Here is a 141,708-nt window from a genome sequence, read left to right as displayed (position 1 = left end):
CTCAAACAGTAAAGAATCTGCGTGCCAGGCAGGAAACCCAGGTTCAGTCCCTAAGTTTGGAAAATCCCCTGGAGAAGGAAATGGCAACCCACTCCAGTATACTTGCCTGGAAAATTCCACAGACAGAGGAGTCTGGTGGGCTACAGTCCATGGGATCTCAAAGAGTCAGACATGACTGAGCAGCTAACTTTGACTTATTTCACTTTCATTCCCCACCACTATTCCCTGCTGGACTCTAGGGAGAATCTAAACAAAAGCACAATTTACACTGAGGATTTAAAATACCTTAAAGCAAATTCCCTGGCAGTCCAGTAGTTAGGACTCCACACTCTGACTGCTGAGGTTGTTGTTGTTTAGTCGCTAAGTTGTGTCTGACTCTTGCAGACACAACGTGCCTTCAGACAGGCTGCAGCTCACTCTGCTCTGAGCTGCTCCTGACTAAGCAGAATTTTCTCCCCAAATCCTTGAAAGGAAACCTCTCCCTTCAACCCTGCTACATCTCTCCTTCCTTGCTTCAGCATAGGAATCAAACCTCTAGACAACTTACCATTCAAAGAGAATGGCAGGGAAGGAAACACAGGAAGCTGGTGCTAAAGGGTATGAGCCACATGCGTGCAAGCTCAGTCACTTCAACCATGTCCAGCTCTCTGCAACCCTATGGATGTAGCCCGCCAGTCTCCTCTGTCCATGGGATTCTCCAGGCTAGAATACTGGAGTGCATAGCCATTCCCTCCTCCACGGGATCTTCCCCACTCAGGGATGGAACCCAAGTGTCTTACATCTCCTTCATTGGCAGGCAGGTTCTTCGCCACTGGCACCACCTGGGGATGCCATGAGCCACAAGCCTCTCGGAACAAGGCTGTGGGCCTATACCTACCACCTGGACCACTCCCCTGCACGTATGCCTCATCCAGATACAGGTCAGCTTAGCGCCCAAGGTGCATCCTTCCAAGTGTGAAAGTGAAAGTCACTCAGTCGTGTCCCACTCTTTGCGACCCCATGGATGCAAAGGCTCCTCTGTCCATGGGATTCTCCAGGCAAGAATACTGGAGTGGGTTGCCATGCCCTCGCTTCAGAGGATCTTCCCAATCCAGGGATTGAACTCAAGTTTCCTGCATTGCAGGCAGCTTCTTTACCGTCGGAGCCACCAGGGAAGCCTCATGGAACCATAAAAACAGACAATTACTAAGGACCTACTCTTCCTAAGACTCTCAGAGGAGCAAGACGATCTGGAGTTTCTCTTTGAGCCGGATTTGATCTTCAAGGCAGAGTACCTACAAACATCATGTCTGACCTCCTCCTCCATACCCTAAGGGCTTCATCTTCTCTAATTCCTCCTTTATTTTTTTTTTTTTTACTTTTTTTTAAATTTTTATTGTTTTTATTAGTTGGAGGCTAATTACTTCACAACATTTCAGTGGGTTTTGTCATACATTGACATGAATCAGCCATGGAGTTACACGTATTCCCCATACCGATCCCCCCTCCCACCTCCCTCTTCAGCTGACATCTTTTTACCACCACCGTGGTCCTCAAAGTACCAGACAACATCAAGAAAGAAACAAAGCAATCATTTTTGCAAACTGCCTCACCTAGATATCCCTTGTCATGGTTTTAGCTGGGATGAGCAATTGACTATGTTCACCCAAGGATGAGTCCTTGACTATGATTTATGCATAGCCACTGTTCTTGCCTGCCTTCCTGACTTCATGAAGTCACAGCCAGTTCTGTGTCTTGGCTTATTACTCCTGTGTTCTCATTCTTCGTCATCTGATATTGTTTTAGATATTGTTGCATGAACTCTGAGATCCTTCCCTTTCCTTCAGTGACCTTGTCACCGTCCTGAGGGGTTCCAACACCATCAGTCTTCACTTATTTCTCTAGTGTCTGTGAATTCTGTAAGCACCCTCAGAGACTATAGATTAGAGAAGGGAATTACTCTAGAAAAGGTAGTATAAGAAAGTGGGGCTATTTCCTGGCTATTCATCCAACATCGCAATTTTATTGCTTCATTCAGAAGATTCTCTGAAGGTCAGAAATGTTATTTGTGTGTATATACACAAGTGTGTCCATACTTAAAAAAAAAAAAAAAAGATTTTCACACCCCTTCTCTCACAAGAGGACAAGTAGGGCTTCCCTGCCGTCTCATTGTTAAAGAACCCACCTGCCAAAGCCAGAGACACAGGTTTGATCCCTGATCCAGGAAGATACCACATGCCGTAGGGCAACTAAGCCCACATACCACAACTACTGAGCCTGCGCTCTGGAGCCCGGGAGCCATGACTACTGAAGCCTGAGCACCCTAGAGCCTGTGCTCTGAAACAAGAGAAGCCACAACAGTGAGAATCCTGTACCCTGCAGCTAGAGAGTAGTCCCCACTCGCTGCAACTAGAGAAAAGCCTGCATAGCAACAAAGACCCAGCACAGTCAAAAATAAATAAGTAAAAGTACTTTTGTAAAAAGGACAAGCAAAGCCTTTTGAGTTTGAATTTAGATTCTCTGGAACGTTCAATTATCTATCGAAGTGCTTCCCACATTCCTGGAACTGAGAGATGAAAAACAAATCTCCTGGGGTCATTCCAGTCTTGGGGGCTCTGGCTCCCACAGCCGATAATTTTCTCTCTGGAAAAAAAAAAAAAGGAGATAAAATGAAGCTTTCTGATGCAACACTGTTCTCCAGAGCCTCTATCCTCAGACAATTATATCAGTCACCCCGCAGACCAAGGCCAGACTCATTAACCAAAGGTGCTAGATTCCAGGGAGGTTTTATCAAGGCATCCTGGGATAAGAATTGAAGGATGCATAGAGGCTGTGAGACAATCTCTTCAACTCTGGCAAATAGAGGTGAGAATCTGGGATGCCACTGTTTGTAGGGCTTTCTGGGATCTAGCCATGATTAGAGGGGAGATACTGGTGGGAAGAAAGATACCCAGTAACTATGGCTTTATTTGATTTTTATGATCACACCAAGTTTGAGAGAGAGAGAGATTATGTATACCCATTAATCTTCCCTATCTTGCAGGGAGGCATCTATTTATTTTATCTCAGTCAGCTGGCACAGCCATGGGCCTGAGTAAGCCAGACTGTTGGTGGGGAGGTCATTTATTTTACTCTGTATGTACGTGTGTATGTGTGTGTGTGCGTGCATGTTCAGTTATGTCTGACTCTTTGCGACCCCATGGACTGTAGCCCGCCAAGCTCCTCTGTCTATGGGATTTTCCAGGCAAGAATACTGGAGTGGGTTGCCATGCCCTCCTCCAGGGGATCTTCCCGACCCAAGGATCAAATCCACCATCTCCTGCATTGGCAGGCAAATTCTTTATCACTGCGCCACCTGGGAATCCTCTGTTTTACTGTGCACACTTGAATTTCCATGATAACTGCTGAGCTGGGCAGACTTGGAGCTCTTGACCACAGCTGAGAGATCAGACTTTGACAGAATCTTGGGCACAGCCCAGACACACTTTCAGCAACCCTTTCAGGGACAATCTAAAACCCTAACACCCTAGAGCTGTTTTCAGAGATCAAATCAGATTTGCTTGAAGAGCCAGGGCAGAAGGAAACAAACCTCAGTTCAACTGGCAGAGTTGAAAGCACACATCTTAGAATTGGTCAGATTGTGTTCTGCTCCTGGCTCTGCCAGTCAATCTCTTTGTCACCTTAGGCATCTCATCACAGTAAGTTTTTCCCTTGAAGATTTTATTGATTCAGCAAATGCTTAGGGAGTACTTGCTATGCACCTCGTACTGTGTTTGGGGGTGAGTGTCAAATAGATCAAAAGAGGAGAAAATACTTGTGAACTTGGCTTTCAGGTAACTCATTATTTGATTACCAAACTATCAAAGAGAAAGAAAGGCAGGGATGCAGTGTAAATTTAATGAACCAGAGGCATGTTTTTCTTTTTTTTTTCTGCCCCTTTATCAATAAAATTTTTTTTAATTTTTATTTTATTGATTATTCTTGGTATAAAGACACATGTGTGTGTGTTAGTCACTCAGTCATGTCCTCTCCGACATGAGGGCTGGAGGGCTCCGACTGGAGGGCTATTAACCAATCAGCTGAAAGGACCACCAGTCCCATGGGCTGTAGCCCACCAGACTCCTCTGTTGAATAATCATCTTTTTTCTTCTAAGTTTAAAAGAAATCAAAATATTTTTGTGGACTCTGGGCCTTCTGTGTTTGATGGAGAAAGGAATTGTTCATGCTCCATCATAGATGGGAGGTTCTGTGAAGGTTTTATTCACAATAAGGAGTCAGTTAACCTCAATTCCCCTTCTCTCATCTCTCATTTTCAGCAAAGGGCATCAGATCTGAAATGGAAGCAGCAGTGAGGAAAATGTGAAAAGGAAGGGTTTTAAAAATCAACTCAAAAAACTAGCTGGAAGGATTCTTCATCCTTAAACATGAGGGCACTGATTTAGAACAAAGAGATTAAAAAAAGAAGAAAAAGAAGAACAAGGAGATAACTCACCCAAAGCCTAGACTTGTCTCTGTCCAGTCCTTCCAGTCTGACTACCTGAAGAAGGTGGGTTTAGTGAAACAAAATGCCTGTTTCCTAAATTGTTCTGAAGGAAACAAACTATGTCCAAAGCTCAAAGCAAACTGTGATGTGTGTGTGGCTGTGGCTGCGTTTGCTCACTCATGTCCAACTCTTTGTGACTCCACGGACTGTAGCCCACCAGGCTCCTCTGTCCATGGAATTCTCCAGGCAAGAATACTGGAGTGGGCTGCCATTTCCTCCTCCAGATGATCTTTCCAACCCCAGGATCAAACCCGAGTCTCCCGCGTCTCCTGCATTGGCAGGCAGATTCTTTATTTCTAGCACCAGTTGGGAAACCATGACATAGGGGATCATTATCCTATCGGAGAAGCTGCTTACAGAAGATTCCAAAAGTCAGCAGTGGGAGCATGTGATGCTCAGTGAATGCATATTTAGCTAGGGAACCACCTGGAAATACTGGAAGGGAAGGTGAGGTCAGGGAAACACCAGGGAGAATGTGAGGCAAGGAAAGAGACTTTCATCAGGGAAGACATTGTAGAGAGGATCCAAAGCACCAGGGCCAGTAGTACTTAGTTCATATCATGTTTCAGACCAATCAACACTTCTTGGCAGTAAACTAGAGTCAGTCTGCATGGGTTTCTTAAGACAGAGACTGGAGGGCTATTAACCAATCAGCTGAAAGGACCACCAGACCAGAGCCAGGCGAAAAACAAGGGCAACATCAGGGCAGGAGCATCCAAGAGGACTGTTGACTCACGGCTGGTGAGGTGGCTTCTGCCCCAGGCCAGACAGTAGGACAGTCATCAGACAGAGGAGGTGTGTATACGTGCTTAGTTGCTCAGTCGTGTCCAACTCTTTGCAGCTCTGTGGACTGTAACCCACCAGGCTCCTCTGTCCATAGGATTTCCCAGGCAAGAATACTGGAGTGGGTTGCCATTCCCTTCTCCAGGGGATCTTCCCGACCCAGGGATCGAACCCAGATCTCCTGCACGGCAAGCAGATTCTTTACCGCCTGAGCCACCAGGGAAGCCCATTGGGGCAGGAAAGTCATAGGCTTACTTAAGGAAGCAGGACCTGAACAACTCATTACTTTCTGTTGGAAAGAAAGATATGAAGAGAAAAGCAGGAACTCCGGAGTTACACCTATTGTTTAAAAATTGATTGTACTACTTCTTTGCTGGGTGATCTTGGGTTGATGTGTTAATTTCCTGTGGCTGCAGTAACAAACAGCAGAAATGTATTCTCTGTAAGTGAGGTGATGTAAAACAACAGAAATGTATTCTCTTACAGTCCTGTAGGCCAGATGTCTGAAATCAAGGTGTTGACAGGATTGATTTCTTCTGGAATCCCTGAGGGAGAATCTGTTCCGTGCTTTTCTCCTAGATTCGGGAGGCTCTAGCAATTATTGTTTGCCGGCATGCGGCTGTTCACTTCAATATCTGCCTCCGTCTTCACATGGCCATCTTCTTTGTGTCTGTGTGTCTCCTCTCCTCTTCTCGTAAGGAAACTATTCATTGGATTTCAAGCAAACCTTAAATCTGGGATGACCAGATTCTTTTCTTCTTCTTCTTCTTCTTCTTTTTTTTTTTTTTTTTTTTTTTTTTTTTTAATTTTCGGCTATGCTAGGGCTCTTCTGTAGTTGCGGAGAGCAGGGGCCACTCTCTAACTGCAGTGCATAAGCTTCTCACTGTGGTGGCTTCTCTTGTTGCAGAGCAAAGGCTGCAGGGCACATGGGCCTCAGGAGCTGCCATTCCGGGCTCTAGACCACAGGCTCAGTAGTTGTAGCACATGGGCTTAGTTGCTTCTTGGCATGTGGGATCTTCCCGGATCAGGGATTGAACTCATGTCTCCTGTGCTGGCAGACAGATTCTTTACCACTGAGCCACCGAGGAAGCCCCTCAACATTCTTAATAGTTACCCCTGTGAAGACTGTAGTTCCAAATACAGACACGTTCTGAGGATTCAGGTGTGCATGAAGTTGTGGGCAGTACTATTCAACCCAGGTTATAGTTTGTTACTGCACTACTTTGAATCTCTGCTCCCCTGCTCATACCAGGCAGGTAAAAACAACACCAACTGGTAAGGATCAAGTGAAAAAAAATATGCTTATAACATACTTAAAATTATTCAGCCCAAAATGTCAGTAGTGCCAATGGTGATAAATCTTTCAGCTGAAATCCATCAGCCTTTCTCTAACCTTAGCCTGATGGCCAGTACATAATGAATGCTTAGTAGGAATCAAATCCCTTTTCTCCCCTTCAAGGGGAGCAAGGAGATACGGCATGGAAAGAGAAGAACCAAATGTAAAAGCCACTTGAAAATCCTTGGACAAGATCCAGAGGTACGATAAGGCTATGAGTTGGCCCCAAAGGGTAATAGTCAGAGAACAAATCCTTCTCTATATGGACTACTCCAAGAAGTTCTCCATTCCATTTGGGGGTAGATTTCATTCTTAAAGCATTCTGCATTATATAGAACCATAATTGGTCTGTCTGATTTTCACCCATATATTTAGGTTTTCCCTTTCCTTCTTATAACAGCTAATTTGTATGTGGCTATGCAAGTCTTAGCTGCCACACACAAGATTTTACTTGTTTTAATTGCAGCATGTAGGGTCTTAGTTTCAGCCTGAGAGATCTAGTTTCCTGGTCAGGGATCGAACCCAGGCTCCCTGCATTGGGAGCAGGGAATCTTAACCACTGGGCCACCGGGGAAGTCCCATAACACCTAGATTTTGAAAGCAGTTCTCACACGTCCAGAGAGGCCTCCCTCAATCACTTCGTCCAAAGATGTTTTCTCTAGAAATTTCCCGTAAGATCACTCTGTTTATCTTTTCTTACATTTATTTCTAGTAAAATGGGATCAACACATTTTAAGGCAATTTTCCTCTAATTAAAAAATAAATTTTAAAAAATATTCCCTGGGAGTCCCGTGGTTAAGGCTCCACACTCCCAATGCAGAAGCCCTGGGCTGCATCCCTGATGAGGGAAGTAGATCCCACACATCACAATTAAAAGATTCCACATGCCACAGTGAAGTTCAAAGATCCTGCACCCCACAACCAAAACCTGTCACTACCAAATAAATAAATATTTCTCATAAAACAAATATCTCAAGTTTATGTATATATATGGCTTACTTCTTTCCTCATTCCTTATCTTTCCCTTGAAAACAAGGCCTTGTTCATCTTTTTCACCCCCTTGTTGCTTGTGCCTCCTTCAGTGACTGGCCCTTAGGGAGAGCTGAATTAATTTTTTATTAAATGAATGAATGAATGCATGGGAACAGGATAATAACTAGTCTTAATGGGTTGGAAATCAAGTTGGGCAGTAATTTAAGAAAGTCTTAGGGCTTCCCTGGTGATCCAGTGGTTTAGAAGCTGCGTGCCAATGCAAGGGACACAGGTTCCATCCCTGATCCGGGAAGATCCCACATGCCGCAGAGCAACTAACTCCGTGCTACTGAAGGCCCCCTAGAGCCCTTGCTCTGCAACAAGAGAAGCCACCAGAGTGGGAAGCCCATGCACCACAACTAGAGGGTAGCCCTGCTCCCTGCAACTAGAAAAAGTCCCCATGCACCAATGAAGACTCGGCACCATCAAAAATAAATAAGTAAATAAAATTTTTTTAAAAAGAAAGTCTTAAATATCAACTTAAGTGTGGCATCGATCTAGGCAAAACAAAAAGACAGAGACGGAGAAAAGGGAGTAGGGAACTTCCCTGGTGGTCCAGTGGTTATGAATCCACCTTCCAATGCAGGGGACATGGATCTAATCCCTGGTAGGGGAACTAAGATCCCACATGCCATGGGGCAACTAAGTCCGAGGGCTACAACTTGTGAGCCATAGCACTCTGGACTGCATGCCACAACTAGAGAAGCACAGGTGCGCACGGTAGCAGAGACGCAGCACAGTCAAAGAGAGAGAGCGGGAAGGAGAGCAAAGACGCAGCATAGTCAAAGAGAGGGAGGGAAGGGAGCACTTAGGCAAAGGGAAAACTCTAGACCAGATCTCATAATTAGAAGAAATCAGGTCAGAGGAGATGAAAGATATTGAAGGTGACGTGAAGTGAAAGTCACTCAGTTGTGTCTGACTCTTTGCAACCCCGCGGACATGGAATTCTCCAGGCAAGAATACTGGATTGGGTAGCCTTTCCCTTCTCCAGGGGATCTTCACAACCCAGGGATTGAACCCAGGTCTCCCACATTGCAGGTGGATTCTTTACCGGCAGAGCCACAAGGGAAGCCCCAAAATACTGAAGTGGGTAGCCTTTCCTTTCTCTAGTGGATCTTCCTGACTCAGGAATCTAACTGAGGTCTTCTACATTGCAGGCAGATTCTTTACCAGCTGAGCTATCAGGGAAATCCTGATATTTAAGGTAAGTGTTGTCGATTATTTGGGCACCAGAGGGTCTTGAGTAGATAGTCACCCAACACTGACTCCTCCTGGTCTCTAAGTAGCCCGCTCCCTTTGGACATCTGGGGAAGCAGACCTCTACTGGATCAAACCCTCTTGGTCTTCACAGGATGGCTTCTCTATACTTCTGTATACACTTCTGTGTACTTCCTCATTGTTGATGGTGATGGTTGCCATCATCACTTTGACAGAAGTTCTCAGTGTTGATGATGATGTGTGTGAACAGTATTCTGGGACAGTACGAGTTCCTGAGCAGTGATGATGAAGGTAAGAAGGTCAAGGATAAGCATTCTTAGCTGGGGGCGATCCCTCCTGATCCTTCAATCATCTCCCTGTTCCGCTGCATTCATTTGGCAAGGTTTTGCTGAGTGGTTAGTGCACACATTGAGCATAATGTCCTCCATTCTTACCCTTTGAATTCAAGCCTCAGAAAGATGACTGATATTGTGGACAACTTGTCACCCACAACCCTAGACCACTGGGTTCCAAACTTTGTCATTCATTCATTCATTCCCTTACAGGGTAGACTTCTTAGGTTAATATCCTAAATGCCATCCCACACTGGCTCTTCCCAGACTTTGGCCCCTTCATTCTCTCATCCAGGAATTTGGCAATGAGCCTTTCCTCACTGCTTTTGGACACAACTTCATTATCTTCTATCATCTTTGGCAAGATCTCCCTACTTCATATGCTAGTCTCTTCAGAATCCCATCTCTGCTTTGACACCAGGGCATTTGGGATGGAGTGTGTTCCAATATTCCACTGCTGCTGTCTTGCACTCTCTCGCATGGGTACAGAGGGTTTAACTGCAAGTCTTGGTGGGTAGTGCTCTCCTGGAAGGTGAAGGCAAGACTTTTACACAGAAATGGTAAAATTGGGGTTTTATTTTGCTGTTCCCCATCTCCCATAATGAATCAATCATGGTGGGGTTTTTTTTTTCCTACTGAGACTAAATATGCTCATCAGTCCTTCTTAAGAGATTCCAGGCAGTCATTATTAAACAATTACAGTTGTCATATAAGATGAAATTTTCTCCACTGAGACTCCTTGCAAATACCCTGTTCTTCCTGCAGATGAGCGACGCCTCTCAGAGGGTGAGGGAAACAAATCAGTCAGTGACCTCGGACTTCACTCTCACGGGCCTTTTCAACCACTCGGGGCCACATCTGGCCTTGTTCTCCCTGGTGGCTGCCATATTCACGATGGGCCTTCTAGGCAATGCAGTCCTGATCTTCCTGATCCACACAGATGCCAGGCTCCACAAGCCCATGTACTTTCTTCTCAGCCAGCTCTCCTTGTTGGATGTTGGCTTTCCACTGGTCACCATTCCCAAGATGGCAGCTGACTTCCTACAGGAAGAAGGCGCCATCTCCTTTGGAGGTTGTGCAGCTCAGATGTTCTTCTTGATGCTTATAGGTGTCTCTGAAGGCGTCTTGCTATCCCTCATGTCTTATGACCGCTACATTGCCGTGTGCCACCCCTTGCATTATCCTGTGCTCATGAGACGTCAGGTCTGCCTGCTCATGGTGGGCACCTCCTGGTTGTCAGGTGTGCTTGTAGCCTCCATCCAGACCTCCATCACCCTGCACTTCCCCTACTGTGCCTCACACACTGTGGACCACTTCTTCTGTGAGCTGCCTGCCCTACTCAAGCTCTCCTGTGCAGACACCTCTGCCTATGAGTTGGCGCTGTCCGTCTCTGGGGTGCTGATCTTGCTGCTACCTCTGTCACTCGTCGCCACCTCCTACAGCCATGTGTTGGGGGCTGTTCTCCACATGCACTCAGCTGAGGCCCGACACAAGGCCTTCACCACCTGCTCCTCGCACATCACTGTGGTGGGGCTCTTTTATGGGGCAGCAGTGTTCATGTACATGGTACCAGGCACCTACCACACCCCACAGCAGGACAACGTGGTCTCCCTCTTCTACAGTCTCATCACGCCCACGCTCAACCCCCTAATCTATAGCCTGAGGAACCGAGAAGTTCAAATGGCTTTGGTCAAGATCCTTTTCAGAACTGGCTTCAGATCAAAGAGATGACCTCCTGAGGGATGCCCGTTTGTCCCAGGGACCCTGCCTTACAGTTGAGACCCATCTTTAGTTTGCAGTCCATGTGGTTCAAGACATATTCTGACCAGCTCCCTCCTTCCTCCAAGACTTGCTTTTTCTCTTGTGGATTTAATGATCCCAATTATTTAAACAAGAGGAGGGATTTGTTTGTTTGTTTGTCTTAAACCAAAGAAAAATTTTACTACAAAACTGTCAGCCCAAGAACAGAGATGGATCACAGGATCACAGCTTGTAAATTTTTCAGCCACCTATTAGTATCCCACATTATCCCATTCTTACACATTTTGTACAGTGAGCAACAGATCAAATCCAACTCTTGAAATCCAAGCCCAAAAAAATGGAATCAAGGGGCTGGTGCTCTGACAATAATGTTCTGGCCACAGTCATCCTTGAGCTGATCACTCTGAGGTCATAAGTGAAGTTAAAGTCAAAGGCATGACTGGGAGCCCTTATAATGGTCTTACTGCATGAAGCACTGACCAGATAAGTGGGGTGGAGTGGAAATGTTTTATGCAGTATTACAAACCAGCAAGATGAAGCCAGAGTCTTTGCTACTGCCCTTCCCTTTGATTTCTACCCCTGCTCCTTCCAGACCCATTAAAGCTTCCGTGAAGTTACAAGAAATAGGCTTGAAGTTCAAAAGAGATAGACTTGAGATGTGTTTATTCCTCCCCAAATTGAAAATACTTTTTAGAACTGTTCCACTGTGGTAGATGTAGTGGAGGGAATATAGAAAAGAATAAGGTTCCTTGGGGGCAGATTGGTTTTATTTCTTAGACAGCTTATGAGTATTGACAGAAGGAATAAAGGCTTTAAGCCATGTTCAGTGGGCGAGTTGATTTCAGATCAGGCTTAGGTTCTTCCTCTACCTTTGTCTACACCATTAACCTTGTCAGAAGCACTGGATCACTTATCTCTTCCCTCCTCTTCTTCTTCCTTCTCACACACAATCAAGATTTCTAGAAGATGAATCAGTCTATAATAAAGTGCATGTATTTTTAGTTTTAATAAATATTGCCAGATTGTTCTGCAGAGACTGTCACCCATCCCCAACTACATCAGCAACATTTTTAATAACTTCAAATTTCTGCCAATTTCATGAAAGAAAATTACATTTCTTGGTTGTTTTACTTTCAATGTCCCTGATTTCTAGTGAGAGTGATATCTTTTCATAAGTTTTTTGACCATTCAAATTTCCTTGACTATGGATTTCCTGTTTATATCAACTCTCCAAAGAGCTGTTCTTACTGATTTGTAGAAGTTCTTTATATCTTCATATGTTATATATTAAGCAAAGATACTCTTCAAAGTGCCTTTGAATTTAAACTTTCTGGGCTTTTTCATATGAAGTTTTTTTAATGGAGTCAAAATCATAAATCTTTTTACTTATTTTTATGTCTTACTTTAAAAATTCTCTCCTCCAATATATTATAAGAATATTGTCCTCAACTGTATTCTGATTATTTTAGGATATATTTGGGGGGTATAATGTGAGGCATACTTTTTCCCATGTGGCCTTCTGATTTCCCTATAATCTGCTATAAGTCTCTGCTTATATTTGTCATTTTGTCATGCTGTATCCAAGCAGAATTGCTCTTTGGTCTTCCAGCTTGCCAGTTCTCTCTTATGCTTGACTTGCTATTGCTGCCATCAATCTGTCATAGAATTTTCATTTTAATTACCTATTGTTGGTTCTTTTATCAAGAGCAACTATTCTTGTTTCATGGATATGACCTTGTCCTTTATCACTATAAAGCTACTAAATGTACTTGTTTTAAAATCACTTTCAGGTTGTCTATTATCACTACCTCTTGAATGTGAATTTTTCCATATGTTGAATTTGTGATCACTCATGGAACTGCTTCTTACATGTTTTGTAATTCTGGGTTGGTCACTCATTTAGGGGGTTGAGAATTCTCATAGATTCATCCAGCACTCTGATGATCTCTTTGCATAATGGCTTGTGTAAATGACTTCCCATCTTGGAGGTATCATGGCTTTGCCCCAGCTTTGTAATGACATGATCAGCAGCCCTTACTTATTACTGTGAATCCCTACCCTGCAATTCTTTCTTTCAAGGGTGACTCTATAACTCCTTATTTTTCCTCTATCATTACCACTTCCTTGTTTACACAAAAGTTTGTAACCATTAGAGAAACTTTTGAACATGAATTTCAATGTATAGTAATGGATTCCTAAAGTTTTTATAAGTTCCACAATACAACAACAAAAGCTAGATGAACTAAAAATTCATCATTTATTTAGAGCTTTTCAAAAGTGATGGATGAAAAGACGTTTCAATAAACTAAACTTCAAGAGGGATAATCTTTTCATAGATGAGTGAAGACTAGCAGCCTCTTTCATACTGGGAGGAGTTTCATGGAGAGATTCTGCTGAGACAGAAGAAAATTTCCCAATGTTTAAAGATAACATGTGTGCTGTCATGATCATTACTATTGATTGGAATCTTGGATTCCAAACACAGAAATAAGTCCCTCAGTCTGGCTATTTTCTCCCAAGAAAATTTTGCTAAGTAAAGAGTAGTGAGAATGGAGCTGAAAGCAGACACAAAACTCACAGTGGAGACGAATCCAAAAGCAATCTGAAATCATTTTAACATTTTAACCCAATCTGCTGCCACCCCAAATCTTCCTATGATCAAAGGGATCATCTGCTTAGCAGTAGGGGGAAAGATTGGAGTCAGGATGAAAGGCACAGAGATATCTCACAGGCTTATTTTAAAACACAGGTAAAATGTTCAAAGAGACAACCTAAGTGTCCAACAACAAATGGATGAACTAATGTGGCAGAAAGCAAAGAGGAACTAAAGAGCCTCTTGATGAAAGTGAAAGAGGTGAGTGAAAAAGCTGGCTTAAAACTCAACATTCAAAGAAGTAAGATCATGGCATCTGGTCCCATAATCTCACAGCAAATAGAAGAGGAAACAATGGAAACAACGACAGGCTCTATTTTCTTGGGCTCCAAAATCACTGCAGATAGTAACTGCAGCCATGAAATTAAAAGATTCCTGCTCCTTGGAAGAAAAACTGTGACAAACCTAGACAGCATATTAAAAAACAGAGACATTACTTTACTGACAAAGGTCTGTCTAGTCAAAACTATGGTTTTTCCAGTAGTCATGTATGGATGTGAGAGTTGGACCATAAAGAAAGCTGAGTGCTGAAGAATTGATGCTTTTGAGCTGTGGTGTTGGAGAAGACTCTTGAGAGTCCCTTGGACTGCAAAGAGATCCAACCAGTCAATCCTAAAGAAAATCAACCCTGAATATTCATTGGAAGAACTGATGCTGAAGCTGAAACTCCAATACTTTGGCCACCTGATGAGAAGAACTGACTCCTTAGAAAAGACACTGATGCTGGGAAAGATTGAAGGCAGGGGGAGAAGGGGACAACAGAGGATGAGATGGTTGGATGGCATCACCAACTCGATGGACATGAGTTTGAGCAAGCTCTGGGAGTTGGTGATGGACAGGGAAGCCTGGCATGCTGTAGTCCATGGGGTCACCAAGAGTCGGATGCAATTGAGCAACTAAACTGAAACTGAAATATGTGGTATATACATACAATAGAGTACTACTCAGACATAAAAAGAAGAATGAAATTTTACCATTTGCAGCAACATGGATGGTTGCAATAACATGTTTTAAGTTACTAACTGTATACAGTATGTGGTATGTGTTCCCAGGTGGAGCAGTGGTAAAGATCCACCTGCCAAAGCAGGAGATGCAAAAGACATGGATTTGAATCCGAGAGAGTGAAAATTCCATAGAGTAGGAAACGGCAACCCTCTCCAGTATTCTTGCCTGAAAAATCCCATAGACAGAGGAGTCTGGTGGGCTACAGTCCATGGGGTCGCAAAGAGTCAGACATGACTTAGCGACTGAGCACACAATATGTGGTATAAAAATAATCTAAGGACATGTGATAAATGAAGAATACCTATTGAATTCACCGTAGTGATCATTTCAAACAATAAATCCAAGAGATGTACCTAAAAACGTAAAAGAGGAGATAAATAGAAAAAAAGTTTTAATGTTCAGTTAATTGAAAAAAGGCCTAAAAGGAAATAATAACAGATGATACAAATAGAAAGCAGAGAGCAACATATTCAACATAATGCTTATGTTTTTGCAGGTTACATCAACATTTAGTAAAACAGATCCATATGATGGGTTATAGATCAAGTCTCAATGAATTCCAAATGACTGAGATCACTACCAGTATAATCTCTAACTATGACATAAATAATTAGAAATTAATCAAATGGTTAATTAGAAAAATCTCCAAATCTGTGGACATTAAATAATACATTGCTTAAAAACAGAACAGGGACTTTCCCAGTGGTTCAGCGGTTAAGAATCCACCTTGCAATGCAGGGGATGTGTGTTCAGTTCCTGGTCTGGAACTATGACCCTACATCCCACAGAACAACTAAACCTGCAGGCCACAACTAGAGAGCCTGTGCACCACAAGGGAAGATCCTGCAGGCTGCAGCCAAGTCCTGACACAGTCAAATAAATCAGTATCAGTTCAGTTGCTCAGTCATGTCCAACTCTTTGTGACCCCACAAACCACAGCACGCCAGGCCTCCCTGTCCATCACCACCTCCCAGAGACCACCCAAACCCATGTCCATCGAGTCGTTGGTGCCATCCAACCATCTCATCCTCTGTCATCCCCTTCTCCTCCTGCCCCCAATCTGTCCCAGCATCAGGGTCTTTTCAAATGAGTCAACTCTTCACATCAGGTGGCCAAAGTATTGGAGTTTCAGCTTCAGCATCAGTCCTTCCAGTGAATATTCATGACTGATTTCCTTTAGGATGGACTGGTTGGATCTGCTTGCAGTCCAAAGGACTCTTAAAGTCTTCTCCTACACCACAGTTCAAAAGCATCAATTCTTCAGCACTCAGCTTTCTTTATAGTTCAACTCTCACATCCATACATAAGCACTGGAGAAACCATAGCCTTGACTAGATGGACCTTTGTTGACAAAGTAATGTCTCTGTTTTTTTAATATGCTGTCTAGGTTGCTCATAACTTTCCTTCCAAGGAGTAAACGTCTTTTAATTTTGTGGCTGCAATCACCATCTGCAGTGATTTTGGTGCCCAGAAAAATAAGTCAGCCACTGTTTCCCCCATCTATTTGCCATGAAGTGATGGGACCAGATGTCATGATTTTAGTTTTCTGAATGTTGAGCTTTAAGCCAACTTTTTCACTCTCCTCTTTCATATTCATCAAGAGGCTATTTAGTTTTTCTTCACTTTCTGCCATAAGGGTGGTGTCATTTGCATATCTGAGGTTATTGATATTTCTCCCGGCAATCTTGATTTCAGCTTGTGCTTCCTCTAGCCCAGCATTTCTCATGAGGTACTCTACATATAAGTTGAATAAGCAGGGTGACAATATACAACCTTGATGCACTCCTTTTCCTATTTGGAACCAGTCTGTTGTTCCATGTCCAGTTTTAACTATTGCTTCCTGACCTGCATACAGGTTTCTCAAGAGGCAGGTCATGTGGTCTGGTATTCCCATCTCTTTCAGAGTTTTCCACAGTTTATTGTGATCCACACAGTCGAAGGCTTTGGCGTAGTCAATAAAGCAGAAATAGATGTTTTTTTGGAATTATCTAGCTTTTTCAATGATCCAGCAGATATTGGCAATTTGATCTCTTGTTCCTCTGCCTTTTCTAAAACCAACTTGAACATCTGGAAGTTCACAGTTCCCATATCGCTGAAGCTTCGTGTGGAGAATTTTAAGCATTACTTTACTAGTGTGTGAGATGAGTGCAATTGTGTGGTAGTTTGAGCATTCTTTGGCATTGTCCCTCTTTGGGATTGGAATGAAAACTGATCTTTTCCAGTCCTGTGGCCACTGCTGAGTTTTCCAAGTTTGCTGGCATATTGAGTGCAGCACTTTCACAGCATCATCATCTTTCAAATAAATAAATATCTTTAAAAACAAAAACAACAATCCATGGGTCAGAAAAAGAATCATATGAAAAATAATTTTTAATTTAATTATAACAAAAACAATATATCAAAATGTATGAGATTCTCATTAAAGCAGAGCTTAGATATGAATTTATAGTTTTGGATAGATACGTGGAAGAATAAGAAAGATTGAAAAACATTGATCTAAGTGTCTATATTTTTTTTAAAAAGGTCAAGTTAAACTTAAAGTAAGAGTGTGTGCTCAGTGTCCAACTCTTTGCAGCCCCATGGACTGTAGCCCTCCAGGCTCCTCCGCCCATGGGATTTGCATGTGAAGTTGCCATTTCCTGCTCCATAAAGTAAGTAGAGGCAGTAAAAAATAAAGATAACAGCATGAATCAATAAAGTATGTGGGAGGCAAACAGTCTTAGTTTATAGAGAAAATTTATAAAGCTAAAAAATGGTTTCTTTAAAAGAGTAATAAGATAAATAACTCAACAATATACTGACCAAGAAAACAGAAAGAGAAAACACAAATTACCAATACCAGTAATGAAAGAGAGGCCATCATTACAGCTCCTCCAGACATAAGCTGTGTATTATTAACAACGTTCTTCCAATAATGTTAAGTAGATAAATTTTATTTATTTATTTATTTATCATTGAAGTATAGTTGATTTACAATATTGTGTTAGGTTTGGGTATGCAACAAAGTTATGTATACATATTAAACCTCTTTGACCAAAAAAGTTCATTCCTGTTTTCCCATAAGATGTTATAGGAAAACTCAAAATAACTTTTTGGCCAACCCAATATACATATAACTCAGAATATTTTCAGTTATAATTTATTACAGGATCTTGAGTATAGTTTCCTGTGCTATACACACAGGACCTTGTTTTGTTTTGTTTTTTAATTTTAATTGGGGGCAATTACTTTACAATATTGTGGTGGTCTTTACCATAAATCAATATGAATCAGTCACGGGTGTACATGTGTCCCACCATTCTGAATCCCTTCCCACCTCCCTCCCCACCCCATCCCTCTGGGCTGTTCCAGAGCACCGGTTTTAAATGCCCTGTTTCATACATCAAACTAGGACTGGTCATCTCTTTTACATACGGTAATATACATGTTTCAGTGCTATTCTCTCACATTGTTCCATTCTCGCCTTCTCCCACATAGTCCAAAACTCTGTTCTTTACATCTGTGTCTCTTTTGCTGCCTTGCATATAGGATCATCATTACCGTCTTTCTAAATTCCATACATATGCATTAATATACTGTATTGGTGTTTCTCTTTCTGACTTACTTCACTCTGTATAATGGGCTCCAGTTTCATCCACCTCATTAGAACTGACTCAAATGTGTTCTTTTTTATAGTTGACTAATATTCCATTGTGTGTATGTACACAACTTCCTTATCCATTCATCTGCCAATGGACATCTAGGTTGCTTCCATGTCCTGGCTATTGTAAACAGTGCTGTGATGAACATTGGGGTACACGCATCTCTTTCAATTCTGGTTTCCTCCGTGTGTATGCCCAGCAGTGGGATTGCTGGGTCATATGGCAGTTCTATTTCCAGTTTTTTAAGGAATCTCCACATTGTTCTCCATAGTGGCTGTACTAGTTGGCATTCCCACCAACACTGTAAGAGTGTTCCCTTTTATCCACACCCTCTCCAGCATTTATTGCTTGTAGACTTTTTGGTGTCAGCCATTCTGACTGGTGTGAGATGGTACCTCATTGTGGTTTTGATTTGCATTTCTCTGATAATGAGTGATGTTGAGCATCTTTCCATGTGTTTGTTAGCCAATCTGTAAGTCTTCTTTGGAGAAATGTCTGTTTAGTTCTTTGGCCCATTTTTTGATCGGGTCGTTTATTTTTCTGGTATTGAGCTGCAGGAGTTGCTTGTATATTTTGGAGATTAATTCTTTGTCAGTTTTTTCATTTGCTATTATTTTCTCCCATTCTGAGGACTGCCTTTTCACTTTGCTTATAGCTTCCTTTGTTGTGCAAAACTTTTAAGTTTAATTAGGTCCCACTTATTTATTTTTGTTTTTATTTACATTACTCTGGGAGGTGGGTCATAGAGGATCTTGCTGTGATTTATGTCAGAGAGTGTTCTGCCTATGTTTTCCCCTTAGAGTTTTATAGTTTCTGGTCTGACATTTGGATCTTTATCCATTCATCTTTATCCACTTTGAGTTTATTTTTGTGTATGGTGTTAAAAAGTGTTCTAGTTTCATTCTTTTACAGGTGATTGACTAGTTTTCCCAGAACCACTGTTAAAGAGATTGTCTTTCCTTCATTGTATATTTTTGCCTTCTTGATCAAAGATAAGGTGCCTATACATAAATGGGTTTATCTCTGGGCTTTCTATTTTGTTCCATTGATCTATATTTCTGTCTTTGTGCCAATACCATACTGTCTTGATGACTGTAGCTTTATAGTATAGTCTGAAGTCAAGCAGGTTGATACCTCCAGTTCCATTCTTCTTTCTGAAGATTACTTTGGCTATTCAAAGTTTTTTGTGTTTCCATACAAATTGTGAAATTATTTGTTCTAGTTCTGTGAAAAATACCATTGGTAGCTTGATAGGGATTTCATTGAATCTATAGATTGCTTTGGATCATATACTCATTTTCACTATATTGATCCTTCCCGTCCACAAACATGGTATATTTCTCCATCTATTTGTGTCATCTTTGATTTCTTTCATCAGTGTTTTATAGTTTTCTATATATAGGTCTTTTGTTTCTTTTGGTAAATTTATGCCTAAGTACTTTATTATTTTCATTGCAATGGTGAATTGGATTGTTTCCATAAGTCTCTTTCTGCTTTCTCATTGTTAGTGTATAGGAATGCAAGGGATTTCTGTGTATTAATTTTATATCCTTCAACTTTACTATATTCATTGATTAGCTCTAGTAATTTTCCAGTGGTGTCTTTAGGTTTTTCTGTGCAGATCATGTCATCTGAAAACAGTGAGTGTTTTATTTTTCTTTTCCAATCTGGATTCCTTTTATTTCTTCTTCTCTGATTGCTGTGACTAGGACTTCCAAAACTATGTTGAATAGTAGTGGTGAGAGTAGACACACTTATCTTGTTCCTTATTTTAGACGAAATGCTTTCAATTTTTCACCATTGAGGATAACGTTTGCTGTGGGTTTGTCATATATGGCTTTTATTATGTTGAGGTATGTTCCTCCTATGCCTGCTTTCTGGAGAGTTTTTTATCATAAATGGGTCATAAACTTGTCAAAGGCTTTCTCTGCATCTATTGAGATAATCACATGGTTTTTATCTTTCAATTTGTTAATGTGGTGTATCACATTGATTGATTTGTGAATATTTAGGAGCTTGCTGTTTATCTACTTTATATGTAGTAGTTCATATCTGTTAATCCAAAAACTCCTAGTTTATCTCTCCTCCACCTCCTTTCTCCTTTGATAACCTTTGTTTTCTATGTCTATAAGTCTGTTTCTCTTTTATAAATAAGTTCATTTGTGTCATATTTTAGATTTCACATATAAGTGACATCATATGGTATTGATTTTTCTCTTTCTGACTTACTTCACTATTAATCTCTAGGTTCATCTGTGTAGCTGCAAATAGTATTATTTCATTCTTTTTATGACTGAATAATATTCCATTGTATATATATACACCACTTTATCCATTCTTCTGTCAGTGAACATTTAAGTTGCATCCACATCTTGGCTAGTGTAAATAGTGCTGCTATGAACATTGGGATCCAATTTGTGTTCCCACCAACAGAGTAGGAGAGTTCTCTTTTTCCACAACCTCTCTGGCATGCTATTTGTAGAATTTTTAATGATGACCATTCTAACTAGCATGAAGTGGTACCTAGCCGTAATCTTGATTTGCATTTCTCCAATAATTAGCAATGTTTAGCATCTTTTCAGGTGCCTATTGGCCATCTGTATGTTTTTGGTAAAATTTATTTAAATTTTTTAAAAATCTGACATAAGATATAGAAAACTTGAATTGCTCTATATGCTTCCAAAAATATGAGGAAGAAATAATACCAATCTTACACAAATGCATCCAGTGAAGATAAAAAAAGGGACACACACTAACTCATTTTATGAAACCAGAAAAATCCTGATAATAAAAGCTGACAAGGACACTGCAGGAAAATAAAATTTAAAATTCAATATTCACATGAGCATAGATGAAAGTTTTAAATAATTACAAACACAATCCAGCCATATATTAAAAGGTTAAGACACTATAGCCATGTGAGGTTTATTTCAAGAATGAAAGTATGGTTTAATATTTGGAAATCAAACACTATAATTCAACACATGGAGAGAATAAATGAGAAAAACGTGTTATCATCTCATAGATGTAGGAAAAGCATTCGACAAAATTCAATACCCACTCCTCTTTAAAAACAAAAACAAAGTAAAAACAATTCTCATACCAGGAATAGCAGTGAACTTCTTAAATCTGATAAAGGACAGATTTTTTTTAAAACATATTTAACATCAAACAATGTGAAAAACTGAGTTATTTCCTCTTTACATTGGGAAGAAAAGAATGTCTGCTCTCATTTATATTTAACATTGTTCTGGAGGTTCTAGACAGAAAAAGAAATAAAATGATTAAAAATTAAACTGCTTTTGTGTGCAGACAACCTGATTGTGTACATATAAACTTCCCCCCCCCAAAAAAAAAAATCTACAAGCTACTGGAACTAATAAGTGAATACAGCAAAGTTGTAGGAGACAAGGAAGCCTGGCATGCTGCAGTCCACGGGGTCTCAAGAAGCTGGACACTACTTAGCTACTGAACAACAAGGAGACAAGGTTAGTCTATTAAAACATCAATTGTATGTCCTCTTCTGGCAGTAAACAATATGAGGGGAAAAAAACTTTATCAAAAGACACAATATGACATCTTAAAAACAATACTACTTACAACAAAAATATAAAATACCAGCAATAAAGCTAATGAAATATGTGCAAGACCACTACACTGAAAACTGCTAAGCTTTTTAGAATAAACTACTTTAAAAATAAATGAGGGGATATACCATTTCCTATATAAGAAGACTCAAGTGGTTAAAAATGACAACCCTCTCAAAATTAATTTCTAGAGCCAAAGCAACCCCTAACTTAATTCCCACCAGGATTTTAATAGAAATTCACAAACTGAACCTAAAATTTTTATAGAAATTTCAATGACCATGAATAAAATAAGGCAATCTTGAAAGAGATGAAGTTGGAGGACTCACATTATCTAGTTTCCAGGCTTACTACAAATTTACAAAAGTTAAGACATTTTCTCACAAATATAAGAATCGACAAATATATCCAAGAACAGAATGGAAGGACTTTTCTGGTGGTCCAGTGGCTAAGACTCTGCTCTCCTCAGTCAGGGAACTAGATTCCACATGCTGCAATGAAAGATCCCTCATATCACAGCTAAGACCCAGCACAGCCAACTGAATAAACAAATCAATTTTTAAAAATAGAATAGAGAATCCAGAGATAGCCCCATGCATGTATAGTCAATTGGTCTTCTACAAAAGCTCTATAGTTAAGGGATAGGAAAGTCTTTTCAACAAAGTGGCTAGACTTTGAAAGAAACCAGACACAAAAGAGTACACAACCATTCAATTTATTGAAGTTTCCCAAAAAAATCAAAATTCTGATCTACAATGGTAAAAACCATAATAGTGGTTGTTCTGGTGATGGTAGGATGGGCTTACCTGGAAAGAGAGCAAGAGAGAGGCTTCTGGGGCAATGGGAATGTTCTGTATCTTGATTTGGGTAATAACATAGATAAATACATTTGTCTAATTTTAGCAAGCTTAAGTTCAGAGCATTTTATGTATATAAACGATACCTTAAAAAATTGAAGGAACTCTGTGGGAGAGGGCGAGGGTGGGATGTTTCGAGAGAACAGCATCAAAACATGTATTTATCTACCGTGAGACAGATCACCAGCCCAGGTTGGATGCATGAGACAAGTGCTCGGGCCTGGTGCACTGGGAGACCCAGAGGGATCGGGTAGAGAAGGAGGTGGGAGGGGGGATCAGGATGGGGAATACATGTAAATCCATGGCTGATTCATGTCAATGTATGACAAAACCCACTACAATATTGTAAAGTAATTAGCCTCCAACTAATAAAAATAAATGAAAAAAAGAAAGAAAGAAAGAAAAAATAATTGAAGGATGGAAGAAAGGACAGTAGGAATGGCAGGTCAAAGACAAAGAACCATAAAATGAAATAACACATTGGTGCTTGGACAAAGTCTCCGTTCAAAGCGTCTGGAGCCTCACAGGGAGGGCGTGAGGATGAGGTGGCCGCGAGACAAGCTGCAGTGGTTGAAACCATCACTGAGGTGTCTTTCAAACACAGCAGATAAATTTGTTCTTCAGTCCCACTTGGGCTCCCCTGATAGCTCAACTGGTAAAGGACCCGCCTGCAATGCAGGAGACACAGGAGATGCACGTTCAATCCCTGAGTCAAGTCAGGAAGATGCCCCTGGAGGATGGAAAGGGAAACCCACTCCAGTACTTTTGCCTGAAAAATCCCATGGACAGAGGAGCCAGTAGAGCTACACTCCAAAGGGTTGCAAAGAGTCAGACATGACTGAGCAACTCAGCACAACCCCATTTACATTGATGCCCAACTCTTCTGTGGCATGTATTCCAAATGGCTTGGGGGTGATAGTGTTTCAAAAATCAAGTACCCTAGGTCATTTAGGAAGACTCTCTGGGGCATATTTCACCACTGGGCATTGAGCCAGGCCCAGCTATTTCTTTCCTCAAGAATCAAAGCTGGGCAGTGCCTGCCCCTACTCTGAAACTTCCCAGGAGAATCTGAAAGTAATTGCAATCAAGGGATTAAAAAAAAAAAAAATGAAGCAGAGTTTTGTCCCAAAGCACAAATGGAAACCCACAAAATTGAAATCAATAAATGTTTAAAGAAATGACAACCAAGTGAAATGTTACATCAACTTCACTCATTGTTGGCTTTGCTATCTATAAAAATGTCATTGCACCTACTCATATAAAAACCTGCACACAAGAAAGATAAATACTGTAAGATTTCAATCATTTGTGAAACTTAAAAATATCAAATTTATTGAAACAGAGTAAAATGGTGGTTGCCAGATTGGAAGGCAAAGAAAGAGGAAATGTTGGTTAAAAGGTGCAACTTTCAGTTGTAAGACAAATAAGTTCCAAGGATCTAACATATAGCATGGTGACTGCAGTAAGTACGACTATATTATACCTGTGATTTGCTAAGAGAATAGGTCTTAAGCATTCTCACCACGGGAAAAAAAGAAAAAGATAGCTACGTGAAGTGATGACTGTGTTACTTAACTTGCTTGTAATAATCATTTCACAGTGTACATGTGTGTGAGCTAAGTTGCTTCAGTTGTGTCCCACTCTTTGCGAACTCACGGATTGCAGCACGCCAGGCTTCCCTGTCCTTTGCTATCTTCCACAGTTTGCTCAGACTCATGTCCATTGATTCAGTGATGCAATCGAACCATCTCATTCTCTATCAACCCCTGTAGTAGAGATACATAATTTATGGGTAAGCATAGATATATGGTTCACATGCTTTTACTTGTAAAATCTGTGTCAAAAAATTATAGTGGCCATATCTAGGGATGGGAGCCATGGTGGGATCTTGAGCAAGAGATGGGCACCATTAACTTACCACCATTAACCCAGAAGCACCAACTGAATTCTGCCATTTCTAGGGCACTTGAGGCATGTTCTCCCCAAGATATGTGCCTTGGAGATAGACGTCTCTCGCTATGCCAGGCCTTGCAGAAGTGAAGGAGAAGGAAAAAGAAAGAAATGCTGGGTGTTGTTCTCTTTCCCCAAGCTGCTACATCCAGGAGTGGTTCCCTTTGGGGAAAAAATTATTTGCCATCTGGATCCCTAACAAGACATTTTGGGCTAAGTCTGGCATACAGGGATTGAGGTATAAATGTTAAAAGTCTTTCCTGGGAGCCCTCAGACCCATTTCCCCATCCTTCAAAGCCTCCAGACCCCATTCTCCCTGTAGCCCGGCTTGCCACCCAACAGATACCTCCAAATCCAAAGAGCCAAGAAATATATTCTATCCTTGGCTTAGTGCCTGGCATCATAGCTCACCTGCCAGCTAAGTGGGGAATGAAGTAGAACAGTTGGAAGCATGAAGAAAGAGCCAGAGTTCTGGGGTCTGCCAGATTTTAGTCCAACAAGACTAAAAAAAGTACTTGAGGAAATAACAGCTAACATCTTCCCAAATATGGCAAGAGAGAAAGCCTGGAAATTGAAGCTCAGTGAACCCTAAGCAGAATAAATCTATAGCAATCCAAGCCAAGATACATCATAATTAAATTTCTGGAAACTACAGACAAAGAAAAAAATCTTGAGACTAGTCAGAATAATTATGCCTTATCTATAGGGGGAAAGCAATGGGAGACAGTGGTTTATTCATCAGAAACCATGAAGCCAGAAGGAAATGGCACAGTATTTGTTCAGATGCTGAGAGAAAAGAATTGCCAGTTCAACAAAATATCCTTTAGAAATGAAAGGGAAATGAAGATATTCTCGGATGAAGGAAAACTAAGAAAATGTATCTCTAGCAGATCTGTTCTAAAAGAATATGGAAAGGAAGTTCTCTGAACATGAAGGAAAATACACGCTTGTTTGTGCATGCTGAGCACGAGTATCCACAGAGGTGCGTTTAGACAGAGTACTTTATCTGAGTACACTCATCAAAGAGTACCAACCCCACTTGTTTGCACCCAAAAAAAATTAAAATATAAAATACTGCTAAGGTTTAAGATAGATGCTCCTCCACTGTGGAAAACAGCATGGAGGCTCCTCAGAAAACTAAACGAATTACCATATGACCCAGCAATCCCACTCCTCAGCATGTATCCAGAAAAAATTATGACTCAAAAAAATACACACACCCCTATGTTCACAGCAGCGCTGTTCACAATAGCCAAGACATGGAAGAAATCTAAATGCGCATCAACAGATGAATGGATAAAGAAGATGTGGTACATTCACACAACAGAATACTACTCAGACCTAAAAACTAACGAAATAATGCTATTTGCAGCATCATGGACGGAACTATAGAATATCATACTAAATGAAGTAAGTCACAAAGAGAAAGACAAATATCATCTGATATCACTTATATGTGGAATCTAAAACATGACACAAATGAACCTATCTACAAAACAGAAACAGGCTCCCAGATATAGAGAACAGATTTCTTGCCAAGGAGGGTGGAGGGGAAGGACAGACAGGGAGTTTAGGGTTAGCAGATGCACACTATTACCTATATAGTTCAGTTCAGTTCAGTCACTCAGTTCGTGTCCGACTCTTTGCGACCCCATGAATCGCAGAATGCCAGGCCTCCCTGTCCATCACCAACTCCCAGAGTTTAATCAAACGCATGCCCATTGAGTCGGTGATGCAATCCAGCCATCTCATCCTCTGTTGTCCTCTTCTTCTCCTGCCCACAATCCCTCCCAGCATCAGGGTCTTTTCCAAGAGTCAACTCTTCACATGAAGTGGCCAAAGTATTGGAGTTTCAGCTTCTGCATCAGTCCTTCCAATGAACACCCAGGACTGATCTCCTTTAGGATGGACTGGTTGGATCTCCTTGCAGTCCAAGGGACTCTCAAGAGTCTTCTCCAACACCACAATTCAAAAGCATCAATTTTTTGGCGCTCAGCTTTCTTCACAGTCCAACTTTCACATACATATATGACCACTGGAAAAACCATAGCCTTGACCAGAAGGACCTTTGTTGGCAAAGTAATGTCTCTGCTTTTTAATACGCTGTCTAGGTTAGTCATAACTTTCCTTCCAAGGAGTAAGCATCTTTTAATTTCATGGCTGCAGTCACCATCTATATAATGAATAAACAAAAAGATATTGTTTAGCACAGGGAACTACATTCAATATCCTGAGATAAATCACAAAGGAAAAGAATATAAAAAGGAAAGAATATACATACATGTATAACTGGATCACTTTGTTGTACAGCAGAAATTAACACAACATTTTAAATCAACTATACTTCAATTTTCAAAAAGATAGATGCTGCAAGGTCTTTGTAATGAGAATCGTGCAAACTTCTAATAGATAGAATTAAAAAAAAAAAAAAAAGAATTCCCAAGTTTCACTTAGGGCATCAATTCTTAACTTTAATTATGATTCTAATCATTGTAGTTTTCTTAAGTTACTGATATTCCTAGAGCTTCCTGTCTCCTCATTTGTGTGCATTTGTATAAAAGCTCTAAAGTTAGAGATCAGATGTAAAAGTCCCTAACACTGTTTAGCACACATAAAACGCACAATAAACTGTAGCAATATTATGATGGCTGTTGTTCCCTGCTTCCCCAGCCTAGAGAAGAGAAAATTAGAAAACGTGTAGGACTTCTCTGGTGGTCTAGTGGTTAAGAATGTGCCTGCCAATGCAGGGGACACGAGTTCGATCCCTGGTCCAAGAAGATCCCACACACCTCGGGGAAACTAAGCCCACACGCCACAACTACTGAGCCCACGTGCTGCAGCTACTAAAGTCCGAGCACCCTAGAGCCTTCTGCAACGAGAGGCCCCCAGCAATGTGCACCACCGCTAGAGAAGGCCCATGTGCAGCAACAAAGACCTACTGTGGCCAAAAATCAATTAAAAATCAATTAAAAAAAAGAAAATGTGTAGATGAACAAACCAAGAAAATGAGGTTTGGGGGGGGCGGGGGGTTGGCTGCACTGGGTCTTCACTGCAACATCTGACTTCTCTAGCTGCAGTGCACAGGCTTAGTTGGCCCACATCATATGGGCTTTTAGTCCCCTGACCAGGGATCAAACCCGTGTCCCCTGCACTGAAAGGCAAATTCTTAACCACCACACCACCAGGGAAGTCCCTGGAAATGATTTTTTTAAAGGAACCTTGGAACCTCAAAAATAAAGAACCTGGTAAAATAATATGAGTAAATAAATATACTTTCCTTCTCTCCATGAGTCACCTAAATTATGTTTGATGGCTGATGCAAAAATTATGACACTGTCTAATGCAGTTCTAAATGTATTCTATGTGGAGGAAATATTTATATTTATACAACATTATTAATGTATTAAATATTAATACAGCATTAAAATCAATAATCCCTTTTTTCTTTTTTTTCCTTTTTTTTTCCATTTATTTTTATTAGTTGGAGGCTAATTACTTTACAATATTGTAGTGGTTTTGTCATACATTGACATGAATCAGCCATGGGTTTACATGTATTCCCCATCCTGATCCCACCTCCCACCTCCCTCTCTACCCGATCCCTCTGGGTCTCCCAGTGCACCAGGCCTGAGCACTTGTCTCATGCATCCGACCTGGGCTGGTGATCTGTTTCACTATAGATAATATACATGTTTTGATGCTGTTCTCTTGAAACATCCCACCCTCGCCTTCTCCCACAGAGTCCAAAAGTCTGTTCTGCACATCTGTGTCTCTTTTTCTGTTTTGCATATAGGGTTATCGTTACCATCTTTCTAAATTCTGTATATATGTGTTAGTATACTGTATTGTTCTTTATCTTTCTGGCTTACTTCACTCTGTATAATGGGCTCCAGTTTCATCCATTTCATTAGAACTGATTCAAATGAATTCTTTTTAATGGCTGAGTAATATTCCATGGTGTATATGTACCACAGCTTCCTTATCCATTCGTCTGCTGATGGACATCTAGGTTGCTTCCATGTCCTGGCTACTATAAACAGTGCTGCGATGAACATTGGGGTGCACGTGTCTCTTTCAGATCTGGTTTCCTTGGTGTGTATGCCCAGGAGTGGGATTGCTGGGTCATATGGCAGTTCTATTTCCAGTTTTTTAAGAAATCTCCACACTGTTCTCCATAGTGGCTGTACTAGTTTGCATTCCCACCAACAGTGTAAGAGGGTTCCCTTTTCTCCACACCCTCTCCAGCATTTATTGCTTGTAGACTTTTGGATAGCAGCCATCCTGACTGGCGTGTAATGGTACCCCATTGTGGTTTTGATTTGCATTTCTCTGATAATGAGTGATGTTGAGCATCTTTTCATGTGTTTGTAAGCCATCTGTATGTCTTCTTTGGAGAAATGTCTGTTTAGTTCTTTGGCCCATTTTTTGATTGGGTCATTTATTTTTCTGGAATTGAGCTGCCGGAGTTGCTTGTATATTTTTGAGATTAATCCTTTGTCTGTTGCTTCATTTGCTATTATTTTCTCCCAATCTGAGGGCTGTCTTTTCACCTTGCTTATAGTTTCCTTTGTTGTGCAAAAGCTTTTAAGTTTCATTAGGTCCCATTTGTTTATTTTTGCTTTTATTTCCAATATTCTGGGAGGTGGGTCATAGAGGATCCTGCTATGATTTATGTCGGAGAGTGTTTTGCCTATGTTCTCCTCTAGGAGTTTTATAGTTTCTGGTCTTACATTTAGATCTTTAATCCATTTTGAGTTTATTTTTGTGTATGGTGTTAGAAAGTGTTCTAGTTTCATTCTTTTACAAGTGGTTGACCAGTTTTCCCAGCGCCACTTGTTAAAGAGGTTGTCTTTTTTCCACTGTATATACTTGCCTCCTTTGTCAAAAGTATATTCCCAGCCTGTAGACTTTTTCAAAGATGCTCGTGCCATCATTACCAAGTCATTTCTCAATTCCTAATGGAAGGGGTGTTCTCTGAAACCTCTTGGGGGTTTAGGGCAATGATGAGAAGTGGAAGAATTGCACATAATAAACATACTTTAACTCTCCTGTTTCCCTATGCTCTTTGATTCTCGCCTTTATGTCATATCAAGTTCCTGAATTTCAATCTTATTAAATGTACATCACAGTGGTGTCCAAGTTTCTGTTACCCAAACTATTAGAAAATTCTTGGCTACTTGAACTCAGGGTTTCTAATCATTGTTGTTGCTATTGTTGTTCAGTCGCTATCCAACTCTTTGTATCCAACTCTTTGCGACCCCATGGACTGCAGCACACCAGGCTCCTCTGTCCTCCACTGTCTCCTGGATTTTGCTCAAATTCATGTCCATTGAGTCGGTGATGTTATCCAACCATCTCATCGTCTGCCACTCCCTTCTCCTTTTGCCTTCAATCTTTCCCAGCCTCTGGGTCTTTTCTAATGAGTCAGCTGGCTAAAGTATTGGAGCTTCAGCAACAATCCTTCCAATGAATATTCAGGGTTGATTTCCTTTAGGATTGACTGATTTCATCTCCTTGCAATCCAAGGGACTGTCAAGGGTCTTCTCCAGAACCACAATTTGAAAGCACCAGGTTGTCATTTCCTCCTCCAGTGGACCAAGTCTTGTCAGAACTCTTCACTGTGACCTGCCCATCTTGAGCAGTCCTGCATGGCCTGGCTCATAGCTCCACTGAGTTAATGCAATCCCCTTTGCCATGACAAGGCTGTGATCCATGAAGCAGTTCTGATAATTGCATTCATATAAATAAATGCAGATTCATCCAACATTACTTTCTCTCTTCCTTGATATAAAACATTTAGAATTGTTCCCCAGTCATATACCCCCAGGTTTCTATAACATATATTAGCAGAAGTTTATGGCTATTTTGATGTGAAACCATCTTCTTCCAGGATCAGACACTTCAGTAAAATATCTCTTGCTAGTCATACCTATTTAGTTTCTGTGTTTCAGTAACGAGTTTGGGGGTGACTCTAGAAATAAAAAAACAGCATGGTATCAGACTCTATAGAGTCTCTGAGTCTTGGATAAGCAGAATAACAACCCTCCTCCAACAGGCCCACATTGTAATCCTCAAACCCTGTGAAGACGTAGGTTATATGACAAAGAGGAATTAAGATTGCAGATGGGATTGCTTGCTAACCAGCTGAATTTAAAATAAAGAGATTATCCTAGATTGTCCAGATGGGTCCAAATATACTCAAAAGTATTCCTAAAATTTTGAGAACTATTGAATTTGGGTGATAAACATATTAAAGTTCATTGTTAAACTCTCAATGTTTGTATCCATTAAAAAGTTATATAATAAAAAATTAAAAATATTTTTAAATGTTCAATGTCATGAAAGACCAAGAAAAGCTGGGGAACCAAGAAAAGGTTCGGATGAAAGGAAATGAAAGAAACATGACAATTAGATGCACCTGAGCTGGACTTGGATCAATGAGAAAAAATATTGTTATAAATTATAGACATTTTATATGATTTGTCATGGAATATGTTCTAATAAATCATTCTTCTATCATGTGGCAACAGAAAAAAATATATAGACATTTGGGAGACAGTTGGAGACACTGAAGTCTAGATTATCTATTAGAAAATAAAACTGTGTCAATGATTAGTTATCTGTACTTGATAAATTTATTGTAGTTTTTGAGAGAATACGCTTGTTCTTAGGAAATACACAGTAAAAGTATTTAGGGATTAAGGAGTGTTATATCTTAAACTTTCCCTATTATACGTATATATATATAACATATATATATATATAATTATATATATAGTGAGAGAAGGAGCAATTTGAAAAAGTGGGGGAAAAAAGACTAACAACTGGTGAAACTGGGGGAAAAAATGCAGAGAAGTTCTGGGTAATATTCTTGCAAATCTTCTGTAAGTTTGCAATTATTTTAATTTTATATTATTTATATGTTATCTATCAAGTTATTATTTTAAGCAATTATTATTTTTAAATGATCATTTAATAGATGTAATCGTACATCAAAACTTATCTGACTGTTCACTCCAAATTTGTGTGGTTTCTCATATATTGATGATAGCTAGGTAGTTTAAAAATTAAATAAAAAATGAAGAGGGAACATCAGGCACAAAGGCAGAAAGGGGTGTGAAGGGAATGCTGTATTGGGAAAGAAGGACACTTGCTTCTAGTCAGAGTTTGGGTTTCATGGAGATAGGACAACTGTGAGAAGAGTGGGGGAACTGGGAGGTCATCATGGCTGTTTAGCACAGTTCAGTTCAGTTCAGTCGCTCAGTCGTGTCCGACTCTTGGCGACCCCATGGACTGCAGCACACCAGACTTCCCTGTCCATCACCAAGTACCAGAGTTTGCTCAAACTCATGTCCATCCAGTCGATTATTTCAACCAACCATCTCAACCTCTGTCGTCCCCTTCTCCTCCCGCCTTCAATCTTGCCCAGCATCAGGGTCTTTTCCAATGAGTCAGTTCTTCACATCAGGTGGCCAAAGTATTGGAGTTTCAGCTTCAGCATCAGTGCTTCTAATGAATATTCAGGACTGATTTCCTTTAGGACTGACTGGTTGGATCTCCTTGCAGTTCAAGGGACTCTCAAGAGTCTTCTCCAACACCACAGTTCAAAAGCATCAATTCTTCGGCGCTCAGCTTTCTTTATAGTCCAACTCTCACATCCATACACCATGGCTTTAGGTTGACTTTTCAGCCGCATTATGCAGGGGAGATCTACACCCTCACAAAGCGTATTTCCCAGTTCGGACGCTCGGGGGCGCCAGTACAACACCGCGCCAGTAGGTTTTCTAGAAGACCCGGAAAGACAAAATTAAAAACCACAGTCTGATGATGGGAAACATAAAAGCAAGCTGAACAAAACAAAATCAATAAATATTTGAATTAATTGTCTTCTTAAACTCATAGGACATCGATCTCATCCATTGTTGTCTTTAACACCAGGGCTTTCCCGGTGGCTCAGACGGTAGAGTCTGCCTGCAGTGTGGGAGAACCGTTTCGACCCCTGGGTTGGGAAGATTCCCCTGGAGAAGGAAATGGCAACCCACTCCAGTATTCTTGCCTGGAAAATCCCATGGACAGAGGAGCCTGGCAGGCTACAGTCAATGGGGTCGCAAAGAGTCAGACACAACTGAGCAGCTTCACATTCTTAACATTCCTACAAAATGTCACTAAGTTGGAAAGTGGGTTAGGAGTGCTCCGATTGCAAGAATTCCTGCAAATGCAGGATGAATTATGCTGTATAGTGGTCCAGAATGTAAAAGAAATGAAGATCTTTCATTTTGCATTCATTTTTACCTTCCAAAAACTTTTTAAATAATAATTATTAGAGAAAGGACAAAGACTTGAACACCTGTACGTGTCACCAAAGACAATCCACAAAGAAGGAAATGAGAAGAAGTACAACATCGTTAGTCATTAGGTAAATGCAAATTGAAGTCACGATGAAATGCCATTACACACCTATCAGAATGGTTAAAATGAAACACTGACAGTGTTAACAAGGATGCAGAATAATCAGAAATCTCATAGGTTACTGGTGGGAATGCAAAATGGTTTGGAAAAGAGTTTGACAGTTTCTTATAAACTTACATCTACCATATAACCCAATAATCTTAATCCTAGGTCTTTACCCTGAAGAAATGAAAGCTTGTGCTTATGAATATTCAGAGCAGCTTTATTTGTAATAGCCAAAAGCTGGAAACAACTTAAATGTCCTCCAACAAACAGCTGTTCATCCACACAATGAAATGCTACTTGCCATTAAAAAAGATCAAACTACTGATAACGTGTAATGACCTGGATGATTCTCTAGGGTATTTGATGAGTAGAAGAAACCAACCTCAAAGGTCACAAGTCTGTACAATATTATTTACATAACATTCTCAAAATGACAAAATTGTGGGGGTTATGATTGCCAGATTATGGTTGCCAAGGGTTAGGAAAGTGTGGGAGTGTTGATTACAAACGGGCAGCATGAGGGAGTTCCTTTGGATGATGGAACAGTCCTGTGTCCTGAGTGTGGTGGTGGACTTGAATGTACACAAGTGACAAAATTTCACAGAGCATTTCAAAGCAGTTGAATGAATATTAAAACTGGTGGATTCCAAATAAGGTCTTTAGTTAATTAATAGTGTCAATGTCAATGTCCCGATTTTTATAACTGCCTATAATCATGTAACTACACACAATATTTATATGTAAGTATATAATGCATTATTATATTTAAATTCATTATATGTGAACATATATTGTGGTTATTGTTTTAGTTGCTAAGTTGTGTCCAACTCTTTGTGACCCCATGGACTGTAGCTCCCCAGGCTCCTACATCCATAGGATTTCCCAATCAAGAATACTGGAGTGGGCTGCCATTTCCTCCTCCAATGTATATATATATAATGATATAAATGTAAAAAGCTTTATTGGAGGAAGCTGAGTGAAGGATACACAGGACCTCTCTGTGTTATGTTTTCAACTTTCATGTGGGTCTAAAATGATTTCAAAATAAAAAGGTTTAAAAAAATAAAAATAATATGTACTTTACTAACATTTTTTATTTTTACTAGAGTGATTCTAGCTTTCAGCCTATTTTGGTGTGCATAACACAGTTTCCATGTGCCCAAACAGGTAGACCTATAGTTTGTATTATCCATTTTTATCTCAATCAATCATCAAAAATAATTCCTGTGACATAAAAGAACACAGGTTGACCCTAATGCCAGCCCAAAAATGTGGGCAGAGACTCATCGACTCCTGAAATGTCTGCCCTCTACGTTAGACAAGTTGTGAGGAGGAAAAGCAATGACAAAGAAACCAGTAGCGATCAGAAACAGTCAGACATTTTCCAATTGTCAAAAAGCATATTAGTAATAAAGGTTCCTATCCATGACCCTTAATAATGAACTTTGTCCCAGGATACCTTGAAGTATTAGCTAATATTAGTGTTATTGTTGGGCTTCCCAGGTGGCACTGGTGGTAAAGAACATGCTTGCCAATGCAGGAGTCATGAGACATGGGTTCAGTCCATGGGTCTGGAAGATCCCCTAGAGGAGGACGTAGCAACCCAGGCCAGTATTCTTGCCTAGAGAATCCCACGGAGAGAGGAGCCTGGCAGGCTATACTCCATACCTTTGCAAAGAGTCAGTCATGACTGAAGCGACTTAGCAGGCACGCAGTATTACTGTCAGGGTGGTTTGAAGCAACCAAGAGTTTCATTCTAATAGCTTCCCCTTTTCACTTAAATTTACAATGTTGATAATGCTACTAGTTTTTAAATAAATGTACACATAGTGGGGGTTATGTGCTCAAATATAGTTTATCAAAAGATATGCAAGTTCAAAATTATTTGGAATATAAAAGATGGTCAAAGTGATTATGCATCAGGGAAATGCAAGTCACAACCACAATGAGACACCATTTCATACCACCCATTAGGGTGGCTGTAATAAAAAAAAAAAAAGACAAATGAGTGTTAGTGAGGATAGGAAGAAATTGGAACTCTTGTGCACAGTCAGTGGAAATAGAAATTGGTACAGCCACTGTGGCATACAAAATTAAAAATAGAATTACCATATGACCCAGCAATTCCACTTATGAGTGTGTTGTGTACACACACACACACACACACACACACACACATATATATATATATATATATATACATACAAAGGAAGTTAAAGCAATGTCTTGAAGAGATATGTGTATGCTCATGTTCACAGCAGCATTATTTACAATAGCCAAAATGTGAGAGCAATTGCTAGATGAACCAGCAATCCTAATTCTATGAATGTACCCAAAAGAACAGAAAACAGGGACTCCAACAGATGCCTGTAAGCCAGAGTTCAGAGCAGCACTAGTCACAGTAGCCAAACGAGGAAAGTACCCAACTGTCCATCAACTGGTGAATGGATAAACAATGTGTGGTCCATTCATACAATGCAATATTTTTCAGACATAAAAAGAAATGAAGCATTGGCACATGCTACAATGTAGATGTGGAGAAGGAAATGGCAACTCACTACAGTATTCTTGTCTGGGAAGTCTCATGGACAGAGGATCCTGGCAGGCTACAGTCCATGGGGTTGCAAAGAGCTGGACATGACTGAGCACGCACACACGTGTAAGGTAGATGAACCCAAAAACATTATGGTAAATGAAGGAAGTCAGTTGCAAAAGGTCACACATTGTACGATTCCATTTATGTGAGATGTCCAAAATAGGTAAATCCATAGAGATGGATTCAAGGTTGGGGGGGATGGGAAATGGGGAGTGACTGCTAATAGGTATGAAGTTCCCTTGTAGGAGGGTTAAAATGCTTGGGAACTAAACAGAGGTGGTGGTCGCCCAACATTGTGAATGTGCTAAATGTCACTGAATTGTTTACTTTTTAACGGTTAATTTTATGTCATGTGAATCTCACCTCAGTTAAGAAGTAATGTTTGCAGAGAAGGACAAATAACACATGGCATCCCTTATATATGGAATCCAAAAAGAAATGATATGCATGGACTTACTTACAAAACAGAAAGAGACTCATGGACGTAGAGAATAAACTTAGGGAACTTGTAGTTGCTGGGAGTGGGGGGAAGGGTGGGAGAAAGGGATAATTAGGGAGTTTGGGATAGACAAGTACACACTGCTATATTTAAAATCGGTAACCAGTACAGCACACAGAACTCTGCTCAACCTTCTGTGGCCGCCTGGATGAGGGGGTTTGGGGCAGAATGGATACACACACATGTATGGCTGAGGCCCTTCACTGTTCGCCTGAGGCTATCACAACCTTGTTAATCGGCTTACTCCAATACAAAATTAAAAGTTTTTTTTTAAAAAAAGAAATAATATCTGCAAACCATTGTTCCCAGCAGTGGGAAGCCAAGGATATATACTAGTGGTCAGACAGGTCCCCCAGTGCTGGGGGGAGTCCTCTGAGCCCAGAACTTGCAGAGAGTTCCCCCAAAGAGGCCCAGAGTCACCTTGATCCTGAGCTCAGGGGTACAAGAAAAAGCCCAGAACAAGACGTGGTCGCCCTCTTTCCCAAAGAGACAAGCCAGCAGGGACAGAGTGTGGAGCGGACAATTAGCAGGTGCCCTAACAAGACACGAGGGACTGAGCCTGAGGTGTGAGGATGGAATAGTAAATTGAGCTCTGCCGGGTTCTCCTGCTCCCTTCTGTGGGCCAGAGACCTCCCTCCAGGTGGCAGGCAGCCCAGGAAATTCTCCCAGCAAAGCTGTGTCACCTCCTGCCAGGCATCTCCAAAGCCAGAGGAGACACCTGCTGCAGGTGAGTGGGGAGAGAGGGAAGCAGACAGGAAAAGAAACTACAAGATGGGGGGCTGTGCCTCTCCAGCCAGGCCTGCTGTGTGACCTTGGGAAAGTGACTTTGCCTCTCCGAGCTTCTGTTCATTAGTCTGGATAATGAGTACAAAAAAATGGGAAGCAAATGTATGGCAGCCTGGATGGGAGGAGAGTTTGGGAGAGAATGGATACATGTGTAAGTCTGGCTAAGTCCTTTTGTTGTCCACTTGAAACTATCACAGTATTGTGATCGACTATACTCCAATACAAAATAAAAACTTAGGGAATAAAGGAAGCATCCTGTGTGCACAAGGCCTGCTAAGAGGTTCCAACTTCTGGGTCCTTCATCGCGGAGTTTTAAGAGCTTTGGAACAAGAGAGACTGTGAAATGCTGGGTAGTGGGTTATTCTCTCCAAGCCTCCTCTTCCTACAAGAGTGTCTATCTTGGATTAAGCAAGAGGAAGCATGTAGAACTCCTTGTCTTGGTGTTGGGTGCAAAAGGAGCATGTGAGAAATGTTAGCTGGGCTTCCCCGTGGCTCAGTGGTAAAGAACCTGCCTACAATGCAGGAGACACAGGAGACCCAGGTTCGAGCCCTGGGTTGGGAAGACCTCCTGGTGGAGGTCATGGCAACCCACTCCAGCATTCTTGCCTGGAGAATCCCATGGACAAAGGAGCCCGGTGGGCTACAGTCCACAGGGTCGCAAAGAGTGGGACACTGCTGAAGCGACTCAGCACACATGCATGCACGAAATGTTAGCAAGGGGCTTCCGTGGCGATCCAGTGGTTAAGAATCCGCCTGCCAATGCAGGAGACACGAGTTCAATCCCTGATCCAGGAGGATCCCACATGCTGCAGAGCAGCTAAGCCTATGCACCAGCACTTCTGAGCCCAAGGGAAACCACAGCAATGAGAAGCCCATGAACGGAAAGTAGAGAACAGCCCCCGTTCACTGCAGCTAGAGAAACCCTATTTACAGCAAGCAGCAAGGGCACAGTCAAAAATAAATAAATTTTTAAAAGAACTGTTAGCTATTGGTAGCAGAGTGATAGGGTCAAGTGCAGGATTTTAAGCTAGGGAGAAGCAGGTCATCTCATCCTGGTAGAGGCCATTGCAGAGATTGAACCAAAAGAGTCAGTCTGGAGCCAAAGCAACCAAAGAAGGGATGGGTTTGGAATCTAACAGTGACAAGATAAGGATCTGGTAGGGTGCTGGGAAGGAAAGGAGGGGTCGGGAAAAAGAGGGGGGCAGTTTAAACTGTCAGTTTGACGCGAGTGGGGTTGAAGGAGACCTGGCTGCCGCCCAAATCTCTGGCCCAAGTGACTGGGTAATCAGCAGGGTCACTGCTAAGCTCAGGTCACTGCTAAGCTCAGTGAAAGAACAGGACTGAGGGTAGACATGGAGCAGGGTTTGCTACAAGGTTTGTGGGGACCTGGGCACTCTCGGCAGAAACGGACACCCAAGAGGTGTGTCTGGACCCTTGGGATGGGAGTTCAAGAGACAGTGATCTAGACCAGAGAACGCGGTGGAATCCATCATTACTTGCCCACTCATCTGGGGCCTCTCTCTCCTAGTGAGTTCCTTGAGGATAGGTGGGGACCATGATAGGGTTTCCCAGATGGCTCAGTAGAGAAGAATCAGCCTACCAATGTAGGAGACGCAGGAGACCCAGGTTGGATCCCTGAGTCAGGAAGATCCCCTGGAGGAGGAAGTGGCAACCCATTCCAGGAGTCTTGCCTGGAGAATCCCATGGACAGAGGGGCCTGGCTGGCTGCAGTCCATGGGGTTACAAAGAATCAGACACAACTGAGCAACTGAACATGGGGACCATGATGTGTGGTGTGTGTGTGTGTGTGTGTGTGTGTGTTGTATATAATGTATCAGGCATGCAAAAAAAAAAAAAAAAAAAAACAGATCATAACTCATGCCGGAATACAGCTGTATTCAGCACTCAACTTAAGAAGTGAAGCATCCACGTACATCTCCCTGCTCCCATGTTCTTGTTAGCCTCCTCCCTCTTCTCCCTCTCTGCTTGCCTGTCTCTCTCTCTCCCCTTCCCTCTCCCCATCTCTGAGATAACCAACATCCTACATCAAGTCTTTATCACTCCCACGCACATTTTTCATCTTTACTACACAGGATGTGTCCACCAACAACATATAGAATTGTGCTGCATGTTTGAAGCTTTACATTTATGTGGCAATATCCCTCATGGATTCTTCTATGATTGCTTCCTCATGCTTTTCAGATTCATCCAGGTTGGTGCAAGCTGTCCCACGTCTGCTCTGTTTCTGTGACTTATAGTGTGTGCTAAGTACTAAATCACTTCAGTCATGTTCAACTCTTTGCAACACTTTGGACTGTAGCCTGCCAGGCTCCTCTGTCCATGGGGTTCTCCAGGCAGGAATACTGGAGTGCATTGTCATGCTACCCTCCAGGGAATCTTCCCGACCCTGAGGTTGAACCCACGTCTCTTGTCTCCCGCAATGGCAGAGGGGTTCTTTACCACTAGCACCACCTGGGACTTACAGTAGCACCCACTAAATGGGAACATGGTAGCTGATGGATGTGCCTCTATCATGAATGGATGCATCTCTTTCCAAACTTCCTTGAGCATGTCTTAGAGTGCACCTTCAAACGAATTCCTCTGTGGTAGAACTGCAGGGGGGGAGAGGTGCTCCGTCTTTGTCACCATCACAGAATTACTGGCCACATCTTGGGGAATGCCTCAGTGAAGATGCTCAACAAGTGGTCAGCGGATCAACAAAAAAAAGTGAAACAGGACATGTAGACTCCCTGGGCAGGAGAGGAGAGAAACAGGGCAGCAGGCAGAGGCGCTCAGAGAGAAGGTCCCTCCCCAGGTCCAGAGAACACAAGTCATCCGAGGACCGAGGAATGAGCAGTCACTGCGCTGAGCTACAGGAGAGAGAAGGATTTAAGATGACTCACGGAAGCTGGAGCAAAGTCCTGCAGGAAGAGCATTTGAGGCAGAGAAAACAGCAAGTGCAAAGGTCCTGAGGTAGGACCAGTCTTGGACCAAGAGACCCGTGTGGCTGGGAGACAGTGAACAAGTGGAGATAGGGGAGGTCAACAGGAGCTAGACTTCACAGAAGTTGAGAATTTTTTTTTAACTTTCTCTTTTTAAGATTCCACATACAAATGATACCATGCAGTATTTGTCATTCCCTGTCCAGCTTATTTCACTTATCATAAGGTTCTCAAGGTATATCTATATCGTTGCAAATGGCAGGATGTCCTTCTTTCTCATCGTTGAATAATATTCCATTGCATATATATATATATATATGTATACATATATATATATATAAAACACCACATCTTCTTTATCCATTCATCCACTGTTTCCGTATCTCAAGTATTGTAAACAATGCTTCACTAAACATGAGAATACAGGTATCTCTTTGATGTCCCATTTTTATTTCTTTTGGATCTATAACTAGAAGTGGGATCGCTGGATCATATGCTAGTTGTATTTTTAATATTTGAGGAAACTGCATATTGTTTTCCTTAGCAGTTTCACCAGGATTTGGAATTTTACTCCAAACTTTGTGGGGAGAAAAGTGCAATGTGAAGTCAGTCAGTTCAGTCACTCAGTCATGTCCTACTCTTTGCAACCCCATGGACTGCAGCACGCCAGGCTTCCCCATCCATCACCAACTCCCGGAACTTGCTCAAACTCATGTCCATCGAGTCGGTGATGCCATCCAACCATCTCATCCTCTGTCGTCCCCTTCTCCTGCTGCCTTCAATCTTTCCCAGCATCAGGGTCTTTTCCGATGGTCTTTTCCAGTTCTTCGCACCAGATGGCCAAAGTACTGGAATTTCAGCTTCAGCATCAGTCCTTCCAATGAATATTCAGGACTGATCTCCTTTAGGATGGACTTGTTGGATCTCCTTGCAGTCCAAGGGACTCTCAAGAGTCTTCTCCAACACCACAGTTCAAAAGCATCAATTCTTCAGTGCTCAGCTTTCTTTATAGTCCAACTCTCACATCCATACATGACTACTGGAAAAACCATAGCTTTGACTAGACAGACCTTTGTTGGCAAAGTAATGTCTCTGTTTTTTAATATGCTATCTAGGTTGGTCATAACTTTTCTTCCAAGGAGCAAGCATCTTTTAATTTCATGGCTGCAGTCACCATCTGCAGTGATTTTTGGAGCCCCCAAAAATAAAGTCTATCATTTCCATTGTTTCCCCATCTATTTGCCATGAAGTGATGGGACCAGATGCCATGATCTTAGTTTTCTGAACACTGAGTTTTAAGCCTACTTTTTCACTCTCCTCTTTCACTTTCATCAAAAGGCTCTTTAGTTCTTCTTTGCTTTCTGCCATAACGGTGGTATCATCTGCATATCTGAGGTTATGGATATTTCTCCTTGCAATCTTGATTCCAGCTTGTGCTTCATCTAGCCCAGCATTTCACATGATGTACTCTGCATATAAGTTAAATAAGCAGGGTGACAATATACAGCCTTGACATACTCCTTTTCCTATTTGGAACCAGTCAGTTGTTCAATGTCCAGTTCCAACTGTTGCTTCTTGACCTGCACACAGATTTCTCAGGAGGCAGGTAAGGTGGCTGGTATGCCCATCTCTTTCAGAATTTTCCACAGTTTATTGTGATCCACACAGTCAAAGGCTTTGGCATAGTCAATAAAGCAGAAGGTGATGTTTTTCTGGAACTCTGTTGCTTTTTCAATGATTCAACAGATGTTGGCAACTTGCTCTCTGGTTTCTCTGCCTTTTCTAAACCAGCTTGAACATCTGGAAGTTCGCGGTTCTTGAAGCCTGGCTTGGAGAATTTTGAGCATTACTTTGCTAACATGTGAGATGAGTGCAATTGTGCGGTAGTTTGAGCATTCTTTGGCATTGCCTTTCTTTGGGACTGGAAATGTGAAGGGCAAGACCTAATTTACTTTTGTTATAGCTCCTCCTTCCTGATTAATGGAAATATTATTATATGGGTCAGAAGTAGAAAACAGAGCTATAAGAATATCCTGGGAGAAAGAGTGTTCTAAGCAGAGGGAACAGCAAGTGCAAAGGCCCTGAGGAAGGAGCATCTCTGGTTTATTCAAGGACCATCAAAGAAACCAGAATGAGCACAAATGAGGTAAGAAATGAGAAGGGATGGACAGACCTGAAGGTGATCACCACTAGGTCTATTGCAGCTTTTAAAATTCTTGCCTTTCTTTTAATGACAATAGCATTGTTAAAGGTGTTGAGTTCTCTCTTAATTTCTACTAAACTAACAGAATTAAAATTAAAAGCAAAGCCCTACCTCTCATAACCTTGTCTGAGATTTTTATTCAATGCCTCTTGGTGCAATTAGGTCCCAGGAGTGGTTTGTGCTGAGCCTAGCAGTTCAGTTGTGTCCAGCTCTTTGCAAGCCCATGGGCCCCAGGCTCCTCTGTCCATGGGATGCTGCAGGCAAGACTACTGGAGTAAGTTGCCATGCCCTGCTCCAGGGGATCGTCCCAACCCGAGGATCGAACCCAGGTCTCTCACATTGCTAGTGGGTTCTTTACAGTCTAAGCCACTAGGGAAGCCTAAGAATGGTTTAGTTGTCCTATTTATTTAATCACCTTAATTTCATCAAGATTTGTTCCATAGAGCTTCATGGATATACTTTGACCAACTTCTAGGATCCAATAGATTAAATTTACTCTTGTCATTAAACAATGAATTCATTTTCCTAAGATTTAGTAGTAGAACTCCTAAGAGTTTTTCCCCCCACCACATACCTGGGATCGATATTTATTCTGCTGGTTTTCAAATGGCATATCACACTTCTTCATTCCTATAATTACCTTGCATTTCTGTTTCATCATTTACTTTTGTACGTTCAATACTTTCTATTTCTTTCTGAAAAGTACATGTTTGGTTTTGCTTTCTAATTTAATTTTTTATTTTACATTTTTGGCTGAGGTGACACAGTGGTGAAGAATCTGCTTGCCAATGTAGGAGATGCAAGAGATGTAGTTTCGATCCCTGAGTCGGGAATATCCCCTGAAGCAGGAAATGGCAACCCACTCCACCCCAGTATTCTTGCCTGGAAAATCCCATGGACAGAGGAGCCTGGTGGGCTACAGTCCATGGGGTCTCAGAGAGTTGAACACAACTGAAGCAACTTAGCACCATAAACTGGGTTTCCCTGATAGATCAGCTGGTAAAGAATCCAATGCAATGCAGGAGACCCTGGTTTCTATTTTTTAGCTTTTTAAAAATTTTATTTGTTTATTTATTAATTTATTGCCATGCATGGGACATCTTAGTTCCCTGACCAGGGATTGAGCCCATTCCCCTTGCATTAGAAGCATGGTGTCCTAGCCAGTGGACCTCCAAGTCCCAATTACCCATATTTTTATTTTTAAAAAACTGTTTTTCATTCTAAAAATATACATTAAGTGTTATAGTTTCTAGTGAGTCTTACACAGTCACAAAACTGTTCCAGGTTGCCCAGACTTCTGCAAGTATCAGATGTTCCAAGACTGCTATTCCCTGGGAATATCATTTCTTCTCTGTCCATCCACAGGTACAGCAGAGTACTGTTTGTGATATTTCATAAGAACATTACCCAAGCACTTTTGCCTCTTCATTCTGCATGCTTTCTTTTCATACTTTATTGTAAGCTTTTGATTTTATAATCGTCAGGACATGGCACCTACGAGTTAGACAAAAACTACAGGGCACAGGCCATAAAAACCAAAGTAAACCTTAACTGTTTGAAACCAAGACCAACCTCAAAATTCGAAGATAATGTTTACTCAGCCTAAAGAGGAATGGAAGTGGGTCATTTGTAGAGATGTGGGTGGCTCTAGAGTCTGTCATACAGAGTGAAGTAAGTCAAATAGAGAAAAACAAATGTTGGATATTGCCCCAAGTATGTGGAATCTGGAAAAATGGTACAGGTGAGCTTAGTTCCAGGGCAGGAATAGAGATGCAGGTGTAGAGAACACATCCGTGGGCACAAGAGGGGAAGGAGAAGATGGGACAAATTGGGAGAGTAGAATTGACATATACACACAGCCATGTGAAAACAGCTAGCTAGTGGGAAGCTGCTGTGTAACACAGGGAGCTCAGCTTAGCTCTCTGTAATGACCCAGACAGGCGGCATGGGGTGGGGGGTTGGGAGTGGGAGGGAGGCTGGGGGGAAGGGGTGTATACGTATACATATAGCTGATCCCCAGGTGCTGCTAGTGGTAAAGAATATACCTGTCAATGCAGGAGAGGTAAGAGGCACAGGTTCAATCCCTGGGTCGGGAAGATCCTGTGGAGGAAGGCATGGCAACCCACTCCAGTGTTTTTTTTTTTTTTTTAACATTATCTATTTTTTTAATTGAAGGATAATTGCTTTACGGAATTGTGTTGGTTTCTGCCAAACATCAGCATGAATCAACCATAGGTATACATATGTCCCCTCCCTCTCGACACTCCAGTATTCTTACCTGGAGAATCCCCTGGACAGAGGAGCCTGGTAGGCTACAGTCCATAGCATCACAAAGAGCTGGACACGACCAAAATGACTTAGCACACATGCATAGCAGATTCACTTCTTTGTCTAGCGGGAACTGATACAGTGCTGTAAAGCAAGTGTACTCCAATAAAATAAATCAATATTAATAAATATAAAAAATGAAGATAATGATAAATTGGTACATCTTATACAGCACAAAGCATTTTATAAGCACACAACACACTGCTTGCAGTTGTTGTTGCTGTTCAGTCACTAAATTGTGTCTGACTTTTTGTGACCCCATGGACTGTAGTCTGCCAGGCTCCTGTCCTTGGGATTATCCCAGTAAGAATACTGGAATGGGTGGCCATTTCTTCCTCCAGGGGATCTTCCTGACCCAGGGATTGAACCCGCATCTCCTGCAGCTCCTGCATTGGTAGATGGATTCTTTTCCACTGAGCCATCTTAATTTGAGTTCTCCCCAAAGCAGATTCTGAGTCAAGAACTTGAGTGCAAATATTTATTTGGAAATTAATCCCAGAAGACTCAGTGAGTGTTTGGGGAAGGAAAGTGTGGAGGAGTAGGGATCCTGGTGAGAACACACCCCAGAGCTACCTCACTCAGAAGGGATGAAGCTGGGACATTCACCCAACAAGCCCAGTCCCTCACTAGCCAAAAGTCATTCTTGGGATGTCAACTCCCAGCACTTCCTCGTTACACCGTCTGCAGGTTAAGCCTGCTCCGGTGATCAGATAAAGCCTTGGTGCACAGAGACACAGGTGGTAGGGGTGAGAGATGGTCAGTGTGCTTAGGAGCTGTCCACCAAGCTGCTGGTGACACCCTGCAGGTGGGCTGTGCAGAATGAATGGTGTGTTTACTGATGGAAATGATCCAGCACATGGGTGGGGGGATTCTGTTACAGGAGACTGGGAAGAATTGATGAACGGCTGAACGAAGGAGAGGGGATAAGATCCAGGGTGCGAAGGAGGGGCTGGCCTTGACCAGGACCCTGGACAGCTCCTCTGTTTCCTTTCTGATTGATTCAGGATGGCTGAAGTTGGGGCAAATCTCACCCTGGTCTCTGAGTTCCTGCTCCTGGGCCTCTCGGAGGACCCCAAGCAACAGCAGCTGCTGTTCATACTCTTCCTGAGCATGTATCTGGTCACGCAACTGGGGAACATGTCCATTATCCTGGCCATCACCACTGACATCCGGCTCCACACGCCCATGTACTTCTTCCTGGCCAATCTGGCCTTCGTGGACATTTGCTTCACCTCCACCACCATCCCCAAGATGCTGGCCAACCACGTGTCAGGACACAAAGGGATTCCTTATGCTGGCTGCCTGGCCCAGATGTTCTTCTTCATCTGGTTCGCTGGCATCGACAGCTTCCTGCTGACCGCCATGGCCTATGACCGCTATGCGGCCATCTGTCACCCTCTACACTATGCCATGTCTGTGACACCACAGCTCTGTAGCCTCCTGGTGGCAGCGTCCTGGACTGCAGCCTTCGGGAATGCCCTGACCCACACAGTACTACTGACCCGTCTCTCATTCTGCACCCACAACCGGATCCCCCATTTCTTCTGTGACCTGAGCCCTCTGCTGAAGCTCGCCTGCTCTGACACCTTTCTCAACAATGCAATGGTATACACTGTGGGCGCCCTGCCTATCATCACCCCCTTTGTGGGCATCTTGGTCTCCTACACACGCATCTTTGCTGCCGTGTTAAGGATCCCGTCCACGAGAGGCAAGCGGAAGGCTTTCTCTACCTGTGGCTCTCATCTCTCCGTGGTGTCCCTGTTCTACGGCACAATCATTGGGGTTTATTTCAGCCCCATGTCCTCCCATGCAGCCCAGAAGGACACAGTCGCTGCAGTGATGTACACGGTGGTCACCCCTATGCTGAACCCCTTCATCTACAGCCTACGCAACAGCGACATAAAGGGCGCCTTGGGGGCCCTCATCAGCAGGAGGCCAGTTTTTATTCAGTGACTACAGCATTGTGGCATCTGAATGTCCAAATTCAGCACCCATCTGTCCTGAACTTTCTTGCACAGTCCCAGTCTCTTCCTCCATTTCACTCTTGGTTTATTTGTTTATTACTTTATCCTCCCAACAGATATTTATTGAACATTTGTTACATTTTTCTATTGGTTGGTTACTATTTACACTCTTTCAAGAGTCTGGCAGGGGACAAACAAAATCTCTGAACTTGTGCCACTTAACTGAAGTCTAAAGAACACATCACGGTTAAAAGGAAATGCTCTGGAAACCAGAGAGACCAGGATTCAAGTGCTACTTGGGTTAAGGTCAGGTTAAGCTGCTGTAACAAAGAGACACAAAGGCAAAAACTCAAAGGGTGTAAAGTTTTGCAGACTCTTGGATTTTTTTAGCAAATGAGTTCCTTCAAGAAACAGCAGATATCTGGTCTAGTACTTCTAGTTGCTAGGAACCATATTCAGTGTTCTTTTCTAGCCAAAGTTCTTAAGTCTATTTAATTTACATTATTTGGTTTCTTGAACTACCTATATCTCTGTCATTCTCTGTTAATGGTAATTTGAAATAACAGCCTTGGGCATGAGGCAAAATCCCTATTTAAACTGTTTGAGAGAAAAGAAAGTTGTTGGCTCTTCCAATCGTGTGGTATTTCTGACTTTCAAAACTGGCTTGTTCTTGGGTCAGATCACGTCTTTCTTGTGACTCCTTGCTGCAAGCAGCCAGGAGCAGTCAACTTATGGTGGCATTCTAACTCTTCCCAATCATTTCTAGAAACACAGACTCAGTAGACCTATGGTCTACCTTTCCAGTAGGTTATACCAGATGATGACATTACCAAATATTGTTCTTTGACATAACAAGGTTCACCAGCTTTGCAGTCTGCAATATTCGTGTCCTTGCCACCAGGTCACTAGACTAGTGCAACTAATTTTTTATTTTGTAATTAGAACACTCCACTTCTGATACTAATTTTTGTGTTAGGATGAATAACCTATTTGCTATATGCAATATAGCAATAACCATATTTGCTATATGAGGGTTTCTATAACAAAATACCACAAATTGTCAACATATGGCTTAAATAAAAGAAATGTGTTGTCCTCCACTTCTGGAGACCCTAAGTCTGAAATCAAGGCACTAGAGGTTGGTTTCTTCTGAGGTATAAGCGAACGTCTATTCCACGCCTCTCTCCCCACCTGGTGGTTTACTAGCTCTCTTTGATGTCCCTGACTTGTAGATACCTGCTTTCATCTTTACAGGTATGCATGTATCCCTGTGTGCATGTCTATCTCTAAATATTCCCTTTTTATAAGGACACCAGTGACTTTGGATTAGGAATCCATTTTACTCTAACATGACCTCATCTTAACAATTATATCTGCATGTATGCATGCTCAGTCACTCTGTCATGTCTGACTCTTTACGACCCCCCGGGCTGTAGCCCACCAGGCTCCTCTATCCATGGAATTTTCCAGGCAAGAATACTGGAGTGGGATGTCATTTCCTGCTTCAGGGGAAGCTTCCCTCCCCAGGGATTGAACCTGCATCCCCTGTGTCTCCTGCATTGCAGACAGATTCTTTACCATTGAGCTATCAGGGAAGCCCCTTTATATCTGCAGTAGTCTTATTTCCAAATAAGGTCACATTCTGAAATATTGAGGGTTAGGATTTCAACAAATGAATTTGGGAAATGGACCTAATTCAATCTACAACATCTGCTAAAAACAAAAAAAGACAAAAAGTAATGACTCAAACAAGATAGTTTATTTCTGTCTCATGCAACAGTCAGAATTCTAGGTCAGTGGCTGATTCTGCTCCTTTCAAGCATTCAGAAACCCAGGTTCTTTATATCTTATTTCTTGCCTATTTCCCAGGACATTATTATTGTCTGTAACATTGAAGCTGTGAACCCTAGATTATCAAAAAATAATCAGAGAGGTCAGGGGAGACAAGCCCATTATCTTGAAGTGCCATGTACTTCTCACATTCCACTCTGGGTTATGAAAGTGAAAGTGTTATTCACTCAGTCGTGTTGACTCTTTGCAACCCCATGGGCTATAGCCCACCGGGCTCCTCTGTCCACAGGATTCTCCAGGTAAGAATAATGGAGTGGGTAGCCATTCCCTTCTCCAGGGGATCTTCCCAGCCCAGGGGTCAAACCCAAGTCTCCTGCATTGCAAGCAGATTCTTTACCGCCTGAACCCCCAGGGAAGCCCACGGTGGTCTATAAGTATCTGCAAAAGAAGCAGGAAGGTTCTTTACCATGGAGCCACCAGGGGATCCCAGGGCTGTACATCAAAATGACCTGTTATTGATAGTTACATAATCCAGACATGTGTCATCATAGTGGGTCTTGTGACCCCTAATAAGATCAAGAAGGAATGCAATCTTTTAAAGAGTTGTCTAATTAATGCTAGGAGCGTGTTCCTCTCTATAGCTGAGCAGGTATTCCTATCAGTGGGGAAGTTTGGTCATGTATAACACACAGTTGTGTTACACAGATACACAGTCACAGTTGAGGGGAGACAGGAGGTCAAAGGGCAGAGATGACTTTCTATGTTTAAATTTTCATTGTCTTGTCATAAAATATGAATTTTACTTCACACCACATTTCAAAAGAAGACTCTGGAGAGTCTTTGGGGCTGCAAGGAGATCAAACCAGTCCATCCTAAAGAAAATCAGTCCTGAATATTCATTGGAAGGACTGATGCTGAAGCTGAAGCTCCAATACTTTGGCCACCTGACACGAAGAGCTGATTCACTGGAAGACCCTGATGCTGAGAAAGATCGAAGGCAGGAGGAGAAGAGGACAGCAGAGGATGAGATGGTTGGATAGCATCACCAACTTGATGGACATGAGTTTGAGCAAGCTCCAGGAGTTGGTGATGGACGGGGAAGCCTGGCGTGCTGCAGTCCATGGGTTCTCAAAGAACTGGACACGACTGAACTGAACATTTCATGGAAGGAGATACCCTTCTTGGGAACTCTACAGCCATCATCGTCTGATTCCTCTGGTGTGATTTAGGGACCTGGGCATTAATTTAAGGCTCAAACAGGCATAAGCTCAGTGCATGGTTTCAACATAATTCTCTGCAACACTCAGCAGGCTATTTGCTCCCAGACAGTAGCCATACCCAAAGCTTTTTCCTGGCCAAAGTATTTGTATTGCTTGATTTACCCAGGTCTCTTTATCACCTGCTGGCTGGACTAGCCCTTGTGGTTCTTATGATCGCAAGACACACCTTAGCAACAACCACTGGGCAACAGGTCCTCAGGGGTATAGGATGTATTAGGTACCCCATAGTGAAGTCACAGGTAGAGAGCACAGACATGGTGCTCTGTCTTTGTTGAGTCCAAGGAGCGGGGTGCCAGAGGTTTTTCAAGTTCACTCTTTATTGTCTAATTTAAAACCTAAGAACAAGAATGAGGGCACAGGAAGGGAGAAGTGGGGCCACTTGAGTGGTCAGTTATCGAGGATACCCAGAACTTTCTGAAAGGAGAGCTTCATGGCTGGGGCTGATACCAACCAAGGTTCTTAGCCATCCCCAATCAATAGAAACTTAAAGAAAAAGAAATAGAAATTCAGGCAAGGCTTTATTGGGGCTCCTGCTGTAGCAAAGAGGAGTGAGAACAAGTAACAATTTGCCTTGCTTGCTCAATCCCTTCCTAGGTGAGCTTCCTTGGGAGCTTATTCTTTGTATAGGATGAGGGTAGGGGTGCATCCCGCGGCTGGCCAGAGGGGTGGCTTAGGTGGTTTGCCCACCCCTTTGGTGGTGTTGAGTGCAGGGGGCATGCACAGTACCCTGCTTTTGCTCCTGACACCCACTTTTTGCTCCCGGCTCTTCAGAAGTGGCAGTAGGGGTTCTTTGGTCTTTTTGTATCTTTTGTTCATTTGCTGAAACTGTGCATACCTGCAGTTATTTTTAACCCCATATAGTTTTGTTTTTGTTTGCTCTAGGAGAGGTGTGTCCCGTTGCAAACATTGCACCACTGCAACAAAGGGTCCCAGGTCCCAGCCTGTCTCAGGGCAGCCTTGTTCCTCATCTGGCTGTTTATCTTAGTAACTGTGTCATACAATTGCCAATATGCTTATTCAAGATGGATGAATTACTATTCAGGCATAAAAAAAGAGGAAAAAAGTCATGCCATTTGTGACAGTACGGACCTTGAGGCTATTATACAAAATGAAGTAAGTCAGAGAAAGAAAATACCATTTGATCTCATTTATACAATTATATGTGGAATCTAAAAAACAGTATCAGGAACTTCCCTGGTGGTCCAGTGGCTAAGACTCCATGCTCCCAATGCAGGGGACCAGGGTTCAGTCCCTAGCCAGGGAACTAGATCCTTCATACTGCAACTAAACTTGACACAGTCAAATAAAGAAATAAATATTTTTTTAAATAAAAAAAAATCAACAAAATGAACTCATAGATACAGAGAACAGATTGATGTTTATCAGAAGCATGGAGTGAGTGGTAGGGGAAATGGGTAAAAGTGGTCAAAAGGTACAAACTTCCAGTTCTAAAATAGTTAAGTCATGAGGTATAATGTACAGCTTGGCTCATATAGTTAATAATACTGTACAGTATATTTGAAAGTTGCTAAGAAAGTAGATCTTGAAACGTTCTTTTCAAGAAAAGAAAGTTGTAACTATGTCCAGTGATGGTTGGGTCTTTTTGCTTGTTTTTATTATAGTTGGTTTACAATATTGTGTTAGTTACAAGTATACTGCAAGACGATTCAATTATACATGTATATGTATGTTATGTATCAGTTATGAGGTAGGAGATAGATGGGCTCCAGGTTGGACATTTACAATCAGCCAGACTCCTCTTAGTATTTCCTGAGGCAAGAGAGAGGCGGGCTCCAGTTGGGGAATTTACAACCAGCCCCTTGCTGGCTTTTAGAAATGGAAGTGACAACAGCAGCAGGGTAAATAGCCATTAAAGAATGTTTACAGGCCTCCTGCAAACATCTCAAGGGAATAATTATGGCAAAGATAAAGAGAGGAAAAAACCCCGTCTGAGTAAAGGATAAGGGAGACACTACACACAAGGGCTCCTTGGAGTCAAAAGTCAGGGGATAGCTCCAGGCCATAAAGAGTCTTGCTCCTCCCAGAAGCCTTCACGTCAAGATCCATCTTAGCTGAGGTGGGTATGTGTGTACCCCAGGAGAGGGTCCCAGGGTAGGTCAGGTGTGGAAGAAGAAACCAGATAATTGGCCTGAAGGAAGACAGAGACCAGAAGCACCGACCTATATAAATGACTTACGTGCCTGCCCACACCCTTTCCCTCTGCCTTGCTTCTGTCTCAACTAAACAAACTGTTTCTCTCTGTGCTCTCCCACTTGTGGTTGTGCTGTCTCTAACAATAAACTTTGTGTCTGCATTTATGGTTTCTGCCTCCACCATAAATGCATTTTTCACTGGGCACAAATATTCAAAGAAAACTATCTTCTAGCTTGTAGCCCTTGCTGGTCTGGTGGCTCGGATTCCTGGGGTCTCATCCAGACTACCCAGGCTCAATTCCTAGGCAGGGAATTAAGATCTTGCTTCATGCCATTGCTCCCTGCTGCCTCATTGAGATCAGTTATACATGTATATCTATATTTTTTAAATTCTTTTCCATTATAGTTTATGAGGATGTTTGTTAACTAGACTTATTGTGGTGGTCATTTGGTAACATATACAAATATGAAATCATAACGTTGTGCACCTGTGTGTCACCTTGGAAATGTCATTTCACCCTCAAAGCTCCAGTTGTCTCATGTATAAAATAAGGGTAATAGCACCTACTGTACAAGGATGTTAGGAGGAGTGAATGAGATAATATGGTTCATGAATGACGGGCAAGCAAGGTGATTTTAGATGTGGAATGAGGACTTTCCTGGCAGTCCAAGGGTTAAGACTCCACACTTCCACTGCAGGGCACAAAGGTTTGATCCCTGGTAGAGGAACAAAGATCCTGCGTGCTATGCATCTTGGCCAAGAAAAAATTTTTTTTAATTTTTTAAAAGTGTGAAATAGATAAACATATTTTACTTACATGTAAATCAGGAGAAAACACAATTGGCACCTAGAGCCTGCACTATGATGAGGCCAAAGAAGTTATGTGAGATTATTTTTAATTGTCATATGGTAATAGTATGATGGTGGTTTAGTCGCTAAGTCATGTCCGACTCTTGCGACCCCATAGACTGTAGCCTGCCAGGCTCCTCTGTCCAGGGATTCTCCAGGCAAGAATCCTGGAGTGGGTTGCCATTTCCTTCTCCAGGGTATCTTCCCAACCCAGGAATCAAACCCGGTCTTCTGCCTTGCAGGCAGATTCTTTACCAACTGAGCTACAAAGGGTAATCAAAACAATGTAAACAAGTGTTTTACAACCACAGTCCCAACAAAGAATACCTAAAAAGACAAATTTCATTGTCTTCTCAACAGTTTGTCACTTCACTAATCATTTCTAGTTGGAGACACTTTTTTTTAACTTTATAAAAGACATGTTTGTTGAAATGGAATTTACATTCAGTAGAACTTGGTTCGAAATTTGACAAATGCAAACATCATCATAGTTAAAGTGTAGAACAATTCTTCAGCCCTGTAAACTTAAAAAATATTCACATCCTAAAAGTTGAGAACTACATTTTACTGGGTGTGAATTTTTAAAATAGTATCTCAAGTGACCCTGAGAGAACTGCTCTGAAGAAGTGACGGGGGAGCCAGGATATATAGAAGCTTTGCAGTGAAGGATAGGTAGTCTGAACCTCAGATGATTATTGTTGATTAAAGAAAACCAGACATGTCAACTTAAGGAATTTAGCACTTTTCTTTGCATCAGGCTTCCCTGGTGGCTCAGAAGGTAAAGCATCTGCCTGTGATGCGGGAGACCCGGGTTCGATCCCTGGGTCAGGAAGATCCCCTGGAGAAGGAAATGGCAACCCACTCCAGTATTCTTGCTTGGAGAATCCCATGGACAGAGGAGCCTGGTGGGCTACAGTCCACAGGGTCGCAAAGAGTCGGACACAACTGAGCGACTACACACTTTCTCTGTATGGGAAGATGCAAGAGTCTGAGCTCACTTCATGAAAGCATTCCTTTGATAAACACCTTAGCTATCTAGGGCCAGTATCTTGTGTTTTCACGTCCTGAGTTCCTTAGGGCTCACCATAGGGAGTGGTTGCGGCCTGATGGCTGCTAGATAGCAGGTATTCTTTCCTTCCTGAGTTCCCTTAGAGCTCACCAGATCACGTTGGAGGGCTGTAATTGCTGATGATTGTGACATCCTTTGTTTACTGATATGGCAGGCAATATTCCATTTATTAGCCCCCCCAACTCCCCACCCCAAAACCCTATGCAACCAACTCTTCCCTGATTCTTAGGAATCCACTGATTTGTCAAAGGGGTCAAATTTAATCATTAAACTGATCTACTATAGAAAAAAATTGTAAGCACGAAAAACAAGTTTTTATTTTTTTTTCAAAAAACAAGTTTTTAAAAGGATCCTTTGAAACATACAATCCTTAGCATAGTCAAAAGAATGAAGTTTAAATATAACCTTTGTAAATTAAAGCAGGTGACAGAGTTGTCTTAAGATAGTGGTGGGATAAATAGCTAATCTAGTTATTGCATCCTGCTTCAAGCTGGGGTTGGTTGGTAGAAAAACTATTTTAATTAATGGAGTTGAATTCTACAGAAATTCTCTCAGGGACAGATACACATTCTTAGATATTTGGCACCTTCTCAAAAGTTCACCCTGCTACCACTGTAAAAGGACAAATGATACCAAGTAGGGTCCTGTGGGGTTCCTGGGCACAAAGCCTTTCTGCTTACAGAAAATAGCCTTCATTCAGCCTCCAGGACCTTCCCCAAGTTCCAAGGGGCAGATTCAAGCTGTTGCTAATTAGGGAAGTGAGGGGATGGAAGACCAAGGAGAAATAATCAAGAGAAACTATGGTGTAGCTTTGGGGAAAGGTCATTTCTCCATCAGCGGATACTCACACAATATCTTTGAGCTGTTTTGCAGATACTGAAATGCCCTCTAGGTGGGAAAAGTTAAGAATGGTATGCTGCCCAGAGGCACATAGACCCCAGGCCAGTTGGAACCTGAAGGTTGATGATGCTGACTCCCACTTACCTAACCACCAACCAATCAGAACAATGTCCACAAGCTGATCACGCCCTCTTTGAACCATTGCTGTAAAACTCCTCATTATCCTCTCCAAGTTGGGACACACGACTTTGAGGGCATTCACTTGCTATGGCCCCATTTGTCTGGCAAAGCAATAAAGCTGTTCTTTTCTATTTCACCCAAAACTCTGTCTCCAAGATTTAATTCAGTATGGCCTTACAGAGGCCAGAATTGGCTTTACAAAGAAAGCAAATCATCTATTCTATATATATCAGTCATCACATCTTCAAATACACCTCATCTCCTTGAAAAGCGTCTTTCAGGCACCAGCCTTGAGGTTTGTCAGCATCTTAAATTAGACTAAATCAAGTTACAAGCCGCTGCCGGAAAAGGTCTAGCTGAAGCTGTTATGTTATGTTTTGTTTTAACTTTATTGAAGTGTAGTTGACTTATAATGTTGTGTTAATTGCTGTCATATAGCAAAGTAATTCAGTTATACTTATACATATTCTTTTTCATATTCTTTTCCATTATGGCTTATCACACGATATTGAATATAGTTTGCTGTGCCATGCAGTAGGACCTTGTTGTTTATCCATTCTTTATATAACAGTTTACATCTGCTGACTCTCAATCCATCCTTCCTCCACTCCTCCTCCCTCTTGGCAGCCACAAGTCTGTTCTCTACATCTGGGACTCTGTTTCTGAAAAGTTTATTTATGTTATATTTTAGATTCCACATATAAGTGATATCATATGTTTTTTGTCTTTCTCTTTCTGACTTAATTCACTTAGTATGATCATCTCCAGGTCTACCCTTGGCATTATTTTACTCTTTTTATGGCTGAGTCATGTTCTAATATTCCAGTTAGAGACATTTTGGGTTTTTTGTTTGTCTGTTTGTTTTTTATTTTTGTTTTTTTTATTTTAATTGGAGGCTAATTACTTTACAATATTGTGGTGGTTTTTGCCATACATTCACATGAATCAGCCATGGGTGTACATGTGTTTCCCATCCTGACCCTCCCTCCCACCTCCCTCCCCATCACATCCCTCTGGGTCATCCCAGTGCACCAGCCCCAAGAACCCTGTCTCATGCATCGAACCTGGACTGGCGATCTATTTCACATATGAGAATATACATGTTTCCGTGCTATTCTCTCAGATCATCCCACCCTTCCTTGCCTTCTCCCAGAGTCCAACAGTCTGTTCTTTACATCTGTGTCTCTTTTGCTGTCTCCCATATAGGGTCATCTTTACCATCTTTCTAAATTCCATATATATGCATTAATATACTGTATTGGTGTTTTTCTTTCTGACTTACTTTGCTCTGTATAATAGGCTCCAGTTTCATCCACTTCATTAGAACTGATTCAGATGCATACTTTTTAGTAGCTGAGTATATGTACCACAGCTTTCTTATCCATTCATCTGCCGATGGACATCTAGGTTGCTTCCATGTCCTGGCTACTGTAAACAGAGCTGCAATGAACATTGGGGTACACGTGTCTCTTTCAATTCTGGTTTCCTCGGTGTGTATGCCCAGAAGTGGGATTGCTGGGTTGTATGGCAATTAGAGACACTTTGGAGCAGAACAAGATTACCTCCTTTAAGCATCATCCACCCCAGTTTTGTTTTGTTTTGTTCTTACTTTGTTTTAGAATGACTCCCTCTTCATCATCTAATACAAGGTTTCTGTGGTGCTGGAGACAACTCCTGAGAGTCCCTTGGACAGCAAGGAAATCAAACCAGTCAATCCTAAAGGAGATCAGCCCTGAACATTCATTGGAAGGACTGATGTGGAAGCTGAAGCTCCAACACTTTGGCCATCTGATGCATAGAGTCAACTCATTGAAAAAAAGACTCTGGTGCTGGGAAAGACTGAAGGCAAGAGGAGAAGCAGATGACAGAGGTTGAGATGGTTGAGTGGCAACATTGACTCAATGGATGTGAGTTTGAGCAAACTCCTGAAGATAGTGAAGGACAGGAAAGCCTGGCGTGCTGCAGTCCATGAGGTTGCAAAGCATTGGACACAACTTGGCAACTGAACAGCAGCAAAGGTTTCTTTACTCATCAACACCAATGACACAGCCCTCTGTCTGCATATTCACTTGCTCGTAAAGTCACACGTGAACCCGAGATCTCTTTTGAAGATGATGTGCCGCAATGTCATCTTCTGCAGGTTTTGGCTCTGACCACGGCACACAATGGGCTTCCCTGGTGCCTCAGACAGTAAAGAATCTCCCTGCAATTTAGGAGACTAGGGTTCGATCCCTTGGTCGTGAAGATCCCCTAGAGAAGAGAATGGCTACCCACTCCAATATTCTTGCCTGGGAAATCCCATGGACAGAGGGGCCTGGTGGGCTATGGTCCGTGGGGTTCCAAAGAGTTAGACGTGACTTAGCAATTAAATCGGAGAAGGAAATGGCAACCCACTCCAGTATTCTTGCCTGGAGAATCCCATGGACAGAGAAGCCTGGTGGGCTGCTGTCCACAGGGTTGCACAGAGTTTGACACGACTGAAGTGACTTAGCATGCGTGCATGCATAAAGAAAAAAAAATATCAAAGAGGACTTGCCTCGTGGTCCAGTGGTTGAGAATCTGCCTGTCAATGCAGGGTATACAAGTTGAATCTCTGGTCCAGGAAGATCCCACATGCTGCAAAGCAGCTAAGCCCACGTGCCACAACTACTGAGCCTGCGCTCTAAGGCCTGTGCTCCACAACAAGAGAAGCCACCGCGATGAGAAGCTCATGAGCCCAGTCATTCAGTCACGCCCAACTCTTTGTGACCCTCTGGACTGTAACCCACCATGCTCCTCTGCCCATGAAATTTTCCAGGCAAGAATACTGGAGCGGGATGCTGTTTCCTACTCCAGAGAAGCCCATGCACCACAGCAGAGTAGCTACCCTTTTGTCAGGGAGAGAAAGCCTACACACAGGACTGCAGCCAATAAATTAATAAATAAAATTTTTAAAAATTGTTTAAATATCAAGGAAATGATAGTACCTTTGGTACACAGACATGGCCTTAGCAGCCACTCATAGTTCACCTTCAGACACTTCCTATCACATGCCAACAACTTCTGATACAGAGTGTTCTCGTCCTCATGTAGGGCTGACCAGAAACACTAGGGTGTTAATGTTCAGATAGCAGCCATCAATCCCTGAGGGTCAAGCGCTGGTGGGCGGGGCTTCCCTGGTGGCCCAGGGGTAAAGAATCTGCCTGGTAATGCAGGAGACCCGGGTTGAATCCCTGGTCCGGGAAGATCCCACATGCCGCAGAGCAACTAAGCCCTTACGCCACAGGCCAACTACTGAGCCTGTGCTCTGGAACCCCAGAGCCACAACTACTGAAGCCTCATGTCCTCGAGCCTGTGCTCTGCAACAAGAGAAGCCACTGCAATGAGAAGCCCGTGCACGATGAGGAAGAGCAGCCCCCCCTAGTTTCTCTAGTCAAAACTAGAGGACGCCCCAGGCACAGCAATCAAGACCCAGCACAGCCAAAAATAAATTTTAAAAATTAAATAACTTAAAAAAAAAAAAAGAGTTGGCAAATACTCCCAGCCTCCTGACCCTTCAGCTGGATGACTCTCAGACGTCTTTAGAGCAGATGTCAGAAGTAGTTCAGAAGATCCAACGTGGAACCAACCCCTGGTTGGTTCAGAGTAGCCACTGATGAATATGCCTCCTCTCAATATCTTCTTTCGCCATCCCCTCACCAGGCTTCCAGAAACTGTTGCTGGCCAAAATCTTGGCCTTCTCTGCCCACTGAAGCCAAATAAAACAACATGGAGACAAGAGTTTAGAGGAATTAGAAAGGTGGCTTTAATCCTCAGCCGGCAGAGAGGGGAATGCAGTAGGCTCATGTCTCAAGAACTGTCCCCTCCCCCATCCCTGAGGCCTTTAGGGGCTTATATTAGGTAAGGGCTTGCCGTAGGAGTCGGTGAAGAGGAAAAAAGGTGATAGGACCTTGATTTCTTCCTCTTGCATTGTTGCAAAGACAGTCATAAACTGGCATCAGTAACCCAGTCCGGCAGTTCAGGGCCTCTGCACCTTCTTTCTGATATGTAACTACAAGGGGAAGGGTGTTGCAAGGGTAAACACCAGAGAGGGGATGTACTTAGCACAGAGTCAAAGGGAAAAAACGTAAATTGTAGCTCCTGTAGAGTTGGGGGACAGAAAAGCAAACTTGGTTACAGATATGAAGAGTTAGGAGCAGTTAAAGCAAAAAAAAAAAAAAAAAAAAAAACTAGGAATGTTCAGGCCTGCTCACTGTTCTCTTAATCTTCTTTGTTCTCAGGAAAGGGAAAGAGAAAACCTCATTCCTCTTTTTTTCCTTTTCACTGCAACAGAACCACCTCCCACACATTCTCACTCTGGGTCTCCTTTGGTAGAAACCCAGAGTAAGGCATTGATAAAAGGATAGAGGTGACATGGGCATGACTGAAGTTTGTAAACTCTGAAATAGCGCATGGAAAACACTCGGTGCCTGGTGCATAATAAATACTCAACTGATGCTATTAGTTGCTTTGTTGTTGTTAATTTTTAAAATTGTGGTAAAATACACAAAACGTAAGATTTACCATCTTCATCTTTTATAAGCGTACCGTCAAGGAGCATTAAGTTCCTTCATGTTACTGTGCAGCCATCACCACCAGCCACCTCCAGAACTCTTTTCATCTTGCAACACTGGGACTGCCTCCATCAAAAACTTCCTCCTCATTTCCACCCCTCAGCCCCTGTCACCCACCATGCTACTGTCTTCCATCTCGGTGAATTTGACTAGCTAGGAACCTCAGGGGCTTCAATGTGGCGCAGTAGTGAAGAACCCACCTGCCAGGGCAGGAGATGCAAGAGACTTGAGTTTGATCCCTGGGTAGGGAAGATCACCTGGAGTAGGAAATGGCAACCCACTCCAGGATCCCTACCTAAAAAATTTGTTTTAGTTTTTGAGACTTGGTAATTTATAAAGTACCATATGGGCATCCCTGGTGAAAGCGAAGTCGCTCAGTCGTGTCCAACTCTTTGCGACCCCATGGACTGTAGCCTACCAGGCTACTTCGTCCATGGGATTTTCCAGGCAAGAGTACTGGAGTGGGTTGCCATTTCCTTCTCCTGGTGACTCAGTGGTAAAGAATTCATCTGCCAATGAAGGAGACTCAAGTTCAATCCCTGGGTCAGGAAGATCCCCTGGAGGAGGAAATAGCAACCCACTCAAGTATTCTTCCCCAGGGAAATCCCATGGACAGAGGAACCTGCAGTCCATGAGATTGCAAGAGTTTGATCTTCCAGATCCAGGGGTCGAACCCACATCTCCTATGTCTCCTGCATTGCAGGTGGGTTCTTCCACTGCTGAGCCCCCAGGGAAGCCCCATATAACTGTACACCTCAATACATATATGTATATATAAAAATATATATGTATGTATCTTCTAATCTTGATTATATGTGTCTTTTTAAATTGTTCGCTTATTGCATTTTATGTATAATTACATTGTAAATATTATGAATATATTTCCTTTAACTTTATTGATTATTTAATCTGTATTTTCCTTTTTTTTTTCTGCAAAGAGCTTAAGGTTTTTTTTTAACCTGCCAGTTCCATGGATATTGACAGAAGACACAAGACTCCAGGGTCAGAGACCAAGGACTATTTCTCACAGCACAGCAGGCGGCATGAACTTCATGTTTTTGCTTTTTCCTCCAAGTCCCCAACAGGGACAGGCCAGGGGCACACTGGGTTTGCACCACGGCTAAGTAAGTCTGAGTTTAGAAACTTCTGTCTTTTCTGTGGACTATGAACAAATCTGTCCTACCTTTATGTCAGAAGGAAGCATTAACTTTGTTATATGGACAGCAAACAAACCTGCTCTCTGCTCCAGAGCAAGAAATCCTATCTTCCAGGGCTATTTGCTCTACAAACATTCTTGAAAAGATAGCCGGAAGGAATGCCATCCACATCCTTGGGTGTATATATATATACCCTTGAGCTGTATAGAAATACCTGGGACTCACAGAGGATCCTCTCCCGATAGCGGTAGCTCTGATACCCAATGGGCGGTGGTTGCCATCTGTGAAGGTAATTTGGGCTGGACAGCAAGCCTATGAGGTGGCTCTTCAGTGTAGGTGTTCAGTGTGGAAACTGCAGTCAGACAAGCCTAAGCGCAAATCTTGATTCTGCTGCTTTTCAGCTGCGTGACCTTGAGCAACTTTCTTGACGTCTCTGTGCTCCAGTTTCTCCTGCTGTAAAAATGGGACTAATAACAGCCCCTATCTTATAGGTTTATTGTGAAAATTAATGTGTGAGCTTGTATATGTGAGGCACTGAGTGAGGGCAGATCGAGGGCCATGTCAGTGTTCACTGTAATTATGATTCATTATTCTGACGATGCCTTAAAGCTTGTGGTCATGCCTGTTTTTCAGCATTTGTGGGCAAGCTCTGTAACCCACACAGTTCCCTTAGAGTCAGTCTCCAAGAATTTGGGGAGGACACAGGGCCCTTTGCTCCCTCCTCCCCACACTGGCTCCTCCCCCAAGGATTCTTAATGAACAAGGGAGCAGGGCAGAAGCAGTGGTGGTTTTAGAGTCCAGGGAAATCAGACAGACTCAAATTCAGATCCTGACTTTGCGATGTGAAAGCTGAGCAGCTTCTCTGCTGAGGGGACTCCAAGCACACACAGCACAAGGTTCTCAGTGAAGGGTGAATGAGTGCTCCATCTCCGCCCACCCCACCCCCACATGTTGCACATGACCCACTCAGCACACGCTCTGGGTCCTCTTGAGCCAGTGTCGTTTCAATCATTACCATCGTCATGTTATTATTAAACAAGCAAGACTCCATTGGATGCAACCTAAGAACATCTTTCCTCTTTTCCTTCAGTATTCCGTAAGTTCACTCTAGCCCCTCAGTCTCTCTGTGGGTCTCAAATTCCGGCAGAGATCGTGGAAGGAGTAGGGAAACCTCTTTACAGTCCTCCTTCAGATCTCACCTCAATCGCCACCTCCTCAGGAAAGCCTTCCCTGACTTCCATCCAAAACTAATCAAGGTTTCAAAAAGACACGTGTATCTCAATGTTCATCATAGCACTACTTACAGTAGCCAGGACATGGAAACAACTTAAATGTCCAAAGACAGATGAATGGCTAAAGAAGATATGGTACATATATATACAATGGAATATCACTCATCTATGAAAAGGAATGAAATTGGGTCATTTGTAGATGTAGATGGACCTAGTGTCTGTCAAACAGACTGAAGTAAGTCAGAAAGAGAAAAATAAATATTGCATTGTAACAGATATATGTGGAATCTAGAAAAAATGGCACAGGTGCATCTATTTCCAGGGCAGGAACAGAGACACAGACATAGAGAACAGACAGGTGGAAAGAGTGGGAGGAGAGAATTAGGGGATGAATTAGGGGATTAGAACTGACATATATACACTACTGTGTGTAAAATAGTTACTGGGAACCTCTATAAAGCATAGGGAGCTCAGCCCGGTGCTCTGTGATGACCTAGATTGGTGAGATGGGGGGCAGGGGGCCAGGTTCAAGAGAAATGGGACATATGTATACATATAGCAGAGTCACTTTATTGTACAGCAGGAACTAACAAAACATTGTAAAGCAATTATCCTCCAATTTTAAAGAAAAAAGAAGGAAAAAAACCTAATCAGGTTCCTACTCCAAGGGCTTCCTTCTTCCAGCACTTATGCAGGGGCAGCGAAGCAACTTAGGAAGGGTCTTTCTGCAGCTGCTGAAGCTGGCGGTGGCCCACACAAAGGCCAGATAGAAGGCTGGCATATCAGCACCCCCAGGGGCTGCCTTCAACTGACAAGGATGGGAATTGGTGGATAAACGCCCCAGCTCCTTTCCCTCTCTGGTCCTCAAACTCCAAAGGGCATGCTCTCTGCTGCCTTCTCGAGGTCCCTTATGGGACTGTGGCCCAGGCTCAAGAGTAGTAACTGGCTTCCCCATAAAGGAGACTTTACCAGCCTCCTTCCTTTCTGTCCACTTTCCCACCCCTTAACTGTGTCTTTTTGCGTAATCTCCCAAATAAAGTAATTGCTCTTGAATTTTTGTCTCAGGATCCACTTCTGGGGAATCCCAACCTAAAACAGCACTTTGCCCTATCCTACCTAACAAATTCGGCAATGGTTTGCAGATATTGGCTGAGTCATGTCCATGTCTCAAAAGCCTGCACAGTGCCTGCATGTAGTAGGTGCTCAATAAGTGACCCTGAGTCTCAGGATTGTGAGGTCACCAGGTGGCAGCATGGAGCGCTGCCCCCACCCCGGTCCTCAGGACCCCCAGCTGGAGAGTGATGTTCAAGGAGTTTACTCCTTCTAAGCTATAAACGTCAGGTTTCATCCACCTCATGCCCCAGGCCACACAACCTGGAGAGCTGGACCACGGCCCCCAGGGGCCAGGAACTCCAGATGACCCTTCCGGCCCTGCCCAGGATTTCTGGGGTGTCCCTAGGGCAGATACACAGAAAGCACGTAAGTCCAGTCCTAAGGCTGCAGGGCAGGGGGCAGGGCTGGGCTCTAACACCATTCCTGGCTGCCTGTCCCCTCCTTGGCATCGGATTCCCCCTGCGGGAGCTCCCTAAACAAGTGGCTGTTCCAGGGACAAGGGTCTACCCTACAAGGCCATGGAGCGAGCCAGCATCTCCTGGGGGAAAGGATCCCTTTTTGGAGTTGGTGGTGTCAGGACTGAGCCTCACCACCTGCGATGAGGCTGGGTCCCAGGGTCTCCCTGGGGGACATCAGGGGTACAGAGAGCTGACCTCTGATGACCTGCCCTGAGACAGTCAGAGGATGGGAGTTGGGGGGTTTGAAGATATGGTGGGAGGGTAGGGTCTAAGGACTTCAGAGTCAGCAGGGTCCAGTGATTCGCAAGCTCGAGGACCCTGCATGGACCACTCTGGGCCTCAGGTTCCTTTTCTATAAAATGGGAATAAAAACAGCCCTCTACTTCTTAGGGTTCAGGGAGGCTGACCTGTACACACTGCTGTATTTGAAATGGAGAGCCAGCAGGGACCGGCTGTGTGGCAAGGGGAACTCTGCTCAATATTATTTAACAACCTAAGTGGGGAGAGGATTTCTTTAATTTAGTTAATTATTTATTTATGGCGGTGCCGGGTGTGTGTTGCTGAGGGCTTTCTCTTGCTGCGGCGGGCGGGGGCTACTCTCTAGCGGCAGGGCACAGGCTCGGCGTGGCGGCTTCTCCCCTTGCGCACACGGGCTCCAGGCAGGTGGGCTCAGTGGTTGCAGCTTATGGGCTTAGCTGGCCCACAGCATATGGGGTCTTCCCAGGCCAAGGACTGAACCTGTGTCTCCTGCACTGGCATGTGGATTCTTAACCACTGTACCATCAGGGAAGTCCAGGGGAAAGAATTTGATAAAGAACCGATGCATATATAACTGAATCACTTGGTGGTGCAGCTGAAACTAACACAACACTGCTAACCAGCTCCAACATAAAAAGCCAAAAAAAAAAAAAAAAATTCTACAATTCTTAAAAAAAAAAAATCAGTTCCCTAACTCTTAGGGTTGAGGGAGGTTTGTATCCCGCACGTGGTGTATAATTACTGAACAGTATTCCATGATTTATCCAGTGTCCTTTAATCATCACTGAATTCTTCAAGATGCCACTTTGATGGTATGCTTTTATCATAAGAGGAAGCAGTCTGAGGGGGGATCGGGATGGGGAACACATGTAAATCCATGGCTGATTCATGTCAATGTATGGCAAAAACCACTACAATATTGTAATTAGCCTCCAACTAAATAAAAATAAATGGAAAAAAAAAAAGAGGAAGCAGTCTACACAGCAAGGACATGGGGCTGGGTGAGATAAGGGAAGCAGATGGAGAAGAGAGTTGTTCTCCTGAACATGGGGAGAAACGTGTCTTTGGAGCATGAGAAAGGTTCTAGAATATTTTGTGTGCTACCATGTTGGCCTTTGTGCCAATGGGGGAGGGTGCAGGGGAGATAGTCTCACCATGATCTCACCGTGACAAAGAAAAGGAAGCTGGCTTAAGGGGCAGTGAAGGAATCAGGAGGTGGCAGAGAAGTGCTGGGGGCCCTAGATCTTAGCCTGACCCCGACACTCCCCAGTGGTGCTGCCTACTGCCCAATGCCATACCCCCTCTGCGACCTTGGGCAAGGTCGCAAGAAGCCTCACTACCTCCACTCCATCCCATATAGAAGTCTTGATGCTGGGCTGGGGGTCCAGAGCTCTGTCTAGAGTACAGGAGGGCTTCCTGGAGGAGGGGGCCATCTGATCTGGGCTTTGCAGGAGGAATAGAAGTTTCCTAGTTAGAGATGTGTCTGTGTGTGAATGTATGAGTGAGTGCATGACTGTACAGAGGGAATTGTTCATCTGAATTAATAAGGACTTTCTGATCTTCCAGGGGTGCATTCAGAGGGCCACAGACAAGACTCAGGCACAGAACTGCCCCAAAGCTGCTCACAGTCCAAAACAGATGATCAAATAATAAAAATAATAGGGATTCCCTGCTTGGGAAGCAGTGGAGGAGCTGAATTGAGTGGGAGGAGAGCGAGGGGTGGGAGTGGGCAGGAGTCTTGAGTGAGAAGTTGAGGAGCTAAGCCACTTCATATTCCTACCAGTGCTGGGGAGCCGTGGCCAGATTCCGAGCAGGGGAGGGAGAGGGCGAGAGCTAAGGAAGGGGATCAGAGTCTGGTCTGGGCCTGCCTTGGCCTCCCAGAGATTCCTAGAGAAAGACAGCCCAGGTCCATCTCGCCCTGGTGGGCCAGATCCACAGGGGAAGGTGAGATGACAGAGAAGAGACATAGAGGAAGAGACGCAGAGAGTGGGGGAGAGAGACAAAGAGATACAGGGAAAGTCCAAAGGGGGAAAGACCAAAAGAGATGGGGAGACAGGAAGAGGAAAATGGAGAAACATATAAAGAGGCAGAGAGATGGAGAGAGACACAGAGACAGTCACCCAAAGGAAGACAGAAGATAAAGACAAGGAGACAGACTGGTCAGACAGAGGTGGGAGTTATCCAGGGAGGCCCCCAGGGGTGGCAAAAGACGGGGTGCGGCCCTGACCCCCAGTACCTGGAGGGACCCAGAAAGAGGGGGAAGAAGGGAGAACAGGCGCCTTCTCTGCCCACCTCACTCCTATTCTCACCCACCCACCAGCCCTTTCAGCCCACCCAACCACAGATGGGGAAACTGAGGCCGGTCCGCAAGTCAGCCTCACCCTTCTAGGCCAGCGCTGTGCCCGCTTGCCCAGGCGGGACCAGTATCACCAGGTTAAAAATGGAAATGGGTCTGGCTTTTTTTTTTTCCCTTTGAGAAAATCCTAGGCCCAAATAAGGCTAGGGCTGCGGGGAGGCCGGTGAGCTGGCCAAGTCCTCCTGAGCAAGCAAGCAAGTGGCGGCTGGCCCAGGCGGCCTGCGTTTGGGCCTCCTCCAAGACTCGCCCCGCAGCAGGGCGGCGCACCCCGGGAGCCTATAAGGGCCTCTCTGCCGCCCCGGCTGCTCACTTGAGCCACAGCCGCCGCAGCCCCTTCTGCGCCCACGGCCCCCCACCACCCAGCCATGGAAGCCATCAAGAAGAAGATGCAGATGCTGAAGCTGGACAAGGAGAACGCCATCGACCGGGCCGAGCAGGCGGAGTCGGATAAGAAAGCTGCCGAGGAGAAGTGCAAGCAGGTGATGTACCTCCGCTGGGCCGCGCCGGGCTGCCCAGCACCCTCTCTGAGCTGAGCTGGTGAGGTTCTGGGGCGGAGGGTGGGAATCTCAGGAAACCTTAGGACTTGGGAGACTGGGGCTGAGACAGGGGGTGGTGCTCTGGCTGAGAGAGAGTAAGGGGACTATTGTCTTCCCCGGAGGGGTCCCTGGGCTGGGAGAGAGGGGGTTACCTGGACCCACGTCCAGCAAGGCCAGAGAGAGTGGGTAAGTGTATAAGAAAGGGAGGGGCATTTGTGTGGGCTGCTTGTGTCTGTGTGTGCAAAGATGAGTCTGAGGAGGTGTGTTGGGGTGAGGGGATCACCACGCGGGGTGTGGTAGAAGGGGTGGTTTAGGGCTGCTGTGTGTATGTGAAAGGGATTTGTGTGTGTCTGAGCATTTGTGTGTCCACATGTGTTGTGTGTGTTCTGGCTGTGTGGAGGCCTGAAGGTGACTGAGAATATGTGTGCCGAGGAAGGCCTGAGTGTGTAGCTGTTGACAGTGGGTGTGAATAGGTATGGATGTGTTTGTGAGTCTGAGTGTGTGTTGGTGGTGATATTGCCCTGGGTTTTATCAACAGGGGAAGAGACTAGCTGTGTGTTCTTGTACAAATGTTGACATGATATTGATGAAATTGTGTGTGTCAGGGTGAGTGTGTGTGTGTGTTGCGGTGACTGCATTTGGGCTGGCATGGGTGCGTGTGGGTTTGTCAGGGTATGTGTGTGCCGATTGCACGGTTGTGTTTCTGTTGGGGTATCTGTGTGTGAGTGTGGGTGACAGGTGCCTGTTTCAAGGCACACCTGTTTCAGGTGTGACTGTGAGTGACAGATTGGGAAGTGTGGCCGAGAGTATGGGTGTGTGGTGGGGCAGCTGATGAGGGTTTGGGGCCTGGGGTGGGTAGAGATTTGAGGGTGCACTTGAGAATCTCAATGTGTCTCTGAGGGTGCCCTTGCTGTGAGCTTGGCGGGGGAAAGTGGGGGTGCCTCTGGCAGGCAGAGGCCCTGGATTCAGAGCTTTGGGGACAAGATTCCCAGGGGGCCTGGACAACAGGGATCCATCAGAGAGCCAATGGAAGGGGGCTGGGCTGGACAGTCCCAAGACCTTGGCTTGGGGCAGAGAACTGGAGTCAGTTGTCTGGGTCTGGGTGGTCAGAGTAGCCAATAAGAGGAGGGAAGGGGGTCTTGATCCCTCCCAGAGTAGCCTGCCCCACGTGGGGTCAACTGCCAAGCCCTGGGGAGCTTCAGGGTCTCCGATAAGCCCCAGGAGACGCCCAGGATGGTGACTCCAAGTGCTCAGCCCTGCCCATCCTGGGCGCCAGGCCAGCTCAACAGGTAAAAGTGGAGACTCTGAGCTCAGATTGGCCGTGTTCACAGTTCAGGCCTTGGGCATGCTTGCTGCATGCTAAGTCACCTCAGTCGTGTCTGACTCTTTGTGACCCTATGGACAGTAGCCCGACCGGCTCCTCTGTCCATGAGATTCTCCAGGCAAGAATACTGGAATGGGTTGCCATGACCTCCTCTAGGGGGTCTTCCCAACCCAGGGCTCGAACCCAGGTCTCCTGCATTGCGGGCAGATTCTTTACCGCTGGGCCTCCAGGGAAGCCACCTTCACCTCTGTGCCTCTGTGGCTACATGTGTGAGATGAGGAAGTGGCAGTGTTGCTTCCCTTACCACCGTCGGAGGACTAGAGGTGACTAGGCAGGTGGAGCCCTTGGCATGGTACCCGGCACAGTGTAAGCGCTCCATGAACTCAGGATTCTTTCCTACCCCACCCTACTTCCCCTGTGGGCCTCCCCATCCCCCACTGTCCCGGAGCTACCCTAAGTGCTCCGTAACATATCCGCACAGGACAGCCCCACCCGCAGTGCTCCCTGCCACAAACCCTCCTCCCTCCCTGGCAAACACAAACGCCCATCCTGTGCTGGCCCTGAGCTGCGGCCTCCATCCATCATTTAGCACTTACCGTGAGGGCTTTGAGACAGGGCATGGAAACCCACTCCAGTATTCTTGCTCGGAGAATCCCCATGGACAGAGGAGCCTGGCAGGCTACATTCCATGGGGTTGCAGAGTTGGACACGACTGAGCAACTAAGAATTCAGCATGAGGGCTTCAGCCAGGGATTCAGATAAAAGCAACTTAACAGCTCTAATTCACACTAAGGTGTGAGTAACTGATATAGCACACTCTAACAAAGCAGTTGTTCAGTTGCTCAGTCTTGTTTGACTCCTTTGTGACCCCACGGACTATAGCCCGCCAGGCTCCTCTGTCCATGCGATTTCCCAGGCAAGAATACTGGAGTGGGTTGTCATTTCCTTCTCCAGGGGATCTTCCCAACCCAAGGATCAAACCTGAATCACCTGAATCGCAGGAGAATTTTTTACCACTGAACCACGAGGGAAGCCCCAGGGCAGACACGAGTCCAAAAGGGAAGGCTCCTCAAAGCATCCCACCGGCTGCATGGCCAAGGAGGCGGGGATAGGGTCTCTGATCTCCAACTGGATTTTCATTCTGTTTTTTTGTGTTTTTTTTTTTTCTTTTTGCCCAAAGCTGCCTACTAGGGTGGTGCACGCATGCGTGCTCAGTCATGTCCGGCTCTTTGCTACCCCATGGACTTGTGCTCACATCCAGGCCAGATCATCTAACTCTGTAACTAGGGCACATTGCTGCCGCTCTCTCACTGAGTTCCCTCAGTGTTCTCATCTGAGAAATGGGGGCAAATGATGCCTCTGACAGAGAGTACGTCAGATTCCAGAGGTGCAAAGCAGAAGCTCGAGCCCCATAGGGCAGATAGCCCATTCTGCCTGGGAACAAAGGCAGGAGATCATGAAAGGCTAAGCTTATTCGGAGTGCTTTATGCTTCAGGAGGCCAGAGAGCACGGGTCTTTGGCCAGCCTGACCCTCAGGGACCCTGCAGCAAAGCCCCCATTCCAAGCCCTCTCTGCGCCGTGTGGGAATGGGCCGGGCCTCCCTGGCCTGCTTCCTGCCCACACCCCTCGCAGGGCAGTGACATCCGCCCCAACTGGCCTTTGACCCCACATCCTGCCTCAGCCCAGCCCAAAGGCCCCATTTGCAGGGACTACGGTCTGCCATCCATGACCTTCCTGGCCACTTTACAGGCAGAGAAACTGAGGCTCCAAGAAGGAAGTGACTTGAGGGAGACCTTGGAGAGCCAGTGCGAGGCTCAGCCTCCGCAGCGAGACACCACACGTCCTAGGTGCTTTGTGCGTGTGCAGTTCAGAGGGACCTGACCTGTGTCAGCTTCATTTACTTTTTCAGACCTGGCTCCAACCAGAGGGACTTGCAGTTGTGTCATTGATTCATTCTGCAAACTTCCTCCGGGATGCCGTGGTGAACATTGAGCCGAGCTGTGCTGGGCGGTACTGGAGCCCAGGGTGACCTAAGCCCCGGGCCTGTTTCTCAAAGGGCCCCAGCCCCAGAGGGTCTGCTGCCCTTAGTCACTCAGCCCAATCAGACTCTTTGCAACCGTTTGAACTGTAGCCTCCAGGTTTCTCCATCCAGGAGATTCTCCAGGCAAGAACACTGAAGAATTTCCTCCTCCAGGGGATTTTCCCAACCCAGGGATTGAACCCCCATCTCCTGGGTCTCCTGGATTGCAGATGGATTCTTTACCAGCTGAGCCATGGGGGAAATCCCTAAGGGGAACAGAGCCAAACACAGAGGTGTACCCCTGCCCCAGGGGTCAGGGTGGGGCCAGAGGGTGGGGCAGGGACTAGGGGCCCAGTGCAACAGTGCAGACCACCCAAGGGAGGGACCTGGGTGGGGAGGTCAACAGGAGGAGGGCTTGCTGGGCCGTGAACACAGCCTAGCCTAGCGGCCAAGCAAGCCAGCTTTGAAGTCAGTCTGACAAGGGTTCTTAGCCCTCTCTGAATGGCCTCAGGCAGCTCCTGTTTTCACTTAGGGACTGTTTATCCTTCTGAGCTTCCCCGGTGGCTCAGATGGTAAAGCGTCTGCCTGCAATGCGGGAGACCTGGGTTCGATCCCTGGGTTGGGAAGAGCTCCTGGAGAAGGAAATGGCAACCCACTCCAGTACTCTTGCCTGGAGAATACAGTCCATGGGGTCGCAAAGAGTCGGACACAACTGAGCGACTTCACTTTCACATTACCCTTTTGTGACACTGGCACATTCTGTTTCATAGCCCCCGTCCCCTTTATCACAATCCCCACCCTTTATTGTCCAGAAAAAGTCATCAAAAACAATCTTGACACCCATCAAATGAGCCCAATGCTGCAGAATTTGCCCTCAATCGTTCATGTTATAAGAGCATTGTGCCTGACATACAGCACCAAGGAAATGCTGCTATAGAAAAAAAAATTTTTTTGGCCACCACAGGCAGGACCTTAGTTCCCTGACCAGGGATTGAACACGTGCCCTGTAGTGGAAGCAGAGAGTCTGAACCGCTGGACTGTCAGGGGAAGTCCTAGCACCTAGGAAATGCTGTACCATGCAGGGCTGGAAGGAAGTCAGGTGGATGTTGGGTCAGGCTGACCTGTTTCTTTAAGGAAACTGGCTCATTTTCTCAGTGAAAGCGGAATTTCAAAAGCAGCTGCCAGAGTGCTGGAAGGCCACCAGATCAAGGCTTCCATTTCGCAGATGACAACAGAGGCCAGAAAGGGGGACAGGGTCAGACAACGGGGATTTGGAGGTCAGCCTTCCCGGCTCCTTGCCTAGATGTCAAGGTCAGGGCCAGTGAACCGTGTCGTAGGTGGAAGCTGCAGCCACCCTCCTCCTCCTCCTCCTCGGATCCTCCACCTCTTTTCCATTCCTCAGCTCATTAGTAAGACACTCAGAAGGCCTAGGAATGGGAGCGGGAATAGCAGCCCTTTCAAGAATCTGCATGTGTGCACACACACGTGAAACACATACACAACACACACAGCACCTGGCACATTTCACACATCGTCTTAGGAATGAACAGGAGCCACGGAGGGCTGCAGAAAAGTAGGTCAGTTAGGAGGGCTTGTTCAGATGTGGGTTCAGATCCAGTGCTGTGTGACCCACGGATAGTCACTCCACCTCTCTGGGCTTCCTGCCATGAGGAGGAAGAAGGAGGAGGATGCAGGGCCCATGCGGGCTGTCTGCTCACCTTAGGAGCATGAATAGGACCAGGGGTCAAACCACCTGAGACATAAAGTCAGATCAAAACCTGAGCTGGACTGAGCACCCCAGGCCAAAGTTAGGGGCCGGAGGGGGAGGTGCAGAGGGAAGGAGGGTGACAGAGAAGCTTTCTGAGTTGACCCTTGACTGGTGTGGTGGGGGGTGATGGACAGGTGAAGGGGTCTTTGTACTCCATAGGGCTTCTCAAACTGGGGGTGCTGGGAGGGGGCAAGACTTTCTGGATAAACGAAGAGGACTGAAAATTTGAGGAGTGTTTCGGACATTTTTATTAAACACAAGTCAGACTGCAAGAACTGAAAATCTCTAACCTGAATCTCCCAAGAAAGTGATCTCTAAGGAGTAGCTCTCTTCCAGTAGGCTCCACAAAGTCCCAGGAGTGGGGGACAAGGGCAGGGGTTGAGCCTTTCAAACCTTCAGGGTATTTTGTGAGAACCACTCTCTTGGGCAATTGGGAACCACAGCAGGTCCTAGGTTGGCTCCTTGGGTCAGGAAGATCCCCTAGACAAGGGAAGGGCAACCCACTCCAGTATTCTTGCCTGGAGAATTCCATGGACAGAGAAGCCTGATGGGCTACAGTTCATGGGGTCACAAAGAGTGGGACACGACTGAGCAGCTAACACTTTCATTTTTTCACTCTTTTGGGCAATAGAGAGCCATGGCAGGTCCTTGCCAGAGGTAGGGTCAACATAGACTTAAGAAGCTTCTCTGGCTGCCAATGTTGGGAAGGTTGAAGGGAGGGATGGTCCAGGCCAGAGTATGACTCCACCGGGGAGGCTGTAAAATTGAACCCGAGTTTCTAGAAAACGTGTCGGGACTTGTTTCTCAAAAGCTGTGATAGATTCTGCAAGAGTACTGGGAGACCACCCCCCGCCCCGGGAGACACCCCCCACCACCACCACCACCAAAAAAATATAAACACATCTGGTCCCAGGACTAGGGAAGGATGTGAAAGCCATGTTAATAGGTACCAGTGGTACATTTAGTGAGTGGGGCAGAACATTGTTCTCCCTGTTTCACAGATCAGGAAACTTGGATTCTTGTGAGTGTGGGGGGCGCCCCTGCACCTCGAGGACGGGCCCCCCCCCCCAGGCTGATGCGTCCCCCGATCTGTCCCCAGGTGGAGGAGGAACTGACCCACCTCCAGAAGAAGCTTAAGGGGACTGAGGATGAGCTGGACAAATACTCCGAGGACCTGAAAGACGCGCAGGAGAAGCTGGAGCTGACGGAGAAGAAAGCCTCCGACGTACGTGCCCAGTAACGGGGGCGCCAGCGGCCAGGCCGGGCCGGGCCAGGCAGGAGCCCCGGGGCCGGGAGGGCGGGAAGCGCTCGAGGAAGAGGAGGAGGAAGAGGAGAAGGCGGTGCCTCCCGGCGCTTTCTCCAAATAAGTCCCGAAAAGGGGCACTTTCCAGCAGCTGCGGCCAGCGGTGCCGACGTCAGGCCCTCCCCCAGCGGTGCTGACGTCGGCTGCCCGGCCGGGTGACCTCATCGCCCCGACAGCGGCCGGGCCGGGGGCGGGGAGAGGCGGGGGCGGCCCCGGCGCAGGCAAAGGCTCGGGGGCCGGGGCGCGGCTGCTGCAGCTCTTGCCGGAGCCTAGCCGAACCGAGCGCCCGCCGCTGCCCGCCGCCCGCTGCGTGCGCCTCCGCGCCATGGCTGGCCTCAACTCCCTGGAGGCGGTGAAACGCAAGATCCAGGCCCTGCAGCAGCAAGCGGATGAGGCGGAGGACCGCGCGCAGGGCCTGCAGCGAGAGCTGGACGGCGAGCGCGAGCGGCGCGAGAAAGTGAGAGCCCGCGCCCCGGCACCGCGCGCCCGGGCTCCCGCACCCCCGGCCCCGCCGCGCCCTCCTTTCTTCCCTTCTCCCAGAGCCACCCGCTCCCTGCCCGCCAGCCGCTGTCGCCCCCGCCTGATCCCACTTTCGCACCCTCGGCCCCAGCGCTCCGGATCGCGGACCGGCTGCAGAGATCCCATCCTCCACCGCCATTCTCCTTCCCTGGCCTGGGACGAGGGGAGGGGGCGCCGCATCCGGGTCGGGCGGGGCTGGTGGAGCGGGAAATGGGGGGGATGGTCGGGGGGGGGGTGCGCGATCCAGGAGTGGGGAGTGGAGGTAGGGGGCACCCTGCTGCCTTCTGACTCGCCGCCGCTGGCGCCCGGGTCCGGGCGGGGGAGGGCGGGGAGCTGCAGCTCCACCTAGGAGCGGGAAGTGAGAGTGAAAACGTTGAGCTTCCATTGTCTGGGGTTGGACCGGCCGATACTGGGAGTGGGGGTGGGGGCGCCGCACTTTCTCGCCACCTCCAGGGCTTCCCGGTTCCTGCCGAACTTTCCCAGCTGTTCCCAGGGGCGCGGCGGCTACGTGTCTGCTCCAGGCGGGGGGCGGAAGTTCAGTTCCCGAGCCGCCGGCCTTTCCCTCCCCAGATGGTCCCCTGCGGGAACGAGGGCCGCGCGGGACCCTGCCTGGCTCGCGAAGACCCTTGGAATGTTAGCTCGGGGCCCTCGATCCACGGTCGTTTGTGTGCGGCCGCTGCAAATGCGAGGCCCGGGGCTGAATGGGGGTGGGGGGGTTCACTGCCCTCTCTTCGTCCCTTGATGGCCCCTTGGGATGGGACAGGTGGTGGCCACCTCTGGGAGTGGAGAGAGATCTGTATCCCAATCCCATCCTATCCCACTTGGTACTTGACTCCTAGGAGGAGCGTGTCTCCAAAGCCGGGGTGACAATAGTGCCCCCCCCCCCCCCCCCCCGGCAGGATTGCTGGGAGGGACTCTGGAGGAAAACCTCTCTGCCTGGCATATAGTAGGTGCTCTATTCCTGCGCTTTTCTCCCCGCATTCTACCTTAGAGGGGTTCACAGCCTGGTGGGGGCCAGGGGAGTCAGATAAGGCTGACTACCACGGGGGGCGGCTGAGGGTTGTGTTCTGCTAACTGGGAGCATGACAGAAAGAACCAGCCAGTGGGATAGGCTTCAAAATGGAGGCTGAGCAGTCTTATAGGAATAAGTAAGAGTTTGCTGGGACAAGAGACTGCAAAGACTCAGAAAGAAAGTTGGAAGAAGAGTGTGGAGGCCCAGGGTCTCGGAAAGCTGGAGTGTTGAGACTCAGGGTGGGGACCCCAGCAGTGGAAAAGATGCCCAGGCAGAGGGCACTGCTGTGGGTGTCGACAGATCTGGGTAAGAATCGCCCCCACCCCTCAAAGAATTGTTTCCGTGCTCGCTGTAGTCAAAGCCCTTAATCCTGCAAGGGCCGCCCTGGCGTGAAGAGCCCTCAGAAACCTGGTGTGAGCCTCCCAACAGTAGCTGGTTTGGCCTCTTTAACACACGTAACCGGCATAACCCTCCCTCTGATCTCATCCCAAGCCATCTCGCTGGAGGACAATTACTCCTGCTTAAAAATGGCCCTCAGCTGTGAGCCAAGACTCAGGAGTGGGACCATCCAGTTGGGAGGAAAGATGTTTTTGGAAAAGTTTCGAACTTCTTAAAAAGTTCACTTTTCAAAGCGGGCTTCTCTTGCTCAGGAAAAGGGGAGAAAGCCTTAAGAAGGTTCCTGGGCAGAAGGAATGAAGCCAAGGGGGGAGGGGAGGCCTTTTTCAGTCTCTTGTAGAGAAAGCCAAGAGCCGGCGTGTGGCAGACTTCTGGGTCTGCCTCCCGACAGCTGGTTTAGATTTTTGTGTGATTAACCGACATCTTCCTGTTGCTTTGCCACATGTATCTAGCAAGCCTCTTTTACCTTATAAGGAAAATCCTTTGTAGAGTGTAGAAGCTTTGATTGCAGGAAGGGGTGGAGCCCAAAATGACTAGCAGTGACTAGCAGTTTTTCAAGAATACATATATATGTATATCTGTACATAGAAGAATATATCTCAGAACTATTTCCGTTCCAGATAGTTGAAAATGTGCCAAAAGCATGGTTGTCAGGATTCAGAATCCTCCATAAAAGGAGGGGCTCTTTAAAAAAAAACAAAACCTACTCATGAATCAAGCATCGCCGCATGATCTGAGAAATCAGTGCCTTGACTACTGATGGGCGTGAGGTTTCTTTGTGGGGTGACAAAACTTTTGGAATTAGATGGTGGTGTTGGTTACACAATTTTGTAAGTGTACTAAAAAAACGTTGAGGGGAGGAGTCCGTTCCTGCTCCAGTTGCTGAAGGAGTGAAGATTCATCTAATTTTAAGAAAATAAAAAGCACCCACTCTTTGGAAGGAGTGGGTGACAGTTCTTAAAATAGCTCATCAGTGGTTTAAATGGATTCTCCACACTGGTGTTCCGGAGGAAGCTGTGATCAGAAACACCTGCGGGAATTTCCTCTCCCTCCGCAATTAGGATAGTGGAGCTGAGAAAAGTTTCCTGATTCTGTGTTTTTTCAGCAACTCTGGCCTCATTCTGTTACTCCTCTAATTTTTTACAGCCCTCCCCCATTTGGAGATTCTTTATTTGTCTTGTTCTGAAGAAGCCAGGGTGACTTTATACTTCTCCCATCAGTTGGGCCCTATTTTACCAGTTCTCAATATTCCTAAGTGTGAGGCCTCAAAGCCCCCACAGGACTCAAGAGTGTAGATTTGGCAAGGGAAAAACCTTGGGCTGGGGCTCAAGAAGCTGTTCCCTGCCAGCTCTGGGACACTGAAAAAGACTGTTTCCCCTCTCCTGCCTCTCTCAGTTTTCCCAACTGTAAAATGGGTGAGATCCACGAGGATTAAATGGGGGAGAATCATGGCAGCAAGAGCTGCCCTTTGTGGGACTTACCACATGCCAGCTACAATGCCACACCCTTGCATTACAGTCCCCAGAAAGGTATGAAGGAAATGGGCCCTGGGATAGGCTCAAAGCAAGCAGGGAGGCTGCCTGCTCAGCGCCACATGGCTGAACACTGGCGGGGCGAGGATTCTGACCAGTACGTTTTGATCCTCGAATTCTTGCTCTTATGCATGCCAGCGTATTTATTACCTTCCTTGTAGGTGAAAAGCCAGTAAAGCTGTTCCGCCATCTCTCCCGTGCCTGTACCCAAATTTTCTTTGCTTTCTTATATCATTTTGTCCCAACATCTCTCAGCCAGCCTTGATTAAGGATGGAGTTCCAGTTGGGCTGCCCCTACTCAGCACCCCACCCCAGTTATATACGGCCAGCATATAACTGAGGCATCCAGAGTCTTGCATTTGTTTTAACATTCAGGTGGCTAGGAGCAGACCTTGTATGACAGAGTGAGCCGGTTGCTTGGTGGCCTTGCTCTCTAGAAGTCCCATGGAGAGGCCAGCACCATCCTCTTAGAAGATACAGCTTGCTTCTCTGTCCTGTATTGACTTGAGCGCTGTGCTCCCTCGTGTTCAACTCTTTGCAACCCTACGGACTGTAGCCTGCCAGGCGCCTCTGTCCATGGGGATTCTCAAGAATACTGGAGCGGGTTGCCATTTCCTCCTCCAGGGGATCTTCCTGACCCAGGATTGAACCCACATCTCTTGCGTCTCTTGCTTTAGCAGATGGATTCTTTACCACTACTGCCACACCAGGGAAGCCCGTAATGACTTGACAGCCTGTCCTATTGTGGGGAGAGCGCACTGACATTTGGGGGAAATTCACATTGTCCAGAAGAGACAGTCTGAATTCCTTACCGCCTGGATTCCTGGGTGGGCTTCAGCGGGGGAAGCATGTTAGCTGGAGAAAAGGGCACTGTGTGAGTGGAAGGCTGGCTGACCTACTTCCTTCTTAACCTGGTTCCACATCTGACCTCCCTAGGCCGAAGGTGATGTGGCAGCTCTCAATCGACGCATCCAGCTCGTTGAGGAGGAGTTGGACAGGGCTCAGGAACGACTGGCCACAGCCCTGCAGAAACTGGAGGAGGCGGAAAAGGCTGCAGATGAGAGTGAGAGGTAAGGACGCTTTGAACCCGGTGGCATGAGCGTTTACTTCTGGGAAATTGGGGTCGTGCCATACTGCCAACCTCCGGAGCTGGGGTGAGAGTCAGTGAGATCCCGGGGACACACATGTGTACACATACATACAAATGGGCAACAACACCTTGTAAACCATCCTGCTGTGTGTGGAGGCATTTGATGTGGTGGTTATGAAGGAAAGCTACCACCAGAAAGAGGAAGGCAAAAAATGGGCAGATGTGAGACTGTAGCTGTGACTGTCGTTGGCAGGCAGTTCTCAGAGCGCTGTGTGTCCTGTTCTCTGAAAGTCACTGCGTCTGGTTGTCAGCATTCTCAAGACCTCAGTTTCCAGGGTGATATGAGAAGGCGGGGGATGAAAACTTGGAATGGGCTGTCTGCAAAAGTGATTATTAGCAGTGCTTCAGGCTCTGGGTCACTGGACAACTATGTGTCAGGGACATGCACGAACCACTCCGATTAATGTATTTGCAACTGATAGCACTTCTTACCTCCAGGGCATTCTCCTGCTGCCTCCAGCAGGGTGCTGTGTCCTCATGAGCGGCACGCCTTGGTGCAGACTCTGGAGGACTATGGGCAGATTGTGTAATTCACAGAAGCGGCCATCTCCGTGTGGTGGTCAGTGGGTTCCTGGTGTGGTGGTGGTATGGGCTAGGCTGGGCTGGTGGTCCTCACGTATCTGCCACAGCATCACACCAGAATTCACACTGGACTCATCCACCATAGTTTTCAAGTTTCCCAGGTGGCGCTAGAACCCGCCTCCCAGTGTAGCAGATGCAGATTCGATCCCTGGGTCGAGGAAGATCCCCTGGAGGACAGCATGGCAACTCACTCCAGGATTCTTGCCTGGAGAATCCCATGGACAGAGGAGCCTGGCGGGCTACAGTCCATGGGGTTGCAAAGAGTCGGCCATGACTAAAGCAACTTGGCACATGGGCACCATAGTTCTCTGGTAGAAACTTCTCCCAAGGATCCACTCCTGGGGGGGGGGGGGGGGGGGGGGGCGCGGCTAAACCAACTGGAGAATCTTGGCGACCGACTTTTTGAGTTGCCTAAGGGGGAATGTGCCGTACAGTGGAATAGCCCTTACGGAGGGCACAGATCGCGGTGCGGGCTCTGCTTTAGCCACTTCATAGAGTGAGAGGGCAGTAGTTCAGGGCAGCCACGTGGAAGTATGAAGGATCCAGTCACAAGTTGCTCACGGCTGTGCCAGGCGCCTCAGCTAGGTGCTTCCCTTGTTCACAGTCACACCGGCCTGGCCAGGCATCTCACTCATTTCTCACACCTCCCCAAGTCAAAAGGCCCTTCACTTCTTGGTATCGTGTTACCAGCAGCTGTTGATGGCGCCCTTGTTAGAGCCTGATGTTTAGGTGGAAGGAATTCTATACTTGGGAGCTGAAGAATCTAGATCTAAGTCCTTCCACTGCCATTTACTATGGGGCCTTGAGCTAGTCCCTTTGATCGCTCCTTGACTGCAGGGGATTTTCCAAGCTTGCTGATCTCAGGGCCTGGTACAGGCTTGCATGCTCAGTTGTGTCCAACTCTTTGTGACCCCATGGACTGTGTAACCCGCCAGGCTCCTCTGTCCAAAGAATTTTTCAGGTAAGAATACTGGAGTGGGTTGTCGTTTCCTCTGCTAGGGGATCTTCCCAACCCAGGGATTGAACCCAAGTCTCTTGCATCTCCTGCATTGGCAGGCAGATTCTTTACCACTGTGCCACCTGGAAAGCCCAGTACGGGCCTGGAGAGTGTTTTGATAGTTAGCTGAGAATGGCAGGGACAGTCCGAATGGAAGTGTTTATTAGAAGTATAATAATGGTCCTCTGTGGGCAGGCCTGACACACACTGATACATTATACTGGGTTGGCCTCTTCTTTGGAGATATCTGAGTTTAGCATGTCCACTCCACACAGTGCAGGCCACAGTGAGCTCCATTTCGTGGTCAGAAGTTGTAGGGCACTTCCAGCTGTTCCCAGGACACCGTCCTACCCCTAGTGGACGTATCCACTTCAGTTCAGGCCTTCCCCACCCATCACTTTGTGGATATCTGCCTCTTACCTGGTCTTCCCACTGAAGTCCCAGCCATCATTCTGGTTTCCATTCACACTTGTTTCTGAAACCTTCCCGTGGTTCCCTGTTCCCTCGGAGAAAAACCCTTAGCCTGTCATTCAGGCGGCCTGTGGTGCAACCACCCTGACTTCCCTGCCATATTCTTTCATTCCTCTGGGGCTTTCTGTTTTTCTGAACTTTTTATTTTGTATTGGAGCATAGCCAATTAACAATGTTGCGATAGTTTCAGGCGGACAGCAAAGGGACTCAGCCCTACATATACATGAATCCATTCTCCCCCAAACCCCCGTCCCTTCCAGGCTCCCACATAACACTGAGCAGAGTTCCCTGTGCTATTCAAACAGTCCTTGTTAGTTATCCATTTAAAATCTAGCAGTGTGTGTGTGTCCATCCCAGACTCCCAAACTCTCCCTTCCCCCCAGCAACATAAGTTTGTTTTATAAGTCTGTGAGTCTCTTTCTGCTTTATAAATTCATTTGTATCACTTCTTTTTAGATTCCACATATAAGGGGTGTCGCACAATATTTCTCCTTTTCTGTCTGACTCGGGCTTTCCTTGTGATCCGGCTGGTAAAGAATCTACCTGCAATGTGGGAGAACTGGGTTCGATTCCTGGGTTGGGAAGATCCCCTGGAGAAGGGAAAGGCTACCCACTCCAGTATTCTGGCCCAGAGAATTCCATGGACTGTATAGTCCATGGGGTCACAAAAGAGTCAGACACAACTGAGCGACTTTCACTTCTGTCTGACTTACTTCACTGAATATGCCAACCACCATGTCCATCCATCTTGCTGCAAACGGCATTATTTCATTCTTTTTAAAGGCTGAGTAATATTCCATTGTATGTATGTACCACATGTCCTTTATCCATTCTCTGGGGCTTTCTTGTATATCGCTCTCTCTCACTGAAGAATACCTTTCCTCTCCTTGTTCACTTGTGGACTCTCTTCTGGGAAGCCCCTTGTGATATACCCTCCCTACCCCACTCCTCACCCCAATGCAGTAGAATCCATCATTCCCACAGCCAGGCCAGCCCAGACCTTTGATCAGATCCTGGTAACTGTTGGCGTACAAGTCCCCCTCGTCACTAGTTAGTGAGAGACTATGGGATAGGAGTGTGGACTCCAGAACCACATTACCGGGGTTTGAATCCCAGCCCTGCTTCTTACTGGCTGTGTAACCTCGAGCAAGTTACTTAGCTCCTCTATGCCTCAGTTTCTTCCTCTCTGAAATAGGGATACTGTACCTATTTCTAGGGACAGGGATTGTGAAGTTTAAAAATGGTGCCTGGCAATCAGCAAAGATGCACATGAGTGTGAGCAGCTCTAGTTGCCTCTTTGGAGTGTGGCTCTTGGTAGGTGTCAGTGAAGTGTTTAGATGAGTTAGATGCCTGAAGGTGTGCAATGAGGTGGTCATGTGTGTGTGGAGGCAATGACAGGTTCTGCTCCTTGCAGAGGGATGAAGGTGATAGAGAACCGCGCCATGAAAGATGAGGAGAAGATGGAGATTCAGGAGATGCAGCTTAAAGAGGCCAAGCACATCGCCGAGGAGGCCGACCGCAAATACGAGGAGGTGAGTGGTGGGGAGTGGGGCTGGCAGATGGCAGTAGCAGGAAGCGGGGAGGAAATGAACCTGTGATAGGGAAAACCCTGGGGCCGCCTAAAGGAAGCTCTTGGTCAGCTCAGCTGTCCTTCTGCATCCACATCTGTTTTTTTCCGAAGACAGCCGCTTGTCTAGGAGACCATATCTTCCACGATGCCAGAAGTCCTGGGAAATTCTGTGACGGTCAGACAAGTGGGGACTTAGACTTAAAGGGGAAACCAAGTGATCAGATCCCTTTTTTTTGTCCTCCAGCTGGGCGTTAGGCTAAAATGGGGAATTGTGGTCCCCGGCCGTGGGTCTTTAGACCACGAAAGCTCAGTTGCTCCTTCTGCCTGCCCCCACGGCCCTGTCTCTTCCTTCCCCTTCCTGGGGCCCACAGGAGAGAATTTAGGTTTGGAAATTAGAGTTGGAGCAGCAGCAGAAAGCCCCAAGGTTGCTGGACACGGCCTTGCTGTTTGCTCCGGGTGGGGGTGGGGTATCCTATCAGATGTGGCTCTTGGGGGTCAGTCTTAATTGGTCCTTCCTGTTTCTGCAGGTAGCTCGTAAGTTGGTCATCCTGGAGGGTGAGCTAGAGCGGGCAGAGGAGCGTGCCGAGGTGTCCGAATTGTGAGTGGCAGAGTGGGGTTGGGTGGTGCCCAGCTCAGCTCCAGACATGGTGGATGGGGGTTGGTCGGGGAGCTGGGAGGGAGTAAGTTATGTTGGGAACGGATACCGACCAGGGCCTCTGGTCAAGTGGATGGGTATCTGGGACTCATCCTTCAGTCCCTCCTCTCTGCTTCCATGGCTGACAAAGAGTGACAGGCGACTGTTTGTTCTCACTGCCCTGGGAAGTACCGCCCACGTGTTCACTCTTGCCACAAAGGTATTGGGAAATACAAGTGTTGGGCAGTAGCCGAGAAGCCCAGAAGTCCCGTTTTCCTAGAGAGGAATCCTCAGGAGGATGTGCCTTCTTAAGGGAACACTGAGGGCAGGCTGCCGTGTCTGTGCCTAAATGCCTTGTTCTTGATGTCATTGTTTGGCTAGGACACATTCTTGGTGGCAAGGAAAGGTGAGAAGCTTGACCAGAGTCCCCACAAGCTCCCTTCCCCCCACCCCCCACCACAAAACCCCGAAAGCCTCTCCCCTCAGACTCGGGTGGGGACTCGAGCTCCCAAAGAGCATCCCTGCAGTGCTAAGAGATCTGGTTTCCGAAACCCATCCCAGGCCTGCTTCCTGGCGTGTCCAGTATAAACTCGGATTGCCGCCTCCCAGCCTCCTGCACTGCGTCTCATTCTTAAACACCTTCCGGAGTCAGCCTCATCAATCGTGGATTTCACAAGTCCCTGTTGCCTCAGACTTGGCGGTAGCCCAGAGAGCTTTACAAACCTCCCAAACACTTCTCGGCCTGCCGCGCCTTTGCCTGGCACGATGGGGTTTTGACAAGTACACAGCACTGTGTCTCAGAGAAAGCCATTAACATTTTTCCCCACATTCCTTCTGGGGGCCCCTGGCAATGTGGATTCCTCCTTTAGAAAACTTTTTAGGGAGACTGTGATTTGTACAAAAAGATAAGACACCAAAAATCTTCTCTTGTCTTTGGGCAGAAAATGTGGTGACCTGGAAGAAGAACTCAAGAATGTCACTAACAATCTGAAGTCACTAGAGGCTGCATCTGAAAAGGTTGGTGGTTGGCTTGAGCTGGAGGGTGATTTGCTGGCCTTTTTTCTTCCCCCAAGGAACACAGGAGCGTGCCAGGGTGTCGGGGATCTGACCTGTGTTTGCCAACAGTAGCTTTGGTACCCAGCAGCCAGGTTTCCTTTTCTCCTATAGAAAAGGGTGTCCAATGGCTAGATTTCCCTCTTTATCTCAGCCTTCTACGAAGGTGGGCTTATTTATCTATTTATTTATTTTGGCCATACAAGGCAGTATGTGGGATCTTAGTTTCCCAACTAGGGATCAAACCTATACTCCCTGTAGTGGAAGCGAGGAGTCTTAACCTCCGGACCACCAGGAAAGTCCCTGGAGATGAATTTAGAACCTGAAATGGGGGCCTGGTCAGGCTCATCTTAGGGAATTCTGAGCCTCCTCATGTACATACAGAGCCTACAGAGCCGCACTCTCAACTGCATCCCTGGGTTCCTCCAGAAATACTTTCTAGAAGGTTGAGCAGCAATCACAGGTGGAATTGGGCTTTTTTGTTGTTGCTGCTGAAACAGTACCCAAAGTAGTCATTACAGGAGAGAGCATTAGTCATTACATTAGCAAGAACGTACAGACCCTTCCGTGACCTTCCCTCCTCCCCTCCCAACCCCTGCTGTTGAGTTCCTCTTTCTCAGCTCTTCCTCACTCTCCCTCCTCCTCCTCCCCTCCCGTTGCACTGAACTCGTTTCACAGATGTTCCATGTTGGTCCCTTCCACTGCTTTCTTTGAACCGTCTGTCTAGTCAGCCTGGGGTGGCTGCCCCCTTTTCTCTCTGCTTGGCAACCCCCTGTCCACCCTTCCCAGATTGCTCATCCAGGTTAGGTATTTCTCAACTGCATAGCCCCACCTACTTCTTTCCCTATCGTGAAGGTTGATCACATTTATTATAATTAATTGCGTGCCTTCCTCGCTAGATTGTAGAGACAGGGACTCTGTTGGTCTCCTTTAGAGCTGTGTCATTAGCCCCAGCGTGGTGCCTGGCGGGTATTTCATGCTGGGATCGTTGGTGAATAAATGTGGGTATGCCAGAGACTGGTCATTGGGAGAGATGCTGTGGTGATCTTCTGCTCTGGAAGAGCTTGTAGTCTAGTTGAGTAGAAGGGTTGACAAAGTAATTAGGGTGTGGTGGGGCTTCCACAGAGGGACTTTGGGAAGCTGGGAAAGGTGTCGCAAGGAGGTGACCTTAGAAAAGACCATAGAGGCTTCCCTGGTGGCTCAGTGGTAAAGAATCTGCCTGCCCGTGTGGGAGACGAGAGTTTGACCCCTGATCCGGGAAGATCGCACATGCAGCTGAGTTTATGCACCACAGCTATTGAGCCTGCGCTCTAGAGTCAGGAGCTGCAACTACTGAAGCCTGAGCACCCCAGAGCCTGAAACACGAGAAGTCACCGCAGTAAGAAGCCTGTGCAGTGTGCCTAGAGAGGAGCCCTCCTCGCTTGCTACAACTAGAGAAAGCCCTCACAGCAAGGAAGACCCAGCACAGCCAAAAATAAATAAATAAAATTATTAAAGGGGAAGAAAAAAAAAAAAACTATAGGGCAGGATGCCAGCCAGGAGCTCATATTCCAGAATCAGGTTCCAGCTGTGGCTCGGTCAGGTAGTAGCCATGTAACCCTTGACAAATTAGCTAGATTCCGTGACTCATTCCCTAATCTGTAAACTGGGATTGGTGCTAACAACACAACTGGCAGGTGATAAAGGTTAGCTAATACTCACCTGAGTTGAGCCTTGAAAGACAAACATACCTCCGGACAGACAGCAGTGAGGAATGGGACATTCCGTGCCTGGGGGCCCAGATGTAGTCAAGGGCTGGGAGACCAGAGAGTACTCAGAATAGGCTTAGGAAGTGGCAGGAAGCTGGTGGGAAGTGGGGTTGGAAACAGACGACGCCAGCTGCGGTGGAGGGCCTTGAGAGGCATGTTTCCATTCATTCATCTGCCTCCATCTTCACACATGTATCTCGAGTTGTCAGCTCAGGTCTTGAGATCAGTCCCATCCCAGAGGGATCCCCTCCCAGACTCTCTGAGTTTCCCACACATTTCATCTGCCTGGAAAGGTGTCTGTCTCTACTTTGCTGCTTAGGCAGGTTCGTAGCGTCAAGCACGCGCTTTTCTCCGAGAATCGGGGAACGTGCATTCTCTTGTGCTGTCCCCCCGCTCCCTCCTTTTTAAAAAGTAGTGTTTTGATCTCTCCCGCAGTATTCTGAAAAGGAGGACAAATATGAAGAAGAAATTAAGCTTCTGTCTGACAAACTGAAAGAGGTGAGTGTGATTCCCACCCAGCTGGTTCGGGATTCTCCTGGGGTTGGTCTTGAAGCGGTCCTGGTGACTCCTTCCTTCTGCCCTAGGCCGAGACCCGTGCTGAATTTGCAGAGAGAACAGTTGCGAAACTGGAAAAGACAATTGATGACCTGGAAGGTATGAAATCACCATCTAATTGTGTTTGCTCTGCCTCCCCCTTACACAACACGTACAGTCAGGGGAAATCTGGGAAGGCTGGTTTGGGCTTCATCCACGTCAGGGGAGCAGAGTGATGTCACATCTGGAAGTCTGGAGCCCTGGGACAGGACAGTGCAAAATCAGATTCAAACTAGGGTTGCCATTTTTCCAGAAGTAAAATATTTCTGCGTAATTAACTCCATATGTAAGTACAGAGATCCAAATATGGCTGATTTTTTAGCTCTTTAGAGTTTCCTTCAATTTGCTCATTTCTGAGACGCCTCACATTTTTTAAATGCCTTGCATTTTTTATGGAAACTCTCTCCCAGAGAGCGCAAAGCTTATCACAATATGAGAAAATGGAAATTTAGAGACTGTAGAGACCTGAATAAAGACTCCAGTCTGTGAGTCTGGTGCCCACGTATCCCAGAATTTCTTGAAGTGTTTCATCTTTTAAAAAAATTCTGTCCTATGCTCTTCACGGAGTAACCCGGAAATTCCAGAATCCTGGCATTTCAGTTCTCCCAAACTGCCTGTCCCGCCCAGAAAGGGTACAGAACTCGTTCTTCAGGCCGTGTGTCCCAGTGTTTGGTTTGGGAAGTGAGGTTTCCATATAAGGCAAAATGCCCCATTCCAAAGTATGACCTTCGGGCCGGATGACATCACTGAAAGCCAAATAACCTGGGATGGGAGATTGGTGGGGAGAAGCTCTCACCATTTCTAGTCACCACTCTTTCTAAAGTTTCACTATGGCTAATCCCCTGCAGAACTTCACTCCACTTAGAAATCACTCCGTAGATCTTATGTTTTCTCATTTGATTTACATGAGATACAACCTTGTCCCAGTTCGTGCTTTGTTTTCTCACTGTTTTTTCTTCCTCTCAATGTGTATCGCTCCACTCCAACCCTCGCATTCTATATTCTGTACCTCTTCTGAACTCTCTCCTTGGGGACCTCTGCCCTCTAGATGAGCTGTACGCTCAGACGCTCACATACAAAGCTACCAGCAAGGACCTGGACCACACTTTCAATGACACGACCTCTCTCCTGAGAGGCGGCTGGGGTGCCACCCTCTGTCCTAGCAATACTGAAGTCTGCCTTCTCACTGTGGTACCTCCACTCCTGTGGGCTTCTAGAAGCTCCAGTATCTTTCAAGCCTTCTGCTGCTGTGTCTGTGACTGTGTGACTGAAATAAAGACAGGCCGTCCTCATCTTCATGCCCTCTCATTTTCATTTTCTCCACTTGCTGCCTTTGAGCTGTGGGCTTTGAGGTAAGGGCCTTTGAGGCCCTTAACCGTGACTGCAACCAAAAGTGAGTGGCTCAAATGAAGAGCTGGTTTCATAAAAGAAAATTATGCTCATATGATTCTTTTCTGACAACATAAAAACAAAAGCCAACTTGGCCTGAGCTCTCAAATGTATTAGCTATATTAACTGTATCTGCATGCCACTAGCAGTTTTTCCTTACATAGAAATTGTTTTGAATGGAAACCCATCCAACCTCTTGAGCAGCTTAACAGAGTCAGCAGAACATGCAAAAACCAGCCGGCTTATCTCTAAAAAGAAGCTACCTTGGGATGGCTCTTCATCTGTGGATTCAAACAGCAGCAATGGCATTTTGGTCTCCTTAGTCCTTTTCTCTCATTTTTTCTGTGTTTTACTTGGAGAATGGTGTCTGGGGTTCCCTATGTCTTCATTGTTCACGAAGCACCTCTTCAGCTCCCAGTCCTGGGAGGCAGCTCACCAGAGAAGCTCACCTCTATTCCCTACCCTTAGAAAACAACTGCAAGGAATTAAGGGGCATCCCATAGCAGGGCAAGGGGATGGAAGCTGCTAGAATGCTGAACAAAGGAATTGAGGTGATTCTTGAGTTCCAAAGCAACTTTCCTGAGCAACATGTATCTCCCCTCATAGTTAACTAAAACCAGGAACTTTGGTTTAGTGAGGGCTCATGAAGTTTGTGTATGGGTGTTAAAAACCTCTAGGGACCAAAAGCTCATCAGTTTCCCCAAGAGAATCCACAAATTTTAAATAATCTATCTGGTTCTCCCCTGCACCCCACCACTACCACCACCTCAAATTGTCCCAGAAACACTGACATTTTGAAGTCCAAGCCATCTTCTAGATTGCCCCCTTGAACATGAAAGTGGCATGAAGACTTCTGAGTAGATCATTTATTTTTGGTCACCATAACTTATTCCTCATCCAGTAATTTTTTTATTCAGGTGGGAACCTTTGTCACAATTCTTTATTCATTTCTGCAAAATACAACTTTACTAAACTACCCACACCCTTCCACCCCCAACTTTCCTCTGTTCCTAACTGCCTTCCCCCCTGAACTTCTGCGTAAACCACTCCCGTCACATTGCCATGCGTGTGACCCTGGAAAGATTAAATGCTGTAGGGGTGGGTGTTTTTTGTTTGCTCTCTCCAGGTATTTGTTCCTGGAATTTTTCCAGACATATGTAGCCTCCACCCTTTGAAATAACTGCAGCCCTGCCTATCCAGTGATTCTACCTAAGCACCTAGGTGGAACTTCAGAGATTAGGGCTATGGTGGATCTACTACTACCTGTTGACTGTGTGGTGGGCTGGGTGGAGGGCGGGGTTTGCTGTCACTCTTGTCAAGGGCAATTAACACTTTTAGGGAAACTTACTTTCTCTCAGACCTAATAACAAAGTAGATGCCGGGGAATCCCAGTGGCAAGGTGAAGTGAGGTCGGGATTTGGAGTTGGAATACCTTGCTTTGCACCCCAGCTCTGCCATTTGAGCTGTCTAGCCCTTTTCAGCAGAAATAAAAGTGATAGCTGAGTTCCTAAGGATTAAATGAGATAACTGAGAAGAAATGGGTTCGCCTGCAGTAGGCAGTCAGTTACTGTGTTAATCCAGACTCCACAGGCCCAGGTCACTATTCTCTGACAGAATCCTCCCAGATCATAAGTCACTAGTTTTTTCTTAAAGTATCACATCAAATGGAAGCTTCAGTAGTTGTAGTTGCAAGATGGCCATCTTTGGCAGTCGTTTTCTTTCTGAATATTTGCAAGCTGATCGTATCACATTTTATGAGGTATTTTGCTTTCCTCTGGTATTTTAATGAGTCCTGGCCTAGTCCCTGATCACCCATTACTTGTCGCAAACCAGTTTTCTCTCCTGCTCTGTCATGCATCGCTCTAAGTGGCATCTTAGAGTTTTGTTGATTTGTTTGGTTGGGGGGGAGGGGGTCGTTTGTTTTCATTTCTTTCATCAGCTCAACCATTTAATAACGTACCTGTAGTCTGGCTTAAATTTCATTTTGCATTTACCTGGAGTTTGACTGCTGTGGACACATAGATGGACGTGTACAAACAGTAACACAATTATGCCTGGAATTTAGACAGCTATTCTCAGAAGCTCCAAAGGAAAGATGGGTTATAAGATTATATTTCCCTTCCATAAGCTCAGGGACTAACCAGCACTAGAGAGAAAATGTATTAACTCATCCATATCTCAGACCAAAAGCTTGTGTTTATGTAGCATTTTTAAGTTCTGAAGCATTTCTCATTTGTTTCTCATGATAACCCTCTGCCACACAATGGTATTACCCCCATTTGACAGATGGGGAAACTGACACCTAGAAAGTTTAAATGACTTAGGTTAAGTGGCATTTACCTCACGGGGCTTAAGTCAGGTGTTCTAACTCTAGGATTGCCAGATTTAGCATATTAAAATACAGGACACCCAGTTAAATTTTAATTTCAGCTCTGCAATGAATAAATTTTGAGCATAAGTGTATTTCAAGCAACATTTGCAATATGCTTCCATTAAAATTTTTATTTATATGAAATTCAAATTTAACTGAGCAGCCTGTATTTCATTTTCCAACCCTAACTACCAGATTTGGTTTTTAGTGTCTAGAAGTCCATGGTGTTCTGCTATAGTTAAAATGCAGAGTACTTTCTCTGCTCTTTCACTCTGGCAATGTGGAGCTTAGAAACTTTTCCCCCCTTTTAATAAAGACGCTTATTAATTTGTTTTTCCCTCATTCTTAATTTTCACCAGAAAAACTTGCCCAGGCCAAAGAAGAGAACGTGGGCTTACATCAGACACTGGATCAGACACTAAACGAACTAAACTGTATATAACCAAAACAGAAGATTCTTGTTCCAACAGAAACTCCAGAGCGCCGTGTCTTTCTCTTCTCTTGTAAGAAGTTTCTTTTGTTATTGCCTCTTCGCTTTGCTGGAAATGTCAAGCAAATTATGAATACATGACCAAATATTTTGTATCAGAGAAGCTTTGAGCACCAGTTAATCTGTTCCTTCCTTTTTTCCAAAATGACACCAGTTTTTTCAGCTCTATTTTTAATCCTTAAATTGCATATATTCCTAAGGTAGGCAGGGTATTTCATATTGAGCATACATACTCTCTTTTAAGACTGAGGGCATTTGGTTCCTGGGAGAATAGACAACCCCACACTTTCAAAACACAGATTCTGATGTCTAGTCATGGGTCAGTTTAAAACGTTGGAGAATGTCCACCATTGGTCACGTGGTAGGAGGCCAGGGATCGTCACATTAAAATGGGTGGGGATTTTCCATGCAGACCAAAGTGGGGGTGGGGTTACTGTGGGAAGTCATAAACCACAGAGAGGTTAACCTGATCATCCTGGCTCTTTTCCGCACTCCACCGTGCAGAACAGAACAAACATCCTCTGAGCAGTCAGCGTGAGAGTGCTCAGAAAAGAGTCATAATAATTACCCAAATGTTTTTTGGATAGATCCTTGATATGCTCTTCTATATGTTTCTTTTGCTCTAAGTTCTCTGAGGAGCTGATGTCTTATTCCAATAATGACCCATGCTTATCTGCTCTGATATGAGGCCATCCACTCAGGAGGAATGAATGTTGGAGAATTCAGTCCTATTCAGAGAAGCAGTCTTTTTCAAAACTATCAGTAATTGAGCAAGACTGTTTTTCTGTGAACAAATATTAGGCAGAATGGCCCTCTCAGACAGCAAAGTAAAAACTAAAAAATTGGCATAACTTCATCTCTATACTCAAGAGAATGGCAAATTGGAAATTTACTTATCTAGATTTTTAATTCCTTCTTCAGGACCAAGTTAATAAAAGACCGAAAAACTCCTGATTAAACTGGATATGGAGTATTTTGTACACAGGGCATTTTGTTCTGTTTCTGCTTTCTCAGTTAACATCTCAGAGCTGAAACATTCCACATTCCCCAGCAGTGTGGGGGCCAACTCAAGTTTACAATTCTGACTAAAAGAATCACCCTGCTTCTAGCTTATCTGAATCCTCTGCCCCTCACTCCTATTTATTAAGCGCCACACTACCCAGGAGATACACTAGCAAATTGTGCAATTGAATAAAACCCACACTTTCCATTTAGATTCTTGCAACTGTATCATATGTAATAGTATCACTTTTTCTACATTTTGGTCAAATAAATTTTTACATAAACTCCAATTTGTGTGAATTTTAGAATGTGTGGGGACATAACACAGCATTTTGGCTCAACAAATGTGAATGGAAAATGCCAACAATTCAACAAATATTTATTTGCTAGGAACATCCACTTAGTATTCATTGTCAGAGGACTAGAGTGAGGGTAGACTAGAGGCAGGAAGATCAGCTAGGAGAATATTTCAATTAATCCAGGATATAGTGCTTGCCATAATGGAATAAGAAGGAAGAAGTGATCTTAAGACTTAGCTTATTGGGTGGCAGGAACTTAAAGAAAAACCTAAAGGAGAAGACTCTTGAGAGTCCCTTGGACTGCAAGGAGATCCAACCAGTCCATCCTAAAGATCAGTCCTGGGTGTACATTGGAAGGACTGATGTTGAAGCTGAAACTCCAATACTTTGGCCACCTCATGTGAAGAGGTGACTCATTTGAAAAGATCCTGATGCTGGGAAAGATTGAGGGCAGGAGGAGAAGGGGACGACAGAGGATGAGATGGTTGGATGGCATCACCGACTCAATGGACATGGGTTTGGGTGGACTCTGGGAGTTGGTCATGGACAGGGAGGCCTAGCATGCTGCAGTTCATGGGGCTGCAGAGTCGGACACGACTGAGCAACTGAACTGAAAGAAGAAAAGGTCAAAGATGATAGCAGTTTCACTACCTTAATTGCTTTGATATTTGCTCTAAGATCTGATGTTGAGGAAGGAGAATAGGGAATCAAAAGGAGAAATGAAAGCCTTTAATAAAGACATTAAGGCAAGCAATTTTTTTGTCGCCTAGTACAATTAAAAACATTTCTTTCATTTTAATTCAACAGTTACACTGACACTGTGAGCTTGTTAAGCTGGTAGATCAAATGAAGTATAATGCAGTCCTCTACCTGCCCTACCATTGCTGGATTGAAGTTCCTCATCTCCCCCCTACCCCCCTTGGCCTGTAATCTAATCTCAGTATACTGTTTTAGTCATCCTGGTGCCTCAGCACTTAATACAAGTAATGTTTGTTAAACTGACCTGTCTCAGCTCTTGGGGAGTACCCAATCCCATAAAGTGTGAGTGGGACAGAAGGTGAGGTTAGGACCAGATTGTGAGGACTTTATCCTGCCAATAGACCATGGATGGATATGGGATAAATGTTTTAACTAAGCACACTGAAGGGCAGAATCTGGATTAGAGAATGATCAGGGAGACTAGGGGAGAGATGTGATGATCTGACAGGCAACAGATAGGACAAGATTTAAGAGCCAATTAGAACCTCTAAAAATGAAAAAGTATCAAAGGCAACTTAGGTCTCACTCAAAAGATAACTCAAGCTAGTGTGAGTAGAAGATAACAAGTTTAGTTGTGGATATAATGAGTTTGAGGTATCTTTAACAGATCCAAAGGCAGAGATACCCAGAAAGTAGTTGGGACATAGAGGGATGGCTCAGCTATGGGCTAGAAATCACCCAGCATGGAGATAATAGGAGTCAAGGAAGTGAATAAGATCACCCTGGAAGCAAGAACAGAGAGAGAGAACCATGAGGAACAGCAATATCTAAGAGACAATCAAAAACCCCTCAAAAGACTGCAATGGAATTTGAGAAGCAGCACCCAGAGAAGAGGTGGTGTGGGTAAAAAAAGAAACGGGAAAATAAAATGGGAACAGTACCAAGAAAAGGACCACCAGAGAATGTGGTCAGTAGTAGCAAACAACACAGGCGGAAACCTGCGAAGGGGCCAATGGCTCTGGCTGAAGCTTTTCCTAACCATAGCAAGATTAGCAGAAAAACATGCTGCAGTGAGAGGAAGGAGAGGTGGGGGCCCTCTTTTATAAGATCCTTGGGCAAGTCTCCAGGCATGATACCCCCAGAGCGACACCTAGCGGTGGCCATGCAAGTAGTTATGGCTCATCTCTATGATGCAGGAAAACAACGTGATCAAGACCTCAGCCTCCAGACTTCCCTGGCGATCCAGTGGTTAAGAATCTGCACTCCCACTGCAGAGGCATACCCGGTCAGGTAGCTAAGGTCCACACATGCAACATGTACGTGTCTGTGTGTTAGTCGCTAAAGTCATGTCCGACTCTGTCCAAGCCCATGGACTGTAGCCCTCCAGGCTCCTCTTCAACGGGGATTCTCCAGGCAAGAATACTGGAGTGGGTTGGCATTTCCTTCTCCAGGGGATCTTCCCCACCGAGGGATCGAACTCAGGTCTCCCGCATTGCAGGCAGATTCTTTACCGTTTGAGCAACATGGTGCAGACAAAAAAAAAAAAAAAAGACCTCAACCTCTGAAGCTGGTCCCTTTTGAGTTTAAAATCCAGCCTACCTGGTTAAGAGCCTGGGAAAGTCACTTAACCTATCTGGCCTCGGTTTCCTCATCATAAAACGGGGGGAGGACAATAATACCTACCTCAGTGGGTTGGGGTGGGGATAAAACACTATGTTTTTATAAATGCGGACAACATTGGCAGGCACAGAACTAACACCCATGAAGTATTCCCTATAATTCACACTGTGCTAACTCCTTCAGAGGGTTCCGAAACCCCCAGGTGCGCCTCTAAGGGCTGACGGTTTGCCGCGGGCGAAGCTCCGGGGCAAGACCTGGACAACTCAAACAGGTTGGAGTTCTGCGGGCCTCGGGGCGCAGCTTGGTGAATGAGGTCTGGGTGTCTCTAGGTAGGTCCCCTGACCAGCGTCGAGGTGCCTCAGCAGGTCTCCAGGGGACCTCGCTTCGAGTATCACGGCGCCCTTGTTCTCCTTTGCTCTTTGGCTCCCCTGGAACGACGCGGACGCCGCCACACAGCACCACCACATCCACACTGCCTCCCAGCACATGTCCGGGCGCCAACTGAGGCTGCGCGGGTCTTGGAGCGCGGGAGCCAGAGACCCCACGCGCGTGCGCCCTCTGCTGGCGCCAACGGTCTTCCCGGCGCGCGTGCGCACAAGCTCCAGATCAGCCCCTGGTTTGAGGGCGCGCGGAGCCGTTGACCAAGCTCCCGGCTCGTCCCCATCCCATCGCGGGGCGGGGCCGCCCAAGAGTCGAGGGAAGAAGGCGGGGACAGGGGGTGCCACGCCTTCTCCCTGGCCCTATTTGAAGCCTCTTGACTTCTCACCGCTGGCCAATCGCAGCTCGCCTTGTCCTGAGCGCCGGCCAATGAGCGGCGCGTTTGGGTTGCTTCCGGCTTTGCGCCCAGTTCGCCCCTTCCCCACGTCTTCCCGAGGCGGGCGGGGTGCGGGGGCTGGCGTCAGCCGCAGTGACGCGCGTCGGGCCAGGAGCCAATCGGGGGCGGGATCGGCGCTGATGGACGGGGCTAGCGGCCAGTGGCGAGGCGCTAGCAGCACTTCCCGTCGGGGAGAGAGTGTAATATGGCGAAGACCTACGATTACCTGTTCAAGCTGCTGCTGATCGGGGACTCGGGGGTGGGGAAGACCTGTGTCCTGTTCCGCTTCTCCGAGGACGCCTTCAACTCCACTTTCATCTCCACCATAGGTAGCGGGGCTGGGGAGCGGCCGGGGGCGCGAGAGGCCCGGACCGGGCGCGCCCCTGAGGAGCTGGGGTTGAGGGAGCGGCCGGGAGGGATGGACCAGGGACCTCAGAGGATCTAAGGGAGGTAGAGGGGAAAAGAGCAGTCGCCTGCATCGTCGTTTGGGGGTTCCCCGGCCATGGGAGGGAGTGGGGACCAGGTGCCCATTTTGCAGATGGGAAGACTGAGGCCCCAACCCTCAGCCTGCTCAGGGAATATATGTCCTGGTTGAGGTCTTGGCCCCCGTCGTCTTGTTCTGTCTTCACAGCAGCCCTTGAAGCAGTTTTTGGTCTCCTCGTCTTATTAATTGGAAACAGGCATGGAGAATTTGTCCATGGGGAAAAGACAGCGACAAGTGACATCTGATCTTATTACGCACTTACTGTGTGCTAGGCACTTTATGGTGCATTATCACACTTCCCAATGCTCTGTATTAGGTGCTGTTACTAGTTCGTTTCACAGATGAGGAACTTGAGGCTCACAGAGGACACTAGACTTGCCTATGGTCACACCGTCTACAGGTGGCAAGGATAGTATTTGTTCCCAGATATGTATGAAAATCCCATGGACGGACGAGCGTGGTAGGCTACAGTCCATGGGGTCGCAAAGAGACGGACAGGACTGAGCAGCTTCACTTTCACTTTATGTCTGAACCCAGAACTCAAGGCTCAACCATCCCAGAGAGATGTGAGCACTCATCCCCAGGACAAGCACAGCTGATCCATCTCAAAGCCAGGACTCCAACCCAGACATCTCCTCTTTTTTCCTCTGGAATACTTGGGGGTTGCACCCCTCTCCCTGACCTGTTTCCCCTGTGGATGAATTTCTTCTAGAAGGAATGGTGAGAGGGAGTCCAGAGACTTTCCCTGCCCATGCTCAGCCTTCCGTCCCACTTGAGGGTGACAGAAATGGCGATTGATAGCTGTCTGCTCTGGGACCTGTCATCTGGAGGCGGATGCCAGATAAAAGCTTCAGTGAGAAACCAAAATCAGCCGCTGCCACTGACAGCCCTGACTTCCCTATCGCTCGGCTCAGGACACTGGTTGTCACTTTGCAGAACAGCCCTTGCCTGCGGGGCCAACCCACATTGTGGTAGAACAGACTTGGCTTGTTGCTTCTCAGTTCTGACATCCATGAAAGTGGAGCTGACTTCTCCCCAGCCCACAAAAATGACCATTGTCCACATGAAAGGGTTTGACCTGAAAGTAACATCCATCAAGCCGATGGCCTGCAAACTATGCAGCCTTGCTGTGGCGTGGGGAACTGGGAGAAAGATCACTAAGCCCAGGAGTTGGGGGGAAAAAAAACGTAGGAAATGGACTTTGCTTTATCCATGTGTGCCTTATCTCCCTAATCCACATAGTGAGCTGCCGATTCCATCTTTGCCTTCTTCCAGAGCTGCACTTCGCAAGACACTTAGTTGCCAAATGGGAAGAGAATTGGACTGGCAGTCATTATTCTGATGTCCAGGTGCTGTTTGCCCTTGAACAAGCACTTCATCTCCAAGCCTTGTTTATTCAGTTTAGGAGTGGTGTTCTCTGTTTTGGCCAGCGCCTGGATGGTGGAGGATCAGAACTGTACAGTGAATAGGGGGCTTTCACCGCTGTCAGTGGCCACCTAGAGGAAGCACAATGTCTCCTATCGTGACAACATCCTTCCCCGGACACAGGTCCTTCTGGTTCCTCCCCCCTCCCTAACACCAAGGTCAGACTTTGGGGTTTTCCCTTTGCATCCCCACCAATCAGGAAGTGATCTTCACTCCTGGTAGACTGTGGCTCACTCTCAGTCCAGACCTCGGTTTCCCAGAGTCAGAACCTTCCTAGTGAGAATTTGGGGGTTGAGTTTTTTGTTTGGTTCTTAATTCTTGACGGGAAAACCCAGTCTAGTCTCTGAGGAGGCCAGCCTCCACTTACAGGTGAGGATGTCACTTGGGCAAGGTCATCTAAGGCGGTGACGTGGCACTTAAACCCAGGATCCCGCCCCGCCCGCCCCCCCCACCCCGGGATCCTCATTACATGTGTAGCCTTCCTGCTGGCCTCTGTTTTCTAGGAAAATTTAATTCCCCATGACCTTGAAGTTATGGCCTCATAACTCTTAGGCCTTGTAAAGTTTACACTTCCTAATTAAACTTGGTGTGTTAGTAAAACCCAAGAGGCAGATAGAACAGAGTGGCACTTGGAGTTCTGTCAATTGGACAGTGCTTCTTGATTTCATACATTCCCATGTATGTGGGCTTTCCTGGTGGCTCAGAAAGTAAAGAATCTGCCTTCAATGCAGGAGACCTGGGTTTGATCCCTGGATGGGGAAGATCCTCTGGAGAAGGGAATGGCAACCCACTCCATCATTCTTGCCTAGAGAATCCCGTGAACACAGGAGCCTGGAGGGCTGCAGTCCATAGGGTCACAAAGAATTGGACACGACTGAGCAGCTAACACACACATACTCGCATGTGTAACAGGAGCAGGGGATGTTTTAGGAAGACTTTAAGAATGCTTTAAGAAGCCACGTGCATGTGGCTTAGTCCTGAAATACAGCCTAATGCATAAAGGCGCTTGGCACTGAGCGTACCTCTGTATTTTCTTTATAGATTGGGGATTAAGTGGCTGTTCATTTTCTACACAGGTTACGTTTTGCCAAAGCCTGCTCTTATAAACTCCATCGATTATTTGTGGTGCGAACTTGGCCCCGTGGCTCCTGGAATTGGTTCTCCCCAACTGGCTCAACCCCTGACTTCTCCTTAGGGCCCCATTGATTCATTCCTTCAGGGAGGTGGATGACGTATGTGAAAGTCCTTGCTCAACCATGCAGCACCACGTAGATCCCTTGCTCTTCATTTTTTTTTCCACGCAGCCATCTTTTCCCCAGTGCCGGCTGCACACCAGGAATCTGGCTCAGTGTAGGAGCGAGGGGTGACTTGAATGGATCAGGAGGAAGCGGAACTGTTAACTAGGCCTGCAGTCAAAGTTTGTGTGCAGGACTGAGTGATCAGCTTCTAGCAAATATATACTCAACCCTGCTGCACTTGTCCCTGGAGATGCAATCATAAATAAAAGAACACCTGCCCTCCTGGAGCTTACGTTCTAAAGGGCAGTACTCAGATGCAGGCTTACGTTCCCTCTCGTCCACAGGACAGCTCCTGAGGCAGGCAAGGATGGAATTAGCATCCCCTGCGGGGTTCTAGGCTTCCCAGGTGGCTCAGTGGTTAAAGAATGTACCTGCCAATGCAGGAGATGCAAGAGACCCAGGTTCAGTCCCTGGGTCAGGAAGATCCCCTGGAGAAGGAAATAGTAGCCCACTCCTGTATTCTTGCCTGGAGAATCCCTAACAGGTATTCTAGTGGGCTACAGTCCTTGGGGTCAAAGAGTCCGACCCGACTGAACAACTGAGTGCACACACATGAACCCTAGGTTCTAAGCAGTCAAGCCAGACCTCAGTCTCAAAGTTTCACAGGTGGAGGTTAAAAAATTATGTATATATTGATTGATTGATTGGGGTACACCAGGGCTTAATTGAGGCATGAACTCTTAGTTGCAGTATGTGGGATCTAGTTCCCTGACCAGGGATTGAACCTGGGTCCCCTGCATTGGGAGTGCAGAGTCTCAGCCACGGGACACCAGGGAAATCCCCACAGGTAGAGATTTAGAACAAACTCCTAGGGGCAAAGACTGGACTTAGCTGTCACCCCTCCACGCAGGCCATTCAGATCGTCACGTTTTGCTCCTAGCTTCATGGAGTGAATAAACAATGTCAGGGATAATACGTGAAGAAGATGAAGCAGGCTGGAGAAGAGAAGATGATTAGGAAGGCTCCCTGAGGAGGTGACTGGAACAGAGACCTGAGTGAAGGGAGAAGGGAACCAGGTGGCCATGGAATGAAAGAACATTCCAGGAGGGGAAAGAGCAACCCTAAAAGCCTTGAGGCCGAAACATGCTTTGGCGGTGTGGCCAGAGAGGAGGCTGAGAGCCATGGGAGCTAAGGGGACCAGGTTAGAGCCCTTGGGCAACTGTTTTCACTTTATTCTGGGACCAAGGAGTCAGTGGGAAGCCACTGAAAGGTGTTGGGGGAAATTTTTAAACAGTCTTGTTATGGGGAGTTCCCTGGTGGCCTGGTGGTTAGGATCCCAGGCTTTCACTGCTGTGTCTCATTTCAGTCCCTGGTCAGGAAACTGAGATCCTGCACGTCATATGGTGTGACAAAAAAAAAAAAGTTTTATTGACATATAATTCAACTCACCCATTTAAAGTATATAAGTCGGTGGCTTCAGACCCACTTACAGAGTTGTACAGCCATCATCACAGTCAATTTGAGAACATTTTCATTATGACAGAGACACACCCACACCCCCAGGTCAATCTTAGCCCCCACACCCCTGGGCAACCAATAATCTCCTTTCTGTCGCTCTGGATTTGCCTTTTCTGGATGTTTCCTGTGACCGGGATTATATACTGTGTGACCTTTCATGTCTGGCTTCTCACTCAATGTCGTATTTCCAGAGTTCATCCATGTAGCGGCGTGTCAGTGCTCCGTTCCGTTTTAGGGCTGAGTAATAGACCACTGTAGGGACGAACTGCGTTTTGTTTATCCACTCGTGTTGGTGAACACACTGGAAGGTTTGGAGCCGAGGTTAGCTCAGTGACGTGGTTGAGTGTGTGTTTTGGAAGCTAGGGAGGGCGTTGAGGGGACAGTGGTGGGAGAGCCTGGAGGGCAGTTAGGAAGGCTGAGAGGTCGCCCTGGTGCTGGGGAGAGGGGCCTAGGGCCAGAGGGTGGGAGAGAAGGAGGGCAGGGTCAGGAAGGCTTCTTGAGAGGGGAGCTTTCAGCAGCGTTTGCCAGGCTGACAGGCAGGGTGGGGACCACTCACAGAGAAGGACCTGTACACGTGAGTGCTAGCAGCCCGTCCGCATCGGGTACATCGGCCTGGTGCCGCTGTGCTTGGAGAGCCAGGTACGGGTGGCAGGAAGTGGGGGGCTCTGGCACCCACTCCATGAGGCCACCAACCAGGGAAGGGAGGAGAGCAACGCTTTGGCACTTGAGCTGCCTGGGTTTGCCCGTCAGCCCTGCACCTCTCCAGCTTCCTTCTGTGCAGCTCCATTCCGTTCTCTAAGCCTCAGCCTCCCCTCCTGTGAGAGGAGAAAGTTCACCGGGCATCTCTAGATTTGTTTGAGGGGTTTAGAGATCCTGCATGCCCAGCGCCGGCAGGTGCCCCCGAGACTGTAGCAGCTATTACTGTACAGGTTGGCAGCCCCTGCCGTAGATGCAGCTTGGGAAAGACGCGGACAGTGATGTGCCTTTTTTTCTTTTCTTTTCTTTCAGGAATTGACTTTAAAATTAGGACCATAGAGCTCGATGGCAAGAGAATTAAGCTACAGATATGGTAAGCTTTGTGGCCTTCATCAGCCCCTCTGCCAGCAAGTGCTTTGAGCTGGAAGCTCCTGGTGTCCCCCGCCCCTCGACCATGGCTCTCATCTCTTTGTGCCTAGCACAAACACTTTGGGCATTCTTCAGAAGTGAAGGGACTTCCCTGGTGGTCCAGTGGTTAAGGCTCTGCACTTCCACTGCAGGGGGCATGGGTTTGATCCCTGGTCAGGGCACTGAGATCCCACATACCCAGAAACGTGAGTGTTAGTCGCTCAGTCGTGTCTGACTCTTTGCGACCCCATGGACTACAGCCCATGAGGCTTCTCTGTCCATGGAATTCTCCAGGCAAGAATACTGGAGTGGGTTGCCATTCCCTTCTCCAGGGGATCTTCCCGACCCAGGATTGAACCCAGGTCGCCTGCATTGCAGGCAGATTCTTTACCATCTGAGCCACTAGGGAAGCCCCATATCCCTAGCTATATGGCCAGAAAAAAAAGGAGGAGCCGACAGAAGCCCCAGGAACAGTGCTCTGCTGACTGATGGGGCTTAGAGTTGGTGTCCGCCCCCTCTGAGGACATAGCCACCAGTCCCAGTTCACATATGGGCACACACTGCACCTCAGAGCAGCCTGCTCCCCTTGAGCTCACAGAGAACCCTCGTGGCAGCAGTGAGGGCCACCAGAATCGCAGGATAGGCCTGCCCGACCTCTCCATGAGCCCGTCAGCTGATGAAGGAGGGCTGACATCACTTCCTCTTTTCTGTCCTGGAGACACCCAGGCCTCACTTCCTAACACGCAGACCTGAAACCCCAAAACCAAAAATGAGCTGAGACCAGCTGAGACCAACGGTGAGATCTGTTTCTCTTCAGCTCACCTGGGACTGACTTGCTGTGCTCCATAAAATCAGAATTTGTGAGTCCCCATCACGCATTGTGGTCTGTAGGCCACCGCCCTAGGAAGGCTGGACTCAGGTGGTCAGATGTAGGAGGGCCTCACCCTGCAGCCCCGTCACTCGCAGGGGAAACACAAACCCTGAACCATGCAGAGAGAGGTCCCATCTGGGAGGGTAACTCAGTCCTTCCAGTCCAGGCACGTGCTTGTGTGTGGGATGGGGGCCGTGAGATGCGCTGCAGAGCTCCCCCCTGCAGCTGTGTCCCCAGCTCAAGTCTCAGATGCTGAGCACTGCCCCACCTGCCTGGCGGGTCCCCTCAACTTCAGGGGTCTCCACCTCTGAGCCCGACTTCAGAATTGAAATCTGGGTGTGGCCTAACTGATCCTCCTGAGCTCAGGAGGCAGCCAGTCTCTGGCCGCCTCGTAAGTTACAGGCCGTTCAAGTTCCTGTATTTTACAACACGTTGGCTCCCTGGCAGCCTCAGTGCCCAAGTTCAAAGGGACACTGCACCAGCGAGCAAGAGTTTTGCTTTCTTTTCCTCCCTCCTCCTGCTTCGCTCTTAGCAATCACATTGGGGTTAATGACTCTCTTAAAACTCTTCTAGAACAGTTGTAAAATAACTGATCATAACTGCTAACGTCACCTGCTCTTGGTGGCCAAAAGTCAACATGGCCCCAAATCAGGTGTGTCTGTCTGGTCCAGACATGCTGAGCCCTGAGCAGAGGGTGGTGCAGGGTCACAGGAGGAGCCCTGGGCCCAGAGACAAAAGCTGGGGTCTTGCTCTGGCTCTGCCACCGGCCAGTCGTCACCTTCAAACAGAATACTGAATACCCTCTGTGCCAGGAGCTGGACTGGGCAGGGGCATATCTGACCCAGGTGTTGCCACCGTACCCACAAGAAAGGCCTTTCCCCCGGGGTCTCCACCAAGATGGTGAGCATGGAGCTACTTCCTGAGCTGCTCAGGGCTCCCCTAACTCAGCCCACCAACGAGGGCTGTGTTCCCCTGCCACCTGACCAGCCCCTTCCACGCACCTGGCCCCAGATTCTCACAAATAATACCATCCAACCTTGGCTCTTCTGTGGCCCAGAAACCTGGGGCGGGGTGGGGCGGGGTGGGGCGGGGGGGGAAATCCCCAGGAAGACAGGGTATAGAAGAGGAGTCGTTCTGCCATATCCCCAGCCAGGAGACATCAGACAGCTGCCCTGGCCCTGGTTTATTTTTCTATAATAATGGGGGGCGGTGCCCCGCAGCAGAGTCATGAATCAGAAGATGATGACCCGTGAGAAAGCTGGTTGTCCATCCATCCTGGGTAAAAGCCCCTCATTACACTGTGATGATTGTTCTTGTTCTGCATCACCACTAACGTCCCTTCTTCTCCTTCTCGTTAGGGACACAGCTGGTCAGGAACGGTTTCGGACGATCACAACGGCCTACTACAGGGGTGCAATGGTATGTATTGGTTTGCGTGGGGTTTGGGGGTTTTTTTCTTTCAAGTCAAATGAACATCTCGTCCTTAGATACTGAAACCAGGGGGTTTCTGAGGAGCCCATGGTCTGGCTCCTTGGGGGTCCTTGGTCCCAGGTTAGTTTTAGGAGAAAGCCCTGTGCCCCAACTCTCCCCCTTGTCCATGCATCCCCTTCCAGCTCCAGAGACAATGCAGGGTTTAAGGAAACCTAATTCCCCAGGAATGAAGGAAGACTCAGGAAGCCGGTTCTTCCAGGTGAGGTCAGGTAGATCGGAGCTGGCATGCCCCAACGCTGAGGAGCACTCATGTGGCCCACATCAGTCTCTGTGGAATTTGCTACCGAAAACTTGAAGATCTTCCAGGAGCTGACTTGCTCTGGGTTGTTGTCTGTTATATCTGCTTCCTGGGCCTGAGGCGGGATGAAGCGATTGGGGGAACTCACTCTTCATCCGTCAAATATTTTCACCAAGCACCTTCTCCAGGGCAGGCCCAAATCAGATGCAGAGGGCAACCTGACCTGGACCAGGGTCCTGTCCTCACGATCCCCAAGCAGGCCCCGCGCCTGTGAGGAATGTATACAAAGCAGGGTGCCCAGGGGCTGCGGGGGGTGAGAGGAAGCTCCCCAAGACCTACTCGGCCACCGGGGTCGCTCTCTGAGCGCGTTCTCCTTACTTGGAAAGTGGTGCAGAGAACAGGAATATACCAGGCAGTTGTCCCAGGCAGAGAACAGGAATGTCCCAGGCAGTTTCTGTGTCCCCGCTGGCCATAGATGGCCAGCTCCCCATTTCCAGCTCCAGCTTTGCCCCATCTTTTCCACGGTGCACCCCATCAGTCAGCTGCTTAGACCTGTTTCCTCCACGAGGCCATAAGCTCCAGGAGGGCTGGGCTGCCTCTGGGTCCCCGGCACATGCCCGATGCCTGGGACCAAACTGAGTGTGCGAGGAGCTTGGGAAATGCCGGTGGACGGCAGCAATGAATAGAAGCATTAAGTATTTAGAGCATCCCACACAGCACCTGAACATAATAGAAACTCAATCATGTGGGCTGCAACCTTAGTGCTCCTCATTAAAATTAATTTACTAATTTTCCCCTCACCTTGCTGTCTTCTGGTACAGCAGAGGTCTTGGGGCACTTGGGTCCTGGGGGAGCTTTTGCTGTGTGGCCTCAGGCAGACCCTGTCCCTCTCTGGGCTGAAATAATACCCCCACCCACCAGCCACTCGTCCCTTTCACCAAGCTCTTCTCTGCAGCTGGCAGGGGGCCTAGGTCTTGACCATAAACCCCTGTGTGTAGGTGCCGTGATCATCCCCATTTTACAGATGAGGAGCCTGAGGCTCGGCACCATTTTAGGCCCTGCTTAAATTCACACAGAAGATAAATGGGCCGGTAGTAAGTGACTGGCTCTTCCCAGCCCTCATGTCCTCAGCAAGCTCCTGACGAGGCAGGACTGAGCCATCTGTGAGACCCTGTCCAGCCCCAAGATGACCGTGTCCTCCCAGACCTATGCTAACTCATACGGAAGCTGCCAGCTGTGTGTGGCCATTTGAATCTAAATCTGTTAAAGTTGGCAACCCAGGCCCTCAGTCCCACCTGCCGCACTTCAGGGGCCCCAGAGCCTTGTACAGCCAGTGGGGACCATAAAGGATAGGGCAGGGAACATTGCCACCACTGTACCCCATCATCACCTTTTCTTTGTCCTTGTGGCACTGGACCAAAGATTGGGGAGCATCGGGCATCTGATGTCTGGTTGTGAGCTTGCAGACAGATCTGAGGAGCTGTGCCCAAACAGGCCAGAGAGGTACTCACTTGGAACCTTGAGGGGCACTTCAGGGAGGACCTGAAACAGAGTGATCCTGTGTTTTGGGTTTCCCTGATGACTTAGCAATAAAGAATCCGCCTGCCAATGTAGGAGACAGAGGTTCGAGCCCTGGGTCGGGAAGATCCCCTGGAGAAGGAAGTGGCAACCCACTTCTTATACAGAAGACTTTTACCTTCTGTGGGAATGTAAGCAGGTCTTGCCTGGGAAATCCCATGGACAGAGGAGCCTGGCAGGTTACAGTCCATGGGGTTGCAAAGAGTCGGACGTGACTGAGCAACAACAGATGTTTTCCAGGGACTCCTGTGCCTCCTGATGGAGTTGTATTCATTGCCCACCCCCCTCTCAAGCCACCACAGGTAAAAATCTGGGACCTTGGAATCTTGCATCCATGGCGCCAACCCAGCAGAATATTAGGCCATCAGAGGGGCCAGTCCCTGAATAAAGGAGCAGAAAGGCCTCCCAGGCCTGTGGCGTTTCTAGCCCCGTGGGTAGAGGCCCCACTGATGCTTGATTCAGAGTGTCCACCCGCCAGTCTTCTCACCCTCAGCTTGGCTGGAGCGTGGCACACATCACAGCCACTAAAGGTTCCTCCAAGTCTTCCTGTCCGCAATCTCCGTTTAGTCTCCACAAGAGACCACTGGATGAAGGTTCCCAGATGGCATTTTTGAGGAGTCGTGGCTGTGGTGGGCTATAAGGCCACTTTATGTAGCCTCAGAGTCCCAGCGGGGATTGGGAATTGCAGCAGCTTGCTTGCCCTCTCTGTGGTTTTGTCACGGCCTCGCCCTGTGGTTATCTGCCCAGCACACATGGCCTGCGTTCTTACTCTGCAAATTCAGGTGGCCTTAGAGACGTCTTAGCCAGCACCAGCGCTTGTGAACGGAGGCTTTAGGCCCCTGGAGCAGGTGGTGGTGGTTGTTTAGTTACTAAGTCGTGTGTGACTCTTTGCAACCCCATGGGCTGTAGCCCACCAGGCTCCTCTGTCCATGGGATTCTCCAGGCAGGAATACTGGAGTGGGTTGCCATTGCCTTCTCCAGGGGATCTTCCCAGCCCAGGGATCAAACCCAGGTCCCCTGCGTGGCGTCACCGGCAGATTGTTTACCGCTGACCCCTCAGGGAAGCATGTAAGATGAGGGAATGGAGTGACCCGGGCCTGGGCAGGACAGCAGGGGCCGTGTGCCTCGGAACCTGGGGGCCGAGCCGCACAGGAGCTGAAGATATGTTGCAGGCTGGCTCACCACATGCCCTGTGGGGATGTCCAGGGCGGCAGGGGGCCTGTGGCAGGGTGGCCCTGACCACTGCTTGATCCTGTGGAGAGTCCAGGGAGGTTCCTGTCATCAGCTCCATCAGAGCTGGGTTGGCATCATAAAGGTCACGTCTCTCTGCACTTTCAGTTTCCTCTTTTATCAAGTGGGGTATTTGTCCTTCTTGGCAGTGGCGGGTTGTAGGCTCAAGCAGAGACGGGTTCGCTTTGCACCTGTTTCAGAGCCCATGGACTGCCTCCCAGTTGCTCACACGTTGGTTACAGAACCACAGAGGCCTCAGCATTGCCTGCCCCAGGGCTTGAAGCCAGCCCAGTAATGGTGGGGTTACTGGAAGGCACGCGGGCATCAGGGTTTGCCCCCCTAGGCCTAGACCCCAGTTGTGTCCTTTACTTTCTCGTGTGTCTGGAGAGAGGGACCTAGCCCCCCCGCCCCCACTTGCAGCCCCAGGGTCCCCGTTCTCGCAGTGGGGACCCTGGGGCCGCCCGACCCAAGCCTGTGTGGGTCAGGGAGGCCCTGTCACAGCGCCCAGCTCATGGCAGGCAGAGGAGGGGCGGTGCTGGGTTGACCAGAGGCGGCGGCCCTGGCTGAGGCTAGGAGGAGACTCGGCAGGGTGCAGGGTGAGTGGGCGTGGAAGAGACCGAGCGTCGCCAAGGGTGGCGAGCGGGGGAGCGCAGTGGGCATCAGGACCTCGGAACACAGTCTGTAGAGCAGGGGCTGCAGGAGGCGAGGGTGGGAGGTCGGCCGCTGGGCCCTCGCTGGCTGCCAAGGCATGCGGCTTGTGTTTTTCCTGCCCGCAGGGCTCCTCTGTAAGCATGCGGGTAGTGCTGTCTGGACTTCTGGAGGAAGGGTCACATCGGTGGCTAAGGAACAGGACTGCAGCCTGGGCCACCAGGGAGAGGCTGGTGCTGGAGCCCAGCAGAAGGAAGGGTCCAGGAGGGTGTCCTGTCGGGGTCCCTGCTGCCCGCCTTGCTGGGGCCTCCCCCCGAGAGAGCTCGCAGCTTGTCCAGAGCCTGTGTGTCTGTCTCCCCCTCCTCAGGGCATCATGCTGGTCTACGACATCACCAACGAGAAGTCCTTTGATAACATCCGGAACTGGATTCGGAACATTGAAGAGGTGAGTCTCTGGGACCCCCTCCCATGCATCTGCATCTCGGAGCGCCCTGGTTTACCCGTGAGATCCCTGAGCACAGAGGCACCTGAAGGTAACTCGCTAGAAACAAGGAGGGACGGGAATCCACACAGTCGACCCTGGAATCCACCCAAGCGTGGCTTCGTCACGGAGCAGCCCCGAGAAGCCTGTTCCCCAGCTGGGCTGTCTGGTTTGGGCGACCTCGAGATCAAGGAAGGAGACCCAGTGTCCTTGAGCACTCAATGCTTTCTAGAGAAGGAAGGGTCTCGAAGTGGCATGACCTTTGTACTTGGAGGGTGTGGTGAGGGCGTGTCAGACTTTGAGCTGCCACTGAGCCAGCTGGGAGCTGGGAGGAGGGACCCGTGCTCAGGCCAGCAGTGCTGGCCCCGCAGCAGCCCGTGGGAGGAGACCTTGAGCCCTGAAGGAAGAGAACCCCCAGGCCCCCCTTCCCGCCCCACCGGTCCCAAGACCAGTGTGGTCATCTTCCTGCTCTCCAAAGAGCTTGCCCTCACCCCCAAAGCCTCCCCCATGACAAACTTGTGGCTTTTGATGACCCACCGGGTGAGGCTTCCGATCTGAGAACTTGGTGCACCTGTGAAGCTGGGGCTGAAGGTCACAGCACAGTCGGCATCTGTGGACAGCTGCTCTGGGCTGAGGACCCCACGTTTGCTGGCAGGAGGGGGCCTCGCACCAGTCTCTGGAAGCTCTCTTTTCCGGCCAGTAGGCAAGAGATCCAGTTAGTAGGACATTTGGGAGCAGCGGCAAGCATTTTTCTGAGGCCAGATCTAAGCTACAGCAAGAAGAACCTTTTCTTTTTTTGTTTGTTTGTTTTAATGTATTTACTTCTTTAAAATAATGATGTTAAACCTGTTTTGTGCACCACTGAAAAAGCACACACACTTTTTGAAACAGAGTTATATTTTTGAGAACAGAAAGGTTCTGTTTTCTTTAGTCACCTTTGACCCACCTTTTAAAGATAAGAAACATTATCACTGCATTTATAACACCAAAATGGAGACCCAGGATCAGAGTGGTAAAAAACTAGACTGTCAGTGGGTGGCAGAGCTGAGATTCAGACCCTCCTGTTTTTCTCATGTCTCTGGTTTAAAGCGAGTGACTGTGAAGTCAGCCCACTCTTTTTCCCTCCTTGAGAAACTAGATAGGCTCGATCGTGGGTCTGGGCAGCTCTTCATTTCCTATGCTTCAGGGACCTTTTGAAATCCTCCTGTAATAGTTTGCACACTGGTGTATCTCTAAGGGCCTCTCGTGGCCAAGTCCTTCAGGAAGTGAGGCCCACTGTGGGATGTAGAGGAGAGATGGAGGAAGGAACCATTTTCGGGCATGAAGTGAGAGTGAAAGTCACTCAGTCACGTCTGACTCTTGGCGACCCCATGAACTCTGGCCTGCTAGGCTCTTCTGTCCATGGAATTCTCCAGGCCAGAATTCTGGAGTGAGTAGCCATTCCCTTCTCCAGCGGATCTTCCCAACCCAGGAATTGAACCCAGGTCTCCCACTTTGCAGGCGGATTCTTTACGGTCTGAGCCACCAGGGAAGCCCAAGAACACTGGAGTGGGTAGCCTATCCCCTCTCCAGCGGATCTTCCCAACCCAGGAATTGAACCAGGGTCTCCTGCATTGCAGGCCGATTCTTTACCAGCTGAGCTACCAGGAAATCCCTTTCAGGCATGAGGGTGGAATTAAGGAAACGCCCTTAAGGCAGAGCACCCGGCTGGTGACTGCCAAGGGCGAGGACCACCCCGGGCACAGCCTGTATCTGGAGCCCAAAGCAGGGGAGCTGGAGCCAGGCAGACAGCGCTTGGACAGTGGCGGATGCCTCTGGCGGGGGAGCCAGGGAAGAGGGAGGCGAGCAGGGGTCAGGACCCCCACCTCACTTGCCTCCCGTAGGCCAGACACTGCCAGCAGTCCAAGGACAAGCACAGTAGCCTGGTTGATAGAGCCCGTAGAGAAGGCGTCCTTGGCTGCCAGAAAGCACGCACTTGGTCAGGGTGGCAGGCAGAACCCTGCGCTCAGCCCCGGCTCTGAGACACGGGACAGGCCTCTCGGCCTCTCTGAGCTTCAGCTTGCCCCTGTGTTCAGGGTGTGTCTAGCCGTCCTGATCACACCGCTCTGATCTTGGGGCACAGGTTAGCAGTGGGTCCACAGCCCAATCCGACCTCACCTCTCCTCTCCCCCACCCGCCCCTCCTCCCCAGCACGCCTCTGCAGACGTCGAAAAGATGATACTTGGGAACAAGTGCGACGTGAATGACAAGAGACAAGTTTCCAAGGAACGGGGAGAAAAGGTGGGTGTGGTGACCAGCTTGGCATTGCCAGGTACCGTGGAGCAGAGGGACCTCAGGGTCTAGAGTTCCCTGCACAGAGGCCAGCCCTGCCCTGCCCCAGATGGGCCCCCCGAGGGGGTTGGGGGGCAGGCTTTAGAAGGGGGGGAATCCCTCATCATCTTTATGAACAAAGATGACCCGCCCTCCCGGGATGCTAGGCTCAGCTAAGGTACACAGTTGAGTCGGCCATCTGAGCCTGTGCCTTGGGAAGGGAAGGTGGGGTGCACGTGCCCGGCCAGGCTTCAGGCTGAAGACTGAAAGCAACGAGGGCTTCCTGCTCTGCTCTGCTGCTCCCACACAGCACCGTGTGGGTCCCCGTGAGGCCAGAGGGGCAGAGAACAGAGCCATGGTTTGAGCCGGGCCCCCTCGACCCTCCTGCCAGGGACGTTCACCACCTATTCTCTGCTGGGGGCTGGAGGGCGTAGGCCCCACTCTGTCTCAGCTCCCTCACTGCTACCTGCTTAGGGTGCTGTGCGGGGTTCAGGGCACCCAGCGGCTGATGTTCACATGTGTGTCTCCCTCCCAGCTGGCCCTGGACTATGGAATCAAGTTCATGGAGACAAGCGCAAAGGCCAACATCAACGTGGAGAACGTGAGTCCCAGGCTCGCGGCACCAGCCCCTTTGGGCCGAGGGTCAGATCGCACCCTCCAAGGAGGCTGTGTCTCAGGGACTGGCCACAGGCTCCCGCGGCCTCTAGACTGATGACTGAGAGGTTCGCCTTGAGCAGCACCACATGCCCGGCCCCTTGCAAGGCCCAGGCAGTTTGGGGGGATCGCCCCCTTGTTCTGACACCAGCAGGGGCCAGTCCCAGCTGGGTACCTAGGACACGATCTCACTGGCTCTCGGGCCGCGCTGGGTAGCAGGCGCAGTTTTGTAGGTGGGGGGACCGAGACGCAGAGAGTCCTCCCGGCTGGTGCCCAGGCTCACCTCCAGGTTTGCGCTTTCATTCACAGCGCCCGCCTGTCCAGAGCAGGGGGCCCTGCCCGAGACTTGGCCCAGGCAGGCCTTCCTCTCCGCTCCACCAGCCCTGTAGCTCCCCTGCCTTCTGCTCCATTCCACCACTTGTGAAATCTTTCCAGAATGGATCTTCCACGCCACTCCCGACCTCAGCCACCTACAAGAGGCACAGAAAGCCGTCCTTAGCTGGCCCCAGCCAGTGTGTTGCCTGTGACTCAGGCCCCGCCCACCTCTCTCTGACCCTGGCCCCCTGTGCCATGCCCTCCTCCAAGCCTTTACCATGGTCCCATCCCCCTTCCCTTCCTCGTCAGGGACAAGTCCATGTGGCCCCTCCCCCAGGAGGCCTGTGCCATCCCCCAGGCCCTTAGGCCTACCACTTTGGGCATCCCTGGCACCCCGAGACCCCCTCCACAGCAGAACTTGACCACATCAACGAGTTTTCAGTGAGACTCTGCCTCTCCCCAGACCAGCAGCCCTCGACAGCACATGCGAAGGCTGATTCATCCCTGTATTAGGCTCGGGGCAGGGTTGGTGCCAGAGTGGGGTTTGGGAGTGCTGCCCAGATTGGGGTGGGCGGGGAATATACATGGTCAGGAGACTGGCACCAGCAGCAGCCTGGGATCAGGTCAGCTTGAGCCTTCACCCATCCTGGGAAGGTAAACCTTTGACCCTACCTCCCAGGCCTTTTGGGGCAGCTACCCAAAATGAAGCTTGTTTGGCCAAGGAGCCACTTGTCTTTCTGCCCTGCCCCTGACTGTTAGAAGCAGGGCAGAGCAGGCAGCACAGGGAATGAGGACTGAGAGCGCGAGGAGTCAGTGAGCTCCTGGCTGCCTTGGGACAAGTCACTGGGCCCCCTCCAAGCCTCAGTTTCCTCTCTGACCAAGCAAGGGTGATCCCACCTCCCTGGATCATTGGCTCAGGGGAAGTGGTAGTCTGGGTGAGCGGGGCTGTCCCTGCAGTGACAGGAGATAGATGGGGATGGGCAGGTGAGCCCCATGCCTGGGTCTCTGTCCTAACACTGTTACCACCCTGCCTCGCTGTTGAGCCACACCCATTGCATGGCAGGGGCCAGGAACCAGCCAGCCCCCATCTACCTCCCACTCCCAGGGTGCTAACCATGTACCTATTCCACAGGCATTTTACACTCTCGCCAGAGACATCAAAGCAAAAATGGATAAAAAATTGGTGAGTGGGGGTCCCTGTTGAAACTGGCCGGCATCACCCCCAGTGGTGTGAGCCACCCCTGGGCAGGGCCCTGCCTCTCAGGGCTGCACCTAGGAGGGCATTGCTAGGAAAGGGGGCCGAGTTAGCAGGTGGCGTGGGGGCATCCACCCTGAGCTTGCTCATCAGCTTCATCTTTTTTTTTTTTAAAGAATGACGTTGTTTTTGTTGTTTTTAATTCATTTATTTTATTACTTATGTGGCTGCACTGGGTCTTTGTTGCAGAGTCGGGGGCTACTCTAAATTATGGTGCTCTGGCTTCTCATTACAGTCAGTGGTTTCTCTTGCTGTGGCTCATGGGCTCTAGGCTCGAGGGCTTCAGTAGTTGCAGTGAGTGGACTCGGTAGTTGTAGTACACAGGCTTAGTTGCTCCACAGCATGTGGGATCTTCCCAGATGGAAGATCGAAGCCATGTCCCCTGCATTGGCAGGCGGATTCATATCACTGTGCCACGAGAGAAGTCCATCATGAGCTTCATCTTTCCTCTGGCCCAGAGCTACTCAGTTAGCAGGCACTGCTCACTAAGCCCACCAGCTGGCTGGGGACACACGGCCCTTTCCTTCCCTCTCAGGAGCCAAGCCCGCAGGAAGATGGAGGGCCTCCTGGAAAAACCCGCCAGGCAGGCCGAGAACCACAGTCTACCGAGTCGCAAGGCCCCCAAGCAAGGCTTGCGTCTTGACAGCTGCTGGTTTTCCATCCTGACGAGTCTGGCAGGTTGACAGCCTTTTTCCTTCCAGCCTCAGTCTGCAGGTTGTGCCGGCCTTCAGTGCTTCCCAGGGCTCTGAGGCCTCTAAGAGGTCCTGCCTGACTCCCTCCCCACATACCCTTTCATTCATTTCCAGCTTGTGGGTTTACCACACGAGCAGTTTCGTAGTCCCAAGCATTCGGCATCACTAGTGCTTTCTTGGTGGAGTCCGAACGCTCAACTGTTTTGGGGGCATGTTCAGCACCGAAATGCTGTCGTGAGCCTTGCTCCGGGGCCTCTGTTCCAGGAACCATTCTGTTCCTGCCAAGTGATGCTTCCTGTTGTCTGACACAAGAGCTTGATGCACTCTATGACCCGTTCTATGTCTGGTCATACAGGACTGCATGCCCAACACAAAACACCATGCAAGTAGTTCACATCTGCTTCAAAATGAGTGTCATTTTCATAATTCTAAGATGCTGTGAATTGAATTGCAGAGCACATGATCAACTGAGTAGCAGCTCTTTAGCCAAAACAGGAAACAGTCTATGTAAGCCGACGTACTTTTAGAAAAATTTTCTTACAGTTGTAATTTTCTTAGAATTCTTTCCTCTTCAATATAACTGTAAAATTTTGATTCTTAACCACCGTTCTGACTCACTTGGGCCCACTGGGAGTTACACCGGGCATCATGACAACACTTTATGCTTTTATTTTTTATTTTATTGTATGATTATTACGTTTTATTTCAGCTGCGTTGGATCTTTGTTGTGGCACGCAGGTTTTCTTTAGTTTCAGCACGTAGGCTCCTCCTCCAAAGCATGAGCTCTGGAGTACACAAGCTCAGTAGTTGCAGCGCACAGGCTTAGTTGCCCCATGGCATGTGGGATCTTAAGTTCCCTTACCAGGGATCGAACCCACGTTCCCCGCCTTGGAAGGTGGATTCTTAACCGCTGGCCGACCAGGAACATCCCTGCCTGTGCTTTTCATACAGGCCTGTTGGTTGCTTCCTTCCAAGGCATAGATTATGAGATGCTGATGCTCAGCGATAATCTAGATTATGAGATGCTGATGCTCAGCGATAATCTATGTAATTTCTTTTTTTTTTTTTAACTAAGTTGCAAATCACCAACAGTTAAACTCTGTCCAGTTCTTACGTTTGTTGATGTTCAGAGTGGCAGTCCCGGATCCTTTCCTGTTGGTCTTTTTATTTTTTTTTTAATGTAATTGACATGGGACATTGTATAAGTTGGGCATTGTTGTAACATTCAACAGTTACTGTTGAATAAATTCAGATTTTACCTAAGACCTGAAAGATGAGAAGAAATTAGTCAAAGAAACAGTGCCTGCACCCTTCCAAACATGTGGGGGAAAAATAGGATTTCAGATGTCAGGGCTGGCAGGGGCCAGATCAGAGGCTTCAGATGCTGGGCAGCAGCCCTGATGGGTTTTCAGAAGGGCTTGAGTTGAGGGCATGCCTCGCCTGCAGCAGGGCGGAGGGCGAACCGTGGGGAGAGGTGGGAGCAGAGCCTTGGCACGGGGACAGGGAGGCCAGAGGGTGTGCGCGGCAGCAGGACCCGGAACCCAGCACCTTCACGTCCCAAGAGGCAGAGCCTTTCGCTGCCCCTCAGCTGCCTCACTGACAGGTGCTCGGCACAGATGCGTAGACAGACAGAAAGGAGGGAAGGATGGGTGACTGGAAAGAAGGAAATGGGGGAGAAGAGTGTGAGGTGGGTGAATCAGTGGTTAGAGAGATGTTGGAAAGGGGTGGATGGGTAGATGAATGAGTGATTAAAGGAATACATGGTTAGAAGGAGTGATGGACGGGTAGTAGATGAAAAGCAGATCTATGGGTGTTTGAAAGATGAGTTGTCAGTTGGAGGGGACAGCTGGAAGGATTGATGGATGATCAAAGGGGAAGGTTGGGATGGTTGGTTGGAAGGAGATGGATGGAAAGAAGAAAGGGGGTATGTGGACGATGGATGGGAGCGAGCAGGTGGTTGGATGGAAGGGGATGGAAGATGGTTGGATGGAAGGAAGGAGATGGGTGGATTGTTGGTTGGAAAGGGTTGGATGGAAGGAGTTTGATGGATGATGGATGGGAGGGAGTGGGTGGTTGGAAGGAAGGAGACGGGTGGACGGTTGGCTGGAAGGTGACGGATGGATACAGTGGCTGGTTGATTGAGGGGCATAGAGCTCATGTTGCTTGGCTGTAACCCCAGAAAACCCCTTGTGATTTCAGGAAGGCAACAGCCCCCAGGGGAGCAACCAAGGAGTCAAAATCACCCCGGACCAGCAGAAGAGGAGCAGCTTCTTCCGATGTGTTCTTCTGTGAGGAGTGTCGCCTTACTCTGAGCCTCGCTCGGCCCAGCTGACTGTGCCTGTCCTGAGTGAGCCCCTCACTCAGCCGGGGCCCTCCCCCTCCAGCACCCCCCGCCGCGGCTGCGGCCACTGGGCCCACGGCCACCAGAACACAATCGAGAAATCGTTTATTTTAGCAACTGATCTTTTTCAACTCTGGAGATGGAATGAGTGAAAAGAACCTGCTGTCTTTCCTGCGACGTCCGCTGAATGGGTCCACACAGCGTGTAACTAGAGAGAGAGAGATGGAGTCGCGGCGTGGCCGTCAGTAGCAGCCCACATAGCAGGCCACCGCCTCTGGGCCTCGACAACCAGAGCCCCACTGGGAAGCCCGTCCACCATCCACGTCCCCCTGCAGCAGAAGCAAGGCCCCCGCCGAGGCCGGCGATCGCTCCCGGAGTGCTCGGCTCCGCATGCTGAGCACGATGACCCACGTCAGTCCGGGAAGCACCTGCCCCGCGCGTCCGACGCCCACTGTCACCTCTCCTCTCGGTTTCTGGACAAGTGACAGAAGCCATTATCCCCACCCCCACCCATCCCCCCCATCCCGTCACATTTTAACTGTCAGACCAAAGGGAAGCACAAATTAAGGAAGTCCTGAGGAAAGAAGCATGGCGTGGCCTTTCCTGTTTACAGCCAGGTCTGGTCCCTTGGGCCAGCTGGGCCTCGGGCTCGGCCGGCAGGCCTCTCCAGCAGTCCCCACCTGAGCTCCGAGGGCTCCCCATGCGTGCCTCGGGGCCCCCACTCAAGCCGTCTCCACTCGGCCCGCCCGTCGGGGCGCCCGCTTCTCTTCCTCCTCCCGTCGTCTCCGAATTGGACGTTCTTTCTAGAGATTTTTATTTTTCCAGATCTGTAGTGTCAGGAGGTGATTCCGTCTTTGATTTACAGTGGCAGACCCGGGTGATCTATAACACACGCATACCCTTCCCCGCTGAGAGCGCAGGGTGGCCTGCGGGGCCGGGCTGCAGAGCAGTCTGGGTGGGTTTTCAGCTGCCGTCATTGCCCAGTGCTGTTTCAACAGCTCTTAAGTTCCCGGAGTGACGGCAGTCGGGACCAGGTCGCCAGGTCAGAGGGGTGTCACCAGGGAGCCTTTCTCTTTCTTTTTTGAATTAAAACCAACATACCAGCAATAGTCTGCTCTCCCCTGGAAATCTCTTTAACCTGCTCTGTTTACGTCGATAAATGCACTTACAGAAACCAAACCAATTAAAGCTCATTTCAAAGCTAACGGATCTTTATGTCCGCATTTTCCGTGTAGGTACACGGATGTGGCCACACGTTGTGTTCACAGGATGCCTGCTATTTAAAACGCAGCCCAGGTCAGCAGGGGCCTCAGGTCTGGATGGGATCAAAGTGGAGGCAGCAGGTTAACCCAGACTGGAGGAGAAGGTAGCCCCAAGCTCTGAGGAGGTGACACAATTACACGAAGACTGACTTGGGAAAATAAGCTTTCCAACCCCCCAAACACATACACATACAGCAGAGGAAAACAGAACGCTCCCTGCCAGCCTCTTGCCCTCGACTGACCCGCTCTGTCCACATTCACCCTGCCATGCCACCAGGCTTCTCTTGGTCCCTGCTGACATGTTTTGCCAAGTTGAGCACTTCACTGCGAGCCCCCTTCCTAACCTATGGGGAGATCCTGCTGCAGACCCACCACTCAACCAGGGGCTGAGCCTCAGTTCCCTCATCTGTAAGAGGGACAGTATCATGGTCTCCACCTTGCAGGATGGCTCTGAAAAGTCCATGAGAGGGCACATCCCCGGCCAGCTGCTGAGGCCTTCTGTTGTCATCTGATTCATTACCATTAGCATTGTTACTCATCTCCCAAGAGAAAAGCCCACCTCTTGTTTCACATAGGGAACAAGTCATCCAAGTTAACAGCTTTGTGCTGTAAGGTATTTGCTCCATAATGCCCCAGGTTCCCACCGGTAGCTCCCAGCCAGGTCACGTGGGGTCCTTAAGCCCCTCATCTCACCTTGTGTCAGCCTCTCGCTCAGAGTCATTACTTTTCCTTGTTTCTAAAGATCTTGATGAGGTGGCACGTGGAGAATCAGCTTCCCAGCTTCATCTCCCCCGTACTGAGCCACATGATATCTTGGCTCTTTGGATGACAGCTTTTGTTCAGTCACTCAGTTGTGTCCGACTCTGCAACCCCATGGACTGCAGCACGCCAGGCTTCCCTGTCCTTCCCCATCTCCCGAAGTTTGCTCAGACTCATGTCCATTGAGTTGGTGATGCCATCCAACCATCTCATCTTCTGTTGTTCCCTTCTGCCTTCAGTCTTTCCCAGCATCAGTGTCTTTCCCAGTAGCAGCTCTAGAGAGATGTAATTCATACACATACCATTCACCCACCAGTGTGCAGTTCAGTAGTTGTGAGTAGTCACAGCGTTGTGCAACCATCACCGCAGTCAGTTTTAGAACATTTTTATCACCTACTACCCGTTAGCAGTCACTCCCCATTCCTCAGCCCCCAGCAACCACTAATCTGCTTTCTGTCTCTGTGGATTTGCCTGTCCTGAACATTTCATATAAATAGAATCGTACACTGTGTGACCCGCATCTGGCTTCTTTCACTCAGCATAAAGTTTTGGGGCTCAGTCATGCACTTCATGTCTTTTTACAGCTGGGTAATATTCCACTGTGTGAATGGATCACATCTTTTCTACGTTCACCCGTTGATGGATGTTTGGGTTGTCTCCACCTTTTGGATACTTTGCCTGTCTGCTTTGCAAGCCTGCCAAGTTTGTTCCTCTCCCAGCACACTTCCCCTGCTGGCTTCTCTGCCAGCCTTTCCTGCATGTGGACTTGGGTGGCATCAGTCTCCTCATGGACCATAATGAGCTCCAACAGGACAAGAACAGAATCTCTTTTCTGTTCTTCACCAGCATCTAGCATGGTGCCCACAGGTGGGGCTCACTGGTGTCTGTGGAATGAGCAAATGAATGAATTGATAGAATGGAGGCATTGGGGCATGAATGTAAGGACCCTGAAGCACAGGAAGCCCAGAGTTGACAGGGCTTCCCCAGCCCTGATGTCTGCAGCCCAGTGTGTCCCAGGGCTGAGACTCTCTTGTGGCCACTACAACTCGAGAGCCACCCCACATGGGGTCCACTGAATGTCACGCCAGCTGAGGCCTCCAGCGAGGATCCCAGATCCTAGAGTAAGGGACTGACGTAAGGGGGTGGACAGGAGTCTTGGAGCCCCCAGCCCTACTGTCTCCCTGCTGGTCCCCTTTTGGAAAGTTCCTCTGAGGGCCATGTGTCTATTCACAGGTTCAAAGACTGGTCACCAAGAGGGGGTGGGGGGGGGGGGGGCGGTGATTCTGTTGTGACAGCCTCAGGGGAGGACTTGGTCTGTGAAAGAACACAGTCAGAATCATCAGGGCGGAGCCCTTTGTGGTGGGGCCTCAGGGAGGTGGCCTGGAGGCGGACTGAAAAACCTCATGTTTCTAGAGACTGAACTCCATGTAAATGAGGTCCCCGATGGTCAGACTTTCTGTGATAAAGGTCTGTTGGTCGATTCTGATCCCCTCCACAACAGCATTGCTCCTCTCTTCAAGGCTGGGAGCCCATCCTTCGGGCCGGGGAAGGCACAGAGGATCAGAGAGGTGAAGTAAGTTGCCCAAGGCAGCCCAGCTTCTGAGGTCTGGAGGCCAAGCTCGCCTCTCCCTCAGCCAAGAGCAAAGGCATCCGCTTAAATCGCAGTGAAGAGTCCCCGTGTTCCTCTTAATTGAACGTCGTCGTGCTGCATGCTGCAGGGTTGTCTCACCTTAATCATCACGTGGCTCAGGAGGCTGCCCACTTCACAGATGAAGAAACTGAGGGGGAGGGGGTCTGAGTGACTCAGGCAAAGCCACACCGTGAGTGAGCGAGTGAGAAACCCAGCTCCACGCATCTCCTGTTTGAGCATGACTGACTCCAGGACCAGCACCCCCACCCCCCGTCACAACCCCTGGTGCGAGGGGCCAGCGGGGGGCTGGGGCAATCCAACCTGAGCCTTCAACTGGGGAGAGGGGTCGGGGCGGGGGGGCAGCTACCTCGACCAGCTGTACCAGGGCGATAGGTCCGCAGGGAGGCCCCAGCTCAGCCGCAGGGATCTGGACCGTTTCTGTCTGAGAAGCTCGGAGGAAGTGGTTTTGCTGGGGAGGGGTGAGGTAGCCAGCACACATGTGGGGCTAGCTGATCCGTTAGGCCGGGTCCCCACCCTCAGGGCCCACAGTGTATGTAGGATGCCCCTCCAAATGTCTTAGTTTTTTTTTTAATCAGAAAGAAAAAATGGGTACAATAATAATGAATATATAAAATGAGTCCGGCCTGGGCTGCATTGGCCTTGGTGTCAATGCAGTCATAAAGTAGAATGTTAAGTGGGTGCTTTGTTTGTTTGTTTGCTTCCAGAGGAAGTCGTAAGGTAGCCCTGCTTACACAGTGAGGCCTTTGCCTGTTCATTTTCAGTCCTGCTGCCTCAGGCCCTTTGCTTGTGCTGTTCTCATCCCCGCCCCGGCCCAGAGCATTCTTTCCACACAACAACCCCCCAGTCAAGTTGACTCCAACCTGCCCCTGCCTAGCCCTTCCTGCAGATCAGTTTGGCCTCCTCTGGGGGTTCTTGCAACACCAGTTCCCGCTTCCTAATAGGCTGTCCACTTTAAAACGACGACATGAATCATCTCTCACTCCTCTTCGTTGCTTGCCAGGTTATCAATGCTGGGAGGGCAGGGCCTATGCCTGTCTTGGGGTCACCTCTGTGTCCCCTGAGGATCTAGCACACAATCAGTTCAGTCAGTTCAGTTGCTCAGTCGTGTCCGACTCTTTGCGACCTCATGAGTCGCAGCACGCCAGGCCTCCCTGTCCATCACCAGCTCCCGGAGTTTACTCAAACTCATGCCCATCGAGTCGGTGATGCCATCCAGCCATCTCATCCTCTGTTGTCCCCTTCTCCTCCTGCCCCAATCCCTCCCAGCATCAGGGTCTTTTCCAATGAGTCAGTTCTTCACATCAGGTGGCCAAAGTTTTGGAGTTGCAGCTTCAGCATCAGTCCTTCCAATGAACACCCAGGACCGATCTCCTTTAGGAGGGACTGGTTGGATCTCCTTGCAGTCCAAGGGACTCTCAAGAGTCTTCTCCAACACCACAGTTCAAAAGCATCAATTCTTCGGCGCTCAGCACACAGTAGGTGTTCAGTAAAGACCTGTTGAGGTCTGGGCTTCCCTGGTGGCACAGTGGATAGGAATCTGCCTGCCAGTGCAGGGCACACGGGTTCGATCCCTGGTCTGGGAAGATCCCACATGCTGAGAACCCGCCAGGCCCGAGAGCTACAACCACCGAGCTATGGAAGCCGGCGCGCCCTGGAGCCCATGCTCTGCAACAAGAAGCCGAAATGAACAGCAGCCCCAGCTCACCACAATTAGAGAAAACCTACGTGCAGCAACGAGCCAAAACAATACATAAAAAGCAGACTGGGGCTGAGGGTGGGGGTGGGGGCCAGTTGGTGTCCTAGTCCCCGCCCAGGGCTCACCTACTTAAGGAAACAGGAACCACTTGGGGCACAGTGCCCCGCCCTGCTGACGTGCAGACCCTAAAGCGAAACCCAAGGCTCCTGTAGTTGCCGAGGCACAGCCAGAGTGAGGGCCTCGGGCCCCGCAGGGGTCTCCCAGGTACATGCCTATTTCTGTGCCCACCCCGTGCTGGGTGAGACTGGGGCCCCAAGAGCCTCAGCCTCATCTCCACCCTTGAGGAGATAGCACATGGGAACCAGGCTGGACCAGGAGGAGAGCCAGGGCTGGCGGGGTCCAGAGAAGCAGGAAGAACCTTCTGGGGGCACTGGTAGGTGACTATTGGAAAATAGAGCTGGAATTTGGAAAAGAGCATGCCTGACAGGAGCACAGCTGGGGCAGAGACATGGAGAGGAGAGAGAGAGCTTGGTCAGTGTGGAGCAGAGCAAGGATGTGGGCAATGAGAAGGTGGGGGAGGCTCCAAGGCCATGGTCAGGAGCTTCAAACTTAGTATGACTTCCTTCATCCCCCTTACACCCTCCCCTCTGCCACTTCGCCAGTGCCAGGTGATGCTGGGGACCCAGAAAAATCCGAAAGAACCTAGCCCTGGACCCCATCCCCAAGAGCCCCTAATATGGGAGAGACAGAACCAGACACATGTTCCACGAGGCAAGGCTAAGCCAGAGGCGGGAATGGTGGGAAAGATGGAAGACAGATGGATGCCAGGGCTTTGTCCTGGAGAAGAGGCAAGAAAGCTGCCTGGAGGAGGGATATTCTTGCTGGGTCTTGAAGAATAAACAAGAGTTCTCCCAGGTAGCAAAAAGAACAAGCCTGTAAATATTTCCTCATTCTAGGTCCCTACTGGGTTCATGAATATTCATTATATGCATACAGTGCTGACCTCTGTGCTAACTGTACCTTCTCAGGCAATTACCATCATTAGCCCCAAATGGCAGATGGCAATTCAGGCACAGAGGGGTTAAGTGGCATACTCAAGATCACCCAGCAGCCAAGTGGGAGAGCTGCAGGCTGAACCCAGGTTGTCTGGCTCTGATTGGGCTCAGTTGCTTTATCACCCTGCTTTATTAAACATTTCTTAATAGATTTCTTTAATTTCACTCACTACAGAGTTTCTTCCCCAGAGGGTGTGCTTGGCATCTGTCTTCTGGCAAGAGAAAGTCAATATTGACTGGGTTGATAAACAAACCCTCCCTGTAGAAACAGCTTGGTAACAAAGACCTTCTGAGATTGAAAAATCAGACCAGTGGGGGAGGGGGGAGGGTTGAGCTCCAGCGTGGGCACAGAACTAAGGGTAAGAGTGAAGGGTCACGTGTGGACAATCCTTTGGCGGGTTTTTCACTGACTTAATACCATTTTGCGAATTGCTGCTGTTTTCTTTCTCTGTTTTCCAGCACTGGGTCACTGGCTCATGAAGTCCACTGGTACCTGAGCTTAAAACTGTTGAGAATGTGTGTGAATTAATCATGCACTTGTCAAGTGATAGATGTGCCATCTCCAGCCACCACCCTTGGTGACAACAGTGGCAGAAGCAGCTGTTTGGGGCCACATCTCTGTAGTGTTTAATGAAACCATGGCAACATTTTATGACACCCACTGTGTACCTGCTATTTCATTCATTCACTTATTATTTTGCCATCTCCACATCCCTCCTGGGAAAGTGATAGTTACTTAATTTAACCTTTACATAAATTCGGACTCCTCTGGTAGCTCGGATGGTAAAGAATATGCCTGCAATGCAGGAGACCTGGCTTCGATTCCTGGGTCAGGAAGATCCCCTGGAGAACGGTTGGGCTACTTGCTGCAGTATTCTTGCCTGGAATACTGAGTTCCATCCAATTGCTGAATTCCATCCAATTCCATTCAGTTCCATAGACAGAGGAGCTACTGTCCATGGAGTCGCAAAGAGTCAGACACGACTGAGTGACACAAGCTCAGTTCTTAAACTTAAATGGTGGTTGTTTAGTCGCTCAGTCGTGTCCAACTCTTTGCAACCCCATGGACTGTAGCCCACCAGGCTCCTCTGTCCATGAGATTTTTCCAGGCAAGAATACTGGAGTGGGTTGCCATTTCCTTCTCCAGGCGATCTTCCCTATCCAGGGATTGAACCCGGGTCTCCTCCATTACAGGTAGACTCTTTACCAACTGAGCCACCAGGGAAGCTCTAAACTTAAATACATATATGGATAAAAGGGGCTTTCTAATCCTTGTAGTAATGGCACACATAACAAGAACAAAAGGAAAAGGAAAAACCCTTGGGAGGGGTTTTGGGGGACGAGTCAGTGAATGAATGTGCTTTAAGTGCCAACACATAGTAGGTGCTCAAGAAACACAAGTCGATTTCAATCCTGTTGCTCTGTCCAACCTGGAGGACTTCTCAAAGGAGGAGGCACCATGAACCTCATGAATGAAGCGAAGGTGGGAAGTGGACCACGCTTGACTCTCTTTCCTCCTTCCCATCGCCAGGTCCCCCCTCACCCCTGGAAGCCATGACTGAGGCCAGAAGGCTGCCCCCACCACTGCCTCCACGACTGGACTGGTTCGTGCAGACGCAGGTGGACCAGCTGACCTGTGAAGGGGTCCCTGAATGGTTCCATGGTGCCATCTCGAGAGAGTAAGGACACAGCCATACCTTCCACCCTGCCCTTCACCCTCTTTCCTGGCCTACCCCCACCCTAGGCAGGTTTTTACTTTAGGATCCTGGGCTCAGCTGCACTAAGTGAGTTAAGAGGGTTAAATTCTGCCTCCTCCATGGACTCACTATGCAACATTGGGCAAGTTACTGGGCCTCAGCTCTCTCTATACACGTGGCCGCCAAAGCAGTCCCGCCAGGGACCTGACAGGCCCCTTCCCCTCACCTCGCTCAGGCGGATGCAACCTCACTGAGTCAGTGAAGGTGAAATGCAGCTTTAGAATCTTTCTTAACACAGTGCCCCCCAAACAGCTGCTCTCGGTCCATCAGGGTTTAGCCAGAATGCACTTTCTACATTTGACTGAACTCCTAGGACACGAACAAATCCACCTAGTCACCCCCAGGGGCTAGCTCTAAATAAACAGCAAAAAGAACATTTATTGCTGCATTCTAAATGCAGGAAGTTGAGGAAACCTTATGAAAGCCACAGAAAGGAGGAATTGGGCATGGTTTCTAAGTTCTGGAGTGCACAGCAGAAGTATAATGTAAGCCATACGCTGTAATGTTATGTCATTTTAGTAGCTTTATTAAAAGAGGTAAAAAGAAAGAGGTGGAATTAACTTTAATCATATTTTTTATTTAAACCAGTATATTCAACATGTAATTAGCCCTAAGTCCTTAAAATCTGGCATGTATTATATGCTTTTAGTATATCTCAATTCCGACCAGCCATATTTCAACTGCTCAGCGGCCACACGTGGCCAGTGGCCTCTGTAGTAGATGTTAGTTGCTTTGTGACCCCATGGACTGTAGCCCACCAGGCTCCTCTGTCTGCGGAATTCTCCAGGCAAGAATACTAGAGTGGGTTTCCATTTCCTTCTCCACTGTATTAGGTAGCTCAGGTCCAAAACCCCCCTTTTGTCTCCTAGAAGGCTACCTCTCACTAGGTGTGAACCCAGGACAATAGTAATAATAATAGTGAGCATCTTGTGTGTTCCTACCAGCTGGCTGTTCCCATACTCACACCATGTGCTTTTCATCTGTCCTCCCACGGGCCCTGGGAGTTAGGGTTTACTTTCCCCTTAAGGAAGCTGAAGGTCAGAAAGGGACTGACCCTCCCCAGGGGTCACACAGCTAATGAAAAACAAAGCTGGATTTAAAATCAAATGCATCTGGGGACTTCCCTGGTGGTCCCACAGCTAAGACTCTGCGCTCCCAATGCAGGAGGCCCAGGTTCAATCTCTGGTCAGGGAACTAGATTCCACAAGCCTCAACTAAAGGGTTCACAGGTCGCAACAAAGATGGAAGATCCCATGTGCCGCAACTGAGACCAACACAGCCAAATAAATAAATAAAAATATTTTTAAAAAATTTTTTAATCAAAAGCATTTGAGAATAGCTCCTGCTTCATTACCTGTGACACCTTGATCTACCCAAAGCTGTCTTTGATTTGCCTTCCAGTTGTTGGGAAGGCAAGCATGGGCTGTGAGAGATGGTCAAGGTCATCAGAGACTTCCTAGCACCTCTGGGAGAACATCCTTGTCTCTGAATATCCCAAGGTCTGAAACAACCAAGAAAAGAAGTGATTTTAAGCTGTTTGTTCACTTAGAAAATGGAAAACCGTATGTAAAATAGATGACCACTGCAAGTTTGATGCATGAAGTAGGGCACCCAAAGCCGGTGTTCTGTGACAACCTAGAGGGATAGGGTGGGGAGGGAGGTAGGAGCAGTATTCAGGATGGGGGACACATGTATATTTATGGCCAATTCATGTTGACGTATGGCAAAAACATCACAATATTATGAAGTAATTATACTCCAGTGGACAGAGAATCCAATGGACAGACAAGCCTGGTGGGCTACAGTCATGGGGTCGCAAAGAGTCGGACACAACTGAGCAACTAAACCACCACAATTATCCTCCAGTTAAAATAAATAAATAAAATTTAAAAAAAAGAAAAGAAAAGCACAGACCTCTGTGGCTCAGGGGGTGCCACTACTGGATGACTAGTGTACCAGATGTCTGGCCAGTATGTTTATCCATCTTTTTCCTGTGTTTGCCCTCCAGGGATGCTGAGAACTTGCTGGAGTCACAGCCCCTGGGATCCTTCCTCATCAGGGTCAGTCACAGTCACGTGGGCTACACGCTGTCTTACAAGTAAGGCCTGGGTTAGGGGCAGGGGCAGGGGGACTCTGGGGCCTACTTGGAGGGGCATGGGTGCTTCATACCACAGCTTCTCAGCAAGCAACCATTGTGAGGGTCTGGTAGAATCTAACTGAAGGGTGGGCGGCTGCAGGTATGGCTGTAACCAGCAGACTTGGGCTTGATGGTAACTGAGACTGTGATAACAGAGATTGCGTGAGACCCAAGAATAGCTATTGCCTTTCCTCTGACTCCCTCTCCCCAACCATTTAAATGACAACTACCTGGACTTCCCTGGTGGCTCAGTGGTAAAGAACCCGCCTGCCAGTGCAAGAGATGCAAGAGACACAGGTTCAATCCCTGGTCCGGGAAGATCCCACATGCCATGGAGCAGCTAAGCCCATGCCCCACAGCTATGCTCTGGAGCCCAGGAGCCGTAACTCCTGAGCACTGTAACTACTGAAGCCCAAGCTCTAGAGCCAGTGTTGTGCAATGAGAGAAGCCACTGCAATGAGAAGCCCAGGAACCAAAAGTAGAGAGTAGCACCCGATCTCCGAAACTAGATAAGTGCCTGCACAGTATAGAAGACCCAGCACAACCAAAAACAAAATAATTAAATAAGGTGACTTAAAAATAAATAAATAAATGGCAACTCCTTGACTTCCTTGGGGTCATGTTACGGAAAACCAGGGCAGCTCAGCTCCCTAAGTTTCAACGCCTGATCCAGCATCTCAGTTAGAGGAGTTAGTAGCACAAACTACTTTTCAAAAGGATTCCAGGCCAAAGGAATTTTTTTTTTCCAAAGGAATTTTTTAAATGGTCCTATTACAGAGTTACCCACAGAGGGAAAATCTCACGCCTTCAGTTACTTAGGCAGCCCAAGGCTGCCACTTAACATGTTGTATGATCTTGGACAAGTCACTCACTCTGTGCTTCCTTCAAAGTCCTCATCTCTAACATAAAAATGCTAAAGTTAATTGACAGTCTTGATGTGAGGACTAAACGAGACATAACAAGCACATGCTTGCATTCATGCTAAGTCACTTTAATTGCAACCCTATGGACCATAGCCTGCCTGGCTCCTCTGTCCATGGAATTTTTCAGACAAGAATACTGGAGTGGGTTTCCATGCCCTCCTCTAGGAGATCTTCCCGACCCAGGGATTGAACCCACGTTTCTTATGCCTCCTGCATTGGCAGGCAGGTTATTTACCACTAGCACCACCTCGGAAGCCCAGTAAGCACACAGTGGCCAATCAATAAATGCATTCATTCATTAATAATGAAACATTTATTGAGTACCTGTACCAATTTTCATTGTCATTTCTGTTGATCAATTACCCTTGCCAGGCATGGAGCTAAGCTTTTACCTGCAGTGGATTTTTCCATCTTCACAAGAAGGCCTGAGTAGCCTCCTGTTATAAAGGGGGAAACTGAGGCACAGTACAGTCACCTGCCAGGTGTCACGTGGCTAATGAGTGGAGGAGCTTACAAGGGAATCTAGGCAGCAGGCTGTAGCCATGATTCTGCCAGCTCAAGAGCTGGGGGAGGACGCGGGAGGAGGGGTCGGGGTGGGAACCGTATGATGGAGAATGGGATAGCCTAGCCCCAACCGTGTCTCCACAGAGCTCAGAACTGCTGCCACCACTTCATGGTGAAACTGTTGGATGATGGGAGCTTCATGATCCCTGGGGAAGAGAGGGCCCATGACTCTCTAGATGCTTTGGTCACCTTCTATCAGCAGCAGCCACTGCGGCCACATGGGGACCTGCTGATGCAATCCTGCCGACAGGTGAGGATTGGGACGCCCAAGGGCCAAGCCCTCCAAACCCTTTTGCTCCCGCATGCCCCTTCCGCCTCTGGAGATCCCATCATTCTTGCAGTCCCTGTTCCCCTGGGGCCCCGCCCCTCCTGGTCTTTGTTCCCTGAGTCCCCAGGCTGGTTTTTTTTTTTTACAGGGATTCATGTACCAGGTATAACCTGGGCTGACCTACCAGAATAGCATATTTCCTTATAAGCCTCAGTGGGTGGGGCCTAGCCCTGAGAAGCTGCTGTGGGAGGAACATATCTCCTTATAAGGATTGATAGGCGTGGCCTAGGCCCCCAGAAGTTGTTGTGGGAGGGGGTGTGTCTCCTTATAAGGACTGATGGGCGTGGCCTAGGCCCTCAGAAACTGCTGTGGGAGGGACATAATTCCTTATAAGGATTGATAAGTGTGGCCTAGGCCCTCAGAAACTGGCTGTGAGTTTGGCATAGGCCTTATAAGTCCCAGAGGGCAGAGCCTAGCCCTCAGTAGTTGCTGTGGGAAGTTTTGTGGGTGGGACAGGACCCCAGCCCCATCCTTGTCCCCTTCCTTGGGACTGAGCTGTAGGTCCCCTCTGCCCTGCAGAAGGATCCAGAAAATGTGGATTATGAAGATCTCTTCCTTTACTCCAATGCATTGGTTGAAGAAGCCACCAGGTCTGCCCTTGGCTTCGGTGAACATCAGATTCCCTCCTCTTATCCCATGGCCCCGCTCAAGGAGGTATGTGACAGAAAGGTGGCATCTCCAATCTGGAAAGTGGGAGGGGGGTGGCAGGATGCAGGGGCAGAGGTGACCCACAGCTGCCAGAGGAGAGTCTCTAGAATGAAGATTAGATCCTGTTGTTGTTCAAGTCCCTAAGTTGTGTCTGAGGGTGGAGCTTGCCAATGACTTGGAGGCGGAGGGTAAGTGGGGAAGAAGGTCATTGTCATGGTTTGAATCCCCATGCCTGTGTGCATGCTCAGTCACTTCAGTCATGTCTGACTCTTTGTGACCTTATGGACTATAGCCCTCCAGGTTCCTCAGTCCATGGGATTCTCCAGGCAAGAACACTGGAGTGGGTAGTCATTTCCTTCTCTGCCTTCTGCGTGGCCTATGAGCTAAGCACAGCTTTTGTGTTTTTGAATGTTTGAAAGAAATCAAAAGACAAACAGTATTTCATGACCTGTGAAAATCAGGTGAAACCCACATTTCTGTGTCCATAAAGTATTATGGGAACACGGACATGCTAGCTCACTGACCATAATCTCTGGCTGCTTACACAACAACAGCAGAGCTGAGTAATGAAGCACAGACTATTGGACTCGCAAAGCTGAACACACTGGCTCTCTGAACGGTTATGGAAAAAGTCTGCTGCATGCTGGGGGAAATAGTGAAGCCCTTTACTGAGACAGGGAGGATGGGGCATGGGATCAGGTTTGGGAGGTTCTCTTGGGATCTTTCTCCATCCCAGGGTGTGTGGGTGGGACCCGGGTCCCCATTTCTGGGGGAGATTCAGCACTCTGGTGGGTGGGGTGGCCCCAGGTCTCACCTGTTCTCCGTTTCAGGCCTCTGCAAAGTCAGGCCTGCTCCATCAGTCAAAGGAAAGGAAGCTGTCAGCAAGGCTGGTAGGTGCATCCATGGAGGGTCCTCTTGGGGAGGCGCGTCAGAAACTCTGGAGGAACCTCAAGATGCTCCCCAAGACAGGCAAGAAGGTCCAGCAGCAGCTGAAATCCCACCTGGCGGCTTTGAGCTCATCGTCAGTGACCGACGGCTCGGAAACCAGGACAGGTGACACAGCCTGGGAAAATCACGTCGACAAGGACCGCTTTGTGGCCACGTCCCCCGCGAGCCCCCCACAGCCCGGAGCTCCCAGAGACAGACGGGGCCCCTCCAGGAAAACCTCAAGGTCCGTCAGCTGGAGCGAGGCAACCTCGAAGGTCAAGGACTGGCACCAGACAGTAGTAAGGGTCCTGTCCTTACAGGCGTCCAAGCCAGACCCAGTGGACTTGAGAGAGCCACAGGACTCTCTCCCCGAGGAGTACCGCCCCCCGCCACCCTTCGCCCCTGGGTACTGCTAGGTTCGCCCTGGCTCTGGGACCCTCACTGCTGGGGGCTGTTCATGCCTGGGCGTCTTGCTTTCTGCCGCAACCCACTAGCCCTCAGGGACCTGAGAGATGTAATAAAAATATTGCTTGGGTCTGGTCCTATGATTGCCAGTGGGGTAACCTGGTCATTTTAATAATAATAATAATAAGGGTTTCCCTGGTGGTCCAGTGGTTAAGACTCCACACTTCCACTGCAGGGGACACAAGTTCAATCTCTGGTTGGGGCACTAAGATCCCACCTGCGATGTGGCAGGGCCAAAAAATAATAGTAATAATAACAATCAGTTATAGCAATGGGGCTAGGACACCTACTGTGTGCCAGGCCTCACACTAGACCCTCCACATTCATTATTTCTTTCATGCCTCTCAGCAGACCCAGGAACTTTCCTGGTGGCTCAAACGGTAAAGAATCTGCCTGCGATGCAGGAGACCTAGGTTCATTCTCTGGATCAGGAAGATCCCTTGGAGAAGGGAATAGCAGCCCACTCCAGTATTGCCTGGAGAATCCCATGGACAGAAGAGCCTGAAAGGGACTAACACTTTCACTTTTTTTTCACCTTCTGTGTAGGTCCACCAGGAAGGCTCATTCTGCATATTTTAAAGAAGAGGCAGGGGAATTCCCTGGCAGTTCTGTGGTTAGGGTTCTGCTCTCTCACTGCCAAGGGCCCAGGTTTGATCCCTGGTCAGGGAATTAAGATCCCACAAGCCTCGAGGTGCAACCCCCCAAAAAATTAAATTAAATTTAGAAAATAAAGAAGAGACAGGTTCAGAGAGGAGAAGAGGTATGGCCAAAGTCACACACAGGGCTGGGGTGTCAGCACCAGGACTTGAAGCCAGGGCAGTTTGAACTGTTTCTCCGCATCCCCTGCGCCTGGGCACAGCTGTTCATGCCTTCCCCCTGGGTTTTTGTGCACATGGAGGAGATGAGACTCGAGGAAAGCTCAGCACAGCAGCGTTCCTGATATCAGTGGTGGCTGTAGGAGAAGCATAGGAGGCCCTTTGCTTTAAGAAGGGAGAGGCAGCCCAGGGCTGTGGTTGGGAGTGGGCTCAGGAGGAAATCTTGGGTCGTGGGGCTGTGTGACCTTTGGTGAGTCGCTCTCTGGGCCTGTTTCCTCATCCAGAAAATAAGAAGAGCAGTCCCCTTTTTCTCGGGATGAACCAGCAGAATGTGAATAAAACCTAGGGCTTGGGTGCATAGTTGGTGCTTAGTTAAATGGGGATTATGGTGGGAGGGGGCACCCTAGATATGATGCACTCTGGAGGTGTCTGGGAAGGTCCCTGGAGTCTGGTTTCAGTCACAAGAATGATTACTCCTTGGATGGATCAGGGCCATGGAATGGGCCCCCAGGATGACTCTAGGTGGAGTAGAGTGCTGTGCTGAGCTTAGTCACTCAGTCGTGTCCAACTCTTTGCGACCCCGTGGACTGTAGCCCACCAGTCTCCTCTGTCCATGGGGATTCTCCAGGCGAGAATACTAGTGGGCTGCTATGCCCTCCTCCAGGGGATCATCCCACCCCAGGGATTGAACCTAGGCCTCCCACATCACAGGCAAATTCTTTACTGTCTGAACCAGCAGGGAAGCCCAAGAATACTAGAGTGGGTAGCCTATCCCTTCTCCAGGGGATCTTCCCGACTCAGGAATCGAACCAGGGTCTCCTGCATTGCAGGCGGATTCTTTACCAGCTGAGCTACCAGGGAAGCCCAAGTGGAATAGTGTGTGGCTTCCCAAATCTGCAAGATGTGAGGTTTGGGATCTGCAGTGAGGTGGGCCTGGGCTCAAGTCTGCCCCTGCAAATGACTTCAGGTGTGGTCCTGGGCAAGTCACTTCACTGTCTCTGAATGAAGTGGGAGTGCTTCTCTGCCAGCCCTGCTGGGATGTCACAGGGGGTCAACACAATGGCAGAATGGCAGGTGCCTCATGACTAGAAAGCATTGTGCCAGCCTCAGTGAGTGACATTCCTGCCCAGAGGCCTCCTCTGGCAGTTCTGATGAATCAATGAGGAGGTGAAGCTTTAGTCTCCTTGAGAAATTCAGGGATTGAGTGGGGAAAGGGGGACTTGAGTAGCCATGTTGCACCCCTGGGGATGCCCTGGGGTGGGACAGCAGGGGCCTCATCTCCTCTGCCCACCAGGCAAGTCACCTCCAGCCCTCACAGTGGAGAGATGTCCAGAGTCAGCCCTTTCCTTGTACAAATGGGAAAATCGTGGCCCACAGAGGGTGCAGCCACACCAGAATCACACAGTGAGGACAGAGGTGCGATCCCAGGCTGTCTCCCTCTGATCTACCAGGTTTAGGGGGGAAACACATTTTCCAGGCAGTGGTGACTCAGTGATGTGAGTTTATTCCCAGAGCCCAGGGAAACCAGACTTCACAGCAGGATGAGGGGTTCGCCCCGACGTCCTCTGGCCCGGCTCCTCCTCCGTGGTGCCCTCAGATGCGGATGTGGAAGGTGCTGGGTGCAAAGAGGAAAGGAGTCTGTCAGCAGGCAGAGAGCAGCCTCCCTTCGTCCTCCTCCCCAACACTCCCACCAGGAGTCCCCAAGGCAGGCAAGGTGCCATGGTGGGTGGGTGGGGGGAGATGGACCCCTTCAGTAAGCCCCAGGCCATGGTCTTCCTGGCCCCTGCAGGGGTTGAGAGCACATCCTTTTGGATCAGAGATTACATCCTGTCTCTGCCACAGACTCTGGGCCTCAGTTTACTTCCCTGTAAAATAAGGATAATGGCAACCTCCTCCAAAAGGACTTATCACCTACCAGGTGATGAAGCAGTCATTGCCCCTACCATAGTTTGACCTCAGGCTAAACTACAGGGAGGGAACACAGCCCCACCCATCAGCAGAAAATTGGATTAAAGAGTTACTGAGTGTGGCCCTGCCCACCAGGGCAAGACCTAGTTTTCCCCACAGCCAGTCCCTCCCACCAGGAAGTTTCCACAAACCTCATCCTCATCCATCAGAGGGCAGACAGAATGAAAACCACAATTACAGAAAACTAACCAAACTGATCACATGGATCACAGCCTTGTCCGACTCAGTGAAACTAGGAGCCATGCCATGTAGGGCCACCCAAGATAGATGGGTCATGGTGGAGAGTTCTGACAAAACGTGGTCCACTGAACAAGGGAATGGCAAACCGCTTCAGCATTCTTGCCTTGAGAACCCCATGAACAGTATGAAAAGGGAAAAAGATATGACACTGAAAGATAAACTCCCCAGGTTGGTAGGTGCCCAATATGATACTGGAGAAGAGTGGAGAAATAGCTTCAGAAGGAATGAGGAAGCTGAGCCAAAGCAGCAAAAATGCCCCGTCTGGAGGTGAAAGTAAAGTCCGATGCTGTAACGAACAATATTGGAAAGGAACAGGGAATGTTAGATCCACGTGTGCTGCGCTGTGCTTAGTCGCTCAGTCATGGCCGATTCTTTGCGACCATATGGACTGTAGCCCACCAGGCTTCTCTGTCCATGGGGATTTTCCAGGCAATACTGGAGTGGGTTGTCATCCCTCCTCCAGGAGATCCTCCCAACTCAGGGATCAAACCCAGGTCTCCTGCGTAGCAGGTGGATTCTTTACCATCTCTAAGACACCAGAGAAGCCCATTAATCAAAATAAATTGGAAGTGGTCAAACAGGAGATGGCAAGAGTGAACACTGACATTTTAGAAATCAGTGAACTAAAATGGATGGGAATGGGAGAATTTCATTCAGATGACCATTATATCTATCACTGTGGACAATAATCTCTCAGAAAAAAATGAAGTAGTCCTCATGGTCAACAAAAGAGTCCAGAATGCAGTACTTGGGTGCAATCTCAAAAATGACAGAATGACCTCAGTTTATTTCCAAGGCAAACCATTCAATAGCACAGTAATCCAAGCCTATGCCCCAACCACTAATGCTGAAGAAGCTAAAGTTGAACATTTCTATGAAGACATACAAGATCTTCTAGAACTAACACCAAAAAAAGTTGTCCTTTTCAACCTAGATAGTGTATTAAAAAGCAGAGACATTACTTTGCCGACAAAGGTCTATATAGTCAAAGCTATGGTTTTTCTAGTAGTCTAGGATGGGACAGCTGGACCATAGAGAAGGCTGAGCCCTGAAGAATTGATGCTTTTGAACTGTGGTGTTGGAGAAGACTCTTGAAGAATCCCTTGGATTACCAAGGAGATCAAACCAGTTCATCCTAAAGGAGATCAGTCCTGAATATTCATTGGAAGGACTGATGCTGAAGCTAAAGCGCCAGTACTTTGGCCACCTGATGCAAAGAGCTGATTCACTGACAAAGACCCTGATGCTGGGAAAGATTGAAGGCAGGAGGAGAAGGGGATGACAGAGGATGAGATGGTTGGATGGCATCACGGGCTCGATGAATACGAGTTTGGGCAAGCTCCAGGAGATGGTGAATTACAGGGAAGCCTGGTGTGCTGCAGTCCATGGGGTCGCAGAGAGTCAGACACAACTGAGAGACTGAAAAACAAAATTGGGGTAACAGCTATCCCTCCTTAACTGAAATGTAATGAGGGCTGAAAGAATGGAAACTGTCACTCAGTCATGTCCGACTCTTTGCCACCCCATGGGTTGTAGCCGCCCAGGCTCCCCTGGCCATGGGATTCTCCAGGCAAGAATCTGGAGTGTGTAACCATTCCTTTCTCCAGGGTATCTTCCCCACCCAAGGATCAAACCCAGGTCTCCTGCATTGCAGGCTGATTCTTTAATGTCTAAGCCACTAGGGAAGCTTGGTGGCTCAGACAGTAGTGAGGGCTAAAAAGAGGCAAATATACAGAGCAGCACGCACATTAGGTACTCAGTTAGTGGCAAGGGACTCATCATGGTGTCATTTTTCGTGTCTCAGTGGTCAGGAGACCAGCCTTGCTTATCTGGGGTAGAGGAAGGAGGTCCTCTGGGCATGAAAGCCACAACACTAACAATAGTACACAGTTATTGAGCACCTACTGTGTGCAAAGAACTGCTCTAAATTCTTTCCGTGTACTAGCTCAAGGTCAGTCAATGTTCTTCTGCCAAGGGCCAAATGATTGATATTTACAACTTTGCACAATGACTCAATGTTGCCTTAAAGCTCAAAAGAAGCTATGGACACTATGAACACAAATAGGCATGGCTGTATCCCAATAAAACCAGCAATGGACATGGAAATCTGAGTTTTATATCACTTTCATGTGTTGTGGAGTATGATTATTTTTCCCCCAACCATTTAAAATTGTAAAAACCATTCCAAGCTCATGGGAGGTATAAAAACAGATGGTTTAAAAAAAAAAAAAAAAACAGATGGTGGGCCACCCACCCCCTGTATTAACTCATTTAATCTATGCTGGATCCCCTGGAGAAGGAAATGGCAACCCACGCCAGTATTCTTGCCGGGAAAATCCTTTGGACTAGCAGGCTACAGTCCATGGGGTCACAAAAGAGTCTGACACGATTGAGAGACTGAACAACAATCCTCCTTAGAGCGCTGATTCTCCCTAGGGTTGCCAAGTACAGTTGTCCAGTCTGTTCACTGCAAAATGTTCAGGCAAGTGAGGGTTGAAGTCCCAACCATGTTCTACTCACCCAAAGAGCCGTGTCCACCCACAAGAGGTGTCCCCAGGGTCTCTAATTAGCCCCATTCAAAAGACACAGACTGAGGCCAGGGAGGTCGGGAAAGTTCCCCAAGGTCACAAATGAAAAAATGGAGGGAATTTCACAGAGTCTGTGAATCTAATCCATGAGCACTCCTCTCGTACATGGGAATGGATTGTGCAAGGTGGCGAGGAATATCACCTGAGGAAGTCTGGTGCCCGAAGGATCATGTTCTGGAAGTCTTCCAGGGACAGTCGCCCGTCGTGGTCCCCATCGGCTTCATCCAGCACCTTCTCACATATCAGGCTCACCTCCTCAGCGCTCAGCTCCCCCCGAGTGAGCTTAGTCACCGTCTGCTCCAGGTCCCACGCACAGATGTAGTCATCGTTGTTAAAGTCTGCACAGCAGGACAGGTGGGGACATGGGGGTGACAGGACAACAGGGACCAGGCAGGCTGGGCCAGCGGTGAACACATCTTGTCCCCATGTGACAAAGGAAGAAACTGAGGCACTGGAGGGAACCCAAGCCCCTGGGCTAATAGCCAGATCTTGCTTTGGAATTGGGTAGGTAACTGCTGGGAGGTCATTCATTCACTCAAGTATTTATTGAGCACTTACTATGTGTCAGTCTCTGGGGGCCTAGATGGTAAAGAATCTGCCTGCAATGCAGGAGACTCAGATTCGATCCCTGGATGGGGAAGATCTCCTGGAAAGAATGGCTTCCCACTCCAGTATTCTTGCCTGGAGCATCTCATGGACAGAGGAGTCTGGCAAGCTGCAGTCCATGGGGTTGCAAAGAGTTGGACACAACTGAGAGACTAACACTACTATGTGTCAGGTGAGTGATAATTGTTTCTCATTCATTCCCTCTTTCAATAAGTATTTATTGAGTGCCTACTTTGTGCCAGGCACTGTGATAAGTTTCATTCATTCATTCAACAAGTATTCACTGAATACCTACTACATGCCAGTCACAGAGACAGATGGCAAACCAAACACTGTCACTGCCCTGTGGTCTCTTCAGAAAGAAAATCAATAAGAAATGAAGAGATGAATGAACAAGAAATTAAGCAGCACTGCTCCATGCTAGAAGAGAAATAGAATGTGGCATGGAGAGTGACTAGGAGGCAGGGACTACTTTAGACCGAGATATCAAGGTAAGAAGGAACTAGGGGAAAGGTATTCTAGACAAAAGGCACAGCAGAGGCAAAGGCCCAGAGGCAGAAAGGGTTTGACCTGTTGGGGAAACAGCCAGGCCAGTGTAGCTGGATGGAATTAGCAAAGGGATAGGGGGGAGGGGGAGGTACCGAGGTGGGGTGAAGGACAGGGCCAGGCAGGGCCTCAGAGCCCTTGGTGAGACATATGTGATGGCCGTGCAATCCCTGACCTGAGACCTGGGTTTGTTCCCACTTCACCACCCTGGGGTCTGTGCACACACCATAAATTTTAAAAGCGTAGTAGGCTTTGAGGTCACGGGGAGCCATTTCACTCATCACAGAAAACATGTCCAGGAAGTTGTCCAAGGTCATGTGGCCATCCCCATCCTCGGAGAAGACCTGGGCGATCCTCTGACGGAAGGGGTTGTCCTAGAGACAGGAAATCCATCCCTTACCAGGTTCTCTGGGGCTCCGTGTGGTTTCACTGTCAGCCCCCACCTTCCTGGGAACCTCTGAGTACCCTTCACCAAGACTCTCTTCCTCCTGTGATCCCTGGAGAAGATTCCAGGCAACTCCAGTCTCCTCCCCTATGGCCTGGGTGCCAGTTAACCGCCATTCTGGCTTCAGAGGCAGTCACATGACTTCAGTGAGGCCAATCAGGGACTTCCATTCACCTGGCAATGGCGATTGCTTCTAGGATGATCATGTGACTCCAGATGGCCAATCAGAAACTGCCTTGGGAGAGTTTCTGAACAGTTGGAGTGGAGGAACCTCATTTCTGCTTGTTGCAGAGCTGATGGGAGGAAATCTGGGGCAGTTGGTGTTTCCCTTCACTACCTCAAGAGAACAGGCTGCCTGAGACTGAAGCCTCTTCCTGGGAGAAGCTGAATTATGGAGGGAGATTCTGAAGTACAACGCTTTCTGTCCCTCTTGAATGAGGTTTCTGTCCTTGTGATAAAATGACCTCTATTCTCTGTCACTTATCCCACAAGTCCCCTCCAGGGTCACAAACTAGTGTCAAACATCCTGCTGACAAGAACCTGCCTTTAATGGCTTCTACTATGAAAAAGAACTAATGTTCCTGAGTGGGCTTCCCACGTGGCACTAGTGGTAAAGAGCGTGCCTGCCAATGCTGGAGACATAAGAGACGCAGGTTTGATCCCTGGGTTGGGAAGATTCCCAGGAGGAGGACACAGCAACCCACTTCTAGTATTCCTGCCTGGAAAATCTCCATGTACAGAGTAGCCTGGCGGGCTTACAGTCCATAGGGTTGCAAAGAGTTGGACATGAGTGAAGAGACTTAGCACATACTCAACACAATGTTCCTGAGTCACAGGCCCTGTGCTAAGCCCTTTATCTGCATTATCTCATCTCATCTTTCCCACAAGCCCAGAGTTTGAATTGTGTCTCTCTCATGTCCTAGCTGTGTGACCATAAGCAAGTATCTCAACCTCTCTGAAATTCAGTTTCTTCACCTGTAAAATCAAAATAATTGCAATAGTCACCTCATAGAAATACAGCAAGGGACATCCCTTCTATTTTTTCCCATGCCTGCCCCAGGGCCCCGGGCATACCTTCAGCTCAGGCATGCTGCCAATGAGCTCATAGGGCACCTTCACATCAGGGCAGCTGGTATAGTCGAGAGGGACAAGCTGAGGGGCCAGGTCCTGGTAGCGATAGAAGAGCCTGATGTGGGGAGGGAAACAATGAGAAGGTCTGGGGTGTGAGGGAGGGTGGGCTTGTCTCTGCTTGCTCACTCTCATAGATGCTCACTCTCCACTGAAGGATGCCGAGCCTCCAAGAGCCATCAGCCCTGGGTCCAGCCCTCACACACAGAGGCAGACACAGACACCTTTATCTCCCGAGGGACAAGGCCAAGGTAAAGACAGGACCCCAGGGACTTCCCTGGAGGTCCAGTGATTACAAAGCCACCTACCAATGCAGGGGACACAGGTTTGGTCCCTGGTCTGGGAAGATCCCACATGCCATGAGGCAACTACTGAGCTCATGCACCACAACCACTGAAGGCCACGCTCCCAAGGGAAGCCACTGCAATGAGAAGCCCACATATCACAGCTAGATAGTAGCCCCTGCTCACCAAAACTGGAGAAACCCACACAGCAACCAAGACCCAGAGCAGCCAGAAAATGAACTAATTCATTGTTTTTAAAATGTAAAAAAAGAGAAGACCCCAAAGCTAGGGGAAACTAGAGTGGGAAAAGTAAGCCAAGGAGAAGGAAGGACTTCCTGGAGGAGGGGGCATGGTTGCTAGGTGCTGGGCTTTGAAGCTCAAATAAGAGGTCACCAGCAGATGGGGTTGACAAAAAAGAGCGTGCTTAAGGCAAGGTCATCTCACACTGAGCGTTCAGAGACTCTGAGTGAATCTATGATTTGCTGGACATCATCACACTGTCGGCAAGACCCTGCTCTAAAGACCCTCATCCTCACACTTTCCTTCTCTCCCTCTATAATGGGAGTTGCAGTTCCCTCAAGGGGCCAGAGACAAAGTCTAATATTCAGGTTTTTCAAAAGGGTGAATGAAAGGCATTTTGCAAAACACCAAAGGCCATACACACTGCCTAGATGGTGGGGTCAGGTGTCTACTGCAATGCCCTTGCCTGGTGATACCATACCGTCACTGGAACATGCTGAGCAGTCACCTTGTACAGACCATCCTTGAGCCAGAGATCCTGAAGTTGTTAGGGACATCTCAGAAGGGGATAGAAGCCTCTGGGTCATATGATGGCTAGGAATTGGCAGAGGGGGTGTCTGGAACTTCACTGCTGGGTGCCTTCAGAGAATAGCCTGGGTTTGGGTTTCTGTATGGCCTTGAGTAAGTCCCTCTTCCCCTTTTCCCCCTTTCTGCTCAGTAGGTCTGTGTGAGAAGCAAGAAGCTTGAGACACACAAAATGTTAGCTTCAAACTCTTTGGGGCTCTACCCATCTACCCAGGGGTCTGAGGTCAGCCTCCCCTGTGTGAGCCTCAGTTTCCCCATCAGTAATCCAGTCATGATGGTCAGGGTAACCCTGTGAACTGTCCTCGCCCAGACAATGGGGCTTACTGGTGGAAGTTATGCCCATCAATAATGGATGTCCTGCACCCACACAATTGGGACCTTGGCCCTGATCACTCTGCAGTCAAACTCCAGCCAGCTTGGGTTTCACAGGTCAAAGTCCATGGGTCTGGCCTCTGGATAATGGCTCCATGGGCTGAGTGATGCTGTAGGATACCCCTCCATGCCCGTCTCATTCACACCAGGAACCTGCAGCAGCCTGGGGCCACCTCTCCACCCTCTAACCTTGATGTTAACCCCACCGCCCAGAGCTGGCTCTAGACTCTGCCCCTGGCATCACAGCCTGTTCTCACTGGGCCTCAGGGGAAAGTTTTTAACATGCTGATTCGCATCACCCCTGCTCACACACTCTCTATGGCTTCCTGCCACCTCTGGGAGAAAGCCAAAGCTCGTCAGCCTAGAGGTGTGACAATAAGACCAGATGGGATTTCTCAACAACTTTCCCATCTCTGCGTCCATCCACCACATGAACATGCAATTCCCCCATTAAGCATTGAGTGCAGTCAAATTGCAAAGCGTATAGAAAGTACCCAGCTCTTCTTCCCTTCCTCCTCAGACTGACCTCATGATTTCCTTTCTCGTGAAGAAGGTGCAGTCCTGTGGAGAGAGATCTTGGCTTAAACCAGACCCTGCCTGATGCAGGGGGTGCCTCCTTCCTCTCCCACTACCCATCACTGCCTGAATCCACACACAGAGGCACCCCAGGACCACTTGCTGACTGCGCCCCCTCCCCACAGTATGAAGGGATGCTGTCCCCATTTCTTCAGCCAAGAAAACAACAAGGCTGCCAAGCCCACCAATGGCTTGGTCCATCACCCCTACCTGATAAGCTTCCAGCTGCTCATGAGTGAAGACTGCTTGCTTGTTACCCATAGTGGAGACCTCTGCCTGGACTCCGGAACAGGCTCCCAAAGCCCCCCAATCTTCTTGGGGCCACACTGGTTACCAGGCTGCTGCTCACCAGCGTCTGGGCAAATCTCCCTGCCCTGGCTGTCACCTGCCCACCCTCCTCATCACCCCCAGCCTGGGTGAGACTCAAGTTACAGCCAAGCTCTCTGGGCAACGGCCTGAGTGTATGTCCACAGACATCAGGGCAAGGAGAAGGGCTCGGGGAGGTCACAGGGCAGCCCTCAGTGGGGAGACCACACTTGCCATCACCAGTGAGACTGGGGGTGTGGGGCACCTTTGAGAGATGGGCAGGGTGGTGGAGAGGCTGCCAGCACACTTCAGGTCAAATTCCATCTCTTTACCCACGAACTGTGTGGTCTTAGGCAAGTCACCTGGCCTTTCTGAGGCTTGTTTGTAAGATGGAAATTATATTAGTACCTACTTCATAGAGTAGTAAAGAATCTGCCTGCCAAAGCAGGAGACTCGGTTTCAATCCCTGGGTCAGGAGGATCCCCTGGAGAAGGAAATGGCAACCCAATCCAGTATTCTTGTCTGGGAAATCCCATGGACAGAGGAGTCTGGTGGGCTACGATCCATGGGGTCTCAAAGAGTCGGACAGGACTTAGTAACAAAACAACAACAACAACAACATAGAGTTGTTCTGAAGATTTAATGAGATCATTCACTCAATTTCCCCAACCAAAAAAAAAAAATTTTTTTTGACCATTGGATATAAGCCAATTCTAGACACGTGATAGTAAACAAGCTAGATGAGTTGTGCATTGGAGATGATGATGAGAATGATGTTATGGCTTGAGAAAAGCAATCTAATGTCTAAGTTTGGGTTAAATTAACACCATAGTTCTTTATTGCAGGACTTGTCCGACCCTTTAACATGTTGATGTGCACCATGTATCCTCAAGGGGTAAATTCAGTAATTTCCCCTACATATTGAATGAATTTCATTCCAAGAGCACGTTCTTAAGTCCAATTCATTCGTTAAGTCCAACAAAGTTAGTCTAAGTGCTCAACAAACACAATTGGCTTTTTGTACTGTTTATACAGTAATAATACTTTTCACACAAATAGTACATAAGAAGCAAACACACAAAATAAAACATTTAAAATCCTACAGTACAGTGCCTTGAAAAGTACAGTAGTACAGTACAACAAGTGGCATACAGAGGCTGGCATCAAATCAACAGTCAAGAGGAGTGACCGACTGGAGGAGGGAGAGGAGGTGAGATGTGAAGCTGAAGGACCATCAGCAATAGGAGATGGAGGGCAAGCTGCGATTTCACTCCCGTCTGACACTGACGGCACGGATCCTGATTCCTTGCTGGAGCCAGATGCGTGTTCACATCTCTGAGTTTGCAACTTGAAGGTTCACATGTAAAGAACTTACTGTACAACGTAGCAGCTGCCAATGTTATTAAGACCCAGAATCCTCTTGGGCAGAAAGTTTGGGAGTCGGACATTCCCTCCCTGGTACTCCTTGCCCTTCTCACTCTGAGTATAGCTTCCTTCCACTTTCCTCTCCTGCCTATCCACTTCCAGCCCCACACCCCAGGCCCCCTGAACCACCCTTGAGTCTTCCCCTTCCCTCATCCCTGCTCTCCATGGCATGAACCATCACAGTTCCTCCCACCAGGCTCCTCTGGCCTCTGCCTCAGCTTCCAAATATGTGGAGCCATCTTATAAAATATGACTATGATCAAGCTTTAAAGAACTCTTGAGGATGTTTTTTTGGAAAAAAACAATGACAATACCAAGTATTGACAAGGATATAGAGCAATTGGAACACTTATACATTGCTCATGGTGATGCAAAATGGTACAGCCACTCTGGAAAACGAGTTGGCAGTTTTTTTTATAAAGTTAAACAGACACTTATGCATGACTTAGCAATCCCACTCCTGGGCATTTGCCCAGAGGACGTGAAAACCTATGTGTACACGATAACCTGTACGTGCCCAAAAAACAGAGACAACATTTGCAAATCACATAACTGGCAAGGGACTGGTCTCCAAGCTACATAAAGAACTGTTACAAGTCTACAAAAAAAAAAAAGAGAGAGAGAGAGAAGGAAATGGCAACCCACTCCAGTATTCTTGCCTGGGAAATCCCATGACAGAGGAGCCTGGCAGACTATAGTTCCTGTGGTTGCAAGAGTCGGACACTACTTAGGGACTACACCATCACCACCATCACAGTAAAAAGGCAAATAACCCAAGTGAAAAATGGACGAAGGCTAAGGGGAGGGAGGGATGAATAGGCGAAACTCAGAGGATTTTTAGGGCAGTGAAACTACTCTGTGTGATACTATAATGATGAGTATGCATCATTACACTTGCATCATTATACATTTGTCCAAACCCACAGAATGTACAACACCAAGAGTGAATTCTAGTTTAAAACTATGGACTCGGACTGATTATGGGTCAATGTAGATTCATTAATTATAACAAATGCACCACTCTGGTGGGGGGTGTTGGTAACTGGGGAGATGGTGCATTAGTAGGGCAGGAGATATAAGGGAAGTCTCAGTACCCTCCTCTCAGTTTTGCTGTGAACTTAAAACTTCTCTAAAAATGTCTATTAAAGCAAAACAAAATGGTTAAAGGATTTGAATAGACGTTTCTCCAAAGAAGATATACAAATGGCCGATAAGCACATGAAAACATGCTCCACATCACTAGTCATTAGATAAATTAAATGCAAATCAAAACCACACTCACTAGGATGGCTATAATTTTAAAAAGGCACACAATAACCAGGGTTAACCAGGATGTAGGTATATTGGAACCAGCTTACACTGCTGGTGGAAGCTCATGCATGCATGCTCAGTCACTCAGTTGTATCCAACTCTTTGTGACCCTACAAACTATAGGCTACCAGGCTCTTCTGTCCATGGGATTCTCCATGCAAGAATATTGGAGTGGGTTGCCATGCCCTCCTCCAGGGAATCTTCCTAACCCAGGGTCGGAACCCACATCTTCTGTGTCTCCTGCATTGCAGGTGGATTCTCTACCACTGACCCACTGGGGAAGCCCTCACACTGCTGATGAAAATGCAAAATTATGCTGCCACTTTGGGAAACAATCTGGCAGGTCTTTAAAAAGTTAAACTTAGAGTTACCATATGACCCAGCAATTTTTACTCCTAGATGAAGAGAATTGAAAATCTATGTCCACATAAAAACTTGTACATACATGAATGTTCACAGCAGCATTATTCAAAATGGACAGAAAGTAGAAACAACACAAATGGCCATCAATCAGTGAACGGATAAAGAAACTGTGGTCTAGCCATACAATGGAATAT

At 47.5% G+C, this 141,708-nt stretch overlaps 6 protein-coding genes across 10 annotated transcripts; 5 read left to right on the top strand and 1 right to left on the bottom strand.

Annotated features, from left to right (window-relative positions):
- The first annotated feature begins 9,988 nt into the window (after positions 1-9,988).
- LOC133061561 (olfactory receptor 2Z1-like) lies at positions 9,989-10,954 on the top strand. The gene has a single exon (XM_061149535.1). It carries the CDS (start codon positions 9,989-9,991, stop codon positions 10,952-10,954), a length of 966 nt encoding a protein of 321 aa, XP_061005518.1.
- A 34,536-nt stretch (positions 10,955-45,490) lies between these two features.
- LOC133061560 (olfactory receptor 1361-like) lies at positions 45,491-46,438 on the top strand. The gene has a single exon (XM_061149534.1). The coding sequence runs from the start codon at positions 45,491-45,493 to the stop codon at positions 46,436-46,438; it is 948 nt and encodes a 315-aa protein (XP_061005517.1).
- Positions 46,439-66,128: 19,690 nt separating this feature from the next.
- On the top strand, positions 66,129-90,196 carry TPM4 (tropomyosin 4). 2 transcript variants are annotated; one of them, XM_061149976.1, is made up of 9 exons: positions 66,129-66,257; positions 72,526-72,651; positions 77,125-77,258; positions 80,803-80,920; positions 81,486-81,556; positions 82,534-82,609; positions 84,829-84,891; positions 84,978-85,047; positions 89,107-90,196. In XM_061149976.1, the coding sequence occupies exons 1-9, from the start codon at positions 66,144-66,146 to the stop codon at positions 89,187-89,189; spliced, it is 855 nt and encodes a 284-aa protein (XP_061005959.1). In that variant the 5' UTR covers positions 66,129-66,143; the 3' UTR covers positions 89,190-90,196. The 2 variants fall into 2 exon arrangements, with proteins under 2 accessions (XP_061005959.1, XP_061005960.1); XM_061149977.1 differs by lacking the exons at positions 66,129-66,257; positions 72,526-72,651 and adding an exon at positions 72,967-73,186.
- Positions 90,197-93,840: 3,644 nt separating this feature from the next.
- On the top strand, positions 93,841-114,749 carry RAB8A (RAB8A, member RAS oncogene family). Its single transcript, XM_061149975.1, has 8 exons — positions 93,841-94,000; positions 99,345-99,405; positions 101,670-101,730; positions 105,864-105,941; positions 108,168-108,257; positions 108,823-108,888; positions 110,389-110,439; positions 113,403-114,749. Exons 1-8 carry the CDS (start codon positions 93,877-93,879, stop codon positions 113,493-113,495), a joined length of 624 nt encoding a protein of 207 aa, XP_061005958.1. The 5' UTR covers positions 93,841-93,876; the 3' UTR covers positions 113,496-114,749.
- Positions 114,750-119,078: 4,329 nt separating this feature from the next.
- HSH2D (hematopoietic SH2 domain containing) lies at positions 119,079-127,805 on the top strand. Of its 3 annotated transcripts, XM_061149973.1 has the most exons (7): positions 119,091-119,345; positions 119,575-119,827; positions 121,499-121,646; positions 123,733-123,822; positions 125,433-125,598; positions 126,196-126,330; positions 127,155-127,805. In XM_061149973.1, the coding sequence occupies exons 3-7, from the start codon at positions 121,522-121,524 to the stop codon at positions 127,665-127,667; spliced, it is 1,029 nt and encodes a 342-aa protein (XP_061005956.1). In that variant the 5' UTR covers positions 119,091-119,345; positions 119,575-119,827; positions 121,499-121,521; the 3' UTR covers positions 127,668-127,805. The 3 variants fall into 3 exon arrangements, with proteins under 3 accessions (XP_061005957.1, XP_061005955.1, XP_061005956.1); XM_061149974.1 differs by lacking the exon at positions 119,575-119,827 and having other exon boundaries at positions 119,079-119,176; XM_061149972.1 differs by lacking the exon at positions 119,575-119,827 and having other exon boundaries at positions 119,082-119,345.
- A 2,024-nt stretch (positions 127,806-129,829) lies between these two features.
- On the bottom strand, positions 129,830-138,370 carry CIB3 (calcium and integrin binding family member 3). 2 transcript variants are annotated; one of them, XM_061149182.1, is made up of 6 exons: positions 138,320-138,370; positions 138,060-138,094; positions 135,999-136,110; positions 134,706-134,853; positions 133,470-133,665; positions 129,830-130,146 (listed from the first exon to the last, which is right to left on the bottom strand). In XM_061149182.1, exons 1-6 carry the CDS (start codon positions 138,368-138,370, stop codon positions 130,125-130,127), a joined length of 564 nt encoding a protein of 187 aa, XP_061005165.1. In that variant the 3' UTR covers positions 129,830-130,124. The 2 variants fall into 2 exon arrangements, with proteins under 2 accessions (XP_061005165.1, XP_061005166.1); XM_061149183.1 differs by lacking the exons at positions 135,999-136,110; positions 138,060-138,094.
- Positions 138,371-141,708: the final 3,338 nt, after the last annotated feature.

Source organism: Dama dama, chromosome 9 (assembly GCF_033118175.1).
Source record: "Dama dama isolate Ldn47 chromosome 9, ASM3311817v1, whole genome shotgun sequence".
In the NCBI taxonomy this organism is placed as follows: Eukaryota; Metazoa; Chordata; class Mammalia; order Artiodactyla; family Cervidae; genus Dama; species Dama dama.
This window is presented reverse-complemented; position numbering and strand designations above follow the sequence as displayed.

Coding starts and splice junctions, on each gene's coding strand:
- TPM4 (XM_061149976.1), top strand. CDS start 66,144: ATGGAAGCCATCAAGAAGAAGATGCAGATGCTGAAGCTGGACAAGGAG. Junction 80,921..81,485: donor CCGACCGCAAATACGAGGAG/GTGAGTGGTGGG, acceptor CTGTTTCTGCAG/GTAGCTCGTAAGTTGGTCAT. Junction 85,048..89,106: donor GACAATTGATGACCTGGAAG/GTATGAAATCAC, acceptor AATTTTCACCAG/AAAAACTTGCCCAGGCCAAA.
- CIB3 (XM_061149182.1), bottom strand. CDS start 138,370: ATGGGTAACAAGCAAGCAGTCTTCACTCATGAGCAGCTGGAAGCTTAT. Junction 134,854..135,998: donor GCAGCATGCCTGAGCTGAAG/GTATGCCCGGGG, acceptor TCCTGTCTCTAG/GACAACCCCTTCCGTCAGAG. Junction 133,666..134,705: donor CTACGCTTTTAAAATTTATG/GTGTGTGCACAG, acceptor CCTGCTGTGCAG/ACTTTAACAACGATGACTAC.
- RAB8A (XM_061149975.1), top strand. CDS start 93,877: ATGGCGAAGACCTACGATTACCTGTTCAAGCTGCTGCTGATCGGGGAC. Junction 94,001..99,344: donor CACTTTCATCTCCACCATAG/GTAGCGGGGCTG, acceptor CTTTTCTTTCAG/GAATTGACTTTAAAATTAGG. Junction 101,731..105,863: donor CCTACTACAGGGGTGCAATG/GTATGTATTGGT, acceptor CCCCCTCCTCAG/GGCATCATGCTGGTCTACGA.
- HSH2D (XM_061149972.1), top strand. CDS start 119,267: ATGGGAACCAGGCTGGACCAGGAGGAGAGCCAGGGCTGGCGGGGTCCA. Junction 123,823..125,432: donor GGCTACACGCTGTCTTACAA/GTAAGGCCTGGG, acceptor GTGTCTCCACAG/AGCTCAGAACTGCTGCCACC. Junction 125,599..126,195: donor TGATGCAATCCTGCCGACAG/GTGAGGATTGGG, acceptor TCTGCCCTGCAG/AAGGATCCAGAAAATGTGGA.
- LOC133061561 (XM_061149535.1), top strand. CDS start 9,989: ATGAGCGACGCCTCTCAGAGGGTGAGGGAAACAAATCAGTCAGTGACC.
- LOC133061560 (XM_061149534.1), top strand. CDS start 45,491: ATGGCTGAAGTTGGGGCAAATCTCACCCTGGTCTCTGAGTTCCTGCTC.